The 144,179-nt window shown below is 36.0% G+C and overlaps 1 pseudogene; it reads right to left on the reverse strand.

Moving 5' to 3' along the window:
* Positions 1–28,259: 28,259 nt before the first annotated feature.
* Positions 28,260–104,225, reverse strand: LOC149149656 (actin-depolymerizing factor 8 pseudogene; annotated as a pseudogene).
* Positions 104,226–144,179: the final 39,954 nt, after the last annotated feature.

Genomic DNA, 144,179 nt, shown 5'->3' on the forward strand with positions numbered 1-144,179 from the left:
GTTCTTTAATTGACTGAATGATTTCCTGTTTCACAGACCTACAAAATTTCAGAGACGTAAACCATAAAAGACTAAGTAAAACCCTGAAGGAAATCCAAAACTTGACAAAGAAAAATAGCATCCCCTTTGCTTCAGTACCAAATGAAATATGACTAGATTACCAACACCCAAACATAAGAATTTGACAAGCATAAGAAATACCTCTGAACTCACTATCTAGGTTGGTAAAAATGGAGTGTATGACCACCATGTCAAACACATCCCCAAAATCTATAGCATGTAAACAAAGAACGAAGAACATTGACCCCACCTACTAACCGACATGAACAAGATCGCAAATGGGACTACGACCTCAGAAGTAGGCCTAAGCTCTGTGACATGCACATAAAAGACTAAGGAATGAGACCAAGTGAAGGAGGTTTAGGATTAATCCACACCTCGACTCCCTCTTTGAACATACCTCTGCCGCCCTCCTACATTTGCCATGGATTTATAACAATAGGACGTTGGGAGTGAGAACTAACTCCCCTTGTAAGTTTCCATGCCATGTCTAGAATAGGACAAATGTTATTACGACACATTTTCCAAAAATTAGTTGTTTCCTCCACGATTCGCACCCCCATAAGGTGAATAATTAAATATCATTTGAATTGTGTATCTGTTGTTAGATTTGGATTGTTATTAGTTTACATAACTAATAACTTTATGAGTATTGGCATCTTACATATATTATTTGAATGCAGAAAAATATATTTATGCGAGAATATTAAATGTTGTATGTAATTATATATCTATATATATTTGTTAAATATAAAATTTTATATTGTTTGGGATTGTTTCAAATCAAGAAACATATATAACCTTACTTTATGATAATAAAATATTTATAATAGAATATTTATTTATGACTCTTGCCATCTTATATATATCGTGTAACCTAAAAAATTATTTATACCAAAATATTAAATGTTATATGTAATTATGTATATAATGTTAGATCTAATTCTATTGTTTGAGATTATGTATATTTTAGTTTTCAAATCTAATGAACATATATACAACTTTAATTAATAGAATATATTCACTCATTAAAATAAAAGGGAAGTTAACAAATTAATAAAATAGTTTGATATGTTTAATTTATTTATTTTGTAATTATTTATATTTTATTTTGATAATTTAATAAAAACAATTTAGTTTACTAAATATAAAATAATCGTGAATGTATATTTTTAAGGTTTTTTTACATAGTGGTTAATTGTTTGAAACGTGGTGGGTGTCTCACTTGCCCAATCATCAACAAAAAGTTATAAAAGTTATAGTGGTAGTTGTGGGAAGTTTTCTCCTGTCAACACATTTGCATAATTGTTAATTTTTCAAGCAATAAAAAAATAATAATATTAATAATTTAAATATAAAACTTTTTACAGAGGCTTTAAAATCTATCATGTAGAGATGTTGTTATGCATACACCTATCATAATATTAAAATACAAAATAAACTATTTAAATAAAAAAATAAATAACTATATGAGTATGCATATTTTCACAATTGGAATTTTAGTATCATATACACAATTGGAATTTTAGTATCATATACAATTTCAAAATTGGAATTTATGTTTTGTTAATCTTTCTTCTAGAAACAATGTGTATCATATAAGAAATAACAAGTTTAATGTGGATGCTCCCGTCATCATCGAGTACACCTAAGTTCTTTTTGACCTTTTGATTCTAGTTTATTTTCTCTTTACGACAAATCTCACATAAAAGTTACTAATGACCATAGGAATTCATGCTTTGTCAATATTTGTTCTAAAAACATTGTGTGTCATATATTTATTCTAGAAACATTGTGTATAGTATTCTAAATGAATGACATATCAAATAGAGTATCCACCCATTATCATAACAAATAATTTAAACTGTACCTTATGATACGTGGAATATCCACCGCAAATTTTAGTTATTTCATATATAATACACAAAATTTCTAGACGGGAAATTGACAAAACGAAAATAAATAATGATATATATTACAATATTTAAAAAATAAAGATTATTAAAATTTATGGATTTATTACTCCTAACAATTAAATTTTTTATTATATAATATTTTAATAATTTACATGACATGAAATGAAATAAAATAAAATTTTATATATATATAGATATATATTCTAAATCATTAAATTTACTATCCATACTCTCTATATTGGGCAGTCACCATAATTAATTATCCATAGAGAACTCCAATTTTATTATTATCATTAAATTTTTAAACTTAAATTAATAAAGGGGTTTATTAATTTCTTACCTATTGAATTAATTTATTTTAGAATATATATATTTGGTAGAAGTATATTTGAAATTGCAATATAAAAGAGGTGTAAATTTTTTTAAATAGAGAATTTAGATTTACTTTTAAAAATAAAATAATTAATAAATAATAAAATATATATAGATTAGTTTCAATTTAAATATATTATTAAGTATTAATTGCTTTTAGTTATTGTTTAATCTAGCATGAGGATGATGTGTGATTTCATAGGTGCTTAATGTGAAGTTCATACATGTCTCTTTTAAAATTAAAATAAAATATATTAAAAAACAATATTGGCTAACCTACCCGGTTTAGAATAAAAAACAATATTCCCTATAGTAAAAACAGAAATGAATATATATAATTGATAGTTTTAGTTAAAAGTATTATAAAATAACAATAATGTCTTATTTTTATATTAACTTTAAGAAGATAAAGTAATTACAAGTAAAATAAAATCAATCAATCAATCAATCTTCACTATAACACTTAAATAAACTGTTTGAATATCTATGTTGATTAATATATTTCAAAATACAAATTTCAAATTACAAACTTCGTGTTTATGATATCCAGTAAATTTAGAATTTAATGCCCTAAAACAATAAATAGTTAAAAACATAAAAAGTCATTTAATTCTTAATATAGAATTGATATAAAACATTTAAAAAATATGAATGATAATAAAAATTTCAATCTACATCATAAATAATATATTTCACTATACAAAATTAAATAATATTAAAGTATTTAAAATTATATTAATAAAATGTGAATATGGACAATGTCATTTATAAATATATTTTTTTTTTCTAAATAAGACTGAGCTAAAATATATTACATCGAGAGCCAAATTACATTATCAGTATTACACCAGGGCCACGACCCTGTAAAACTGGTTCTGGGACCAACTGTAAACACAAGAAAGTTCATAACAGGGATACAAAAGCTGGATCCAGAGTGACGCTTACGTAGCCGACACATGGACTGAGACAACATAGACACGATAGACACCATAGACACGATGGACACATAGACACCATAACAGAAGTAACAGATAACCGACATCATCATAGAGATGAACTGAAGTACAAAAAGACCGATTGCAGACATATATGTGGTCGCAAGGAGAGCTGACAGCGAGAAAAATCATGCAGAGGAACCTGGAGCGCGCACTAGTCTTCATCCGTGGTCTGTGGCTCGTCCTCCATCTGGCAGCAGGGAGGCTGGAGAATTGCTTTGCCCTTACCAACATTGCGCTGTACAGGCTCGCTTGGACCAGCACCATGGCGTTGCACAGGCTCGCTTGGACCAGCTCCAGGGTCATGAACAGGCCTCATCATGTCAATGGCTGGAAATTCCATTTCCACAGTCGGGACAACCCCAGGAATCCGCGGAAGGTCAGCATGGGGGGCATCATCATCACCCCACGGATTACGGCAATGTTCAACTGAAACAGTGACGAAGAAGGTCGAATTGGCCAGAGTGCAGGGGAGGCGATATCTTACCATCGGGTGTTCTGTATGCCCGCATTCCATTCTTTCCGGCGGTTCCACAATTCTTCCTCTGCCCGGAGGCCTGCCTCTCGGTCTTCTGTGCTCAGAGGAATCTTCTATGGAGGAGGAGGGGGAAGGGGCTCTTCCACTGAAACTGCCCCGACGACTGATACCCCGAAGCCTTTCACGATGCATTGTGAAGGAGAGCGGGTGGCGGGTGTGTGTACACAAATTGTTCCCCTGCACCAGACTCCCAATTCCCCAACAAGACTGCGGATTGAATGTATGCAGAACCTCCAAACGACCAGGCTCACAGCTGAATTGTCCAGCTCTCCAATTGCTCAGGTCTGTGGCACCTGAACCTTCACAATCGCTCCCACAGCTAGACAGAGAGCCGAAGTAATGAGCTTCCGCCCCTTCCTTCCAGATCAGAACCGGTGCAGGCGAAAAATGCAGAGGAATGTCCGCGAGCTTTCGGCTTTGAAGGGCCATGGTTAGCGTTTCAATGCTGGCAATGAATGTCGAAGGGACGGCTCTGCAGCCAGCATTAACGACCTTCCTTGAATGCTGCATGCTTGCGAGTTTAAGGCATGTCCTTTGGGGGTACGTGGCTTGTCCGGGCGGACACCTGCCCTGTTGACAAGCCATGGGCCCTATTGCGCTAGCAATCACCCGCATCCGGGGGTCATTTATAAATATATTACAATACCTATGTTAAACAAAATGTTTCAATCCTAACTATGCATATATGTATATATTATATGAAGCAATTAAAAAAGACAACTTTTTATGTTAAAACATTTTAAAATATTTCCAATATTCTTATTATTTTATAATTAATTTTTTTTCTTTAAAATAAAATTGACATGTCATTTTTTAATATAAAATTAAAAAATAATATTTATTTCAGTAACAAATAAAATATTTCAATATTTATATTAACTAGCGTAGTTCTGTATAATTACTATACAAAGATAAAGTACTTTAAAAAAAATCAAATTATGATGTATAATTATTTGAATATCTATGTAAAGTTATAAAGTTGAAATATATTTTTATATAGAAAGAAAGGAAAATAAAATATATTGTAACAACCACTTCTCATTTAACACCCCATATAAAAATAATAATATTGTTTTGCTAGATATATCTCTTTTGGTAAAACAAAATTGTATTTAATTGCAATGGAGTTAAGAACACCTTCTCTACTAGCTATGGCAGTCAGGTAATTACATAGAAGGTGTTCCCCCTTCTCTACTAGCTATGGCAGTCAGGTAATTACATAGAAGGTGTTCCCTCTATGGACTTAAGAACACCTTCTATACTAGCTATGGCAGTCACGTAATTACATAGAAGGTGTTCCCTCTATGGACTTGGTTGGGTAAACACTCTCAAACCAACCAATCATAAATAATATATTTCACTATACAAAATTAAATAATATTAAAGTATTTAAAATTATATTAATAAAATGTTAATATGGACAATGTTGTTTATAAATATATTTCAATACCTATCTTAAACAAAATGTTTGAATGCTAACTATGCATATATGTATATATTATAAGAAGCAATTAAAAAACACAACTTCTTATGTTAAAAAGTTTTAAAATATTTCCAATATTCTTATTATTTTATAATTAATTTTTTTTCTTTAAAATAGAATTGACATGTCATTTTTTAATATAAAATTAAAAAATAATAAGTATTTCAATAATAAATAAAATATTTCAATATTCATATTAAGTAGCATAGTTCTATATCATTACTATACAAAAGTAAAGTACTTGAAAAAAATCAAATTATATTGTATAATTATTTGAAATCTATATTAAATTATATATTTCAATGTTAAGTTGAAATATATTTTTATATAGAAAGAAAGTAAAGTACTTGAAAAAATCAAATTATAATGTATAATTATTTGAAATCTATATTAAATTATATATTTTAAGTTGAAATATATTTTTATATAAAAAGAAAGGAAAATAAAATATATTGTAACAACCATTTCTCATTTAACACCCATATAAAAATAATAATATTTTTTTTCTAGATATATCTCTTTTGGTAAAACAAAATTGTATTTAATTGCAATGGAGTTAAGAACCCCTTCCATACTAGCTATGGAAATCATGTGCTAATTGTATGGAAATCCTGTAATTACACAGAAGATGTTCCCTCTATGGACTTGGTTGGGTAAACACTGTTCAACCAACCAATCTGAGTGCCTGAATTTCATTCGTCTGTCCAGTGAAAATATCACACGTGGAAAGGGTTTTCCACGGGGTTTTTGCATGAGCTGTTTTTCTTTTTCCCAGCACCGTTTTTCGGACAATCATTTTTCCCGACAGTCAGTTTATGTTATGCAACGCAGGAGTAATTCTAGTGAGCCTCTGCAGGTGAAGTTTTGCACGGAAAGATATTCTTATCAATCTCCATAGGAGGGAAATTTGTATATTGCATATCATCATCAATGTCAACATCTTCATCTCCTTTTTCCCCTATTTTGAGCATTTAAGTAAGATAGTTGAATAACTATATTAAAATGATGGTGGGGGATGTGAAACCCAACCTAAAAGGTGAAAAACAAAATAAGGTTGTGTCAACATCAAGTTTCAATGATACTTTCTTGAGTTTCTTTGAAGTTTCTCTTTTGGAGGAAACAAGAGACTAGCAATAACAACAAGAACACATCATCGATATGCAGAATAACGTAATAGGTCGATTACAAAAACCATAAGAACCTCTCCCCATGTTAGGGGATAACATACACCTAGAGTCTCATTGACTTACTGTAACCATTCAGACACATTGGTGAAATTTAACAAGCAATTTTTTACCATAAAATGGAGAAAAAAACTAACCCTTTCTCTAGTTGCAACATCCTCCATCCCAATTTGATGTAGTTCTTCAACACTAGTTATCTTCGTCTTATTCTTTCTCATGCTCTTCTTGCAATTATTAACAAACCTATCAAGTTCCCAAGCATTTTTGTATCAAAATTATCTATATCAACAACAATCTCGTCATCCTATTGACATAGCTCTACATTTATTTTCTTGATAATCTGGACAATGTTCTGCAACTTCTCAATGGGAAGACATTGTAGGCTTGCACTCAATTTATGCTTCTCCTCACAAATCATCTCCCCCTTATGAGGGTCTTTTGTCTTGGTTTGTTTGGAAATAGGGGCTCAAAAAGTTGGATTAGCCTTCGACTTTGCATTAGGAGGAGGTCGCAACAATAAACCTAGGAGAGGCTCTATATTCTTCAAATTCTTCTTTTGGGGTTCATTAAAAAGTAGTTTCTTAATATTTTGGTTTTCCCCGAGCAATAACCCATCATCGCCTAACCTAGACAATGTCCTCTTCTTACAATTTCCTCTTCTTCTCTTCATTCCCCCTTTAATATTATTCGATGGTGGTGGTGACAACTTATCGCTCCAAATAAAGATAATAGTAATTCACCTTTGGCATTTGTTTTTCTTTATTGGCTCCACCATCTTGCCTGCTATCAATGGATGTGAAGTCTAGTTGTAGAGCTGGCAGTCGTTGATCATTGGTAGCCAGTCCTGAGGTAACTTCTTTGGCACCATCATTACACATAAGGTTCCTAGAGAACTAACAGGTGTTGTAGCTAGTGTTAACATCACCCCCATGGGCCTTTCTATTTTGATGTTTCCATTGAAATAGTGATTAGTAGGTGCACCATGGTTTTCATTTCACTTCAAAAAAAATGCACTCGTTACTATTGAATTTGAACTATTTGACTGGGAGGTGGTGGAATTGAATGCATATTGGTGGATTTTGTTAGCTACATTGGAGAGTTGGAGCGTGGGAAAATTATAATAGTAGAGCATGTATAGAGGCTTGGAGCAAGAGCCTTAGCCTAAGCATGAGCAAGGTATCTACCGAAAAATATCAGTAAATTGATGGCTATGTATGAGGGTATTAATGATGATTTTGAAAAAAATAAACCAACAAAAAAATGTTTTGTAAAGTTGTAGACACATCACGAGAAATGGCAATGTAAAATTTTTAAGCATATTTGATGGCCAAAATGCTTTATGATGGGCATTTTTCTCATCAAATTCCAACCCTGAGCATTATAGAACAAGAGAGGTATTGAAAAGCAAGGAGAAAATGAAACTCAATCATTATCCAATTGAGAGGGTTTTGTACCTTCATGAAGACCAATGAAGGAGGCTACAAAAAGTGACATGATAGTGACCATGTTGTACCACCACCATGAAACCCCAATTTGACTTAGTGGTAGGAGTTTCTTCGTACATATTAGATGGAGGGGGATCAGACGAAATGTTTCTGAACAATATTTCTGGAGCTATAGTTCCATTAATGGACGGGGGAAGTATATGCCACCCGTTGGATTTTGGCAAGTACAAAATCCAATGGGTAGCATATACTGTCCATGTGCATTAATCGAACTCTATCTCTAGAAATATTGATTTTCCCAAAAGTTAAATCCTTCCCGTAGGTTCGATGATTAATCTACTTGATATTTGTACATAGACGATGACTAAGGATTTTACAAGATGGTACAGGAGCTAACGAAAAGAAAATCATAGTTAAGAATCAAAAATCCAAATAAAATAAATAAATAACTATACAAATTACAAATTATAATAAATTATTTTAATATTTAAAATATAAAACTAAAATTTAGAGGAAAAATCCATCCCATATTCACTCATACTAAATCCAATCTTAAAGAAAATACCATCAACTAATTTACAATTAAAAAAAAACATTCCTATATGGGAATTTCAACATTTCATGGCCAAATCAATGGTAATATAACGATTTGGTTAAATTTGATATTTGGATTTAGTAACCATGTAAAAAATGAGCATAGTAATTTTATATTTCATAATTTTTAAATTAGTAAAAAGTCAAGTGTACTTTTTAAATTTCAATCTATCTATTAAGTTTACTTAAATTTAGGAAATCTAGTTACTACTCTATCTATCTATCTATATATCTATATATATATATATATATATATATATATATATAATAATAATAATAATATGAAATTCTCAATCAATTTGAGGAATATTACAATTTGGCATACCACTTAAGAAATATTTTAATGTAGCCTAAGCCTCAATGTATGTCAAAATCTACAATAACAATTAAGGAACATAGTAATTCAACATAGGTCAACCAAGATGATTTTCATAATGCAACATAACCATTGAGAAATGTCGCAATCCAATATAACCCTTGAGAAAAATTATATATGATATAACCCTTAATTAACATCACAATGTAACATCATTATTAAGAAATGTAGTATTTCAACATTAATCAACCAATATGAACACCACAATGCATCATAAAAATATTGTTAATATCTTAGCATCATAATGTTAAGTATTAAAATCTACCTCTTAATGTTATAACATTGTCATCATACATAATGTTTCAATATTACATTTTATGTAAGTTAAATATATGACCGTTTTGCATTGAGCGCCCTAATGTTATAATTTGACATAAAATATAAATCAACCCTTTAATGTTGATATTTGACATAAAATATAGATCAACCCTTTAATGTTGATATTTGACATAATATTCAAGTTAAACATAATGTGACATGTGACATAATATTGAACCTAACATTGTGGTAAAGACAACCATGGTCAACCATAGTTAATCATAATTAAATATTACCGACCATAATCAACCATTGGAAAAGATGGTGAACCATAGTCCCAATATGACATAAGAATGTTATCAAAATCTTTTTGTTGCAATGTAATATAGTATTGAGATCAACCTCTTAATTTCATAATGTGATATATGATTGTTGTCGTGCATAATATTTTTATGTGATTTTTATTGGAGTCAATATCTTGGTATTGCAATATAACATAATTTTGTATTGAGCCTCTTAATATAGTAATTTAATAGAAAATACAAGTCAACCCTTTAATGTCACCATGTAACATATTATTAAATTTGGCAATAAGGTGAAACATAACATAATATCGAAGTAAAAATATTCATGTTTGGTCAACCATAGTCAAGTTATCAATTATGGTCAAACATTGTCAACCATAAGAAAATATCATTAACCATGGTCAAGCATTGTCAAATATAGTTAACATTTGTCATATAAGGTCAATCATTATAGTTAACCATAGTCAAACACGGTCAACCATGGTCAACCAAAAGCATGCTTTGTGAAGCATAGTCAAACTTAATCAGGATAATAGTTAAACATGGTGAACCATTGTCAACTATTATCAAACCATAGTGAACTATAATTAAATAAAATCAACAATCATAAACAATAGTTAACCATGGTCATATATGGTTAAACATCACAAAGAGAAAAAAATTGTGGTAAATCATAGTCAAATATAGTCAACCATAGTCAAATAATAAAACATGGTCAACCATAATTAAACCTGGTAAACCACATCCAACCATGAGCAACCATAATTAAGCAAATTCACCCATGGTCAACCAATAATAATGTTTTTTGGATTAATCACATCATTAGGATTTGGTCGACGTTTGGAACTAACTAATATGGTTTATCATCAAAGCAGAGGTGAAAAAGTCAATCAATCCTAAAGAATAAATAGCAAGGATGCATTAGGGTCCAAAGCTAGCCATTAGGAATTAGCTGTTAATAAATTTATTAAATTAATTAAAATAATATTTAGTTAAAAACTAGTTATTAGGAATTAATTATTAAAGTAATATTTAGTCATAAACTAGTTATTGGAAATTAGTCTTTATTTATTTTAATTATATATATTAATTAATTTATAATATTATAAAAATTAAATTAAATTAAATAATATTATAAAGGTTAAAAATTAGGAAATAATAGTTAGTAAATTAATTAAAGTTATAAATTATCAATTAAGAATTAATCTTTATTTATTTTAATTATATCTATCTATATTAATTAATTATTAATATTATACACATTAAACAAAATTAATAATATAAAAATGGTTGAAAATCGTATAAAAAAAATTAGAATATTTACTAGAATAAAATTAATAAATTTATTAATATAAATTAAAAATAATAAGAATTTATAATAAGAATTCATGAGTAAAAACAAATAAATCAATATTCTTATTAAAATTAAATATAATTGAATAAGCGAGTATTTCTATGTTTTATTCACAATAGCATACGCACATTAAAGAAACTCTGTATTTAAAATGGGCACATTCTCTAAAACAGGCCTACATTCTTTTAATTCAATTTTTTTTTCCTAGGATTGATAAATCTAATGTAAATATTTGTGAACTTGGTTGCTTCACCTTTTAGGGATTAGCATTTGCACATTCTAAAAACTCCATGTGCTTTTGAATGCACAAAGTTTTAAAACATGCACACTCTAAATATTTTTTTGTGTGAGATTGAAAAATCCAATATAAATACATGCACACTTTAATTTTTTTTTGTGTGATATTGAAAAATCCAATATAAATACATGCACGCTTTAATTTTTTTTTGTGAGATTGAAAAAATCCCATATAAATTTTCATGGAATTTTTGGTTTCATATTTAGGAATTAGGATGTGTCCATTTTGGGAACTCGATGTGTTTTAGAATGCACATGTTCTCTAGAATATGCACACGTTTCTGCTTCAATTTTTTTTAATTAGTACTAACAAATCCAATATAAACGATTATGGACTTGGTTGCTTCACGAATTAGGGTCTGCAAATTCTAGGAACTCCATGTATTTTAGAATGCACATATTCTATATAAATTATTTAAAAAAAATGGTTGTGATTTAAGAATTTAATATAAATGTGTGTGGAGTTGGTTGCTTCACATTATTTCAAATTTTCACATTATTTTTGTATATTTTTCACATATAAAGTTTATACAAATTCCAAACATGTAATCAAAAAAATTAATGTTATTTATTATTTTTAATTGATTTTTTTATTTGTAAATTGGTCAGTTTAAAATAGTCTATTCACAAATTTCCAAACAGATAACTTTCAACAATACACCCTATTACCTTTTAGTCTATGTTTAAATTATTTGTCTAACCATATATAATTTAAAATATATATATATATATATAAAATCTTATTCATTATTTGTTTTTGGAAAATTACATTAAACAATAATAGACAAAGATCCATTAATCTATTTATCTGTGTAGGTTAAGAGTCACACCATACTCGAGAATAATAAATTATTTACAAATATATAAATTATAAATTATTTTGAATGAAAGTGAATAATAAATTATTTACAAATATATAAATTATAAATTATTTTGAAGGAAAGTAACAGGAAAATTTTGAAACTATAACACCATATTCAAATTTAGACATTAAATCATCCATTTAGCTTAATATATTATTTGTCTTTTTATATTTACAGGGCTACTAATGCATAATGAGAAATCATTAATAGCTTGCTCTGGTAATGTGACATATAGGAATTATAAAAATAAAATTCAACGTCGCAGAGAGGATTAAACCGAGAAAATTATGATCACTCACTCATGAAACGGCATAGAAAAATTTCCCGGTAGTGCATATTTGTCCAACAGTTAAATAATGAAATTATTAGGCGCCTTTTTTTTAATTAATTAATTGAATTTATCTTTCTCAGCATTACATAAAGAAGTTTAGTTTTGCTTTATTCACTGTTAACTTATTAATATTCTTTCTACACTGTTATGTTGTCAATAATTATTTTAAAGTTGAACAACTGTAATTTGGATTTACAAATTATCTAAAATTTTGAAATTTAACAACTATAATTTGGATTTACAAAAATCTTTGTCGAATTTTCTCTAAATATGACTAGAATTTCTATAACTTTCTAGACAATTCCTCAGACTAGTTAAACTATAGCTTAGACAATTTTGAAATATTAATATTAATTATTGTTATAAATATAATTATTTCATAGATATAATTATTTTATAAATATCACACATTTTTCAATAATAATAAAAAAATTATATATTTCAGAAAATAAATTTTTTACCAAATTATTTTTTACTCTCAAAAAAAATTAATGTAAATAGTTTTTTTTCATCACACTCCCCCGAAAGTTCAATCTATTAAATTTAAGTGTTAAAAAAATAATGTACGAAGATTCTTTTCAATTATAATCACCCAAATAAAAGTCTCAATCTAAAATAAACATGCTTTTCCACGTAATTAAAATATATTTATGTTTAAAAATTAAGTGTAATAAATTTTTCATATAATAAAATTATTAAAAATATATATTAAATATTATTAATTTATTATTAAAAATATATATTTAATATTTTCCACGTAAATAATACATATTTATATTTAAAATTTAAGTGTAATAATTTTTTCATATATAATAAAATTATTAAAAATATATATTAAATATTATTAATTTAAATTTGAAATAAATTTAAAGTAATTTGAATTTTTTTAATTCTATAAAGGTATTCACCTTTTTCAATAATTTAATGTTAAATTATTTCGTATAAATTATTTAATTAATGTAAATTTAAATTTTTAAATATTATATAATTATAATTATAACGTGACAATATTTTCTTTTAATAATAAATTCTAAATAACACCTAAAATCAGTTGGTTTAATTCAAATTTAAAGACTTATAATTTAATATTATAACAAGGCCATTTAATGTAAGTACAAGTTTAATATTATAACATTTTATGCAAAAATCTTTCAAAATAACACTTAAACTAAGATGATTTAGCTAGAACTTAGAGATTGGCTTAATGTCATTAAAATGAAATAGTTTTTTAACTCAAAAATAGTTGTACAATAAGACGATTTAGTTGGAATTTAGAGATTAGGCTAATGTCATTAAAATGAAATAGTATTTTTAACTAGAAAATGGTTGTACAACTAGATGTATTATGAAGAGTATGATGATGTCCTTATGTATTATGCAATAAGATTAATAATAACTTCATTGTAATGGTATCTTTTTTTTAGTTGTAGTAATTGATATTATTTCAAAAAAGAGATTACATTCATAACCACAATGTCTAGATAACAAAGATCAAAGAGGGAGGAACAAATATTTCCTCCCAGCAACAAGAAAACTAGACTCCCGTCAACATTTAAATTCCACATACCAAACTCCAAGGATTTGAGACAAGAAAGAACACCATAAACAAAAAACAGATACCATGCATCCGCTAGCAAGAGGCTACAATAGAACAAAAATTACATGATAATTTAACCCAATGCCATATATGTAATAGCCAGAGGTTACAACAAAGTCAATAGTGACACGCCACAAACTAAAGGTTATTGGAGAGTCAAGAGTGACACATCACAAACTAAAGGCACAATCAATTTTCACCATCCACGAACAACTTCTCCAGCAAAATGAAAAATCCATCACCAAAACTGAAATTAAAGGTCCATCTAGCACATATAGAAAACACAGGGCTATACAAAAACACATAAAGTGAAATGAGTGATAAGTCCCTATTCATACCCAACAAGCACAAAACAAGGAGGGTCACAAAAACAACCAAATATCTCCACAAGTCCCTGTAGTTAAAAGCAAGACAACGAGTGTTGCTAACTCAAACAAAAGTCAATGTTATTCAGATAGAATTTATTGTTCCTTAACATACACTTGGTGTCTTCCAGTCAGAGAAAGCATTGTAATTTTCAACTTGTTTGTCTTTAAAAATCAAACATAACGGAGTATCCATTTGTTGATGCAAGTACAAAGAGTGCAAGAAGTGAAGTCGTCGCTTTCAGAATCTACCCGTATTTGAAACACATTTCATACCATCACAAGCAATCTCTGAATCAAAATAATGGGGGTGGGCTCTTGATTCTTTTGACTCAAGCAACATAATTTCTTTGCTCACTTCAAGAGGAACATCATCGAAAAAAGTAACCATTGAGTCGTAGGCAAAAGGTGGAATTCTTTTGAATCTGACAGTACATACACCACCTCTTTTGCTCACCATTCTTTGGTGAGGACGCAAAATGACAAAAGAAAAGGCCCAATGAGGAAAACCACTTAGAGCATCATGACCAAAATGACATGCAACCGAACGAACCACCGCCCCTTCAGTGTCAGATTGAAAGACAATCAAATTTTCTTCTAGTTTCCAAACTAACGGTCTAGATTCAATTATAGATTTTAATTTACGACAATTAAAAAACATGAGGCACCTAAAATTACAATGTCGAACCACTCCCAACACCAAAAGAAAATGATAACATAAACAAGGTGATACCCAAACTAAAGAGACAATTTTGTTCTTTAATTGACTGAATGATTTCCTGTTTCACAGACCTACAGAATTTCAGAGACGTAAACCATAAAGGACTACGTAAAACCTTGAAGGAAATCCAAAACTTGACAAAGAAAAACAGCATCCCCTTTGCTTCAGTACCAAATGAAAATATGACTAGATTACCAACACCTAAACATAAAAATTTGACACGCATAAGAAATACCTCTGAACTCACTATCTAGGTTGGTAAAAATGGAGTGTATGACCATCATGTCAAACACATCCCCAAGATCTATAGCATGTAAACAAAGAACGAAGAACATCGACCCCACCTACTAACCGACATGAACAAGATCGCAAATAGGACTACGACCTCAGAAACAGGCCTAAGCTCTGTGACATGCACAGTGTCACATAAAAACTAAGGAATGAGACCAAGTGAAGGAGGTTTAGGATTAATCCACACCTCGACTCCCTCTTTGAACATACCTCTGCCGCCCTCCTACATTTGCCATGGATTTATAACAATAGGACGTTGGGAGTGAGAACTAACTCCCCTTGTAAGTTTCCATGCCAGGTCTAGAATGGGACAAATGTTATTATGACACATTTTCCAAAAATTAGTTGTTTCCTCCACGATTCGCACCCCCATAAGGTGAATAATTAAATATCATTTGAATTGTGTATCTGTTGTTAGATTTGGATTGTTATTAGTTTACATAACTGATAACTTTATAAGTCTTGGCATCTTACATATATTATTGAATGCAGAAAAATATATTTGTGCGTGTTGTATGTAATTTTATATATATATATATATATATATATATTTGTTAAATATAAAATTTTATATTGTTTAGGATTGTTTTTAATCAAGAAACATATATAACCTTACTTTATGATAATAAAATATTTATAATAGAATATTTATTTATGACTCTTGCCATCTTATATATATCGTGTAACCTAAAAAATTATTTATACCAAAATATTAAATGTTATATGTAATTATGTATATAATGTGAGATCTAATTCTATTGTTTGAGATTATGCATATTTTAGTTTTCAAATCTAATGAACATATATACAACTTTAATTAATAGAATATATTCACTCATTAAAATAAAAGGGAAGTTAACAAATTAATAAAATAGTTTGATATGTTTAATTTATTTATTTTGTAATTATTTATATTTTATTTTGATAATTTAATAAAAACAATTTAGTTTACTAAATATAGAATAATCGTGAATGTATATTTTTAAGGTTTTTGTACATAGTGGTTAATTGTTTGAAACGTGGTGGGTGTCTCACTTGCCCAATCATCAACAAAAAGTTAATAGTGGTAGTTGTGGGAAGCTTTTCTCCTGACATTTGCATAATTGCTAATTTTTCAAGCCATAAAAAATAATAATATTAATAATTTAAATGTAAAACTTTTTACAAAGGCTTTAAAATCTATCAGGTAGAGATGTTGTTATGCATACACCTATCATAATATTAAATTACAAAATAACTTATTTAAATAAAAAATAAATAACTATATGAATATGCATATTTTCACCATTGGAATTTTAGAAACATTGTGTATCATATACAATTTTAAAATTGGAATTTATGTTTCGTTAATCTTTTTTCTAATCTTTTTTCTAGAAACAATGTGTATCCTATAAGAAATAACAAGTTTAATGTGGATGCTCCCATCATCATCGAGTACACCTAAGCTCTTTTTGAGGAGCTTTGGAGCGCGTTGGGACGGGAGAGCCTTGTTCAGTGAGCTGTTGTCTTTCTCAGCCAACCAGCGTGCGCTCAAATCTTTCGGCATGAGCACCAGCCAACCAGCTTGAACCACAGCTCTTCTTCTTGTGTCTCTGCCAACCAGCGCAAGCCTTGGGTCTTCACAGTACATACATTTCGCTCTCACAGGTGCCTCTTTTGCATGGTCACCTTCCCATTGGCTGGACACGTTTCCGCTCGTTTCATCGTCACCGGAACAGGTTCATGGGCCCCTACCCATGCAGGGAGACACCTGGTTGTCTATAATCTAGCCACTCTACTTACGCTTACCTCTTCATATATCGTCTCCTGTGGGTTGTAATCGGTTTCCTCTCTGGCCTTCCTGGCCAGAGGAAAGGTTGCAGAAGGTATCTCTGATCGCCATCTAAGCTTTAGTTCCTTTTCATGCTGGTTTTTTCATGTTCGGTTGCTCCTATGCTCGGTTTCTTTGTAAGGCTCTTTCGGTTTCTGACGTGCTTCCGGACTCCTCTCTTGGGTTAGTTATCCTTTTCCTTCTGCTGTCGTTTAAATCTTTCAGTTGCACTATCATGATTGTTAATGATTCTGGAAAGTTTTTCCTTAGCAAATTTTTCCAAGCTTGTTTAAATCTCTAAGTGGATAGTTCTTGCTTAAAGGATGATTTAAATTAGGTTTTTTGCATATCCTTGGCAAAACTATGTTGAAATCTTTCATAAATAAGATTAAGGCGTCTATCTTCATCTATAGCCCATGTTCAGACATCAGGTTTCGAATTGGGAGATGGTGGCGCATTATTCAGATCTATTGTTGCTGTATTGATTGTCATAATCAGCCAGCAGAATAGTTTTTCTTTAGCCAGTAGCCCTGGTTTGAATCATCCGGGGTCTCATAGTTTCTCGGCAGGTCTCTTTTCGTCGGAGTTTTTTTCAAAACTCTTTTCCGGTGACCCCTGTGGATTCATTAAGTCTTCTGATTGTTCTGACTCTGAATTATCTATCCTCCTTGCTGTTGACATTTTGACGGTAGGGCTCCATCCTTTTCTGTCTTTTCACAGCATGCGAGGTGCTGGTCTGGACCCTTGAATTTATCCTTCCTAGTCCTTGAAGCTTCCTTTTCGAGAATTCGGCATCCTTTTCCTGCGGTTCTTTTAATTCCAAATCTAGCCTCGTCCGTCGTCTTCTGACAGAATCTAGCGGAAGTCTTCTGTTTGTACTTCTTCCCTTAAGTTTTCCCTTTCCAGTGATCATTTTATCCAGGTTTTCTTGCAGAACGTTCCCTTTTGGCTAGGATTTCGCATTGCATCCGTGTTGTACTTTCGTTCCAGCACCTTCTGAGCCTTCTCTTTGTTCTATGATGTCGGATGATAGTGACTCTCCTGCCACGCAAGCTCTTTTCAGAGCTGCTATCGAGGCTGAATCTGCACGTGAAATTGCCAAACAAGGCTCCAGCTGGCATGCCACGGTGGACGAAATGCTTCCCCCCGACTTTCGGGCCCAATCCATCCCTGCTCGGTCGATGCCGGATTCGGCTCATCACAATTATGATCAGGACATCTCTAAAAATGGCAAAGTGCATGCCCAAGCCCAACCTTTTAACAAATCTACAATCCCGGTCAAAACGATCCCTCCGCCTAAGGCTGTTTCGGTGGCGAGTGCAACATTGTCCGAACGTATTGATAGCCTGCAAAAGCTTGCACTGATAGGGAAGTGGAATTTTCCAGAGATGACTGAGGAAGAAATGAGAACATGGCTAGCATCTAAATGGTCTCCTCTGATTGGATACACTCCAGTCATATCTCGGCTAATGAAAGATTGGTTCTCCTTCCACTTCCTGAAAGCATCGGATCTGGAAGTCATCCTTAACAAGCCATGGGTGTTTGGTAGGAGCTTCTTGTCATTATCTCGGTGGTTCATGGGCTTTGACCCTCTTAAAAACACGCCATCAAATTGTATGATTTGGGTAAAGCTTCCCAACCTTCCTATAGAATTATGGTCGGTAGAAACCCTTACTGAGATTGGCAATTCAGTCGGAAAATTTATCTATGTGGATCCCTGGGTCAGAGGCGAGAAGGATAAAAGGATTGCGTGGATTTTGATAGAAAAACCTTACAAAGGTGGTTATCCGGATCATATCGAGATAACCTGGGAGGGCGTCAAAATATGTCAAAGGCTTGACTTTTGGGGCATCCCCTTTCGATGCTCTCTCTGTCATCGAACAGGACACCTCATCAAAAACTGCAGTCATCGTTTCAATCGCAAGCCAAAGCGGCAGTCTCTTTATAGGGGCAGAATCTCTGGTTTCGACTCTCCTTCTGAAGATGCAAGCATCCATGACAATCAGTTATCTTCACAGGCCATGGATCTTCGCTTCTCACAGCTCAACCCTCAAGACCAGCCCGAAGCTCCTTTCACGACGGATTTTGAATGTCCTCTTATCCCTGAGCCTCTAGATGAGAATGCGGTGCCCTCTCCTTCTCCCATGAATAAAGGGGATTTTGTAGTAGGTTCTCACCCCATTCTGATAGCTTCTTCGACGCCCTCTTCTGCAACCCCTCCAGCTGGTCTGTCAAGAGGTAAGGAGATTATGCCATCTCCGACTCCTTTCAACTCCCCGACTGAATCTCCGGTGAATAAATCCGATAGTGATATTGATCTTCTCCTTCAGAGGAACCCATCGGTTCTTGAACCTTTAACTATTCATAAGCCCTCTTTCCCTTCTATCAGCCCCAATTCTGCAAAAAACATCACCGTTCGGAAAAAGCAGAGAGGCGGCAGTCGTCACTTCAGAGGCAGAACAATTGTTTCTGATCTTGGTGTCACAAACCTCTCCCTTGTAGATGTTCCAATCCTGGAATCTGCTGATTCCCAGCCGCTTAGAGCATGTATGGCTGGTCAGTCTTCAAAATGACATTCCTAATTTCTTTGAATATCAGGGGATTGGGCGCCCTCCCAAAATTCTTGGCGCTAAAAGAGATTTTTGTTCCAGCTCACCCTCATATTATTTTCATCCAGGAAACAATGCACTCAAGCAATGTTTCTTTGGCCTTCTTCAGAAGAATGTTTCCGACTTGGCATATGGTTGCCACTGAAGCTGATGGTATGTCTGGCGGTCTGGTAGTTTTGTGGGACCCAGCATGGATTAAAGCAAAAGCCTTTAAATGTTGTGCTGGAATTCTTATCTCGGCTTCAATCAGAGGTTGGCCTTTGATCCTAAATATCTTGAATATTTATGCGCCCTATAAAAACAGATCCTCCTTTTGGGATAATTTGTTTGCCTTTGAAATCCTTGATATTGAGTCATTAATGATTCCAGGTGATCTAAACGTCACCCTGAATTCTGATGAATGTTGGGGTAACTGCAGGAAGAATGACCCACTGGCTGATAGACTTCGACAGGAATTTTTGAACAGGAATTTGGTTGATGTCATTCCTGACAAAATGTCTCCAACATGGGATAACAATAGGTCAGGCCCAACCTTCATCGCAAAAAGAATTGACCGTTTTATTATAAATGCCAGCATTATTGCAAAATGGGGGATGCCTGTTGCTAGTACAGGTAATGATTTTACCTCGGATCACAGACCCATCTTTCTTGAATGGAAGGATATGGATTGCAGGATGGGTTACTCCTTTAAATTTAATAGAATCTTTTTGGAAGAAAAATCCTTTAATGAGGTCATAACAAAAAAGTGGGAGGACTTAAAACAATCCGAAATGGCTCCCTTCTCTACTTTCCGGGAAAAGATCCAATCTCTAAGGGAGGTGGCTAAGGACTGGCAAATCAAGCGGAGGAAGGAGGATAAACAGGAGCTGATCGACATCAAAAAGGAGATAGGTATCCTCACAGACTCAGTAAATTATGATCGCTTGTCTTTTGATCAAAAGAATCTCATCAGAATTTTGGAAAAAAAGAAACAAGCGCTGCTGCTAAAGGAAGAAGCATCCTGGAGGCTTAAAAGCAGAGCGACTTGGCTCAGGGAGGGCGACCGAAACTCTAAGTTTTTTCACAATTTCGCAAATGCAAGGAGGCGTAAAAACTCGATCTGGAAGATTGAAGATGGTAATGGGGGTTTCTTTTTCTCTCAGCATGACATATCGGTGGAAGCCACAAGATTCTTCCAGAACCAATATAAGAGGCAGCGAAGTGAAATAAATGACATCCTGTGGGCTGTGGACCTGGTGCCTGTTATGTTTGACGAGGATGCAAATGCCGAGTTTTTTAAGCCTATTATGGAAGAGGAACTTCATGATGTTATCAAGAAATTCAAAAAGGACAAAAGTCCTGGGCCAGATGGCTGGCCGATTGAGTTCTTTTCTCACTTCTATGATATGTTCAAAGAGGACATGCTGCGGATGGTGGATGCTACGCGCACATCTGGGAATATAAACAGTGCCTTGACTGCTACATTCTTAGCTCTTATTCCCAAAAAGGATCATTCAGAATCATTATCGGACTACAGGCCTATTGCATTATGTAACATTCTTTTTAAAATCATCTCTAAAATTATAGCGGAAAGGATGAAACCTGTTCTGAACTCCTTCATTACCAGGGACCAGCATGCTTTTTTAAAAGACAGGAATATTCTCGACGCAGTCGCTATGACTCAAGAATGCTTATTTTCAGTTTTATCAAACAACATTGATGCGGCCATTCTAAAGATAGATCTGGAAAAGACGTATGACTGTGTAGATTGGGGATTTCTTAGAATCCTTCTGGCCAAAATCGGTTTGAGGTCTCAGGGTATAAACTGGGTAATGGCGTGTGTCGAAAATGTTAAATACTCAGTTATTATTAATGGCACCCCTTCATCCTTTTTCCAGGCGGAGAGAGGACTTCGTCAGGGCTGCCCTCTCTCCCCCCTCCTCTTTATTCTTGTGATGAACTCTCTCAGCACCCAGATCAATAATGCAGTGGCCGATCGAAGGTGCATGCCGATCAAGATTTGCAAGGATATATTCCTATCTCATAATCTGTTTGTCGATGACATTCTTATCTTTGCCATGCTATGCAAATCAACCTGGCTCTGCCTGAATGAGATCTTTCAAAAGTTCCAGTCAGCTTCTGGCTTGGTCATTAACAGGAACAAATCCATGTTGTATCACAATGAGTCCAATCTGGAGTTAGTTCAATGGATTGCAGCGTTGTTTGGCATTAACCAGGCATCAATTAAGGAGGGCTTTAAATATTTGGGTTTCTTTCTGAAAGCAAAAGGAAACCGTAAACAGGACTGGCTATGGCTGATCGACCGCTTCTATAAAAAAATATCAAGATGGGAGATGAGATTCCTATCTCTGGGGGGCAGATTTATCTTGGTACAGACAGTTCTATCTCAACTTGCGGTTTATTGGGCCCATCTATATCTTCTTCCTACTTCCATTATTAGCAAAATGGTCTCTTTAGCTGCAAATTTTTTATGGGGTGGAAGATCTTATCAATCCAAATTCCATTTAGTTAAGATGGACTCCATCACAAGGCCGAAGACGGTTGGGGCCTTATGCACATGAGGTCTTTTGGTAAAGCCCTCCTTTGCAAATCCCTTCATAGAGCCATCTATGGTGAGGGCAAGTGGAGCAATATCATCAACCAAAAATATCTTAAAGGCAGGAGCTTGGTTTTCTGGTTCAGAAGAAAATCACTGGGCATTAAAAGGGGGTCAGCCATCTGGCAAAGCTTTAGGAAGATTCAGGTTTTCTTCTTGGGAAATTTAAGATGGAGAATCTTTACAGGCTCGAGCATCTATTTCGGTATTGATCCAACAGTGCATGGTCTCGAATCGCTGCTTCCCCCTGGATTGATTTCCTTTTTCCACTCAAAAGGCTTCTTTACGTGGAACAAACTGATTAAATCTTGGTCCTCATCTTCTCCAGTATGGAAGGACGGGGATGATTTATTGTTGCCTCTTTCTCTTCATCCCATTTGGTGTTCGGCTGTTAATAATCTTGCAGGCAAAGGTATCAAGCAATCAGGCTCAAAGGATGCGCTGGTATGGTCTATGCAGAACTCTACACAGCCTATTTGTGTCAAGGACCTATATGCAGCTTTTTCATCTGGCCTTCCGCCGCTCTCCGCTCCCATCTTTCCTCCCAAATTATGGAAAGCGTCGTGTCCGCTCAAGATGATTTTATTTTCATGGTTGATCTTTTCTAACAGGAACCTCACATGGGAGGTCCTTCAAAGGAAGGGATGGCAGGGTCCGGGCAGATGTCCAATGTGTTGTCTGGCGGCTGAAACAAATGCCCACATGTTCTTTCAATGTGCTGCATCGTCTCAAATCTGGTATGATCTGTCATTATCTCATGGTTTCCCTCACCGGGTTTTCTCATCTGTACAGGAGGGCTTCAAATGGTGGAGCGAACAGCGACCAGCTTGGCGATCAGTATTCATCCTTACATGCTGGTTTTTGTGGAAATGGAGGAATGCTCACATCTTTCAAGATTCCAGGGTGCCCCTTGCCTCTGTCCTGGTTCACATTTTCGCTTTCCTCGACCCTGCTGGTTAACCTCCAGCCATGGTTTCTGTCAATTTTACCTCTATCGTTTCTTTTTTGGTTTATGTGGATGACTTTTCTCTTTTGATCTTCCTCTCTGCTTTTGGATGGTTTTATAAATTGTTTCTAATGATGATATATCTGTAAGCTATCTGGACAGTCTTTTTTTGGTGGAAGTTTCCCGATTAATCTGCAGTATCAGACCTATCTGTCAATGTTCCAGGATGGGACGGCCATGTTATGTAACAGAACTTTATATTCTCTTAATATAATCCATGATGTTTTTCTCTTTGATTTTTTTTTTTTTCTCTTTACGACAAATCTCACATAAAAGTTACTAATAACCATAGGAATTCATGCTTTGTCAATATTTGTTCTAAAGACATTGTGTATCATATATTATTCTAGAAACATTGTGTATGGTATTCTAAATGAATGACATATCAAATAGAGGATCCACCCATTATCATAACAAATAATTTAAAAGTGTACCTTATGATACGTGGAATATCCACCACAAATTTTAGTTATTTCATATATAATACACAAAAATTTTAGACGGAAAATTGACAAAACGAAAATAAATAATTATATACATGCATATATATCACAATATTTTAAAAAAATTAAATAACTTAAATTTATGGATTTATTACTAATAACAATCAAATTTCTTATTATATAATATTTTTCTTATTATATAATATTTTAATAATTTACATAGCATTAAATTAAATTTTATATATATATATATATACCAATTTTACCATCACAATTTTACTAGCATCATTAAATTTACTATCCCATAATTAGTTATCCACAGAGAACTCCAATTTTATTATTATCATTAAATTTTTAAACCTAAATTAATAAAGGGGTTTATTAATTTCTTACCTATTGAATTAATTTATTTTAGAATATATAAAATTAATAAAGGGGTTTATTAATTTCTTACCTATTGAATTAATTTATTTTAGAATATGTGTGTGTAGGTAGAAGTATATTTGAAATTTCAATATAAAAAAGGGGTAAATTTTTTTAAAATAAAGAATTTAAATTTACTTTTAAAAATAAAATAATCAATAAATAATAAAATATATATAGATTAGTTTCAATTTAAATATATTATTAAGTATTAAGTATTAATTGTTTTTAATTATTGTTTAATCTAACATAAGGATGATGTGTGATTCCATAGGTGCTTAATATGAAGTTGATATATGTCTCTTATAAAATTAAAATAAAATATATTCTGAATTAAAAAACAATATTAGCTAACCTACCCAGTTTAGAATAAAAAAACAATATTCCCTATAGTAAAAACAGAAATGAATATACATAATTGATAGTTTTAGTTAGAAGTATTATAAAATAACAATAATGTCTTATTTTTATATTAACTTTAAGAAGTAAAGTAATTACAAGTAAAATAAAATAAATCAATCCATCAATCTTCACTATAACACTTCAATAAATTGTTTGAATATCTATGTTGACTAATATATTTCAAAATACAAACTTCATGTTTACGGATATCTAGTAAATTTAGAATTTAATGCCCTAAAAGTTAAAAACATAAAAATTCATTTAATTCTTAATATAAAATTGATATAGAACATTTAAAAAATATGAATGATAATAAAAATTTCAATCTACATCATAAATAATGTATTTCACTATACAAAATCAAATAATATTAAACTATTTAAAATTATATTAATAAAATGTCAATGTAGACTATACAAAATCAAATAATATTAAACTATTTAAAATTATATTAATAAAATATCAATATGGACAATGTTGTTTATAAATATATTTCAATACCTATGTTAAACAAAATGTTTCAATGCTAACTATGCATATATATGTATATATTATATGAAGCAATTAAAAAACACAACTTTTTATGTTAAAACATTTTAAAATATTTCCAATATTCTTATTATTTTATAATTAATTTTTTTTCTTTAAAATATAATTGACATGTCATTTTTTAATATAAAATTAAAAAATAATATTTATTTCAATAACAAATAAAATATTTCAATATTCATATTAAGTAGCATAATTTTGTATTATTACTATACAAAGATAAAGTACTTTAAAAAAAATCAAATTATGATGTATAATTATTTGAATATTTATGTTAAGTTATATATTTCAATATTAAGTTGAAATATATTTTCATATAAAAAGGAAGGAAAATAAAGTATATTATAACAACCACTTCTCATTTAACACCCCATATAAAAAATAATAATATTGTTTTGCTAGATATATCTCTTTTTGGTAAAAACAAAATTGTATTTAATTGCAATGGACTTAAGAACACCTTCCATACTAGCTATGGAAGTCATGTAATTACACAGAAAGTTCCCTCTATGGACTTGGTTCGGTAAACACTGTTCAACCAACCAATCTGAGTGCGTAATTTTCATTTGTCCGTCCAGTGGAAATATCACACATGGAAAGGGTTTTCCACGAGTTTTTGCATGAGCCGTTATTCTTTTTCCCAGCACCGTTTTTCGGACAATCATTTTTCCCGACAGTCAGTTTATGCTATGCGACGCAGGAGTAATTCTAGTGAGCCTCTGCAGGTGAAGTTTTGCACGGAAAGATCAGCCACGGTATGATCGTTATTCGACGTAGGAGTCGTTACAGTGAGCTTTTGCAGGTGAAGCTCTGCAGGGAAAGTTCAGCCACGAATTAATACTTAGGAGATGGAGGTGTCATCTTTCAGTGACTTTTCGTTGTCATTTACTACCAAGTATTCAGTAAACCAACCATAGAACTAGAAACAGGCAGTCAAACATACCAATTATTTCCCAAATTTAGTTACCCTTTTCATTTTTTTTAGTCTTTTAAGAAATTGAGGCATTAGGATAGGCTTCTTGTTCCACCTGGACAAGGCCTACTTACTTTCCCATTTGTGTCGCGTTGCCTTCCTGACAATTGGTATTATGGCCCCCTCATCCTCCAGATTTCCCCAATGGCTTGCGGCAAGTCATCCCGAAACACAAAAAATCTTGTTCACATGAAATTATAGATCATCAGTTTACATAAACATCACTACCACATTGTCTATAGCATTACATAACTAGTATTTACAGTCAATACCTAATTTGTGTAAACCAAAATATTATGAGTCCAAATCATTTATATATCTAACAATTATGAGTGATTCTTTTGTGCTATGTTAATGAATTGATAATGTGTAGTTGTGTGTTGTGGTTTGCAACTAAGACCCTTATCCAAAAGAACTTGCATCGCAAACTTACCTTGCACTTAGACAGAAAAAATGGTTTGGATTGGATGGTTTTATTGGGGATGTGACAAATGGTATCAGAGCATGGTTACAACATTACAAACCTACTGGGCTCAGTGTACAGAAATGAGATAGGTAGTATTATTTTGAACTCGTGATGCTTCGTGTGCAAGCAGACAGCTCAGGTAAGCAGGAAAGGATAAATGAAAAGTGATAACCACAATGAACAGTGAACTAAATCCGAAAAAGCAAGCAAATCCACCTCCAGGTAAAGAAGGAAGAGTGTGGGTAAAATGGAAAGGTGAGGAGAAACATGTTACAACAACCGAGATACTGACAACATTGCAAAATGTGGAAACCGCATTACTAGACTATCGAGCAGAGATTGTGGAATTGTCTTAAGAATAGGAACAACAATAGAAGCTAAATATAATTGTACACTGAAACTTGATGGAAATCAAAACTCAAAGGTTGATAAAGAAAACTTTCGATGAAATCGACAAGGAAGGTGTGCAGGATTTAATCATTAAAGTGAAAGGATATGAGATCGAAAACAGAGTTAAAGAACTGATCAAGTTATGAAGGCATTAAAATATCATTGAAGGCAGTGAAATAACTCGCAAAGGCAAGAAACACATTTTCGGGCCAAAAAGGGGGTGGAAGTGCAACGCGTTTCCAGTAGCAACTAGGGAAATTTTAGTTGCACTCAGATCACGCAAGAAATGTTCCACAAGCCCAAGTGTTTAGAATCACATTTTTTACATCAACAAGATCTGGGAATGATTACACATAAAATGTAGGAGAGTTATGTCATTAAAACATGTGTAACAGGGAAATAGAAAATAACTTTTGTGAAGGAATGGAATGCAGGGCATTTTGCAGCTCTGGTACACCTAAAGGTTAACACAATAATGAAGTAACTATGAAATTTTCAGAAATAGAGTACATTTGGGTTAGAAGAAACCACTACTGAAGCAAAGAAAAAGGTAAAATCAGAGACAATTCCTATAGATTTCATTCCGATAGATTTCTGTGTGAATCATTTTGCATTGAAATTATCTAAATTTATAGAGTAAAAAAAACAGCCATAGTTTTCCTAATAAAACAAACAGTCAAAACTTACCTACATTCTCTAGAGAAAGATATCCAAGATATCCATATATGTCTTCCAATCTTGTTTCCACGTATTTTTATCATCAGGAGAAAGCTTTGCAAGACCAAAATTGGAGACCTTCCTCTGATCCAAAAAAAATATTTGAAGCCTTAATTCCCCGTGAATAATGATTTTGTAATGCAGGTTGTGTAAGTATAACACCCAATGAGCTACATCCAAAGAAATAAGTAGCCAATGGTTCAAACTAAGAGGCATTCGACCTCAATGAGAGGCCAATCATTGTCATGTGCATATACCAGAACGCCCAAAATCAAAATGCAATAAACATATTACATGGATCTATACAAGATACTTTAGCAAACGGTTCAGGACTGGAGAGACATCATTACTCCTATGTCCTAGAGCCTTCATGGCCTTGAGAACTCTCATAAATAATGTCACCTCCCTATCGACAACCCATTACTACTAACTAGTTGCATGCCATAAGAAGAGATGCTACAAGTTGTTTCTGATATCAAACATAAATCATGAACAGTTATATAACAAACTATCGTGGTGCAATAAAGCTATCAAGAATTGATCAGACAACCAAGAAAAAAATCATAATTCAGATCCACACAACCTATAATGCAAACATCAAAGCATAAGAATTCTAACGTTCTTTGGCTCTAATGTTATCAATGTTTATCTCAGAGGCATGTGTTTCTTGAACATCACATTGGATTCCATCGAACTCTCTCCTTAACCTATCCTTGGAGCATGCATGCAGTCTTTTGTTTAGGACCCTGAAAGTGTCAAGAAACCATGCAATCAAAACTATGTTTCTCTTTTGATAGTTTTCTTTAGTCACCCAGTCAAAGTCATAAACAACATATCTGCACTCCTCAGGAAATTCATAAATAAACATATTTTCACACGTTCTCAGAAAGAGAAGTAGTAAAATCATCATAAGTTTTCCCAGGAGTGCCAATCTTGTCCACAGTAATTTACTGAAGCTTCTCATCAATCTTGAATTTTATATAACGATGGGTTCTCTTGCTCTTCAGCTCCAAGAATTTGATCTTGCATTCATTATCAACAATCATTCCTGATGTTGCGTTGGCCACTTCCGCAGATTCTCAGAAGCAAACTTTGTGAAAAAACGCCCGACAATGCCAAAGTTGATGCACAAATTTAGCATGGCTGCTCTACTTTCAAATGCTTGCATGTGAAACAATGTATAGATGTCAAATATGTGACATGTTGAAAGTGGCTTCCGACACGTAAAATATTTGCATGGAGCACCTGGAAAGTCTTTAGTCCCTGTGCTTTAAGTAGGATGATGATATGTGCGCCATATATGAATTTCTTACTCATATTTTCTCTGTATTAATCTGCAAATGAGAACATGACGACTCTGAAGGTGATAACATCAGTGAAATAACTAGGCTCACATTAGTCTATATCTCCATTCATTCAATCATCGATATTATGTATGCAAATTCTCTATTATCATAAGCTTGGTCCAGTAGGTTCTTTTACGAGCATCAGTTGGTAGCATGATCGTTTTACAAGCATAGATTGGTTTGGGTGTAAGATTTTATATATATTCTCCTGGTTTGGGTGTAAGATTTTATATATATTCATTAGAGGAGAATAGATGGTGTTATAAGCATCAATTAGTTAAACTGTTGTTGGTTTCCCAACAAACATCAACTTATGCCAAACGAGATGCTACATTCTATAGAGTTGTGAGCCTTAAAAATCACTAGGAACAGATGGAAACAAATATGCATAGACCCAAAAAAAACCGAGTATGCTCAATTTCAAGATGCAAGATGTGACAACATTTATTTTAATAATATTGACTTTCAAATAATATTTAGAGTCAATAACTAATAAAAATAATCAAATAAAAAAATATAGTTGAAAGCATAAAGAAACACTTATTATTTGTCAGTTACCAACCAAAAATAATTCATTCAATGAAAAAAAAAAACTTATCAAAAGCAGAATGTTAATGCAACACGCATCACACATTTGGATGCTACCTCATATAGTAATAAACCACATTTAAGCCATGATTTCAATGTTAACTAAAAATGTTATAGGAAATTAGGTAATGGGCCATTCTCATGGCTAATGATCCTCTTGATTATATTTACGAATAAAATACAAGTGAAAAGAAGATAAAATACAAGTGAAAAGCTGATAAAATACAAGTGAAAAGTGGTTACTGATACCCATAGTCATAATCTTTATTTTCAAGAAAATGTTTAAATTTTTGTGCATGGTAGACATGGTCATTTATATGACAACATCAACCAAGCATCTTATCTAAAGAAAGGTAAAGTATCAACATAGCTTAGGCAAGAAGCACTTGCATAGACATAAGTACATGTCCTGAAGGACTAAGACGAATTCCTTTTTAGTGATGAATACCCAATTCACAAATCTGAAAAACACAGTATCTACATCCATTTGAGATGTAGCCAACTGAAGATGTGTGCCACATATTCAGTTGATTTTACTACACCTCATTATCTATGAGGAACTGAGGAGAAATTACTAGAGGTGGAAACAAGTTTGCCACACATTTGAACTGTAAATACCCACAAAAGATGTAGTAAAGATATATAAAATCAATAAATGATTTAATTAAAACTATAAAGAAAATATAACAAAACTAAAATTGAACACTACCTTAGGTTGGTTGTACTTGTCCCTTATTGCAGCCAATGTGCAACCTTTTTTGTTCAATTGCAAGTAGTGTATGGCATAGTAAAATCTCTCATGTTTGCAAAGTATATTTCTAAAAAATGCACAAAATATAGGAGAGTTAAGCCTATGACCCATGCAATTTTCATGTGTTCTTTATTCTTCCATTATTTTTCAGTGTAATCTACGTGTTGACAACTTGAAGGGGTAGGAACTTGCAAAGTTGGTCGGGTGTGCCAATCTTCAAATCTGGTAAATTTAAGCTATGTTTGAATTCACAAAAAATCAAAGAAAGGGCATTCACTTTTAGAGACTTTGACTTGGCGTGTACTAATTTTCAAAGTCTTCCAGTGAGTTAAGTCACATGATGAAGATAAGGTGAATACAACTTCCACGTAATACATTGAAATGATAGGAATACCTATTATTGCAGTTCCAACATTCGCTCATGTTGCTAATGGACAATTCCTAAATATCTTATTCCTTCGCTGTATCTTTGCATGTTTAGGGGAAATTGCTAATATTTAGAACTATACACATCAATATACATACCATACAACATTCTTTTCATTTTTAATAGTTATGTGCAAACATTGGTATAAATTCAACTCACAATAAGGTCATGATAAGTCTCATATGTTATTTATTATATAAGTTTGTAACCTTTGCTAATGGTCACGTGGCTTGTGGGTTAACGCACAAAATGTAGTGATAAGACTGGAATTATCTCGTAGGCTAGTTGTCTCGCATAATGACCCTTTAGTCTATTGGCATCTAACACTTGGTAAGATCTGCATTGTGGGGTGACTAGGATTATAATCCAACTGTCCTCATGAAAATAGTGCAGTTAATGTGTAACCACCTCCTCCTGGCCTTCCCTCATAGTTGTCACTCTCATTCTTACCTTTTTCGATGGAGCTCTGCAACAAACCTAGGGGTTTTCCTAGCTAGTAGTTTCTACCAAATGTAACTAGGTATGGAGAATGTCTTACCTTCATTTTCCACGTATTTCTCATCGGTTTACAACATTTTGGTTAACTCTCTTGAAGTAATTTTCCACAAGCTGATGGTTAGGTTGGCAGATTGCAATGTTTAGCTTACGTAGTTGGACATTAATTTACCAGGTGAGAATTTGTGATTTTTTCTTTATTTCTTGTTACCCTATCAGTTCCCAATTCAAGTTTTAATTTATAACAAGGCGATGCCTACAAGATTTCAAGGGCTTATTCCTCAAGTAAGAAATTCTCCCTCAGATATGATCTTTCCTTATTTCTGAAGCCTAGGTTTTTTGTTAACCTAATTTGTGTTTGATGAACATATGTGAGAGCCTTTATCCTTAAATTAATACTTGGTGTCTACAAGTTGAGGTTTTCCAAGATTGCAGTGGTTTAACAACTGGCTTTTGATTATGTTTCACATGAACAGGTTCTATCAACCACGCTTACTCTTTGTTGGCCAAATCTCTTCTTAAAGTTGGACCTATATAGTTAGGAGTCGCAGGCTCCTTATAGAATTAGTAAATTGTTAAAGAGTTTTCAAGGCCATGGCCTGCATGTAGTGAATTGACTCACATAGTTTGGTTATTGTATGAACATTCCTTTAAAGAGTATATGTTTTCCTTAAACAGGTTTTTTGAATGTTGCATCTTTCAGTTTTAAATTGTATATTTATATCATTGCAATAATCTATGTTTCCTATTTTTATTTTACTATACAAATATATAATTATACTTTCGTTGGTTGGTAACATCTTCGCTACATGGTTTCTATCCAATTTCCTTGAGTTTATTTCATATGCAAGTATCTAATTAATACCCCAAACCCTAGGGTTTTACTGGAATTCTCCTTAGGTTCAATTTGTTACCATAATTAATTCGATTCACATTGCACCAACAATCGATTTAAAAGTATCAGGTGTTAAATTTTTGTTTCCTCCAAGCTAAAATTTCTTTCTTGACCAGAATAATTTCTTTTTGGTCCATTGAGATTGTTTTTATGTTACTATTAAGTTACTATTCTTCATCCAATATCGTCGGTGCTCTACATGTATACATATATAATATGTCAGCCAACTGTGACCAGATATTACACCAAAATTAATTACCTCGGACTTGTTTCCATATCTATACTTGGTTTTTATTTTTCCTGTTCTGTCTTTATATAGCACAATTCCATTTTTTTCTTTTCTTGAGTTATCCCAGGTGAATGTCCATATTTAGTGAACATAGGGTTTGGATATTTATGGTGTCTTTAATTGTGTATTTAAATTGTATGAAAGTGGTCTATATTGTTGTTCTAGAACTCCTATGTATTACAAGTATCTCTTTTGATTTAATATGGAAGCATGCATAGGGTTATTCTTGGGGAGGTTTCTTATGTTAAGAATTACTTCATGTTTGTTATTTGATTTGTTTCCCAATACATATATTTATTCAGCTTTATGTAAATCAGGTAATGACAACATATTTTATATAGTTCTATATTTCTTGAAGTTTCTTTCTTTGAACAATGTTTATCGGTGTTATGGAGAGTAGGTGGGACCTTCCAACTATTATTTGGATCATTTAGGTAGATTACAGGGTCTCGGACTGTTTTGTTAATGGGCTTCATCCTATTGGATTGGGACTAACCGGTTCCCCACCTTCCTTATATTATTAATATCATTGATATTTCGACAAACTTGAGTTCTCAACAAGGTTTCCCTCTATTTAACCAATACACCTTCTTAACATTAGTTATGTACAAGAATACAATACTTATTCATATTCATATATCATAAATACCTACAAATACTCTCACTAAACATAAAACAATATTTCCTTTATGTTTGAAAGTCAAAGAAAAATTACATAGACATTTTCTATACAAGAAACACAATCCTTTCCTTATATACAAGTATCATAAATATTTATAGAAACTCGTTGTTTCCTACATTTATTAGATAATACAAACTTGTATTTCGTGGAGAAACATTTAGTCCTATAATCATAGATACGTCATTACATTCACTGTCTATCTACATATCTAATAAATCTTCAGGATAGTACACATCCCATAACATTTACAAAGATACTATATGTTCTGGGAATTGGAGATACTTATCTGCATAGGTTTAGACAACAAGGGAATTCAGCTAGGAGAAAGACTACTCCTCTCAACCAATGAGATTAGTCACCACAACCAATTCTCCCGCTGATCTGTTTCAATTCCATAATAGCATATGGGCAATGACCTAGCTCTTTGTTCTCAATCATCAAGACTACACCCATCCAACCTAGAACTCATAGACTCATAAATCTACCTTAGGGTTTCCACTAGCTCTCAGTCCAGCTCAAGAATACCCTTACTAGCATTTTCTTGCCTTACCTTAACAGTGTCATATTCAACGTAATAGTTTTCTTCTTCTTCCTTCAAAATGCCTCCATCTTTTCTCTCTTTCCTTCCTTGGGTTTTTTTTTTTTTTTTTTTTTCTGATATGAAATTGGAGGATAATTTATCCTTCCTAAAAAGCGATCATTCTCTTGACACTTTGCAAGTAAAAATGGGTCTTACAACCCGCCCTTACCACTAAGCCCCTCGCACCAATCCACCATGGTCATTTTGGAGGTCATATGCAAGCACCCTCTGTTGGTTGTCGTAGCCACGGTTCTATGTAGAGGCATGCATCCAGGGCTAGGGCCAAACTCTAAGCCCCCTTTCTGTTGGGTGCTAAGCTTTGGTGTCATCAGTGGTTATGTGGAAATGTTGTGACCAGGGGTCATGCTAAGGTCCCAAGCCCCATGATCCTTGAGTCATGGTTATATGGTGTTGTGGTGACTGGGGGTCAGGGCTAGCGGCGCGACCCCTCCTCCCATATGTGCCTTTGATAAATTTTATAATAAATGTTTTCCTATTGAATAATAAGAAACATCATTAGGCATAGTGGTAAAGTGTTGGATTTGTAGAATAGAGGTTGGGAGTTGGAGCCCTGCCCAGGCTATCCAAACCCTACCATAATTTTGGCCAACATTGGGGTGCCACGTGGCACACCTTAAATGGTCCACCACACAAAAACATGAACTAATAAAAAATGAGCTAATTCGACCAATATGATGTTGCCACTTGGTAGAACCTTATTGGTTAGTACCTCCACAATGGTCTTGATGATGTCAGTAGTACAGTAGCCTAGTCAGTTGCCCAGTCAGCAACCCTGCTCATTTTGTAGTTATTGGGCCAAATGATCAAAACATGATAACTTGAGCATACAATGTCAGATTGAGTTGAAATGAACATCGTTGGATTCAAAATGACGAATACTTTGACTTGATGCTGGTTTCAAAAGTTTATGGGAACTTTCATTTTTGAGCTAAAATTTGATCACTGGATAATACCTCCTCACTAAGAATTTTTGGACTCCAAAATTTTACTTCTCCTAGTAAATAATATGAGGTTGAAACTCAAAATTATCGAAAAAAGCAATCCATAATGCTTTTTTTCAATTGGTTCCCTTCGGGCTCCAATCAAGTTAATTCACCTATCTTCCTCATGAAGACCTATTGTCCTGTTAAGAATTGAGCCTAAATCCTTATTGTTGATGCACGAACAAAAAACCTAATGAGTGGAATTTGAACATTCTCTTTAACCCCATCTTTCATGACTCAAACAACTTCATCTTGAATTTCAGTTGGCTAAATACAAACTTGAATTTCCATCTTGGAAATCAGAACCAATACAAACTTCATTTACCATCCTCAAATCGAGCTCGTACACAAAAGTACATTGCTGCAAAAATTTCAATGACACCATTGGATTTGCCTACAAAAACATAGTCATCTTGTACACTCTTAAACAAATATTTATTCACAACAAGTTTCATCTTGAACACTTGCATCGGTGAGTACATTACAGACTATAGATAAACTTGGATGAAAAACATACTACATTCCAAAAGTCCTCAAACATTTAGAATTTTAAACAAGCCAAATACAAAACATGTCAATGAAAAACACATACTTGTTGTTCATAGTGATTATTCTTGTTCACTTTACAAAGGTACCTAAAATAGATAAACAACAACAAGTATTTACAAATTACAAAGAAAAAAAAACTATACAAACAATCCACTCGATCTCTACCTCTCCTAGGCTTATGGGTTCTCTTTTTGCATCAACTTTGCTTTGAAGGTTGCCTTAGGAATGTTTTGAGTCCTCTTTACTACCTCTTTCCTCCTTTGCATTAGTTTTCATAATCTCTTTTCCTTCTTGGAACGAAGTTTTGGATGTAGTTTCCAACATCGATCATTCCCATTCCCATGCATCTTGCAATGGGTACAAAAGTACTTTCTCTTACTTTCTGACAAGGAAGTCCTCAAGTGTGAAGGAGATTCATCATGCTTGATTCCAAGAATCTGATCCATTATTTTAACCATTACCATGCATTTCTCACAAACAACCACGCAATGATCAAATGCAACACAGAAAGTGCAAGGATGCATGTTCCACAAATAGTCAAAATTACCATCATTTGGGAAACACCCATGAGATATATACCTTTCCATTGGGTTGCAGCTTTGACGATATGGACCGAATGATGACATGCAAGATCCTTTAAAGCATTAATCTCTCCTAGGAGACAAATGAAAATTTTCACCACCATCTTGGTGTGGCATATCATCCTCTAATGACTGATTTACCTCAAATCGTTTAGATCATTCTCCAAACTCTCTTTGGCCATATCTTAATCCTTGATATTTTGGTCTCTCTTGTACCATGATTGGATTAGTGATCCCTTCGTCATTGATGTTGAGGCATCCTCCTTCATAACCCATTTTAGATGGAAACTTCATATCAATTACTATAGGATGTTGTCCAAATGTTGCAAAAGAGTTGTTATGAACACAAATAGAAGGATTTGAACTTGAGATGCTTATTACCTCCTTGAACTTTCCATCCACCTTTTCTGGTTCAGATGAATATGGCGACTTTGTAGATGACTCTAGCCACCCATTGTTACCAAATGGCATATGATGAGAATCCATGAGATGCTTACAAAATGTATATGCATCATTTTCCTCATACGGTACATAACCTTTGTTTGAACCATGCTCACATGTTGGCTTCACTTTGGAGGTTTTCTTTACTGTCATGGGAGTGGAACTTTCAGAAACTTGTTCCTCAAGCACATGATGCAATTGTAGGTGCATATACCTCTTCTCCTCTTCAACAATTTCTAGCATTCTTCTCAATTCAATGTTCTCCATACAAAGAGACAAATTCATCTCCTCTAGCTCTTGGAAACTCTTCTTGTCCATTCTTGCAACTTGGTCAAACCTTTCTCTGATAGCTATTTTACCTTAAATTAGAGGAGAACTTCTCCTTCCTAAAACATGATCGTTCTCTTGATGCTTTGCAATAAAAAATGGGTCTTATGAAAAAACATGTTTTCAAAGGTCTCTTCAAGGACTATGAGTAGTTTTTCATCTAAACTTAAAACACAAGAAACATATCATCATTTAACTCATACAAGAATTCATGAAGAGAAACAACAAAGAATTTTGTAATGGATTTCACCCATCCTGGGCTACATATCTGGGTCTGCCAACATAGCTAGACCGCTCCATATATTCAGTGGAAAAGAGTACATAAATTTTGCTGATAAAACAAGTGGCTAGTCTCACCTTCAAGGAAACATTCTCCTGCAAAGAACTCTCACTATAAACATCATGACAAGCTACATTCAATCATCAAACCATCATAAAATAAAGGTATCTCCTACAAATACCCAGTACTCCATCTAAAAATGAGCATACAGGAGCATACAAGTACTTCAATTCCACATTGAAATACAAAAGGAATCTTTCCTCAACAAGACATAGTGAGAAAAGAATAAAAGAGTTGAACCCTGTGAGTAACAGTTGCTGTAGTAAAAATATGAAGGTAAGAAAACCTCTACAAGGGCTTCTCTGTGCTCAAACACCTTCAAGAACTTCTCCAAAACACTAATTGATCCATACATCCATGGAATTTAACCTACAAAAATTCTCTTCATATTTGCTCTAATCAGTAAATAGAGGTCACCCTTGGATCTAGAATGTTGAAAAACCCCTAGATAGACTCTTCTTGAGATCCACAAGTCACAAAACTCTCTAATTTATGGCTCCAAAAAGCTTTATCTTTAGTTTCTCTATTATCCATCCTACAAATTGTATTAATAATCTAACTATCCTACAAATTCACCCTGTTTTCCCCAGTGAAGATGACAAATTCACCCAGCGAAGGTGTAATTTGTTGGATAATTAAATTGCACAATAACCCATAAGTGTGGAAATTGAGGCCACACTGGGCACATATGGCCGCACACTGGGCCTAACCGCCCGCCGTTGTTGGCGTAACCCCTTAAGCTTCAGGGTCATGGTCATGTTGGCATCCATGGGGTCGAGGGTCAAGCCAATGACCTGCCCTTACCATTGAGGCCCTCATGGTGATCCATCGTGGTAATTTTGGAGGCCATATGGTTTGTGGGTCAAACCCTAAGCCCCCTCTCCCCTAGGTGATAAACTCTATTATCACCGGTGGTCATGTGGAAACATTTCGACTAGGGTCCAGATAAGGTCCCGAGCCCCCTCTATTGAAAATAGCAACAAGAAATACTAAAAATAGCATTGCTATAGATAGAATTTCAGGATATATTCCAAATTTAATTTGTCCTTGAATTAAAATTGAGAATTAAAATTCGAATTTAGTCTGACCAGTTGTTTGAAAAAAAATTAATTAAGTCATCTTGAATTAATTAGTTGGTGAAATTCAAACATGAAGTCTTTGTGAAGTCATGCAATAGTTATCCCTTTGATTGAGGAAGTTATCCCTTAATTAAGGAGATAAGGATGAGTTGTATTTGATTTGTAATTAGTTAGCTCAGTTAACTGAGTTAAGTCTAGTTAAATTAGTTCCAAATAGTTTGTGGAACTACTTGTGAGTTCAGTCAGTTAATGCATGCATGCATGCTACTAGTGTTCTCCAGATAACTGAATATTCTCTCATAAATAACTCATGCATGTCAGTTCAGACAAAGACCCAATTGAGATTAAAGGCATGGATAGTGTACTATCAGTTTCTAGAATATTCCTATGAGAGTATCTCTTGCATGCAAAAGGAATTCATTCCTTGAGGATTGCGCAGTTACTATAGAGGTCAAAGCAGTGTGTGAGGTGAGAATCACATAGGTTATAGCTAGAGGACCCAGGAGAAACTGTGCAAGGAAATAGGAGGCTTGGAGGACAGAGGAGCAGGCATATGTGTTGTATATTCTGTCTATGAGCAGCAGTGAGGAATTGTACTGAGAGCTAAAGCTTTGTGTAATCCTTAGATATTTCCACTTGTATGATAATACAGATAGCGGGGTCTTTAGCTGAGGCTTTCCCCAGAGTATTCTTCTATGTTTCATCTGTGATTGAATCTTCTTCTCTATTATATGTGTTATGTTTTCTCTTGCTCAAAATCGATTAATCTTCTACAAGTTTGATTGTAGAAGTAGATTAAGTATTTTGCTTTAATACATTGCATAATCAGTTTAATCTACAGTGAGAATTTCTACATGGTATCAGAGCAAAGGTGATCAAAGCAGAGAATAGTATACAAAGAAGGGAGAAGTTTGAAGTTCGAAGTTCTTGATTGTAGGTACAAAATCAATTTCTTATCACATCTCAAAGTTCACCAATGGCGTTCAATGGCTTGAGACTTGAGTATGCCCTGGATGGCAGCTCGAATTACATAGCATGGAAGGATCGCATGGAAGCAGTATTAGAGGACAATGGTTTGAAGGACTTCATTGATCAAGAATTCCCCAAGCCAGTAGCAGCTAATGCCCAAGAATTGGTGGAATGGAAGAAATGTGTGGCGAGAGCGAGGAGGATTCTTCTAGAGGGAGTTCGAGAACATATTGTCTCGAGTCTCCATGGGAAGGAAACTTTGTTTTCAATGTGGAAGACATTGAAGGATCTATATCAGAATAGCAGCGACCAAAGGAAGCTAGCACTAAAGGACAAGCTTTGGAAAATCAAGTATGAAAAGGGCGATACAATCTCTACATATCTAAACAAGCTCACCACCTGCAGAGATGAGCATGGAAGTGTAGGAATCATGACAGTTGATGATGATATGGTGAGTCTTGCTCTCCTCGGTATTCCTGAGAGCTAGCATAGCTACTAGGACTCAGTGAATGGAAGAGAGAAACTGCCAGATTGGGAATGACTGTGGTCAGATCTGATGCAAGAGGAGATCAGGAGAAGCACTAGAGATGGTTCTTCATCTAAGCATGATGATGAAGAAAATCTAGCCTTAGCAAGTAAGGCAAGGAAAGGGAAAGGGAAGGCTTCCCATTCCAAATTGAGTTCTTCCCATGGAAGGAAGAAGATTGAAAAATCTAAAGTGAGATGCTTTAATTTTCATGAGGTGGGTCATTATGCAACTAATTATCCATTGAAGAAATACAAGAAGGGATCCTCGAAAGGATCAGATGGTGAGGCACTGGCCTCATAGTTTGAATTGGATTTTACCCTCATCGCATGCATGGTTTCATCGATGGTGGGTTATGTTTGGTACCTGGACAGTGGAGCCTCATTCCACATGATTGATGATAAGAGTTTATTCAGTACCTTGGAGGAGAAAGACCTCGAGATGCGCATAGAGATGGGCGATGATGGAAAGTACCATGTTTTAGGTGAAGGTACGGTTGTGTTTCAAAGGGAGCATGGAGCTCCTCTCACCCTGACTGATGTAAATTATGTGCCTGGACTGAAGAAAAACTCAGTATCGGTCACAATGTTGGAAGACAAAGGCTATGGTGTAGTCTTTAGTAAAGGAAAGGAATTCCTGAGACACATAGCCACGGGTCAGACTAAGAGGAATGGGATTCAAGTGAAGAATCTCTACAAGCTGGAGGTAGATGACTGTGGTGCATTGAGTTCCAAAGCAGAATTGGTGCTAATCCAAGATATTGGCGAGTTATGGCATAGACGGTTGGCCCACTTGCATGATGGGGCCTTGAAGATAATGCAGGAGATTTCTATCGGACTTCCTAAAGGTAAACTTGAGCAAGTGGCCACATGCAAAGGTTGTACCTTGGGTAAGTATGCAAAATCTTCCTTTCATGATTGAGACAACTGAGCCGAAGCAATCTTGGAGTGATTTCATATAGATGTGTGTGGACCATTCTCGACAGCCTGCACCGCTAAACAAAGGTATTATGTCATTTTCAATGATGATTTTTCTCGTAAATGCTAGATCAATTTCATGTAGAAGAAGGATCAAACCTTCTCAAGGTTTTGTGAGTTCAAATCATTGTTTGAGAAAGAATAAGGAAAGTATATCAGGGCCTTGCGAAGCGACAATGGTGGAGAGTATGTCTCTCAAGAGTTTAAGGACTTCTATGCTGCAGAAGGAATTAAACGGGACTTGACGGCACCTCATAAGCCACAACAGAATGGGGTGGCTGAGAGGAAGAACAGAACGATTGTGGGGGCAACTCGAGCAATGCTACATGACCAAGGCCTACCACTTCATTTGTGGGCTAAGGCATGCAACACAACGATTTACTTGCAGAATCGAAGCCCGCATCGCATACTTGGGATGAAGACACCAGAGGAAGCTTTCTCCAGGAAGAGACCAGACATGGGTCATTTCAGGATATTTGGCTCATCGGTTTATTGCCATGTGACCAAGGATGCCCAGAAGAAGCTAGAGCTGACAGCAGAGTTGGGGATACTTGTGGGGTACACTGATACTCCCCACAACTATTGGGTGTATTTGCCTACCAGTCAGAGGACAGTGGTTCGTAGAGATCTTAAGTTCGATGAGCTAAAGGCCATGCGAGTTTCCCTTGAGAGGGAGTTCAAGTTGCATGTAGAGGAGGAAATTTTGGTTCCTAAGGAGGAGGAGCCTCAGATTGATGCAGAGCAGCCACATGCAGAGGTTTCAGGAGTGGAGACATCCACTCATGCAGATTTTTCCAGAGATGGGCAGAAGCACACAAGAGAAGCTGATAGATTGTTGTCGGATGCGAGAGAGAATGTGGGAGAACCATCTTCTCAACGCAGAAAGAGGAGGTCACCTGATAGGCACACTGGATACATGGCCCTGGTTGGGTAATGTGCTGAGACCGAGCCATCTTCCTTTGAGGAATCAGTGCAGCAGCTGATTTGTGTTGATGTTGTCATGGAGGAGTGACTCCATAGTTCAGAACAATGTTTGGGATGTGGTTCCAAGACCGGAGAATAAGTCAGTTGTGATTTCATGTTGGCTTTACAAGGTAAAGCATGTTGTTGATGGTAGTGTGGAGAAACATAAGGCAAGTTTTGTTGCCAGTGGTTTCTCACAGGTCGAGGGGATCGACTATGATGAGACTTTTTCTCCTGTAACAAGGTACTCATCTATTAGATCAATGTTGGCACTATCAACACAGATGGGTTGGAAGATCCATCATATGGATGTGAAAACTGCATTCCTCAATGGAAAGATTGAGGAAGAGGTGTACATAGAGTAGCTGGAAGGATTTGAGATCTTCGATCATGAGTCGCATGTGTGCCGACTCAAGAGAGCTTTGTATGGGTTGCAGCAAGCACCTCATGCTTACTACACTAGGATCAAAAACTACTTCACCGAGTTGGGCTTCACAAAGAGTGAAGCAGATGCGAACTTGTACCACATCATGGTGGAAGGTAAGCAGTTGATCATTTTTATTTATGTTGATGATCTGATATTGATAGGTGATGATCAGTTGATCATGTTTTGCAAGGAGGACATTCCAAGAGAGTTCGAGATGAAGGACACGGGTCTCATGCGCTACTTTCTAGGCATGGAAGTGTGGCAGAAGGATGGGGAAGTGTTTGTGTCTCAAGGAAAGTATGCCACTGAGATACTCAGGAGATTCCACATGGAGAAGTGCAAGCCCATGAAAATTCCTCTAGCAGGTAACTGGAGGAAGGAGGATGTTACTTCAAGAGAAGTAGTAAAGGCTACTGTGTATCAGCAGTTTGTGGGTTCACTGATGTACTTAGTGAACACATGACCAGATTTGTGCTATGGGGTGAACCAACTGATTCAAGCCATGGTTCAACCTACCGAGCTGTTTTGGAAGGCAGCGAAGCATGTTTTGAGATACCTTAGAGGCACATCTCAGTATGGATAATGGTACAGACGGTCAAAGGGAGTGAATCTATAGGGCTTCATAGATGCAGATTGGGCAAGGAGTCAATCAAATCGAAAGAGCACATCATGAGGAATTTTCAACCTTGGTTCAGCTACAGTTTCTTGGTACAACAGGAAATAGAGGTCAGTTGCACTCATCTCACCAGAGGCTGAATACATGGCTACAAGTCAGGCAGCATGTGAGGCCATTTGGATGCAAAAAATTCTAGTTGGTTTGCTTGATTAGAGGATGGATCCAACCGTGATCTATTGTGATAATCAAATTTGTATCGAACTCTCTGAGAATCCATTATTTCATGACAGGTCCAAGCATATTGACATTCGGTATCATCATCTCAGAGACTGTGTGGCGAGGAGATCATGTTGTTGCAGTATATTTCGACCGAGGAGTAAGATTCTAACATTTTGACTAACGCATTATCAAAGTGTAAATTCGAGTTCCACAGAGACAGGATCAGGGTGGCAGATAATCCCTTTCTTGTTGAGAGGGAGTGTTGAAAATAGCAACAAGAAATGCTAAAAATAGCATTGCTATAGATAGCATTTCAGGATATATTCCAATTTTAATTTGTCCTTGAATTAAAATTGAGAATTAAAATTCGAATTTAGTCTCACCAGCTATTTGAAAAATAATTAATTAATTCATCTTGAGTTAATTAGTTGGTGAAATTCAAACATGAAGTCTTTATGAAGTCATGCAACAGTTATCCCTTTGATTGAGGAAGTTATCCCTTAAATCTAGGAGATAAGGATGAGTTGTACTTGAGTTGTAATTAGTTAGCTCAGTTAACTGAGTTAAGTCCGGTTAAATTAGTTCCAAACAGTTTGTGGAACTAATTATGAGTTCATTTAGTTAATGCATACATGCATGCAACTATTGTTCTCCATATAACTGACTATTCTCTCATAAATAACTCATGCATGTCAGTTCAGACAAAGACCCAGTTGAGATTAAAGGTAGGGACAGTGTACTATCAATTGCTAGAATGTTCCTATGAGAATATCTCTTGCATGTAGAAGGAATTCATTCCTTGAGGATTGCACAGTTACTACAGAGGTCAGAGCAGTGTGTGAGGTGAGAATCACATAGGTTATAGCTGGAGGACCCAGGAGAAACTACGTAAGGAAATAGGAGGCTTGGAGGGCAAAGGAGTAGGCATATGTGTTGTCTATTCTGTCTATGAGCAGCAGTGAGGGATTGTACTGAGAGCTGGATAGCTGTGAGAGCTAAAGCTTTGTGTAATCCTGAGATATTTCCAGTTGTATGATAAGATAGATAACGGGGTTTTTAGCTGAGGCTTTCCCCAGAGTATTCTTCTGTGTTTCATGTGTGATTGAATATTCTTCTCTATTATATGTGTTCTATTTGATCTTGCTCACAATCGATTAAGCTTCTGCAAGTTTGATTATAGAAGTAGATTAAGTATTTTGCTTTAGTACATTGCATAATCAGTTTAATCTATAGTGAGAATTTCTACACCCTCCTCCTTGTGCTATGGTTATATGGTGTTGTAGTGACTAGGGGTCAAGGCTGGCAGCCCAGTCCCTCCTCTCATATGTGCCTTTGATAAAATTTATAATAAAGTTTTTCCTATTGAATAATAAGAAACATCATGAGGCATAGTGGTAAATCATTAGAGTTGTAGAACAGAGGTCAGGGGTTTGAGCCCTACCTAGGCTATTTGACCCTTACCATAATTTTGGCCAACCATCGGATGCCAAGTGGCAGCCTCTGGTTGGGCCATGTGGCACACCCTAATTGGTCCACTACACAAAAACACAAATCAATTAAAAATGAACTAATTTGGCCAATATGAAGCTGCCACTTGGCAGAACGTCATTGGTCCATACCTACACAATGGGACCAATGATGCCAATGTATGGTAGCCTAATTAGCTACCTAGTCAGCAACCCTGCTCACTTTTTAGTTGTTGGGCCAAATGATCAAAACATGATAACTTGAGCATATAATGTGAGATTGAGGTGAAATGAACATCGTTGGATTCAGAATGATGAACACTTCGACTTGATGTTGGTTTCAAAAATTTCTAGGCACTTTCATTTTTGAGGTAAAATTTGATCACCAGAGCATTTTCCCACTGAGATGTTTTATCTCTACGGAGAGAGGAATTAACTATCCATTAATTGTCTAGTAAATGAAAATTTTCATTTAGGTTATTTTCCTTGTAAATTCCATGTATTTCCATAACCAACTTTTAAATAAAATTAAAATACTTTAACATTTAAATTTCCCACTAGGCTTTCCACATGGCCTATGGTTTACCAAGTTACTGCAGTAAAAGTAAATTAAATATTTACTTTTCACTGAGGGATATTACATATATTAATTGTAAATAAAATATTTTAAATTCAATTATGTATATATTATTTAAAATAATTGAAAATTCAAAAAAAAATATGGTTAAAATTTTTTATTGGTGTATTTTTCAAAATGAAATAGATTTGTATTTCCTTGCATGTTCAACAAGGTGGAATTGATACCTAGAGTGTATTTATAGAGAGAAAAAACTAGAAACCAAGAGCCAAGAGGGATCAAATCTTTTAACATGCAAATATAAGATTTGATCCCTCTAAGCACTTGATAAATACAAGGTTAAGGTGGAATTACCAAAGTTTGAACAAGCAAACATACTAAAAAATATATAAAATGAAACTATCATCTAACATAAAAGATAAATTAATAAAATGATTTCTCTCTCTATATTTATAACATAAATTAATATATGTGTGTGTATTGATTTCTATATATAATTTAATGATTTTGATGTTTTGAATAAATTTAAAATAAAATATTTTTTTGGTTTTAGAGATGCATTCCAGAACCCAGTATGAGGGAGATGTGTACTTCCTTCCCTGCTTAACCTAGAATTGACACATGTCCTTTTCAAAATAAAAATTAAATAACTAGTAAATAAAAATACAATTTCAACTATAATAAATGTAAATATACATATGTGGTTTTAATATCTCTATCTATATTTACATATTGCTGAAATATTACTAAGGAATATGTCGATGATTCCACTACTAATCAAAATAGAGTCTCATTTTTATATGGGAAATATTATTTGTCTGTACCTGCTACAAAATCGGTTAGGTTACCTCCAAGAAATAGATACAAAACTGTTGGGTAACCATTCTACTCATAGAAGCGTTTGATTCCAAGTCTGATAGCATGGGAGGAAGGTGGTCAAGTTGACCACATACCAAATTTATTTCAACGTATTTTTCAATTGGAAAGAAGGTAGAAGAGGAAGTAAAGGGGAATATCACAATATTTCATATGCCGTTGAAGCCAACTCACATAGGTAGAGATGAGTTTCAAGCTTCATAAATATAATTTGCAGATGTCGCTCTCTCATTATGATGAGATGTCGATGGAAGACAGTCGATATCAAAAGATCGTAGTACCAGTTTTATTTTTCTCTTGTTTTCCTTTGTTTATTATGTGTTTTCATTCAAATTGTCGAAGCATAGATGACAAAGTTGAGAAATTAGTAGTAACCTTCCACTATCATCATTTACTAGTGCAGTTGTTCCCTTACTGTTTAGGCCTCTTTGGTGATATAATTTGGATGCATTAACGTGTGTGGAATGTACTTAGGTGATGGCAGTGCAACACTATCACCCTATGGCTCTATAGAATCAATGAAAATATTTGTGAGGGTGTTAAGCCATATAGAGAACCCATTGGCATGCCTTTCTATAAATAAATGAGAGTTATAGAAATGAGTTATCGTAGGACTGATGCGGCCAGGAGAGAATTAATAAGCACGGATCGGGGATGGGAACCTATTATAAGAGCTAGTCAACATTTGTGAGGTCAACATAACATTGTGATAGTGAGAGTTTTCAGTTGGAGAACTGTTGGATGAAGTTCCGATTACAATGATTACTCCATGGTTGAGGACATTGATGTCATGGAGATACTGTTGAGAAATCAATGCTAATAAAGTTAGGGTTATATTTCTCTTTCTTGATAATTACTTGTGAATTATGTTGCCTTCTTTTACTTCTTTGTTTTATTATCTTTCATCAAGAAATTACCAAATTATATTTGTATGAAGATCACAAAAACACAGGACGCAAGGTGTAGGCACTTTGCTAGGGTAAAACCCCTATCTAGGGGAAAACCTAGTCAAAATCTCTTCCTTCAATAGTCTTCTTGAGACTCTTGAACCTAGACATAGAGGTCTCCTCCAACCACAAAGTCAGTCTCCTCTTCCAGCAACTTCGACCTTGAAGCAACAACACTTCGACCCAGCAAATGGTAGCAACAACAGCTTCGACTTGACAATAAATACTTCAATATCCTAGAGGAACCCACATGTGTGTGTGTGTGTGTTTGTGAGAGAGAGAGAGAGAGAGAAATTTTAATCTTTCCTTCTTCTCCCTTCTTCTCCAACTTCACACTCCTTTTAGCCTCCTTTCCTTCTTCGTACTTTTCTAGCTCTTTCTTTTGGATATCAAATTTGTGTGAGAGTGAATGAATACTCCAAAACAATTTGATCTACTTTTTATATATAGGCTTGAGGTGAGGTCAAATTTCCATGTTTGAGGCTGAGTTGATCTCCTTAAGGCCGACTTGGTGTGGAGGTGTCAAACACCTAATTTGACTCAATATTAAATCTTTTTACATGATTCAAAAGCCTAAGAAGGGTCTCATAAAATGTACAATGACTTTAATGACTCAATATAAATCCTAGGAGTCCATGATGGGGACTTTAACTAATAAAATATGACCCAAGAATTAAACCAATAAGTCATTGTAATAATAATAAAATTTTATTTTTGTTTCTCTTGACGAGTACATTACATAATGACTCAAACACATTGTATGAAGACTAAACCTAGTTACATTCTTCAACACTCCCTCTTCACTATGGATGTATTCATAATAACATATACAAGTACAAGGAAGATATCAAAACATATGAACTATGAAGAGTTTAGGAACTATGATGCCATGGACTAGATTCCTGACCAGGGCAATCTATCCAAGGTCCTCCAACAATTTAGGCACTCACAATGCCATCGACTAGATTCTTGACCAGGGAAATCTATCCCAGTGGGACTAAGATTGACTAAATCTTTCATCCAGTGTGGATACCATCAGGATTACATGCTAACCATCAACCCATGGATCCAGGTGTTTATCTGAGGTCAGAGCTCTATTACCAACACCACCCTTCGTACTTCAGGATCTAGACATCAACACATAGTGTCAGACGGATGTCCTCCCAGGCAATGTGTCTCACACACAAAGCCTCAACACTCCTGATTATTTCAATCAGTATCAAATCCCCTATGATCATACAGATCTGTAACAAATATCTCTCATGTATCCAACAGGCTATCAAACCTTTGAGTGATTTTCCCATACAAAAACAACCCCAATCAGTAACAAACTTTCAAATGTGCATAAGTAAACACAAACCTTCAGGGTCTTTCAAACAAATTGATGTTGCTTCTAAATTTATCACAGTAGGACTTTCATACGAACCTTGACAGAAGATTCCTCAATCATACATCTTCCTTTCCTACTTCACATGTAGCAACATATAGCCCCTCAAAATGAATTCTCCGATTTCTTCTTTCAAGGTGTCCATCATGACTATGATATTCCCTCCCTCTTAAATTAGGGAGATCAACTTATTCTTATGACGTTGAAGAATATTTCATGGCTTCCATCCTTCTTATCATAGTCATTATGACCATCATCATTCATATAACTTCATCATGCTTATCATATCAACTTTACTTATGAATATCTTCATCATCTTGAAGATTATGTATTTGCATAATTTAGATAGAAAGTACAACCAAATCCATAGAAGCATGAATTTAACCATATCATAATCATATAATAATGGAAGCATTAGACATTAAACATCAAATACCTAAACTTAGTTAGGTTCACAAGCAACAATAAACACATACTTTTATACTTCAACTTCTTGTTGGGGTTTTTGTCATAAACCCTGGACTTCATTATCACGATTTTTTTAGCAACTTAAACAGGCTAACAATCTTCATTAAATCTATGACTTCAATATTTCTTCTAGAGATAAGACATACCCTACTACAAAATATTGCAAACCCTAGAAGCAATTCAAACAAATATAGTTCTCCAACAACTTTAGAACTCATATGTTATACTTGTACTAGGATTTAATGCAAACCCTAGATTCCATACATGAGACACTAAGCTTCAACAATCAGCTCAATTTCAGATTTCAACAATCTTTCATAAATCTCAGATTATCACATTATCATCATAAATTAGAGAATTGAACTTCTACTAAGGTTTAGTTACAAAACCCTAGAATTCACAAACATTATCATCCTAGAGTATCAAACTTCAACTAGGGCTTAGTTCCAAACCCTAGGACTTATGACCATCAACAATTAGGTCAACACATATATCTAGGATTCCATCATCAATCATATCATAGAAACATATGTTAGTCAAACCTAATGACACAAACATATTTAGACATCTAACAGACTTTATTAGATGGACAAACATATGCCTAGGGTTCCATTCCTAGGACATTATCTAAAATAAGGGTATTTCTCATAAACCCTACCAAACCTTAAAGATTTTTTATTTCAACAACAAACCCTAATTTATCAATACTTCAAAGGGTTGGGATTTCAGACATCAGCATTCAAGCCTAACAAGTTAGGGTTTTCATAACCATAACAAAACCCAAAACATGACAACATCAAATAGTTTATTTAGACTTCATCAATAACCCTAAATAGGTTAGAGTTTCACACATTATCATCGACATACCCTCAAGTTAGCGTTTTTACAAAGAACCTTTTTATGGTTCCATAAGAATAATGAAAGATATGAGGAGGGTAGATTTATCTAAAGATTAATCGCTCAATCAAGAATCTTTATGATTTAGAAGAACTAGACACAACAATTTTAGTAATATAGAATAAATTGCCACAACTAATGAATATACCTTTATCATTAAGAGAACAATGTTTGTGGTTCAAGGCATACCTTTGTTTCTTAACAAACCTTGTAATTCCAATGCTTTGTCTTGTGAGGTCTTCTTCACAATTCTTGAGCAGATTAGTAGGCTTTGTAGGACATCAATTCCAGTGCTTTGTCTTGTGAGGTATTCTTTATAACCCCTGAGAATTTAGCAAGGCTTTCTTAAATAAGGAAAAATATAGAAGAAATTTTATTAGCATTTTAATATAAATAACCTTATATAAGAAAAAGCAACCAAATATAAAAAAGACAACACGAGGAGTGAGATACTTATCTTTGGAAAATGGTGAGGGCTCCCTTTTGATCCAATCTTGAGGGATGCCTAATTCGTTATCAAAACAATTCAAAAATGTTTTTACAAAGCATATTAAACAAAGAAATAAAAATATAAAGGAAATCAATTCAAAACTTAGAGTAGAAGGATATGCAAGCGATAGAGTTCCTAGAAAATAGGTCTTTGACTTCGGGTCCTTCCATCATGTTACTCTTTGGTGAAACTTCTTTGAAAAAAATTCTTGATCCCTATCCCTTTTTTATTCCTAGGATTAATAGGACAATCACTTCTATAGTGACCCATCTTGTGACAATTGTAGCATTCTACCTTGAATAGGTCTACCTTCCTTCTTGGCCCTTTAGACTTCTTGATTTCTTTGTAGACTTCTTCACTTTTCCTTTTACTAGATCCAAGGATTTATTCTTTTCGAGGATGAGACCTATCCTATTCTTTCGAGCATTGTAATTAGATGTCGCTTCTAATTTGTTCTCTCCCTTTATTGTGTTAGACATTGTCCTTGAAGATAGTAAGCTTATTTCCTTATAAGGTCTCCTTATATGACACTTTGATCAACTTCTTTAGGTTCCTTAGACTCCTTTCAATAGATCCTTAAACTGCCTTTTCCCACCTTCTTCACCTTAGCTCCATTCTCTAGCTTTAATGATGTTGATCCCAGATCTCTAACAACATATCTTTTGTGGTCTCCCAATTCCACTACATGAGAAGATGGTTCCTTTGATAGAGTGTGAAATTTTTAATCTTTCTATTATCACATAAATTATCATAGAGGGAGTACCCATTTCCTTCAAGCCAACAGAGTGATTTTCAATATTCCTTGACCTTATCTTTGGTACCATGTTGAGTAATCAATGCTAGTAAAGTTAGGGTTATATTTCTCTTTCTTGATAATTACTTGTGAATTATGTTGGCCTCTTTTACTTCTTTGTTATATTATATTTCACCAATCAATTACCAAATTATGTATGTATGAAGATCACAAAAACACAAGACACAAGATGTAGGAACTTTGCCAGGGAAAAACCCCTATCTATGGGAAAACCCAGTAAAAATCTCTTGCTTCAATAGTTTTCTTGAGACTCTTCAACCTTGACACAGAGCTCCAACCACCAGGTCAGCCTCTTCTTCCATCAACTTCGACCTTGAAGCAACATCACTTCGACCCAGCAAATGCCAATAGTAGTAGTAGAAACAGCTTTGACCTGAGAAGAAATACTTTCATCTCCTAGAGGAACCCATATGAGAGAGAGATAGATAGCCCAAATTTTCATTCTTGCCTTCTTCTCCCTTATTCTCCCTTCTTCTCCAACTTTGTACTACTTTTAGCATCCTTTCCTTCTTCGCAATTTTCCACCTCTTTCTTCTGGATATCATCCTAGAAAATTAGAAAGGTAGTAAAAATTTTCATTTTCTTGATAATTACTTGTGATGTTTCTTATTATTACAATTCTCTATATCTTCTTTCTTTCGTTCATCCAGAAATTACCAAAAATAGCAACACATAAAACAATAAACACTAGATGTAGGCACATGCCAGAGAAAAACCCCCTCAAGGGGAAAACCGAGTCAAGATAATTCTTCCTTTCAATAGTATTCTTTTATAATATTCACCCTAATCCAAGACCAGACCTTTCCTCCACACCAATTCAGCCTCCTAGAATTTCAACCTCTTCCCAGCAACTTACGGCAATTGATAGCTTCTAGCAGTAGTGAAAAATGGAAGACTTCGATCTCCTAATCCAAGACAAAAAACATAGAGAGATAGACACCAAAATTTTGATTTTCCTTGTCTCCTTAGACTTCCCAAAAGTTGCATTCACTTTTGCTTCCCGGCAACAGACTTCGAACCTTTTCCCAACTACAAGAGAACTTCGCACTTTTGCCCAGCAACAAGAGATTTTTTCACTTCTTCCCAGCTACAAGAGAATTTGAACTTGATGAGAGAATGGTGCTCCAAATGAATTCAATGACCTTCCTTTCATAAGCTTCTTGTGGGGTTGAATAGGGTCCTTAGGCCGACTTGATCTTCTATTAGGCCGACATGGTGTGGACATTACATATTTCATATTTGACTCAATATGTAACCTTTTTACATGATTCAAAAGCCCAAGAAGGGTCTCTTTAAATGTACAATAACTCTATAGACTCATAATAAATCCTAGAAGTCCTCAATGGGGACTTTGACCTAAAACATGGTGATGCAAGCATGAAACCCATGCTTTAATAAGTCACATTAATAATAATTATAATTCTTTTCTTTATTCTTTTGACAAGTACATTACATAATGACTCAAGTACATTATTGAAGACTGAACATAGTTACATTTTCCAACACTCCCTCTTAACTAGGTAGGTATTCATAATGTAAAAATACAATGGAAGGTATCAAACTATATGAACCATGAAGAACTTTAGGCACCGCAATGCCATGGACTAGATTCCTGACCAGGGCAATCTATCGAAGCAGTCACTCAATAGTTTAGGCACTAAAATTCCATGGACTAGATTCCTAACCAAGACAATCTATACAGGTGGGACTGAGATGGACTCAAGCTTTAAGCCCCTTTACGTACCATCAAGCTTACTTGTTAACCATCAACCCAAAAAACTAGGTGTGTATCCAAAATAGAGCTCAATAATCAACACCACCTTTCCAACTTCAAGACCCAGACATCAGCACAAAATTATAGCTAGGAGTCTTCCCAGAAAATTATTCACTCACAAAGCCTCAACACCCCTTGGTCCAGCAGATCAAGAATGATTAATCTCTCCCAATCAAATTGATTCGTATCCAACATGTAATTGAATCCTTCGAGAGATTCACATGTACAAACACAACCCTAATCAATAATATACTTTCACATGTACATAATCAAATAAAAACCTCTGGGGTCCTTTAGACAATTTGATGTTGCTTCTCATATTTCCATAGTAGGACTATCAACCAAATATTTGATAAAATATTTCTCAATCATATGTTTTCCTTCCTACTTCTCATGCAACAACATATCCTCTTAAATTCATTCTTCATTTAACACCAAGCTATGCCCTCCCTCTCAACCAAGAATCACCTCTTTACCAAGACTCCCTCTTAATCTTGGGGATATATTATTGTATTCATGCTTACTCTGAGAGGTTGGCGTCTTCCTTTTCATCATAAGAGAATATTTCTAGGCATCCAACCATTTCATCAGAGTTATCATCAACCTTGTCATGCTTATCACATCAACGAGCATCTTCATCAAGTTGAAGATTGTGTACCTGCACAAATTAAATAACAAGTACAACCAAATATATAGAACCATGATGTTAGCCATATCAGAATCATAGAAGCATTTCAACTTTATACATATCAGATACCCAGACTTAATCACAAACAAGAGACATATATGATTCAACATCTTGCTAGGTAATTTTGTCACATGCCTTAGTCTACTTCAGAACACTTTATCATTCCATATATGGCTTCAATGTTCCTTTCAAAGGTATCACATACCTTCCTTCAACATATAAGAAACCCTAGAAACAATTCATGCAAATATAGATCTACAAAGAATCTAACAGCATTTCAAAATACATTTGTTAGACTTGTCACTAGGGATTCATACAAATCCTAGATTTCATGCAAAATAATCAATCAAAGTCAATCATAGATTAGTCATTAACTTGACAAGCTTCTACTAGGGTTAGTTCCAACCCCTAGATTTTCAATCAACCATCAAGCAGTCACTTAACATGACCAACTACCACTAGGGTTAGTTGCAAACCATAGATTTCTAATCATCGATCTCAACCAAAGATTCAAATTTCAATAAGCTTCCACAAATATCAAATTGTCATATAATCATCATATATCAGATATTTCTACTACGACTAAGGTTTAACTCCAAAACCATAGAATTCCATTTTCACAAATTCAACAATCTTACACAGATCTCAAATCATCATATTTCAAAGATTTTACTTTGACAAAGGTTTAACTCCAAAACCCTAGAATTCCATTTTTCACAATCTCAACAATCATTAAATACATAGATCTCAGATGGTTACATTCCACACCATACAATGTTACTACTAGGATTTAAATGCAAAACCCTAGATTTTCATTTTCCAACAATCATTTAAATTTCATATTATTATATCACACATACTAGAGAATTTAACTTCACCATGGTTTAGCTACAAAACCCTAGATTTCCAAATATCAACATTCTAGAATCTTGGGCAAGGACTTCCATTAACTCCTAAAACTCATAGCCATCAATGACTAGGTCAACACGCATAGCTAGGAACTCATAACCATTCATAAAAATATCATATGTCCAACAATATTAATATATCTAACCTAGACCAAGCTAGGGATTCAACCAAGAGGACACATCTATACATTCCTAGATTTCATCATCAAGCAAATATGCTCTATATCATGTGTTATTCAAACCCAACTTCACAAATATCAATAAGAGTTAGACACACAACAATCTTGATTACACTAGGGTTTAATCAGAAAAACACACACATACCAAGGACATCATTTCTAAGACAATATAAGGTTCTTGCTCACACATTATACCAAACCCTAGGGAGTTAGGGTTCCAATGTATAAACATAGCAAACCAACACTACCAAAACTTCAAAAATTTGGGATTTTAGACCTTATCATTCCTAACAAGTTAGTTTTTCATGATCATACCAAAATATCAAACAAAACATCATCAATGAAACTTCAACTAGCATTTCACAATATCCCTAAGCAGTTTAGGGTTTCTTACATTCACATTATCATACCCTTTGCTTAGGGTTTTCCAAAACCTAGATAGGGTTCTACAAAATCAGTTAAGAGTGGGGTGGGTAGATTTACCAAGAGATGAATAAGACAAACAATAATCGCTAAGATTCAATACAACTAGTCATAACAAAGCTAGTAATATATCATCGAATTAATAACCCTTTCAATCAATGTATTTAAAGCATACCTTTGTTTCTTGACTAACCTTGTCTTGAGAGATCCTCCTTCTTGCAGATGCTTTTCCATAATCAAGACAACAGAGTGAGAAAGGTGATTAGTATTTTAATATAATAAAAAAATAAATGAGTACATCAACCCAAAACTGAAAAGACATGAGATACTTATCTTTGGGAGTCGTTGGGGGCTCCCTACAAATATTGAGGGAAACCTAAAAACTTAAAACAATAATAAATGTCTTCTCCAAAATATGTTAAAAACCTCTCAATTCTAAAACATATAAAACAAGATATGTAAAGCTACAAGCAAAGGACTTGATAGTGTAAGTCTCTAATGTCGGGTTCTTTAGGCTAGACTTTCTTTGAGTCTCCTTCTACAGCGAGGTTGGCTTGATCCCTCCCTCTCTTCTTATTATTTGGATTCTTGGGACAATCACTTTTGTAGTGACCCTTCTTATGACATTGGTAGCACACTATCTTGGACATGTCAACTTTCTTCCTCCGTCCCTTTGATCTCTTTCCTTTATGATGAGAAGAATTTGATACTCCTTCAGGGTTGGCAAACATTGAGATCCTTAATGGTTCTTGACTACAGGCAGTCCATAATTATTCAAAGGTGGGAGCTACCTTCTAAGTGTTGAGACCTGTAGCAAATGCACCCCAAGAGGGTGGAAATCCTAATAGAGTAGTGATCACTAGTTCTTTGTCTGGAACAATCTTATCGATGGCCAAGAGATCATACCTGATTCTAGATATCTTCACAAAGAAGGTTTCCACAATGTCTTTTTTATTCATCTTTGTAGTCTTTATCTCATTCTTCAAACTTGCTACTTGACGAATGTTCTTAATAATGAATAACTTTGACAAGGCTTCATACATCTCCTGAGCATGATCGATGTTAGCTATGAATGGGATAAGGTTGTACTTTATTCCTTCTACCATCAAAGTCATGGCCACCAATTCTAATTCCCTGTATTTCACTTTGTTAGCATCACTAGAATCCTCTTTAGGCTTCTTTACTTTTCCTCTGACGACCAAGTCCAGTACCTTCTTCTTTTCAAAGATTAGGCCAATCCTCTTCTTCTAGGACCTGAAGTTAGAGGCCCCTTCATGTTTTTTCTCTCCCTTGATTGTGTTATACATCTTCCTTATATATAATATACTCCTTCCCTAAGATAATCCCTTTGAATGGTTCCTTGATCAAGTGCTTGAGACTACCTTTTTCTTCCTTCTTCACCAAAGCTCTGATACCATGTTAGAAAATCAGAAAGGCAGTAAATATTTTCTTGTTCTTCATAATTACTTGTGATGTTTCTTATTATTACGATTCTTTATATCTTCTTTCTTTATTTCATCAAGCAATTACCAAAAGCAGCTGAACATAAAACAATAGACACCAGATGTAGGCACACGCCAGGGAAAAAGCCCCCTTAAGGGGAAAATCCAGTCAAGATAATTCTTCCTTTTAATAATATTCTTTGAGACTCTTCACCCTAATCCAAGACAAGACCTTCCCTCCACACTAAGTCATCCTCCCATAATTTCGACGTCTTCCCAGAAACTTCGACTATGCAGCAACTTACGGTAACTGGAAAATTCTGACAATAGTGAAACTTGGAAGACTTTGATCTCTGAATCTAGGACACGAAATAGAGAGAGAGAGACACCAAAATTTCAATTTTCCTTGTCTCCTTAGACTTCCCCAAACTTTCATTCACTTTGGCTTCATGACAATAGACTTCCCACCTTTTCCCATCTACAAGAGAACTTTGCACTTCTGCCCAACAACAAGAGATTTTTGCATTTCTTCCCAGCTACAAGAGAATTCGAACATGATGAGATAATGATGCTCCAAATGAATTTGATGACCTTCCTTTTATAGGCTTCTTGTGGGGTCGAATAGGGTCCTTAGGCCGACTTGAGGTTCTCTTAGGCTGGCATGGTGTGGAGGTTACATAATCCATATTTGACTCAATACTTAACCTTTTTACATTATTCAAAAACCCAAGAAGGGTATCTTTAAATGTACAATAACTCTATAGACCCAGAATAAATCCTAGAAGTCCTCAATGGGTACTTTGACCTAAAACATGGTGACCCAAGCATGAAATCCATGCTTTAATCAGTCGCAGTAATAATAATAAAAATTATTTTCTTTATTCTTTTGGCAGGTACATTACATAATGACTCAAGTACAGTATTGAAGACCAAACATAGTTACATTTTCTAACATATCGAACTTGTGTGAGAGTGAGTGAATGCTCCAAATGAATTCAATCTTCTTGTATAATAGGCTTGAGGTGAAGTCAAATTTCCCTATTTGAGGCCAACTTGATCTCCTTGAGGCTGACTTGGTGTTGATATGGATTTAAACAGGAACGTAACAAATTACAAATATAACCATACATATAGAGATGCAGCAGAAATAATACTTCATTTCATTACTGGAAAATACTGAAATATGCTTACAAACAGAAATGGAAATAAACTAGCTAGGGCGATGGTAGCTTATCTCTGAGAAGAGATGTGGCAGCTACATGCCTCTAAATTATGTTACAATGAGCCTCGAAGGCCTATTTATTATTTAGAAACAATGGAAAACCATAAACATCCAAAGACCTAACCCTAGGAGATGAAACACCAAACTATGGGCCCCGTTTCGGGTAAATTGTTACATCAACTTCCCGGGGTCGTAACTTTGGCATATGATCTTTGTTTGTCACGCACAATAGCTCATTAGAAAGATTTATCCAAGGACTATAACTTTGGGAAGATAAAAATCTATCCATGGACCCATGTTGCTCCCAAATTTCCCAAAAGAAAAACACTTAGGGCCTCAAAATGACTCTGGAAGGTCAGGACCCGAAAAACTGCTAAAAATAGTAAATTGTGCTCCAATTAAGGAAACTAAAAAACTAAAAGAGACAGTTGTGGGGGTCCAAGTGGGATAGGTGGGTGGCCACCAAAATCCATCTAGATCATTCCTCCCCGCTTAGGAAGCAATGGTTCCCATTGCGTTGAGTTCCTCCATGAGATGAGGAAACTTCTGCTGAACTTGGTCCCTAGTGAGTTGTTCTGCAACCTCTGATGTGTCCAGTAATGGTGGGAAGCATGGTCGAGGGTAGTCCACATTGAACACTCAATACAAGCAATGGAATGGGGGAATTTTATGTCCAAAAAATTGTTTCCCACAGCCTTAGTATGGGCTCTTGTAACGCATTATTTCTGTCGATGCATCTAGACTTTTTCGCCCACTTGAAACTTATGTGGTACCTGATGTTGATCATGTCGCTGCTTATACTTGGTATTTTCTAGAATGGAGTGGTGATACATCAACCCATTGGGTAGAGGTGCTCTAGGATTTAGATCAAATGAATGCTTGACCTAATAATGCAACGGTGTCCCTTTGGGTGAGGAGAAGATGTTCATGTCTGCTTTCGTGACCATATCTATTTACTGTTGCTACTGCGTGGAGGAACCCTTCGCAGGGGTCATGGATGTGGCAATGATCTTCCCCTTACTTTGGGAGTGAACCAGACATAAAATGAATTTCCTAGTCTGGGAGATGATCTTGCTACATTTCTTAATAGTGATCAAAGAGGTGGCAGTAGGTTGGGCTACCTCTGGTATCCTGTATAATGAATTACCCAAAGAAATAATAACAACGCGAGGCCTTGACTCATATACAACATGTCGCCTCCATAAGTATGGTTGGCCTAATAGTACATCACAAACATCAAGAGGTGCAACATCACATAATACCTCATCTGTAAAGGGCTTGATGCTGTAGGGAAGGTGACACTACTGGTAGACTCGGAGATCTCGTCCTTGGTGAAGCCACCCAATATTGTACGGCTGTGGGTGTGGTGTAGTCGTGTTGTGGCCACAACCACCACCCTATCAAAACCTACTCTGGTAGCAAATTTTAATGGGTCCCCTAGAAGTTTAATCTTTCATTTCTCTGAATGATATCCCTGCCGCATGATTCATGGATAACCCAATCAAGCCCTTCATTCATATCTTTCATCAGGACTTTTCTCAACCCTCATAATCATTCACGGTACATTTATGCCCGCACATATAATCACCCCCCACTCTTACTATGGTTGTTTGTGGACTTAACCCACAAAACCTTCTATCGCAACTTTATTTCTGTTATAACACTTGTGTAATGGAAATACTCTGCCCGCACATATCTGCGCTCCCTCGGTCTCTTTAATTCCCCGAAGCATGCCTTCATTGCTTATCGCAATTGGTGGATTTCTACAGTCATACATAAAGCTCAATTCAAATAGCGAACCCTCCAGGATTATCAAGCGTAGTATATATATATATATATATATATATATATATATATATATATATATATATATATATATATATATATATATATATATATATATATCTATATGTCTATATATATATATATATATATATATATATATATATATATATATATATATATATATATATATATATATAGATATAGATATAGATATATCTATATCTATTTGGGTCCACTTCTCCCTAATCGCATATCGCAGTCGGTACTCGCACGCTCATATATATATATATATAGCGCGATGCAATATGGCAAACCCGTTGAGCTATTAAATATAAAATACATATTTTCGGGTCCGGCCAAATCGCATATCGCAATTGGCGGAGCCCTAGGAATGTGCATAAGGCACGATGCGATATGGCGGACTCGGTGATAATTATACCCCGAGTGCATAATATTTAAAATCCGGCCTTATGGTCCGGTGGTGGCTTTTCCCTTGTTTTCCCGTGTATTTCGATAAAGTGTTGTGGTCTGGGTTTTCAATGGAAAGTCTTATATGGCGGACCCATCGGTGTTATTAACCGCAACACATACATTTTTGATTCCGCTTCCAGCCTAATTGCTTATCACAATCGGCAAAGCCCGGGGTTTATATATATAGCGCATCACAATATACCAGACCCGACGGGGTTATTAAATATAACATATATATCGTCAGGTACAGCCTAATCACATATTGTAATCAACAGAATTCGAGGTTCATATGTAAGGCACACTGTGATATGGCGGACCTGACGATTATTATTCATCTAGGTGTATAACATTAGAAGTCCGGCCTTATGGTCCGATGCGGGTTTTCCCGTGTATTCTTATGTATTCCGAGGAAATGTTATGGTCTGTGTTTTCAAAGGAAAATACAATAGGGGTGATTTTGTACGGGATTGCCCGCTACGATGTGCAATTGCGACTTGTTACACTAAAAAATGTCACCATGACTACTTACAGTTAGTATGGCTCAATCAACAGTCATGCTACCCTCTTAGGCAAGTCTTATGCCTCTGCTATCCATCTCAAACTCAAAGAAGAGAGAAAGTCTTGTAAAAAATGTGTTTATCTCTGGGGACGCAGGTTCTCTCAAGCCTTACCTGCGGGGACGCTCACAATGTTCACAAAAGCTGCGTCTTTGGATGCTCTGTATGTTAAGGGACAGGTGCGTCCTTCTGTAAAAGGCAAAATGCGCAAGTTTCATCTTAAAAAAGTTACTTGTGGTTACTTCTAGAACTTTCTAGAGGTCAGTTTGATGAAATGGATGCGCCTCCAGTTGGTTCATGTATCCCTATTAAGGAGGAACTTATCCCATCAATAAGGGAGCTATCCCACCCAAAGAGGGGGATTATCCCATTGATGGTGGACCTGAATAACCTCTTTACAGCACTATAAATAAAGGCATTGGGCCAGAAGGAGGAGAGGTTGGAGCTATACATTTTCTTTGGGTAAATGCTGCAGGAATTAGGACTCCCATTTAGAACCTTGTGAGGAGAGATTGTCTTTGCTTGATTCTACTTGGAAGTGGGTGAGCTTTGTCAAAGTAGAGGAAAACCCTTGATGGACCCTGGGAGGAACTTGCACAACACCAAGGCCAGGTTGTAAGAGTTTCTTTGTTTCGTTATTAATACAAACTGGTTCATTTTTCTCAATAGCTTGTGTTAATGAGTTATTTCATGTGTTCCTTGGTCTGCATGTTGAATATATGTTTTATTATATGAGATGCAAGTGCTTGGTAATTGTTTGATTGTTTGTGGTTGCAGGAATTGATGTGAAGGAGGAGCTCATCCGGATCGCCAAGGACGGACTACAACAACAGCGTTTTGGAATAAGGTAAGCCTAAACACTTGTAGTTTTCATGTTTTAAAAGGTGTATTTAGAGAAAGATCGCTCCATTTTGTCTTGTTTGTCGCTAGAGAGTTTAGACTCCTAGGGAGGTCAGTTGTGTCCGCACAAACGACTTTTTCCGCCACGACAAATTGGCGACTCCGCTGGGGATCCATTAATGTGAAAGTCTTTTCCTTTGTATGAACTTTGCTCTGAGAAAATTGGTTTATTTTTCTGGTTTTTGGCTCTGTGACTTTGTTTTTGGGTGGGTTAGCTTAGCAGTACAATAGATTTAGTTTTTCTTGAGTTTTACAGTCGGACGCACCCTCTTAGTATTGCACAGTGCATCCCTGGACGCACTTTTGCTGTGCGCACAGAGCGGGCACGCACCTGTTCTAACGGGTCGCCTGCGTCCCCCTGCTAAAATTTGAGAAAACTCCATTTTTTGCTTTTTTACTCTTAGATTTTGTTTTTTCTTAGTTTTTACTGCCCAGATCCATTAGTCTCTTGTCAAAGATCTTCACCTAAGCTTGTTCCTACTCTTAGCTTTCATCAATTGGGTGTTTTGAGTCTCTTTCTTGAGAAATTCTTGATTTGATTTCCTTTGATCATTACTTGGAGGTTTGTCTCAGTCTTTTCACAATTTTGCATCTTTTTGCTTTTGTTTTTGCAAAAAATTTCCCCCTCATTCGCCGGGGGGGGCTAAATTGTGTATGAGTGTTAATCGCCTTTGAGTGTTTTTATGTTTTGATCTTTGGAACTCTCACCCAATTTTCTCAATTTGCACTTGATTGGTTCTTATATCACATTAGAATCGTCTTGTGTTTGAGAATTCTTTTGCATAGATCACATTTGCACAATTAGAATTCTCATTTTCATAATATTATTGAAAAATGTGCATAGATTACATTTGCATACTTTTCGAGTGAATTGTGCTTAGATTACAATTGCATAGTTTACATTCTGAAAAATCTATTGTAGATTTAGATCAGCTTTCTTTGATTTGAATTTACACAAAAAAATAAAAATAAAAAAAATGGTTTGGAATTGATTTGCATTAGTTTTTCTTGATAAAATTAGTGCATCAATTTTTTTCATTGTCGGAAGTGAATGGAAACTCTCTCCTTACTTTAGTTAGGATTCATCGAATTGAAAAGATTACATTATCATATTCGATTGCATTCAGTTGAGTCGGGTCATAACACCATTGGTTTCATCTCCATTTACCCCTTTGAGTAATAACAGCCTTAATAACACAGCGCTTAATTAAAATTCATCTAGTAATTTTTACATTTCTAGGGCTCTGATACACCAACTTAGCTTAGGCTAGTGTCTTGGAGTAGGTGAGTACTTAACTCTCCAAGACTACAAAACCAAACAAGTAGCTGATCTTGAGTTAGAATCAAATCCAATTGTTACATTTACACTCTGGGAAAGCTCCTCATAAAGGAGAAGCACGAGCTCGTGTCTGAACCAGTGAGGGGATCCATCCTCCCTCGTTGGGAACGACACCAGACAGTACGTATTACAAACGGTAAACCTCGGATTAACCATTGTCGAGGAGCCAGGGGTCACTTATCGGTAAACCTTGGATTACTGTCAAGGAGCCGGTAAGGGGATTGAGCTTGCTACTCTGCCCTTGCGTGCTGTCGGAGTTTAGACTGTTCCCCCAGGTGTACTTGTGGCCGTTGGTAACCTTAGTGACCATAATCTTTAGGGTTCTACCGAGGTGACGGTGGAGGGAAGATCCCACTATACCTGGAGCAGACGTCGGTTATACTCACTTGGATTTTCTGGGGGGGTTCGCTTCACTTCGAGACAGTTAAAGTGGAGGAACTTGGTCCGGTCTATTCATTAAGTAGGTTGCCGGGGTAATTGTTCCACCCACCACTTCTGTACTGAATTCGGCGATGTTGGGCTTCATCACCAACTAGTGTTTTCGGTCCAGAAGGCTACTGTTTGTGTATGGTTTGACTCCTAGATTTGATAGCGCGTGTTAATTTGTTTGTTTTTACTTTTAGAGACCATAGGTGTGAATTGTGAATTTTAGTTGTTAGGTGTGAATTGTGAATTGTTAATTTTTGTTTTAAATTGTTAATAAAATTCACTGAAGTTGAATATAATGGCAAATGTTCCGGAATTTATCAACCTAGGAACCCCTCCTAATGAGAATCCTAGTACTTTTCCTTACTTTGGAAATGTTGGTCCTCCTTATATGGCTACTTTGTCATTACCTGGATTTACAATAGGTTTACCGATATGGTTATTTTCAACTTCGTTGGCCCAAAATACGCCAATTGTTCCATCTCAACCGGATGCTTCACCTCAACAGAGTTCACCATCTCAACATCACCAACCTTCTGTTGACCCTTTACCTTCCTCGCCTAATTTTTCTTCCTCCATTTCTTCCTCTTCGCCTGGTAAAAGCCTTGATGCTAGTAACCAGGAGGCTAAGAAGAAGAAGAAAGGGAAGAAGAAGAAGAAGAAGAAGAAGAATAAGCCGGATAAGAAAGAAGTCAACCAACCAACCACGACTGTAAGTGTTAGTGGTGTTGAGGAAAATTCCGACATGCATCGTAAACCCAAATACCCTTGCAGGCTTTGTAAGGGTGACCACTTCCTTGTCAATTGTCCTGGTATTCCAAAGGTCTTGGAAGTATGGTCAGAAAAATCTCATCAACTTTCCGTTGATCCATCAACCAGTGATAGTCAGGTTCCTGGGAAAAAGGGTAAAGTTAGGTTTCCTTGTAAGTTATGCAAAGGGAGTCATCAAACTCACATTTGCCCTCACATGGATGAAGCCTTAACATTGTTGGAAAAACTTACTGTTCCACAGCAAGAATTTCCAACTGGTTACCGTAAACTTTCTCCCAACCTACTGTCAACTGACGGAGTGATTGATTTAAATTCAAGTACAGTCGATCACACTCTCCCATTGGAGAGTGAAACTCATGTCACTCAGGTTGATGATCCGTTAGTTGATCAAGTGGCCGATTCAATTTCACATTCGGTCGATCACACTCTCCCTTTCGAGAGTCAATTTCATACCGCTGATGTTCTTCTTGTTACATCAGATTCTTCTATGCCGGGGGGCATTTCACCTGTTTCTACAGAACCCCCTCCAAGCACTGAGGTCTTTTCCTTTGATTGGAATAGACTGACAGAACCTCGTCTTCCTTCCTCCATCCCTTTCCAAATCATTGTCAAGGCTGGTGGTAGGGACATACATCATACTCAGGTAGATGAAGGTGCTTCTGTTAGTATTTTATCCTCAACTGTTTGGAAAGCTTTGGGTTCCCCTCAGCTTGCGCCTATTACGCAGAATCTGAAAGCTTTTAACAGAACCATTAGTGAACCTTTAGGGATCCTTCCTAAGTTTTCCATTACATTGGAAGGTAAAACTGTCTGTATTGATCTTATGGTAGTTCGAGGTCCCTTGGATTTCAATTTACTCCTTGGGCGAGACTATGTTTATGCAATGAAAACTGTCGTATCGACACTCTTTCGCGTGATGTCTTTCCCTCACAATGGAAATATTGTGACTGTAGACCAGCTTTCATTCCCTAGTCTTGTCTCAACTACCAATAATATGACTCCCCTAAATGTTCCTGATTCTAAAGTGGTATCTACCCTGCCACGGGTTAATTATGTGGCAACTGGTCCCATGTCTTCAGTTACCGATGTAAGTGAGCCTCTCACTGTTGATTTAGATCCGGTAATTGACATGGAAAACTCTATGGGATTACTTGAACACGATGTTCTTATCCCTTTTGAGTCCCTTGACATGTGTTCCTTCCAAAGAGCTGTTCTTCCTTCTGATGAAGATCTCTTGGAAGCCATGATCAAGGTGTGTCCATTGACATGTCTTTCTTCCAGTTAGAAGCCATGCTCAGTGTGTCCGAGGAAAGTTCCTTTTACTGTGTCAACCTCGTTAAAAAATGAATCAGTTGATGAGGATAGTTCTTTTACTGAGTCAACCTCATTAAAAAATGAATCAGGTAGGTTTTAGGATATGTAGGTAGATTGTAGAAAGTAAGTGTGTGCGAGGACAGTTCCTGTTACTGAGTCAACCTCGTTAAAAAATGAATCAGGTATGAGGATAGTTCCTGTTACTGAGTCAACCTCGTTAAAAAATGAATCAGGTATGAGGATAGTTCTTTTCTTGTGTCAACCTCCTTAAAAATGAAACAACTCCCTTTTCAAGTTACATATTGAAAGTAAACCTTCATTTCATCCAGCCGGTTGAATGCAATGAAGCCTGGGGGACATGTACCTCGCTTTGCATCATTATGCTGGGGGCATGCGAACTTTTTGAGCATAGTTCCTTGTCTTGTGTCAAGCTCGTTAAAAAATGAAACAAGGGTAGGTTAAGTAGGTAGATTGTAGAGAGTAGTCATGAGCATAGTTCCTTGTCTTGTGTCAAGCTCATTAAAAAATGAAACAAGGAGTCATGAGCATAGTTCCTTGTCTTGTGTCAAGCTCGTTAAAAAATGAATCAAGGTTTTAGAGTAGAGTTTTTGTTAGGTAGATTGTAGCGTAGTTATGAGCATAGTTCCTTATCTTGTGTCAAGCTCGTTTAAAAAATGAAACAAGGATTTTGAGGATAGTTCGTTTCCTGTGTCAACCTCACTAAAAAATGAAACAGCTCCCACAAGTCTTTCCAAGATCTTGAAAGTAAAGCTTCATTCCATCCACCTCATTGAATGCAATGAAGCTTGGGGGGCATGTACCTAGTTTTGCGTCATTATGCTGGGGGCATGCGAACTTATAACAAGCATAGTTTTTCGTTTCAAGCTTGCATAAACATGAAACCGAATCCGAGCATAGTTCTTTTCCTGTGTCAAGCTCGTTAAAAAATGAAACAAATCCTCCTCTACTTGAGTCGAGAGTTTGACTAGATCTCATAAATGTTAAGTTGTATATTTAGGTTAGTTATTTCAGTTTTTTGCATAATTTTCTTATAGTTTAGGTCGGGTCTTACAAACGATCTCGTTCATGAACCTTCATTTCATCCAACTGATTGAATGCAATGAAGCTAGGGGGGCATGCACTCTAGCAATTATGCTTAGGGGCATCAAGCACAGTTTTCTCTCTGTTTCAAGCTTGTGTAAAAATGAAACTACTATAAAGCATAGTTTTTCTTTGTTTCAAGCTTTTGTAAAAATGAAACCTAGCTCGAGTCAATTTCAGTTATTTTCAAGACTTGTTAAACTCATGAAAATACCGAGATTATTTTGCTATCTTTCATTCTCGTAAAACAAATGAAAATGCCGAGTTATTTCTGTCTTTTCCTGCTCGTAAATTAAATTGAAAGTCGGCCATATGAGTACATTTTTATCATTTTTTCGAACTCATTAAAACTTACGAAAAAGTGAAACAAGCAGAGTCATCTTTTAAGCCCTTTTCTAACTCCTAAAACATGAAAAGATCGCCGAGCGTTTCTTTTACACTCGTTAAAACGGAATTAAAAGACGGTCCCCTTTTAGCTCTTTTCTGACCGCAAAATCAGGAAAAGATTGCCGGGTTTTTGTCGTTTCAAACTCGATAAGGAAATAAAACGACGTGTCCTTGATCGCTTTTTACTTTTCAGGTCAACGACACTATTATGAAAGTACTCCTTGGTCGCAAGATCAAGCGGTTCCCCCAGGTATTATTTTATACTTTTTCGGGCTTGAGGGACACAAATGTACGAAAAAGTTCAACGTGGAGTCTCCTTTAGTTTTTTCAGACTCTCTAAAATTGAAAAACGCCGAGTTTCTCCTATACTGGGCTCGTTAAACTTTTACAGTAGAGGACCTGTTCAATTACAAACAGGAACGAACCACTCCTTCCTAGGGTTCGAATTTAAACTAGGTTGGACTCGTCCGAAGGATGAGCTTATAATCAAGCATATGTTATCCTCCTCAAGCTTGTTAAAAATAAAGAGGTACTTGCCAGAAATGGTGGGGGAAAAGAGAGAAGAATGAACCTGTTTGTTACCTTTTGTCTCAAAAGAAACTTTATTACCACTCTTGAACACGACACTTTTTCATTCACCTGGGTTGGGAAATCTTTTACCTCACAGTTGATCAAACTACTTTGAAAGTCTTTAACCGGGTTCCGGGGATTAACTTTGAGTTATTCGTCACCAAGCCATCTGTCGTGTCGTTATGTGTTCAAGAGGTCTGCAAGCAAAACTTTCATCTGCAAAATACTTGTCATCCATTTGACCATCCCTGAGTCAGTCCTTACAGCAACATTTCTTCAACTTGAACAATGATTTCGTGTTGCGGGCTTGCCTGCAACGGGTCGCTTTCTATCGACATCAGCACATTATCTAGAGAGATGACTTAGAAATCGTCAGTACCTTGAAGTTTGCATGCATCAACGGCAGGTTTCTCGCCTTTGACGTCAGTTTACATCATTGACTTTCGATCGAAGGATTCCGTGAAATGTTCGACATCAACTCATTCATTCACATCTCATGGATTGTACTGGGTACTTTGAGAACCATTGACATTACTGGTGGTCTCTCTCACGCTTGTTAACAGTTTACATCATCGACTGGTAATCAAGTGGTTTCTACCATGTTCGACATCAAATCATTTAATCACATGGCTAGAATCGTACCAATTCGGGAAGTAGAAGTGAAGACCCTGGATCTAGTTTCTACCATCCAGGCTGCGAGGAGTTTTGTATTCATTATCTATGTAGACTAATCATAAACAGATGGATGCGTCCATACTGTGTCTACAAAAGTCTATAAAAATGATGTACTGCAAGATCATTCCTGTATCAGAGTAGTTAGTCCATTAGTTAAAGTTTTGAATCTGAGTATGGGAATGCCTACCTCAGTGATGATATAATCTTATACATGTATTTTGTGTTGAAAATTGCAGGTTCCAACCAGGTCATCCACAAGACAATCCTTGAAATGATAAAGCGCTTCACCCTTCCTAGAATTACAAAACCCTAATCTATTCCAGGCTTCGCACTTTAGGGGGCAATCTGTTACACTAAAAAATGTCACCATGACTACTTACAGTTAGTATGGCTCAATCAACAGTCATGCTACCCTCTTAAGCAAGTCTTATGCCTCTGCTATCCATCTCAAACTCAAAGAAGAGAGAAAGTCTTGTAAAAAATGTGTTTATCTCTGGGGACGCAGGTTCTCTCAAGCCTTACCTGCGGGGACGCTCACAATGTTCACAAAAGCTGCGTCTTTGGACGCTCTGTATGTTAAGGGACAGGTGCGTCCTTCTGTAAAAGGCAAAATGCGCAAGTTTCATCTTAAAAAAGTTACTTGTGGTTACTTCTAGAACTTTCTAGAGGTCGGTTTGATGAAATGGATGCGCCTCCAGTTGGTTCATGTATCCCTATTAAGGAGGAACTTATCCCATCAATAAGGGAGCTATCCCACCCAAAGAGGGGGATTATCCCATTGATGGTGGACCTGAATAACCTCTTTACAGCACTATAAATAAAGGCATTGGGCCAGAAGGAGGATAGGTTGGAGCTATACATTTTCTTTGGGTAAATGCTGCAGGAATTAGGACTCCCATTTAGAACCTTGTGAGGAGAGATTGTCTTTGCTTGATTCTACTTGGAAGTGGGTGAGCTTTGTCAAAGTAGAGGCAAACCCTTGATGGACCCTGGGAGGAACTTGCACAACACCAAGGCCAGGTTGTAAGAGTTTCTTTGTTTCGTTATTAATACAAACTGGTTCATTTTTCTCAATAGCTTGTGTTAATGAGTTATTTCATGTGTTCCTTGGTCTGCATGTTGAATATATGTTTTATTATATGAGATGCAAGTGCTTGGTAATTGTTTGATTGTTTGTGGTTGCAGGAATTGATGTGAAGGAGGAGCTCATCCGGATCGCCAAGGACGGACTACAACAACAGCGTTTTGGAATAAGGTAAGCCTAAACACTTGTAGTTTTCATGTTTTAAAAGGTGTATTTAGAGAAAGATTGCTCCATTTTGTCTTGTTTGTCGCTAGAGAGTTTAGACTCCTAGGGAGGTCAGTTGTGTCCGCACAAACGACTTTTTCCGCCACGACACGACTCGATCGCATCGCATCCTTGGCTGAACCAGCGACTGATTCTTTCACACTTGTTCCTTATGATTGTATGAAAGTTTTAATGAAGGCAGCATTTGTGTTTTGTTTAAGCATTTCTGTTATATTTTTCATATTCATAGCTAATGTTAAATATCTTTGCAGGCAAGGATCAAGAGATGAGAGGAAAAATTGAAGCACTCATGGCAATGTTGATCCCTCAAGATGTCATTTCCTCTAGATACACCTCAAAGCATGCTAGATGTGGGATGATGAGCGCAGCGTCTTCAATTTCGTTCATGAAATGATAGGGAATAATGGCCACTCCATACAGGTGTAAAGAAATGACATGTAGTCATTCTCTTTTCCATCAGCATCTATTCATTTCCCCAAGAAATGAAGCGCTCCAGGAGTTATTCCCTTTACGTGTTAGCGGTTACACCGCCTGTTCTATGTCTGTACATTCTGATTTGTATATTGAAAAGAAAAGGGGAGGTGAAAAGTTAATGGAAGACCGAGGTTCATTTCCTGCTGCATAAATATTGCCTCCAGAGATGAGGGGAGGGCTTTTTTTTGTTTAGGACTTTTTTTTGGGAAAAACAGCTTTTGATTTATTGTGAATAAAGAAGACTGTTTGGATCAAGAAGGAGCCTGTTGTTTCAGATTCATTTTCCTTTTCTTTCATGTGTTTAGAATTAGTGTGTCATTGCTGGCATAAAGATAAATGTGTTTTTCTTTGTGCATATTGATAACATACAGTTCATGGTTATTCCTAGTTATTCAAATATAATTCAATAGCATGGTTAACTCATGAAAGGTTGTTGATTCGAAACTTTGTTAAACATCAGTTGCAAGTGTTATTTGTATGGAAAGGAATATGTATTCCTGTATAAGTAATTGGATTGCAATTAGGATTAAATACAACCTTGTTCTTATGTGAACCAGTAATTGATTCATTAGGGCTTGGAATCTATATATGATGTTTAACCTCCTTTTGTTATGCTCCTACAGGATAGATTAGAATAGTTAGGACTAGCACAAGTAGTTAGAATTAGTGTAGATAGGATTTGATACACATAGGTTAGTTGTTTAATTTGTTGATTTAATTGAAGTCTTCCTCTAAGAAGCAATCTTTCAACACCTATAATAGTTTACGGGATCCTTTAAAACCCATCGGAATTAGCCACTCCAAATGAAAGCGGATCTAATTGGGGTCTGCGATCAGGTTAGTTCCCCTTGTTGGCACAGTGAACATTTGCCCTGTCAACAAGTCGGTAGGCCCAACCGCTTAACAACCCCTACTGAAATGAGGTTCTTTTGGCTCCCATTGTTAACAATGAATTGCATCAGCGAACCCTTCACCCACATCTGTGACTGGAATATACGCTCCCCCTCCTCTCGATCTTCGGGCTAATTCTTCTAGATCTTGGAAGTGGCAACAATGGTGTTGGGCTCTACATCAATGATCTGCTTCCCTTTTCCATTCCCCTTGTCAGGTTCTGACTCAGGGTTAGAACGTGCATCTGATTCTGAAGCCTTGAACTTGGACACTAGCGACTGCTTGGTCCGACACTCACTTGTGTTGTGAGTGGGGCTCTTATGGAACTCACACCACTTTCCTGTGTCCTTATTTGACTTCATGGTGTTGTTCTATTCTTGTGGCTTCGACGGGTTGTCTTGGGTCACCCCGCCTTGGCTTTGTCCTTTGCTCTTCAGATTTGCAAATCCAAAATCTCACTTCTTTTGTTTAAACTTCTGCTCAATTTTGACAGCGTATCAGTATGACGTGCCAAGCAAGTATATGTTCAGGAACTCCATCTCGTCCTAGATGTATCTTTGTAAGCATTCACATTATTTGAGTACCAAGTGCATCTCAGAATCCTTGATACCCAACTATGTGCAAAGGGTATGGAAAATGTTTGTGAACTCCAACACATCTTGGTCCCTTCATTGCCGCAGCGTGGTCCACTTTATGTATTTGTCCTCATAGCTTTTGATAGGGTAGTACTACTCCTTGATGGCATCCCAAAATGAATTCCAAGTGGGTGTGGCTGAAAATAGTGAGCCCGTACATTCATCCTTCAATTCGCAGTAGGTTTCCCACCAGTGCTTGACGTGGGGGGCTACTTTGGGAAGAGCGAAAATAATATTTTCCCAACTGGAAAAATCATGATTAGAAAAATACCCTTCTAGCAGATTTAACCATTTATCTATGGCATCTACGTCTATCTAACCCTTGGATATGGGGATTTCAAAATTAACTTGTACCTTAATGGGTGTGGTGTTTCCAGAGTAGTTGTTGAAAGTAGATGTGTCGCCTCTGGGTAGCCGCTGAAGGATCTGGGAAAGGTTTTCCATCATCGCATTCCTTTGCCGCTCAAGGGCTTCTTCAAGCAATATTTTGATAGGATCTCCTACCCCCTCATCTTTCTTTTCATCTGCCATGGGAGGCCATCGGGATTTGTGAGGCTAGCCTTGCAATGGTTCGACCAGTTCAAGCCGTAACTCCTTATATCCCAACCTTGTTGGGGACATGTAAAGAAAAACAGAGAAAAAACATACCGCTCTAATACCACTGATCTGGATTTAAACAAGAACGCAACAAATTATAGATATAACCATACATATAGAGATGCAACAGAAATAATACTTCATTTCATTATTGGAAAATACTGAAATATGCTTGTCACCCGGAATGAGTCGATCTTGCGGACAAGATAGACCTTCCTAGAATCTAAAGAAGACCTAATGACAAGCAAACCAACCAGACACTATCTTTCTCTAAATATGCTTTGATAAACAATAGCAAACAAGTGTTTTTAGGGCCTACCTTAGGTCCAACACTAGCTTGTGGATGCCCTCGCTCCTTCGATCCAAATGAGCTCCTTTTCGCGAACCTACAAACACAAACAAGGCAAACAAATTAAATAGCACCTGAAAAGCCAATTGCATAAAACATATTTAACATGAAAGTCAAGGAGTCCATGAAACAAATAACATAAGATACTTGTTGAGAAAAATGAGTTTGATTGTATTAATTCAAAAGAAGAAGAACTTTACAACCTTTGCCTTGACGTTGTACAAGCTCCTCCCAGGGTCCAGCAAGAAGTCTCCTCTACTTTGACAAGTTTCACTCACTCCCCAATGAAGCCAAAAAGATGTGTGATCTCTCCTCTTAAGCTCAACTAGGAAGTCTTGATTTCACTAGAATTTACCCTCAAAAAATGTTCAGCTTCTAACCTCTCCAGCAACCAGACTAATGCCTGTATTTATAGTGCAATGGAGGGAGGTTACTAGGTCCTCCTTCAAAGGGATAAAGCCCTCCTTCAAAGGGATAGCTCCTCTCATCAAGGGATTAGCTCCTTCTCCTTTGGGATGCATGAACCACCTCAGAGCAAACAATCCACGTCAAAATTCCTTCTAGAAACCTCTATAATTAACCCAAAGTGAGTTTTTTAAGATAAAACTTGCGCCTTTTGACTTTCACAGGGGTCCGCACCTACACCGTTAGGGACAGAGCGGGTAGGTCCGCAGTTTTTGTACACATAAGGTGCGGGACCGCAGGTGACCATGAGAGAAAGTGCAGAACCAGAGTTACATTGATTTTTAATGTCTTTCTCTCATTTCCAAAGCTTGATTTGAAGAGCTGAGGTCTGAGACTTGCTTAGGAGGATAGTACAAGTGATGATAGACCCATACTGACTGCAAATAATCATGGTGACGATATTTTTGTGTAACAGATTGCCCCCTAAAGTGCGAAGTCTGTAGTAGATGAGGATTTCTTATCATTTAGGAAGAGTGAAGTACTTTATCATTTCAAGGATCATCTTGTGGAGAGCTCGGTTGGAACCTGTAAAAACATTCAATGCAAGATATATATATGAGATCATATCATCACTGAGGTAGGCATTCCCATACTCAGATAAAAACTGACTAGAAACTAACTACTACTCTGATACAGGAATGATCTTGTAAAACATCACAAGTATAGACTCGGGTGGACACAGTATGGACGCAGCCATCTGTTTATGAATAGTCCATCATATAATGAATACAAAATTCCTCGCAGCCTGGATTGTAGAAACTAGATCCAGGGTCTTCATTTCTACTTCCCGAAACAGTACGATTCTATCCATGTGAATGAATGTGTTGATGTCGAACATGGTAGAAACCACTTGATTACCAGTCAATGATGTAAATTGTTAACAAGTGTGAGAGAAACCACCAGTGATGTCAATGGCTCTCAAAGTACCCAGTACAATCCATGAGATGCGAATAACTGTGTTGATGTCGAACATGTCACGGAATCCTTTGATCGAAAGTCAATGATGTAAACTGTCGTCAAAGGTGAGAAACCTACCATTGAGGCATGCAGATTTCAAGGTACTGACGATTTCTAGATCATCTTTCTAGATAATGAGCTGATGTCGATAGAAAGCGATCCGTCGTAGGCAAGCCCACAACACGAAATCATAGATCAAGTTGAAGAAATTTAGTTGCAAGGACTGACTCAGGGATGGTCAAGATGGATGACAGATATTTTGCAGATGAATGGCTTATTGGCAGTGACCTCTTGAACACATAACGACACGACAGATGGCTTGGTGACAATTGACCCAAAGTTAATACCCAGAAACCAGCTGAAGACTTTCAATGTGGTTTGATCAACTGTTAGGCAAAGGATTTCCCAACCCAGGTGAATAAAAGTGTCGTGTTCAAGAGTGGTTACAAAGTATGACAAACAGGCTCATTTTTCTCTCTTTTCCCCCACCATTTTTGGCAAGTACCTCTTTATTTTTGACAAGCTTGAGGAGGATAACATTTGCTTGATTATAAGCTCATCCTTCGAATGAGTCCAACTTAGTTTAAATTCGAACCCTAAGAAGGAGTGGTTCGTTCCTGTTTGTAATTGAACAGGTCCTTTACTGTAAAATTTTAACGAGTCCAGTATAGGAAAAACTCGGCGTTTTTCAATTTTAGAGAGTCTGAAAAAACTTAAGAAGACTCCAGGGTTGACCTTTTTCGTAAATTTGTGTCTCCCAAGCCCGAAAAAGTATAAAATAATACTTGAGAGAACTGCTTGATCTTTTACGACCAAGGAGTACTTTTCGTCATTAGTGCCTTTGACCCGAAAAAGTAAAAAAGCGATCAATGACACGTCGTTTTATAACCAATATCGAATTTGAAACGACAAAAATCCGGCAATATTTTCATGTTTTTACAGTCGGAAAAGAGCTGTAAGTGGACCGTCTTTTAATTTCGTTTTCGTCTAAAAGAAACACTCGGCAATCTTTTCATGTTTTAGGAGTCAGAAAAGAGCTTAAAGATGACTCTACATGTTTTTTCGTTGAAAATGATAGATTTTCCCTGAATAATCCTTTATTCTGCACAAAAACACAAACATTACTCATACCTGTTTGAAATGGATAAAAATGTCGCAAAATACCTTTTCAAAGTGAAACATAAACAAATTTACATTTTATTTACTCAAAAAACTTATAAAAAGGGCCTTTGTCAATTCATTTTTACCGTTTGAGTTTGGGTGAGAAAATAGTGCTTTTGCTCTAAAAAACTTCCCGTGAAGATTGCGGAAAATCCAACCGTCGGAATCGAACGCCGTCTTCTCCAGGTAATCCACATCATCCCACTCTTCATTTTTAACCGTTTAATTTTTTGTTTTAGTCCTTTATTTTATTTTTGGGAGGTTTTTTAGGCGCAAAACCCGCGCGCGGGGGCCCGCAGGTTTACCATTGCGGGCCTGCAGACCCCGACTTTTTCTCCATTGGGAAAAAGCTCGGGGTCCGCACCTTCCGTGTAGACAAAGTGCGGTCCCACGCACTGTGTCTAACCCGGAGGGTGCGTACCCCGCCGCAAGGGTTTTTAACCCAAAAATTCTCAAAAATGGACCAATCAAAATAATTTCTATCAATTTAATTTATCCTTATACTTGATGCAGAGAGTACATCATGCTAGATTGGCGTGAACGAGAGCATGAGGACGTGGATACTGCTGCATGGAATCATCAGCCTTCACTTGATGCTTTGAGGGCGTGCGGATTGTACAAATTCTGGGCCATTCCTGGCATGAGGGCTCAGGTGGATTTCTTACAGTGGCTAGTTGACAGATGGAGCATACAGGACCAGTGCTTCTTCATTGACGGCCACCAGCTCGAACTCGAGCCGGCGGACATATATTTCTTGACTGGTTTGCCTAAGAGAGGCGAAGACTTGACTCTACACGGGACTAGGCCAGGTGGCCAGTCTGTCGATAGCCTCCGGCTAGAGTACTGCAACAGCCAGGCTAGAGACAAAGGGATAGACATAAAGACGATATCCCGTCCTGAGCTCATGGTGATTGCATTCACTGTCACCAGACTTTGCGGAGCTGCCGCATTACATATTGCCACCGGATCCCAGATGCGTATGGCAGTTGATTGCTTTCGAGGCACCATCTTCAACTGGTGCGATGCCGTGTTGGCCAATGTGAAAGGCCAACTGACCAGGGCCAAGAACGGATGACTAAAGACCTTTGGTTATGGGGCTTTGGTCGTGAGTTTTGGCCTGGAGAGGGTTCCTATGCTGATCCCACAACACCTTACTGTTGGAGCTGGGCTTCCTCGAGAGCCCAAACTGATGCGATGGGTCGCAGTCATGGCCCGTCACCCGGACGAGAGGACAGAGGTTGCTCGATTCAAACATGAATATTTCCAATGGTTGGAAAACCAGGTCTTTGCCATTCAGGATTTCCCTTACGCTGGGATAGATTTTCGTGGTGACCCAGACATGGTTCTTCCACCAGGAGAGCAGTGGGACGAGTCAGGTAAAATCCTTTTCAACATTTTTTCTATTTTAATTTTTTTTTTTTTTTTCCATCGTCTCAAAACTGATAGTAATATTTTAAAATGCAGATGTGGGTGCACAGCGACCAGCCGCTCTCCGGCCTTTTGAGAGGAGGCAACCAGTTGCACCCGCGCCAGCCCCATAGGACGAATCAGCAGAGGTTTTGGCCGAGTTGGAGGGTCATCTCGAGCGCTTGACAGGAGATATTCCTGAGACCACCATAGACGACATTCCTCGTCGACTTCAACGCTATGTGATTGGAGTCCCAGGACCTTTTAGGAGGTTCCTTTGCAAGGTGGCCCGTGCAGTGGTTTCTTATAGAGATCATCACCAGTGATAGGATGATCGCCTATTGTGGGCACATGTGACATTTTTGTTTTTTGTACTTATCATTTTTGCCGATCATAAGGTGTTTTTCAACCTATGATCCAAGACGATGTATTTTTTGACACACTCCTATATATATATATATATATATATATATATATATATATCACTATTACCGGCTTATCTTGTAAATCGTGTTATGGAATGGTTTTAAATTTACATGTATGATTATTGAAAATGTCTATTTAACATTCGAGAAGCAATTGCATCTGCTAATGTATTTAAAGATCTTGGAATTTGTTGATATTCAATGTAATCAAATTCACGTTCCAAGAGACGCACTCTCAAAAATAATCTTAATAACACTGGATTTCTAATGGCATACACTCTATTAAGCTGTAATACAACGAGTTCAGAATCTAATCTCACTATCAAACTCCGAATCCAAAATGAAATAGATTCAAACAATAACTCAATCACTGCACTGTACTCGGCAATGTTGTTCATTGCTTGACCGAGGCTTACCCCATGCATAGATACTAACTCATCAGAGGGCGAATGGATAACCCAAGCTGCAGAAGAGATGTTCCGTGTATTACGACAAGCACCATCAGAGAAACCAATGTATGTTTGGAGAAGAATCGACATCTGCAATATCAAGAGTAAAACCAAGATAAGCAGGAATAATGACGAAAAAACACTCTCTAAGCTAAGCACACTGTTTAAACTGAAACACACCAGCTAGAAATAAAAACTATCCTAACTAAAAATCTCCATACCCATTCTTTTAAGCATAATACCTCTTCAAGTAAAGGCCATTTCTGGGTTTACCCAAAGAGTCCCCATCAAAGTCTACCAATTCATAAGCCCCTTTGGCTAGCTTTCGCTTGACAACATAGGGACCGTGCCACATAGGAACGAATTTTCCAGCGCCTAATTTATCATTAGCTTGATCATAAACTAAGACTAGATCTCCTTTCGAAAAATTTCGAGGGGTCACATTTCGATCATACTGAGCTTTCATGCGTTTTGCGTGAGTCTCGATCGCCAATGCAGCATCACGTCGATTCTCATCTAATTGAGCCAAGTATAACAAACGCTTTTCCTCTTCGGAAGTGGCTGGAAGTAATTCGATGGCCATTTGCAGTGACGGGATTTCGCATTCAATGGATAACACGGCTTCCAAACCATAGACTAGTTGGAAAGGAGTGAACCCTGTTGATGTTTTTACTGAAGTTCGGTATGCCCAAAGTGCTGAAAATAGCATGTTGTGCCAATTCGACCGATGAATCCCAATGATTCGTCGGATCATGATAACTAAAACTTTGTTGATGGATTCAACCAGACCATTCGCTTGTGGATATAAGGGGTTGAACTATCGTGACGTAAACCAAGCTGGCTTGTAAGTTCGGTCATCATAACGTTTCGAAAATGACGCCCATGATCAGCGATTATCACTTGCGGGACACCAAACCCAGCAATTATATGATTGAACACGAAAATTTTAGTTGTCTTTCCGTCTTCCTCGAATGTAGGCATCGCCTCGGCCCACTTAGTAAAATAATCTACCGCAAGGATGATATACGCATGCCCCCCGGCCGAGTGAGGGTTACATGTAATAAAATCGATACCCCATTTGGCAAAAGGACCAACGGCAATTATAGGGTGGAGAGGAGCAGGTGGAGCACGCATCTTACGATCAAAAATCTGGCAGTTGTGGCATTTTCGGACCGCCGTAATACAATCTTTAAATAAAGACGGCCAGAAGTAGCCAACGCGCAATATCTTTTGGGTTGTGGCAAACCCAGACATATGACCGCCACAGGCTCCAGAGTGACAGTCATTTAGAACCCTTTCAGCTTCCTCGTGAGTTAAGCAACGTCGAAAAACAGAGTCCGCCCCACGGCGATAAAGAGTATCTCCAATAATTCTGAATTGTTGGGACTGGAATCAAATTTTCCAACGTTCTGACCTTGAAATTTCTAGCCGAAAGGATTGGGTCTGGAGATAAACGATGATATCCCCATACCATGGATCTAAAGTGCTAATTAGAAACAAGGATTCGTCCGCAATGGGCTCCTCCGCCACAGTTTCCGTGTCAGCACGCGGGAAGTCACACATTAGCTCCGCAAAAACTAAAGATTTCTTAGACTTAGATTTCTCAAATTCCAAGTCGAACTCTTGCAGGATAACGATCCATTTAGAGTACTTGCCCCCTAGCAATTGCTTGGTCAAAATGTAGATCATAGGGTTGCAATCCGAAATTACCGTAGTTTTACGTAGTAAAATGTAGTGACGAAAACGTTGGACAGCTTGAACGGCTGCCAATGCCAATTTCTCCACATGTGAGTATTTTAGCTCAGTTGGATTTAAGGTGCGACTGAGGTAATATATCACATGTTCCGTTCCAAATTCATCTTCCTGAACTAAGACCATTCCAATGATGGAATGAGAGGCGGCGAGATACAAGAAGTAATCCTGGTTGTAATTGGGAGGATGCAACAACGGTGCATGGGTCAATGCGTGCTTGAGTGCATCAAAAGATATCTGAGCTATCTCATCCCAATAGAATTGAGTGTTTTGCTTCAACAACCGAGTAAAACCCTTTGTAACCTCGGCGTAGTTAGGAATGAATCGTCGTAAAAAATTTGCTTTCCCCTGCGAACTTTGGAGTTGGCGAAGACTTGAAGGAGGAGGCAATTTGATGATAGCTTCGACCTTCGAGGGATCAACGCGAATGCCAGCTTTCGAAACTACAAACCCCAGCAATCGACCCGTTTCTATAAAAAAGACACATTTGTGTGGGTTCAACCGAATCCGATAATGCCTACACCTCATAAAGATTGCTCGTAAATGGACGAGGTGATAAGCTCGATGTAATGAATGAGCAGGCAAATCATCGAGATACGGTTGCACAATGTGCTTGATGTCATGAAATGCATAAGACATCACCCTTTGAAAAGTTGCTCCGACATTCTTAAGCCCAAAAGGTAATTTGCAATAATAAAATGTCTCCCATGGACAAATGAAAGTCATTTTTGGTTGATCGGCAGGTAGAATATTGATTTGATTGTATCCGGAAAAACCGTCCATAAAGGAAAATATTTCGCTGTCGGCACAATCATCAATAATTTGATCGATATAGGGGATTGGGTAATTGTCCTTTGGACAGCCTCGATTAATGTCCCTATAGTCGATGCATATTCTTATTGTTCCCTGCTTTTTGTTAACCGGAACAATATTCGATACCCAATCCGTCAACGGGATCGGATAAATGAAACCTGCTTTCAATAGTTTTTCAACTTCTGCTTTAATTGCAGCAGCTTTTCGTGGGTGAATCTGACGCAAACATTGCCGGACGGGTTTAGCGTCCGGGTAAGTATTGATCTCATGAACAATAATCGCGGGATCAATTCTTGGCATTTCCTCATAGGACCAGGCAAACACGTCGCTGAATTCTTGAAAAAGGGCCTTATATAGTTGAATTTCGTCATCTGTACACGAGGCACCTATATGAATGTTCTCAACAATTCCGGGCTTAACCGAAATGTCAATAGGAATAGTTCGAGAGATGTTTCCCAAATTTAACTCTAAATCAGGATGTTTCATTGGATTCTGAGGTTCCTTGACATATTCAGTTGTAAAAATTGATGAGAAATCATTTTCAAAACGATCATCCTCAGGTAAAAACGAAGATCTGTGATGGAGATCTTCCCATGGTAAATCATCTACACATAGGATTTCACGAATTTGCTCATCAGAGTGAACAAGTTCAGAAAATGTGGCTAAATCCGAGGTTGATGTGAAAAGTGATTCCTCACGGACCACATTCATTAAGTCATTTTCGGTTGAACACGGGTCGGCAAACGACTGCACAGCTTCATAGGCAATTTCATATGGGCTCAAAGGCATGGAATTGCCAAATGAGTCTATCTCAGATTCAGAAGGGACGATCCAAGGATCATCATAAATAATGGTGTCTGATGTAATCATATGAATGGTTGCAAATGAAAATGATGCGTTGATTGGAGGAAAACGAAAAGTTCCCAGTAAACCGGCATCTTTAACTAGTCCTACTCCAACATCCTTATATGGGATAGTCGTTTTACCAACATGCTGAATACTCTCAGAAGAGGTTGGGTCGGATGAAAAGTAAGCCAGCTGGTCTATTGTTATGATCTTTCCATTGTGTGGAAACTTTATTACTCGAAAAACCGATGAAACGACCGCTGTCATAGCGTAAGACCAACTTCGACCCAAGAGAAGGTTGTAGTCTAGAGGGGCATCAACCACTTCCACATCTGGACTAACGGTTTTTTCTTCAACCCCTATAGGAAAATCCTGTAGAATGCCAAAAGGATAAAACCCACGGCCATCAAAGGCCTTTAGAATTGTCGGGGATTGATTTAGCGAAGGAGAACCAAGCGATCTCCAACACTGTATCGACATAATACACGTTGAGGCTCTCTCATCAATTACAGTCCGATGAATAGGCCTGTTTTTGACTATCACTGGAATCTGGAAAGCCATTGATGAGGCAAACGCGGTGTACTATTTTCTAGATCAAAAATTATTAGGTTCGGGTCCTGAACATCAACAGCTCCTATAGCCGACAAAAGTAATTTACGTTGTGCTGGGCATGATTGCAGCACTTCCAAAGCCGACATTGCTGAGGGTGAAACAACTAAATCCTCAACAATGTTATAATTTTGAGCCGCTCTCGCATGTGGTTTTGTTGTGACCACCAACAACCCCCCTCCTTCTTTAGTATTAGCAATAACGCTAAAGAAGTGGGGACCCTTAGTAAAAAAATCCAAAAAGATTTTATAAAAAATTTTGTATTATACTCCTCAAAAAAAAATACATCACACGGAGAAGAGTGAAGCATTTCTTTATGAGCACATTAAAACAACTGCGAAGAAGCGGCACTAAATTCATCACATCGCATACATTAAGAAGCACCCATAAATTAGAATCTTAAGAAATCTCCGATGGCCGATATGCGACATCGCATAAACAGCACACGAATAACTTGACAAATTTGCGATCTGCGATAAATGCGATCTGCGATCTTGCGATAAATGTGATCTGCGATCTGCGAGTCACAGAAATTACCCATCGCAAATTTTCCTCGGCTCAGCATTCAAGAAAAGTTGTCCCTAAACCAAAAATTGGGCGCACGCCTTAAAGAAAATTAATGAATGTACGCCAAGGTATTCATGAAGGACAGTTTTGTGTTTTTCGAAGAGTCAGTTCACTGTGGGTGTCATGATTTTACACATTCGTAGAACTTGAAGCTTTCATGTCAAAATTTATTATCATTACTTTTTCCTTTGCGTGAACTGCAGGAAACATCTAAGGAAAAAGGGAAAGCGCCAATGCTCGGAGAACAGAGAAGAGATGCCATCATAAACGGATACCGCATGCAACGGAAACGCAAATTTCAGAGTGTTACTGAATAGGTGTTGATATCAATAGGCGATTCGACACTCAAGGTCAAAAAACTCACAAAAGCAGCATGTTTACAAAATTCTGAAGCTCATGCCCGGTAAAGGAAAAAGTGCTAAAGGCGGAAAACGCACCAGAAAGGCCCAGATCAAAGAACGGAGGCAGTTTTTTCTAATCGCACATCGCTAAGAAAATTGTTCAGAAAGAAAAGTCCCTAACTTGCTCAGTCATCTGCGAGTCCGGAAGCCGAGATAGCAAAAGCAAAGGTAGTTTAAGAGGAATCTGGGTTGTTACCAAGCATACACGCAGTAAATTCGACCAACCAGAAGATGATTCTCAAAAATATCTTCTAGTTTACTAAAAATAGGTGCCAGCGCTTGCCATTTCTATTTTCGTAGCTTAAACAAAAGCAGAAGACGACCAACCAACTCTTCCCAGGCAAATGTTGCATGCTCGCAGCACTAAGGATCAAATACAGAAATAGTTAGAAATTAGATTCAATTTTTAGAAATAAGTTTGCTTAGATAAAGGGCGGTCATTTAAACCGTATCCGAAATTTATGTAATTAAGTTATTTAGTTAGCAGTATTTAAACCCTTTTCATGCATTTAGAGAAGGGTCCGGAAATTTGTCAAAAACTTGTCCTCAGAACATGCACTTTTGCACCCTCAGAGGAGGTTTTGATGAATGAATGGATCAAGGTTTATTAATTTTTGCATTTGATATCTGCTACTGATGTTGCACTTCTGTACTCTTGGTAGATATCAGAACAAGGAGAGATAAATCATTATTACTTGAAGCTTATGAGTAGGACCAGTCATAAATGGTACTTTTATCTCTTGGCTATTTCTTCTTATATTCTTAAAGTGATATACAGTTTTTAGTTGTTTATATGTTATTGCATGAATGTGTGAGTTACCATTTGGCACTTTTGTACGGTGGAGTCATTTATTTATGTTTGATATATGAATAACTTATTATGCGATATGTTGTTCACAACTGTTTTGCCTAACTTTTTATGCAAAGTGGTTCATCTTAATTGATTTCCATTCTTATGATAGCTGAATGATCTTTATTAGCAGTTATTGTTTGAAATCTCTTTAGATCGCATAATAGAAGAAATACACCTCGGGTTAGCATAGATTAGATGTGCTGTTTTCATTAGATTACAATAGCATATAATTAGATTAAAGTAGCTTAGATTAGAACTCTTAGATCAGCATCATCCAACTTTGCACACACACACACCCTTAGATTGGGAAACTGGTCCCATTATCCCCAGTCGGACCCGCTATACCAAACGGATAAGGAGCTACCAACCAAGGTCCGGACCGGGTGGGTATCCCCCTTGTTGTCGACCCGATTTTCTGGGCTTCAACAGGATTGAAAGCTGACTTTCGAAGTATACCCTTGGCGGGCGGTTTGATTACCAAGTCTGGATTAGGTTTCTCGATCTGTAGTGGATCGGAACCGGGAGCTGAGGTTGATGGATTAGAATGAGAAGATTCTGCTTCTTTACCATCAACAGGACTCTTACTACCATAATCTTGCGATCGAGTCGCAATCCTAACATGGGACATCATCAGTATGGGTTCTTCATTGGCACTCGAGGATGAACCTATCATCTTACTATCTTGAGCCGGAAAAGGATCCTTCAAAACAACAGGAGTTTGGGAACCCTTGACAATCTTCGCAACCTCTGCCCGATGAGGGCAGTCTCTTGTAAAATGTTCATCGTCACAAATGAGACAAGGATAACGAGGTTTGCGCTTTTCGTCATTAGATTCCGCCTTTTTAGGTTTCTCCTTTGAACTTTTGTCTGTTTTATTCTTCTTCTTTCCTTTGTTCTTCCCACCGGATTTTGATTTGGCTGTAGATGACTCTACAACGTGAATATCGGCGGAAATCTCTGCAGAAGAATCTCCTGTTGGGGAGTCAGGAAAGGTTATGATAGGGGAAGAATTCTTGGAAGACTTCTTACTTTTAGTGTTAACCGTGCCAATCATACCATCGGCGGCATGAGATCCCGAAGGAGCTGCAGCAATTTGATTTTGCTTGGGAAGATCGGGGATTTTTTCATGTAACGTACCTGACTGAGTATAGACCAAGTCAAGGTACTGTGCTTGAGCAATGACTTGCTCCTCAGTAACAACTCCGGCTTTAGCAACATCTTCAGTGATCTTTGGCAACAAAGATTTTACAAACCATTCAGCCAAGATTTGATCCGGAATAAATACCTTCACTAAACGACGTCGACGTCTCCACTCATGAATATGATCTGAAATGTACGTCGATGTCGATTGTTTTAGCGAAGTTAACAATTCTGTGCCATTGTCATATTGGACTGGCAACTGAAAATGAGTTAAAAACGAGGTAGCTAACTGACTAAAATTATAAAAAGTGCCTCGCGGTAACTCAATGTACCACTTGGCCGCGAGACCAATTAGAGTGCGCTGGAAAAGTCTAAGACGGATTGAATCATCTGTGATGGAGTTAGACGCACACCAAAGGTGGTAAGTCATCACATGGTTCGACGGGTCCTCTCCTGATTTACCTTCGAACTTGGGAATGTCACTGGGAAACTTATTCGGCATTGGCGGCCAAAACAGAAGATAATTAATGGGATCGTTCGTTAGGCGCGACAAGTCAAGTAGGTCCAAAGTTGCGATAAACGGTAACTACCGATTAGGATCCCTAAAACTCTGGGTCATGAGACTAGCCCCAGGAGGAGGATATCGAGGATAACTAGGAATAGGAATCGCGTGCGGGATATTGTATCCTCCTGGAAAACCAGGATTAACCGGACAGTACTGGGGTTGTTGAGGTTGTTGATAAGTGTACCCAGGATACGGTTGATACTGATAAACTGGCTGCTGGACAGCATGACCGAATTGGTACTGTCCCTGGTACGGTTGATAGGTGAATTGTGGTTGACTTGTGACAACCGTACTTAAACCAAGTTGTCCTACAGGCATCTGAACCAAAGTTTGAATCGTAGATCTAGACGGTGGTAAAGATGTCTGAGGAGTAGATACAGGAACAGTAGAAACTGGAGCTGTCGATACTCCAGAAGTAGGTGGGGTAGATTGAACAGATGTAGCGGTAGTTGTAGCAGTCGTTTGAGGCGGAGTACGAGGTGTACTAGGCCCAGGCTGAGAAACAACCGAAGGTACAGAAGTTTGAATGTTAGACTGGACTAGTTGCTGGGGTGTACCAGAAACTAGGGGTTGTCCAGTTTGAGATGACAACTGTACACTTGGCTGCAACACCTGTTGGGTTTGCGATGGATCCCACACTATATTCATTCCGGGGTACTGGCCCATAACTGGTTGAGAATACTGAGGACCATAACCGGGTTGAGGGTAGGATTGATAATTGAAAGGTACATTTCTCGTTCCTTGAACATACGTTTGACCTTGGGGTGGTTGGAAACCTTGGTTCGAGTATTGACCTTGGGGTTGATACCCTTGAGGCACGTACTGATACTGGGGTTGACCTTGAGGTATAAATTGGTACTGGGGTTGACCTTGGGGTACATATTGAGTCTGGGATTGACCTTGAGGAACGTACTGTCCCGTAGGTATGTACTGTCCTTGAGGTTGCCCCCCAGGCGTTAATTGAGGCTGCCCCCCAGGCGGTAACTGGCCACCTTGAGGTTGAGGATTGGGAATAGAACCTGACATCATAAGAATGTCTTCTACGCTCAACGGCTTTGTACCATTGCTTCCAGTTAATAACCCTTGCTCAATGGGTTGAGGAGATGCTCCCAAAAAATTACTAGAAAGAGACTGATACCCAGAGGGAACAGATGGACCGTCGTACAAAAAGGATTCGGGCGATTGAGTAAACATGGACGACTGTCCTGACATATTTACGGGAGTATAAAAACCTCTAGGTGTTGAGTGATAAGGAGCACGAGGTGGTGAAAAACTTAACCCTGAGTTTTCTAAATAATTAGTCAAAGAAAGATACCAAGAACTGCTCCTAGGTGGACTGTAAAAAATTGATTCACGCTCCCTTAGTTCAATAACAGGTTGATTTTCAGGGATAGGGATGCCTACTTCTTCTTCTTCCGGAGCAAGTTTTTCAATAGAAATAAGTCCAGAAGGAAGATCTTGAGTGATTACTCTTTCTACCCTAGGTGAACCAAGACCACTAAAAGTTGGAGAAACAAACCCCGATGTCGGAGTAGCAGCAAATTCACTTTCAGGCTCGGATATTTCGGGTTCTTCACCTATATCACTAGTAGATGAAAAGCTACCAGCGATTTCGTAGACAGACACTAACTGTGGATTATAATCTGCTACTAACGGTTGAAAATCAGGATGTACTATCAAAGAAGATTCTCCTTCTTCCGGTGACCCAACTCTACTGTCTCTAGGAGTTACGAGGACTTTTAAGCCTTCAAGTTGGCTCGGTACTTCCTCAGGAGGTTGGCCCCGAAGTCTACGGGACTTCCTCAGTAACTCAGCCATGTTTATAATCTCAGGAGACTGGCCCCGAAGTCTACGGGACTATCTTAGTAATTCAGCCACAGTTAAAGACTTTTAACTACTTCACACGCAAACAAAGTAAAATCTCAATAAAAAAGCACCTAAAGTCTCTAGAGAACCAAACAAATTTGAATCACACACCTAAAGAATCTAGGAGATCAAACACACACAAACAGTAACTTTCCGGACTGAAAACACTAGTTGGTGATGAAATCCAACATCGCAGAGTTCAATACAGAAATGGCGGTTGGAACAGTTACCCCGGCAACCTGCTTAATGAATAGACTGGCACAAGTTCCTCCACTTAACCGTCTCGAGTGAAGTGAACCCCCCAGAAAATCCAAGTGAGTCTAGCCGATGTCTGCTCCAGGTACAGTGGGATCTTCCCACCACTGTCACCTCAGGAAGAGTCCTAAAGAATATGGCCACTAAGGTTACCAACTGAGACAAATACACCTGGGGGAACAGTCTACGATCCGATACGCACGCAAGGGCAGAGTAGCAAGCTCAATCCCCTTGAAGGCTCCTTGACATAATCCAAGGTTTACCAACAAGTGACCCTAGGCTCCTCGACAATGGTTAATCCGAGGTTTACCATTTTTAATACGTGAATATCTGGCGTCGTTCCCAATGAGGAAGGATTGATTCCCACACTGGTTCAGACACGATCTCGTGCTTCTCCTTTAAGAGGAGCTTTCCCAGAGCATAAATGCAACAATTGGATTTCTTCCCTATCACAAGATACAACTACTTGTTTGTTTTTACTGTCTTGGAGAGTTAATTACTCTCCTACTCCAAGACACTAGCCTAAGCTAAGTTGGTGTATCAGAGCCCTAGAAATAAAAATGTTACTAGGTGAATTTTACTTTAAGCGTTAATTTTAGTGGTTTTTGTTTAATTCCAAAGGTGCGGAGATGAAACTCGTGGTATGAAGACTCGACTCAAAATCACTAAAAATGCCCCTAAGATGATCTAAACAATCTTTTTCTCTTCGATGAACTTCTAAACTAAGAAAGAGTTTGAGAATGCAAATACTTTGTAAACACAAATCTTTCTCAATTAAACAAATTAAAAGAAGATCTTTTCCTTTCCAAAGCACTCAAAACGAGACAACTAGTTATTTCACAAAAAATTTCCCTTTTTCGTTTCAAAGCACTCAATCACTACAAAAAACAAACTTTTTTTCAAAAGAGATTTTTTATATTTTTTAATAAAAGACTCAAAACTAATGCAAATGACTAACTTTGAGATCTACAAACTATAAAAATCTATTTGAAGTCAAAGCCTACTAAAAGTCTTTTTTAAGGATGTTTTACTCAGCTAGATGCAAGCTAAGGACTAATTTATGCAGAATCACAAATCAGTCAAGAACAACCAAATTTGTTTTCTTTTTCAAAATGAAAATCCAAACTTTCAAACACAAGCTTTTCGAAGTTTTGTAAAGAGAAAACTCAAAGCGGATTCCTCAAACAAGGGGAGATTTCATCAATGGTCAGACTCATAAGAAGGCTGGTAGACACTAAGGTGATCTGAAGTCCCTACGGCTTCTAAGCTTAGAGCCACTACACAACCACAATGAAAAACAAACCCAACAAGCAAAACTCCTAGGAATTTCACCTAAAACCCTAACACTAACGAAATCAATCCAAGGAAAGCTTCTGACAAGTTATATGCAGGTCTGGGCAGTGGATAACAATTTCTAAACACAAACTAAGCTGACTGACAGAGGAAATTTTAGGGTTTTCAAAATTTTGACAGGGTCCACAGGCCCACAGTTGGCACAGGTGCGGTCCCGCTCTGTGCTAAAAGCCAAGCTGCGGGTAAGTACGCACTGTGTCAAATGGCTAGGGTGCGGTCCTCTCCCAAAGCTATGAAAAACGAAAAATAACCCTGGATCTACAAACTCTACCCAATTTTACACACAACAAGCCAAAAACAGAAACAAAAATAGAGTTTCTCAGGTCAAAGTAAAAACAAGGAAAACAATCAAGTCCCCAGTGGAGTCGCCATTTTGTCACCCAGAATAAGTCGATCTTGTGGACAAGATAGACCTTCCTATAATCTAAAGAAGACCTAATGACAAGCAAACCAACCAAACACTATCTTTCTCTAAATATGCTTTGATAAACAATAGCAAACAAGTGTTTTTAGGGCCTACCTTAGGTCCAACGCTAGCTTGTGGATGCCCTCGCTCCTTCGATCCAAATGAGTTCCTTTTCGCGAACCTACAAACGCAAACAAGGCAAACAAATTAAATAGCACCTGAAAAGCCAATTGCATAAAACATATTTAACATGAAAGTCAAGGAGTCCATGAAACAAATAACATAAGATACTTGTTGAGAAAAATGAGTTTGATTGTATTAATTCAAAAGAAGAAGAACTTTACAACCTTTGCCTTGACGCTGTACAAGCTCCTCCCAGGGTCCAGCAAGAAGTCTCCTCTACTTTGACAAGTTTCACTCACTCCCCAATGAAGCCAAAAAGATGTGTGATCTCTCCTCTTAAGCTCAACTAGAAAGTCTTGATTTCACCAGCATTTACCCTCAAAAAATGTTCAGCTTCTAACCTCTCCAGCAACCAGCCTAATTCCAGTATTTATAGTGCAATGGAGGGAGGTTACTAGGTCCTCCTTCAAACGGATAAAGCCCTCCTTCAAAGGGATAGCACCTCTCATCAAGGGATTAGCTCCTTCTCCTTTGGGATGCATGAACCACCTCAGAGCGAACAATCCACGTCAAAATTCCTTCTAGAAACCTCTAGAATTAACCCAAAGTGAGTTTTTTAAGATAAAACTTGCGCCTTTTGACTTTCACAGGGGTCCACACCTACACCGTTAGGGACAGAGCGAGCAGGTCCGCAGTTTTTGTACACATAAGGTGCGGGACCGCAAGTGACCATGAGAGAAAGTGCGGAACCAGAGTTACATTGATTTTTAATGTCTTTCTCTCATTTCCAAAGCTTGATTTGAAGAGCTGAGGTCTGAGACTTGCTTAGGAGGACAGTACAAGTGATGATAGACCCATACTGACTGCAAATAATCATGGTGACGATATTTTTGTGTAACAATGCTTACAAACAGAAATGGAAATAAACTAGCTACAGCGATGGTAGCTTATCTCTGAAAAGAGATGTGGCAGCTACATGCCTCTGAACTGTGTTATAATGAGGTGTGAAGGCCTATTTATTGATTTCAGAGATCTGTGGCTTGAATCTTTTGAATCATTGACCGGAGAATCCACAGTTTTAACATTTTTGTACCAAGGCCTATTTATTGTTGAGAAACAATGGAAAACCCTAAACATCCAAAAATCTAACCCTAGGAGATGAAACGCGAAACTATGGGCCCCGTTTCGTGTAAATTGGTACATCAACTTCCCGGGGTCGTAACTTTGGCATACGATCTCTATTTGATGGGCACAATAGCTCCTTAGAATGATCTATCCGAGGAATACAACTTCGGGGAGAGAAACATCGATCCATCTAGTCATGTTGCTCCCATATTTCCCAAAAAAACGTCGTTTAGGGCCTCAAAACGCCTCCGAAAGTTCAGAACTCGAAAAAAATGCTAAAAATAGTAAATTGTGCTACAATTAAGGAAACTGAAAAACTGAAAGAGACAATTGTGGGGGTCCAAGTGGGGTAGGTGGGTGGCCACCAACATCCACCTAGATCAGGTGTGGAAGTGTCAAATACCTAATTTGACTCAGTAATAAATATTTTTACATGATTCAAAAGCCCAAGAAAGGTCTCATAAAATGTATAATAACTCTAATGACTCAATATAAATACTAGGAGTCCACAATGGGGACTTTGACTAGTAAAATATGGTCCAAGCATGAAACCCATGCTTTAATAATTCATTGTAAGAATAATAAAAATTGCTTTTCACTCTTTTGACAAGTACATTACATAATGAATCAAATACATTTTATGAAGATTGAACCTAGTTACATTCTTCAATAGAGACCACTATCAACTTCGACAAGTGACAGTGGCAAGGAGTCACTATGTTAAAGTCTATGTCTAAAGAAGAAGTTGCATTGAAAAGATAAGTAACTATGATAATTTCTTAAAAATAAAAGGTGTTTATTTTGTTAGTTCCTAGAAGAAAAAAGAAGATGTGCTTATATTGGCAATGGTATTAGCTATTTTTCTTAAAAAGAATGTGTTTATGCACAAAAATAATAGGTACTGTGTTAGTTTTCTTGAAAAATAATATGTGTTTACATGCACATAAATAATGGCCAGTTTCCTAATTTTCGTGAAGAAGGAATAACTGGTTACGCAAAAAAAAAAAAAAAAAATGGCTATTACATTACGTACATAAATAATAGCTATTACATTAGTTTTTTTGAAGAGTATGTGTTATATACATACATAGAAATAATAGTTATTAAGTTAGTTTTATTTTGGAAAAGGAATATGTGAATATGTATGTGCATGTATGGGAAAAATAGCCATTATGTTAGATTTGTTAAGTAGAATATGTGCTCGTATGTGCAATAAATAATAGCTATTGTGTTAATCTTGTTGAAAATAATGTGTATATACATGCACAAAGGTAATTTCTAATGTGATAGTTTTCTTTTTAAAACAATATGGATAGTTATGGTGGTCTTTATTTTGGGAAAGAGTGTGTTCTTGTGCAAAGAAATAATGGTAGCTGTGGCGATTGTCTTTGGAAATATTTTCCTCTTTTGTGCGAAGTTATAAGTGGTAAATATGATGAGTCTTTTAATGTATTACCATGCATATGAAGTGTAGATATGTTAGCATGCCTTAGTAATGTTTATGCATTTCATTTATGCATGTTAAATTTAGATGAATAAACATGTGTCATAACATAAGCATGCATAGATAAATAGACATGTTTTGGTGGTTATGTGATTTTAGTTAATGCATATGTGGTGTCAATAAAAGAGGGAATGTATCGATACTTTGTATACATTTTATTTATGTACATGAAAAGATGTTTAAATCATAAACACTAAAAATTATTAATGGTTTGATAAATATTTTCTATAATGATGATGTGAGAGTTGGTTGGCGGTAATAATTACGGAAAAAGATTATGGCTTATTTGAAGGATCGATTATATTTAACATTATGGAAGGCAATGACTAATGGTCCATACAAATCAAGGGATTATCAAACACGGGATAATCTACCATAGGGACCGTAGGGAATAAGAGGCCATAAAGATATAGTTTTTGAGGAATTGTGGGGTAAAAGACATCATGATTAATGTAATAACTTCTAAATATTTCTGTTGAATTTAAGATGATACTTATTTTTAATATTTCCATCAATGGTCAAACGATGGAGTCCCTTACATCCATTGAGTGATGGGTGAACAACCTCACAAAATGTTTAATAAAATAAATGATTGTTGGTTTTCCCTTCGAGGTTTCGAGGGTATATTGGTGTCCATTGATGTGTTTGCCTATTGTGCCATTCTAAATATGTTGCTTCCTTGCACGAAGTTGACAGTTACATCATCAAATATGTGATTAAATAGCCTAATTAAATGCACAATGAAAATGATGTAAGGTTACAATAGGGAGCTTTATGTTAATATGTTGCATCAATGGTTATTATGTCATGTGATTTATTATTCAATTTCTAAAGTTACTCTATATAATGGTGATGATTTTATCTAATGGTTAGTTAAGGAATATGGAATAAGTGATTGAGAATGTTACATGCTAGTAAATTCCATAAAAAATTATAATTCTACGTAATTTTACACGAGGTTTACTGGGGGATGTTAGAAGTGGTATCTAAGAAAAAGGTTATAGCATTGGTGCCTTTTGGGAATCCTTAAGAAGAAAATAAGTAGAGTTGTGACACTAATGGATATAAGTCCAAGTATGACTCTAACGATATTACATGACGATCCTTGCAGTAGACTACATTTGATATGATATGCATGATGGTGTTAATAATTGCATTAAATAATGATAATAATTATTGTCTTCTTTAGAAAATAATTGTGCTCATGGAATTTGAATCTTTAAATGGATAAATGACAACAAAAAAATTATGTTGCATTTCTTGTAATGAAATCATGAACAGTTTTAAATAATCACACTGTAATTAATGATATAGTGTGAATTAACTATGAACCTTTGCATGCATACACTTCTGATAATGTTTAATGGCTCATTTAAAGAAAAGTGGTTAGAGTTACAATGCACTGCTTATAAGAAAAAGTGAATGCATGTATTGTTTTTTGTGAGACCCAACAAATGTAGAAAATCAAGGGTTATCCTTGATAAGGACAATAGAATGTTTTAAATACATCAGAAGGACCCCTTTGAATGTTAAAGACAAATATGAGTCAAATGGTAGGACTTGGCTGTAATTGTTAATTGACGATTGATCTTGTCGTGCATTTTGATTAAATTTAAGATTGTTGGTAGTATTGATTATTTAGTATCGCATGACTATAAGTTCTTATATCATGATACAATAGTGTCCTCAAATTGACTAATTTATAAGAAATGAAATGTTATGTCAGGGATTGTGGCTTTGTATATGAACATATATAAATGATAATTGGTCTGATGAGAGAAACCATGATTATTTGATAGCACTATAATGTACTGAAATGCATGAGATGAAATGAATTATGTATGTTTGATCAACTTAATGATAGAACTAGTGGTAATCAAATTTTTTTATTACGTTATTTGTTAAAATTTCACAAATCTATAAGTTGATGATTCAATGGTGATGCTAGCTAGTATGCATTCTACATTTAACGAATAAATTAGTTTCATCCTTTAAAACAAAATTCATCCAATGTGTGTGAATATTGTGGTAACATTACATGTTTAACCTAATCAATTCATTCCATTATATTGTGGACATGTGGTTTCTTCGTTGACATCATTAAACAAAAATCTGGATGACATTTTGAATATTTTAGCATTACTAATTGTTTAACCAAGAAAAGACTATGTGATTAACTCAATTTAGTAATATTGCATAATGGTTGTTGATTAGATACATATGCGTAAACAAAATGAATTAGAACCATGGGAACGTCAATAATTAAGGTTCTATTCCCTTAACTGTTGTTGGAAAAAAACTTCATGGAAAATTTTGTTTTAAAGTTCCATGCATGTAGTCTTATTTGTTATGCTTACGCTTAATGCATGGAATGGTTTATGAGAAAACAACAAGACCAATACCTTTCCACATTGCTGAAATATTGAGAACATTGATGAGTAATAGTGTTTTGTAGAAGGTATGGTTTTATCAAAAGCAGTTGTGACTAATGTTTCTAGTGTAATTAAGTAGGGGTAGCTTAATGGAAGCACAATGAAAAGTAAAACATTGCAATGTGATTTGCAACTGCAAATGTAAAGGTATAATATTTATCGTTATTATATGCAATATTTGTGCATAGAAGATATGGTAATGTTTTTCTAAATTGCATTTTAATTATTATGTGGAAATTTGAAATGAATACCACCTATATGATAGGAGATACCAGTCATGATTTCCTGTCAAAATTACTTTTACAGACTATGGGGCCCATGTTGAGGGTCAAGTATGAATACATGATGTACATAAATGATCTTTCTACTTTAATGTTAATGTGCATATGGTCAATTATGTAAATTAAAATGGTAAAAAGTGTTAAAGATAATTTCACATCCTAGATAGTTATAGGATAGTTGGAAAAGGGCCAGTGATCAGGTGCTCAAAACTCAAAGTGGCAAAATCTCAGTAAACTTAGCTTCATATCAAAGCGCTTGTCATCCTGATTCCAATGGTGTGAATGGCACTCGAATCTGAGATCATATGAAGAAGTTAGAGCAATTCAAAGTTCATGTGTGACTTCGACAGATGGCAGGAGAAGATGATGTGGCAGGAGTCTTCAGCAAATGGGGAAGTGCCAAGTGGCAGGATGCCCTTGGCCTTGCATTTCACAGATCATATAAGGAAGAGGTCCTCAGCACTACCAAGTTGCGATTTGTGATATCCCAATCGCAGATTGGAGTTGTGTCAACGGTAAAGAATCAACCCCAGAGCGAAGTCGGAGTGTGACGGGATAAATCGCACATCGCATGGATCAAGTGCGTTTACAAAATCAGCCTTGGTAGATTCAGGTTGCGATTGCGATATCACAATAGCATATCACACAACACAGTGCCCGTTATGGAGAACCATCCTTGCTATGGCCAATTACGATTTGTGATGGAACTATTGGTGCCAATAGTTTATGGCCGCCATGTGTCCTCCTAATGGTCAGCTAAAATATTGGTTGGAAAGACAGGTCAGAGGCCAGGGTCAATCCCATGACCTCCCGTTTCACAGTGTCAAGGCCTCCCGTTGCACCTGCATGATGGTTCTTAACTATTAATGTAAGCGAGTTTGTATTATTATAAACTGATCACCAGGTTGGGGGGAGACCGCCAGCATAACCCCCAACGGCCCTCCCATTTGACCACCTCATCCGCAACCCACAACAGTTATGTTTCCACCACGGTAACTGCATCACCAACCGTCAGTCTTGACAGCCAGCCTCCCTAACCACAACATGTGAATGCCACCTTACTGCCACAAGCTGGAACCGTCACCTTAACCGTCGGACCTAACCACCTTGCATGTGACCACTCGGCCTTAACCATGAGATAGATGGGTTCATTGGCGGGGAAGTTGGTGGGACCACCAATTTCAGCGGAACTGCCAAAATTAACTCCAGATAATGAATTTAACTAGTTAGCCAAATTTGGAGGAGGAAATTGTGGAAAGACTAGAAGAAGTCATAACTAAGGCAGTTTTCGACCAAAGGAGGAGGAGAAAGAGGTTAGGGTACCATTTTTTTAGGATACTGGACTCATTGGAGCAAGTTTCAAAAGAATTTGAGCATTGTAAACACATGTTTTTACACTTTTGAGCATAATAGAGAGGCCCAAGCCATTGGAAGCTAGACGAAGGAGACGTAGCCCAGGAGGGGTGAACTCAATTATCATGTTCCTATTGTAATGTGTTTTTGATGATGTTTTGTACATGTTTATGTAGTTGTTCAGTCTCTTATTTATGTTAAATTTCTCAAAAAATTAACATAAAATCTCATCATTTCACTTACAAAAATTCATGAATCCTTAAGCACAATGAAAGCATTTTGTTTCTAATTTGAGGAGGATCTTAGCACAATCTAATATTCTAAATCATATCATTTTGGTATCAGAGCACTAGGTTTTATTTGTGAAAGAAAGATTTAACTGTTTGCAAGTTAATGTCATGCTTACAAGGTTAAAACTCAAAATAGGAGAAGGGAAGTTGGTTAGAAGCCCTAAAATTGGTTCAAGGGGAAGGAGAGCAAGTTTTCCACAATCTCCAATACCAGTTCAGTCTCAAGTTGAATTTGGGACTCCAAAGATCATGTCTCATGAAGGAGAACCTACAAACATGACAGAAGATGAGAAGACCTACATAAATGCTTTCTTTGATATGACAACGATGGTGAATGTCCTTTATGAAGAGAGGAATACCAGGTTGCAAGGGGAAAGTTCCAAACCTCCCAAAGGAGAAGGCTCTTCAGGAGGAGGTAATGGAGATGGAGACAAGCCTCCACCCTCTCCACCATATTCTTCATCTTCTTCTTCACATGCATCTTCACCCTCTTCCACTAACACAACCCTTACTCATACTCATCATCATACTTCAAAAGGAACTGGTAAATCACCTTTTTTAAAACTTGATGTTAAATTTGAGCTGCCCATGTATAATGGTGAAGTTAATGCAGAGAAGCTTGATAATTAGATTCATCAGTTGGAGGTCTATTGTAGGATTCAAAACCTTCAAGAGGATGACATAAAGATTCAGTTAGCTTCCTTGAGAATGGAGGGTGTAGCACTGGTATGGTGGGAATCAAAGACCCAAGAGGAGATTAAAAAACACAATAAGATCTCAATTTCTTGGAATGATTTCATTGCTACAATCAAAATACAATTCTACCCTCTAGCTTATATGTAGAAATCCATCATGAATTGGTAGAACTTTAGACAACTTAAAGGTAAAAATGTGCAAAATTACACCCAAGAATTTAGAAAAAAGTCTTTCATGTTAGGTGTAGATTTGCAATCACATGAAACATTGCTGAAGTAAATAGTGTTAGAAAATTATATATTATAGAGCAATGGAACACATAAAATATTGCAAAAATATAAACACAGAAAACGCATAAAACAAGAGAGACACAAATATACATGGTTCACCCAGTTTGGGCTACATCCACGAAGAAACAACGAGTCCTTCTTTTTATATTATCTAGTAAAATGAAGAGAAACAACCTACAGCAAATCCGCTCTAACTCCCTCTTCACTCTCAATCTCCTCTCTCTTCCTCACTCAAAATATAGATCTTCATAGACGCAATACAATTCCCTCATATATAGCAAGGGGTTTCCTTCTAGGGCAAAAAACCCTAAATTAAACATAACTTCTACCGTCAGATCTCCGCCTAATGAACGGTCCAAATTGACTACGAAATTACAACATTTTACAAGGAAATTTTACATCTATTCTTAGCTTCAGGGGCGATGTCCCTAATCCTCTCGCCGGGGGGGCTCCCAAAAGGTCACAGCCACCCTCCCTTGGACCCCCCCTACAGTGAATATTTTACGGGTGGCATTGCCGCCCCATTTAGAACTGGGATCTAATGCAGCAATACCTTTGAGTACAAAAGATAATTAGGCTCCACACCCAATAAATAGTGGCTTTACACAATTACCTTAGGCATACTATCTTAATGTTTAATCCCAATAATCTAGATGATGTGTGTGTGCAAGCCACTCATCTTGAGGCAAGAGTGAAAAACACCCCAAAAGAAAGTAGTAAAATTCCATTTAAGAGTAAAGGAAAGGAAAAGGCTTTCAAAGGGAAGGCAAAGAAAAATGCATCTTTCAAAAAAGAAGGAGAGAAGGTTACATGCAAACATTGTTCTAGGGAGGGTCACGATGAAGCTCATTGTTGGAAGCTTCGTCCCGAAAAGAGACCAAAGAGAAACAATAACAAGGGAAAACAAAAGACAAATGCAACAACTCAATAGGATTTGGGATCCAATTTGGGCGATGAAACTAAAATCACAGCCATGGGGTTAAAGGAAAAGAATCCATTGTTAGAACTAGTTCTTTGAACTCATGAAATGAAACGCCAAATGAAAAGTGGAGAATAGAACATTTTCACATAAGGGTGATCTCAAGACAAAACAAGATTGATGATCTTTTCGATAGTGGTTCTCAACCCAATCTTATCTCTGAAAACATTGTCAAAAGTTTAAACTTGGAAACCATTCTACATCGTAAACCATATCCACTTGGATGGGTGTGTGACAATGCACAATTGCAGATTACTAGAAAGTGTAAACTGAAATTTGCCATTACTGCAAATTTCATAGATGAAGTGGAGCTTGATGTTGTGTCATTAGATATCTATGGCATAGTTTTGGGCAGTCCATACCTTTATGACAAAAAAGCTATCTTCCATAGACATGAAAACAAATATCATTTGTTCAAATATGGAGTAGAATATATTGTAAGAGCTCATATAAAGAAAATAAATATTTCTCTTGTTAATGCGGGGCAAATGAAAAGACTAGTGAATTCAAGCAAGAATTTTCTGCTTCTAATGATTAAACCCAAGAATGATGTTGATAATGAAGCTTTTAAAGGTTCTAATTCAAATTTGAAATATGAATTGGTTGATGTAGTTAACCAATATGATGAGATGTTTTAGGAACCAAAGGGATTACCTCCCAAGAGAGGAATCCAACATGAGATACAGTTGCAGCAAGATTGTCCTCTTCCTAACATTGGCATGTATAGGATGTCAGTGATGGAAAGTGCAGAAATTAAGAAGAAAATTCAAGAGTTGTTGAATAAAGGGATCATCAAACCATCTTCCTCACCATGTGGTTCACCTATTGTCTTGGTGCCAAAGAAGGATGGAACATGGTGCATGTGTGTGGACTTTTGTGCATTGAACAAAATTACGGTAAAGAACCATTACCCACTGCCTAGAATAAATGATTTACTTGATCAATTGAAAGATGAAAATAATTTTACTAAGCTGGACTTAGGAAGTGTCTACCATCAAATTACAATAGCTGAAGGAGACATTTGGAAGACAACATTCAAAACAAAATAAGGTTTGTTTGAATGGCTATTTATGTCATTTGGCTTATGTAATGATCGCGCTACATTCATGAGTGTGATGAATGATGTGTTGAGGCCATTTCTTGATGAGCTTGTCATATTCTACTTAGATTACATCTTAATTTTCAGTAAATATCATGATGAACATGTCATGCATGTAAGAAAAGTACTTGATGTCTTGAAAAAAGAATGGTTGTATCTTAAGATGTCAAAGTGTGAGTTTGGAAAAACGTCTTTAGTTTACTTGGGTCATATTGTTGGAGGAGGTGAGTTGCAAATAGATCCCTCCAAGGTTGTTGTCATTGTGAATTGGATAAGGCCCAAGATAGTTACTGAGGTAAGAATATTTTTGGGAGTAGCCCAATATTGGAGGAAATTCATTGCTAATTTTTCTCTTATAGCTGCACCTTTACATGCATTGACAAGTGTGAAGAAGGTTTTTCAGTGGAGAGGAAAACAACAAAAGGCCTTTGATGAATTGAACTAAAAAGATAAGTATAGCTCTAGTACTTGCACTTCAAGACATGAGATAGTCATTTGAGATTCAGACTGATGCTAGTGACTACGCTATGGGTGCAGTCCTCATGCAACATGGTAAGCCTATTTGTTTTCATTCAGAAACTTTTAATGGTGTAGTGATTAACTATCCTACATATGACAAGGAATTGTATGCATTGGTGCAAAGTGTGAAAAAATGGAAACACTACTTGATGGGTAAGGAAACCGTCATTCACACTGATCATCAACCATTGCAATACTTGCAATCTCAATCAAAGTTGCATAAATCAAGGCACTTCCAATGGATGGGTTTTCTTCAACAATTCCACTTGGTAATCAGGTATAAGAAAGGTATCTACAATAAATTTGTTGATATGCTTTCTAGGCCTATTGTTAGTGCAACTACTTTACTCAAGCATAATTATTTTTTACATGAAAGTTATATTGAGAAATATGCATTAGATAATGACTTTCAAAATGTTTATGCAAGCTTGAGTCAAGGTAACCAACTAGAGGAATTGGATTATCATTTGCATGATAACTTGACGTACCATCTTGGCAAGCTTTGTATTCCATGGGGAGAAAGAGTTAACATCATAAGAGAGGAACATACTTCTCTTATTGTTGGTCATTTTGATGTAAGTAAGATGGTGGCACATCTACAAAGGTATTGTTATTGACCTCATATGCTTGAAAGTGTGTCTCATTTTATTAAAGGATCTTCATTATGTGCAATCAGTAAGCCTAACGATAGGAAGCTAGGATTATACACACCACTTCTAGTTCCTTCAAGACCGTGGGAGGTGGTTTATTTGGATTTTGCAAGAGGTCTTCCATTGCTAAAAATAGGTCATGATTATTTGTATGTATTTGTGGATAGGTTCAGCAAAATGTGTATTTTGATGCCATGTAAAAAGAAAGTTACAGCTAAACAAACTGCTCAGTTATTCTTTCAGAATGTTTGGGTGCATTTTGGATTTCCCACATCCATTGTTAGTGATCAAGATTCTCACTTTGTTGGGATTTTTTGGTCAAGCTTGTGGGGATTCATGGACACCAAATTGAAAAAGACTACAACTTTTCATCCACAAATAGATGGTCAAATAGAAGTGGTGAACATAATAGTGATACATCTTCTTCGTGGCTATTGCATCAAGCATCCTAAGTTTTGGGATGAACATTTGCACTATATTCAGTATGCTTACAACCGAGCCAAGCACTCTTCAACTCAAACTTCGCCATTTGAGGCATGCTTGGGATACTTGCCTAAATATCCTTTGGATTTTATTTTTGGCAAAGATGTTTCTATTGAAGGTCATAGAGACATAGACAAAGCAAGAAAGTTCATTGAACAAATCCAATTAGTACACCAAAAGGTTCAAGAACAGCTTGAGAAAATCCAAGGCAAGTACAAAGCAAGGCACAACAAGCATCATCAAGATCACAAGTTCCAAGTTGGTGATGAAGTTTGCCTTCACATTAACAAAGAGAGGCTCCAAGGAGAAGGTAAAAAGCTAAAACCAATTAGATATGGTCCATTCATAATTTTCAAAAAGATTGGTAACAATGCCTTCAGATTGGATTTACCTTCATATATGCAAATTTATGTTGTTGTTAATGTTGAGAATTTAAGGTTGTGTGAGCCTCCTTTGACTGAAGATCAAGGAGAGAATATTCAAATTCCATCTGTTAGTGCCTAAATCTACCTCAGGCTGAAGGAAGGCAGGTCTAGGGTAACATCAAACCATGCTTAACCTGGTAGCTAGCCCTACCAGGTCGGGAGAGGGCTCTCTCCTTGTTAATCTCAATTAGAATATGGCAACTAGGGCTTGAGATGACTGAAAATAAATGTTGATTTTAGGCTAGGTATATTAGGTCAAAGAATTTTGTTTTATTTTAATGGTTGGTTACTGGATCAAATGAAGAAGGCAGCTTTGGGTCCGGGAAATCAACTCAGATTTGCAGGAGGTTCTGTGGGGCAAGGTAGGTAAGTGTTTTGGCACTTTGAATTGGGTGTGATGGTAAGTCTAAGACTGGTGAGGAGTTGGAGAGGGCATGCAAAGTTCATGAGTCCTCTTCAAATAGTAGAAAACATTAAAAACTAAATGTATCCTCAAGGTAAAGCACTAAATATCAATGGATTCCACCTATTTATCTTGATTCATTTAGTTATGAAGAAATAAATAGATGTTGGCATATATACACATAAGAGAAACTAAATAGCAAAGGAAGAAACAATGCCAAGACACATTACCACAAGAATCCCACAAAATGCTGCAAAACCCTGGTTCATTTCCTTGCCAAACTGCAGAAGTGATTTACAATAAAGCTCAAAGCATCCACAAGAGTCCAACCTTTACAAATGACTAAGAAAATACATAATATAGGCATCAAACCACCTATGCTAGCCATCAGGGGTCGAATCCATGAGTCAAGGAGCTGTTTCAACAACATCTAAACTAGGAACTAGAAAATAGGCAGTGGAACAGCTTGCCTCTAAAACTATGGAAACTGATTCATTCAACCTCAAACCACCTCTAACTGATGTATCTACCCCCTCAAGTAATTTTTCATCATATTTACAACATATCACATCATTAGCCATTATAAATTTACTAAGAAGAAGAGAAAAAGTCAACTGATAGTCAAACTGGGTGAAATTCTGAGTTTTGAGGCAAAATTGGCAAAAATTTGCCTGATGTGCAGCACTGCTTGAAGGCCACTTTTGGAGGCCTTCCACTCATCCAAATCAGGCCCAAGATAGATTTTTGGAAAGCCCTGCCTGTTTAGTTTCTGGAAAACTTTTAATTTTCTGATTTGGAGGTCATTTGCCCCCTCAAAAGTGGATTCTCCCAAGACTGGTTCTTGTGTGTCCAAAAAGTGGCAGAGAGGGCACTTTTTGAGTGTTTTTTGCCCTTTTGGTGGCCAAGATCTCCTCCAAAATTGATGAAACTTTCTGGGTTTGCTTATTTTTTGATGTTGAATCCAAATCTATAAGCCATTTGTCAATAGGATGCACCAATTCAATGCGCAGTGCCAGTGGCACTGCGCATCAGCTGGAATTTCCTATTTTGCAAAATTTCTATGTGCAGCACCACTAATTCTATGAGCAACGCCGCTTTCAAACTAAGTTTTAGAGGCCTTCTAGGTGTCCAAATTGGGTTCAGGATAGCTCATTGGAAATCTTGTCGAGTCTAATTTCCATAACATCTTGAATTTTGGAATTTGGAGTTTATTTACCCTATCAAAGTCAAATCTCCCAAGACTGGTCAAAATGTGCAAAATGAGGCTACCTAAATGCAGAGTGTTGTTGCAGTCAACTTTTGAAGGTCTTCCTCAACTCCAAATTAAGCTCATGATAGCTCTTGGGAAATATCTCTCTATCTAGATATCATTTAAATCATCAAGAAAGTCATTTGAACATCCCAGCTAGGTGAAATCTTGATTTTCCCAAGGTCACTCTAGAAGTGCATCAATCCTCTTGAGGCCAATGATGTTTTCGACATTTCTCCCAAATTGTGAAACCTGTGTAAAAACTGAAAGAGGTTTTTCTTTTTGGGTCAATTATGGACAAAAAAATCTCTCACATTTGTCAAATTCATCTTCTCTTTCTCAGAAACATCATTTGAGTAAACCCTATCTTGATGTGTGGAACAGGGGATTTGTCGAAATGAAGTGAAATGAAGGGGATAAGGGGCTTCTAAATTCTTGAGAAATTTTTGGGAAGTAGAGAGAGATGTTATGAAAAAGGGGAAAGTGGAATTTCAAATATTGAGTTAGGGGAAGGGGTCCAAAAGGGAAAAACACAGGGCTAGCCTAGAAAATTGTCAAATTGTAGCAAGAAGTTAGGGTTTGTGGGAAAATGATGAATTTGAGGGATATCAGTGATGGGAAGTGTTTAATAAGATACATTAAGGATAGGGGAAGGTGTATGAACATCAGGATACAAGTTTTGTTGATTATTTGACCATCCAAGAGAAATTACCTTCAAAACCCTAGGAGAGGGAAATGAACCTTACCCAAGTACAACTGAAGCACGAACAAGGTGTAAAATGACCCATGGAAACCTGAAATGATGATGACAAATATTTTAATGATGGTACACTCAGCCGAATGGTGACATGGATCGACATTTGGAACAAATTAGAAGGAGTGAAAACAAACCCTAGACCTAATACCTAGTGACCATTTTACTTGAAGACTCACTGAAATGACAAAATTTGACTTTGACATCCTAAAACCACTTTGTAAGAGCATATTTGATCACTGGTGGAAGGTTTCAAAGATTGACACTAACACCATCTATTGAATACTTTTCTCCAGAATTCCTTGATGAGCTTCAGCAAGACACTATACTTGACAGAAGAACAAGGATATCAAAAAGGGGAAGTGTCGATTGTCTTCAAGTGGGGCTCAAGGGTACAAATCCTTTAAAACCCAAATGGATAGAGGTTGGAAAGGTGAGGGAACTATACCCTCACATGCTAGACAATTGAAAGTGATCTTTTGGAGTCCAAATGGCTTCCAGTGGCGAGGAGTGATCAGGTGCTCAAAATTAGGCTTAAAACTCAAAGTGGTGGAATCTTGATAAAATTAGCTTCAAATCATAGTTCTCGTCATCCTAATTCCAATAGTGCGAATGGTACTAGAATCTGAGCTCATATGAAGAGGTTAGAGAAAGTCAAAGTTCAGGTTTGACTTGTACATATGGCAGGAGAATATGTTGTGGCAGGAATCTTCAACGAATGGAGAAGAGCCAAGTGGTAGGCTTCCCTTGGCCCTGCATTTCACAAATCACAGAAGGAAGAAGTCCCCAGCACTACAGGGTTGTGATTTGCAATATCTCAATCGCAAATCACAGGCAGGTCAGCAGTAAAGAATTGGCCCTAGAGCGAAGCTGGAGTGTGATGTGATAAATCGCAATCACACATCGCATGGATCAAGTTCATTTACAGAATCATCCCCGGTAGAGTCAGGTTGTGATTGTGATATCGCACAACACAGTGGCCCGTTATGGAGAAACATCCCTCCTCCAGCAAATTGCGATTTGTGATGGAACTATTAGCGTCAATAGTTTATGGCCTCCACGTGTCCTCCTAATGGTCGACTAAAATATTGGTTGGAAAGACAGTTTGGAGGTCGGGCTCAATCCCGCGACCTCTCGTTTCACAGTGCTAAGGCCTACCATTCTGCCTGCATGATGGTTTTTAACTACCAATGCAAGTGGGTTTATATTATTATGAATTGACCGCCAAGTTGGGGGGGAGACCACCAGTGTAACTACCGGTAGCCCTCCCACGTGACCACCTTGTCCACAGCCCGTAGCAGTTATGTTGTCGCCACGGTATCCGTACTGCCAACAGCTAGTCCTGAAAGCCAGCCTCCCTAACCACGACATGTGAATGCCACCTTACCACCACAAGTCAAAACCATCGCCTTAACCGCCAAACCTAACCACCTTGCATGTGACCACTCATCCTTAACCATGAGATAGATAGGTTCGTTGGCGGGACTGCCAATTTCAGCGGAACTTCCATAATTAACTCCAGATAATGAATTTAACTCGCAGTTAGCCAGATTTTGAGGAGGAAATTGTGGAAAGAATGGAAGAATTCATAAATAAGGTAGTTTTTAACTAAAGAAGGAGGAGAAAGAGGTTAGGGAACCATTGTTTAGGACGTTGGACTCATTGGAGCACGTTTAAGAAGCATTTGAGCATTGTAAACACATCTTTTTACACTTTTGAGCATAATAGAGAGGCCCAATCCATTGGAAGCTAGACCAAGGAGACATAGCCCAGGAGGGGTGAACTCCTTTATCATGTTCCTATCGTAATGTGTTTTTGATGATGTTTTGTACATGTTTATGTAGTTGTTCAGTCTCTTATTGATGTTAAATTTCTCATAAAATTAAGATAAAAACTCATCATTTCAATTGCAAAAATTTGTGAATCCTTAAGCACAATGAAAGAATTTTGTTTCTAATCCGAGGAGGACCTTAGCACAATAATCTAATATGCACAATCATATCACCTAGGGAGGGCCATGGGAAGAGGCAGTCACCTACCCGTATTTCCTCTCCCTATATATAGATGATCACAGTAAGGGAAAAAGTTTGACCAAGATGGTGAGAGGGGAAAATCCCAAGGTAACCTTGTTGATTTTGGAGCCCGTTGGAGGAGGCCCAAAAGAGTGAGTTGTTGAGATCTAAATTCCTTAAGACATGACGTTGTTGAAGGAAAAAGAGAGATGCTTCCAAGAGGAATCATATGTTGGACAAATTGAGGTCAATGTTAGGGAAATGTCTTGGATGTGAAATTGGCTTAATCTAGTTGTGGAAACCAGCTTTCATTGGTTGGGATGAGCATTCTTTTTGCCATTATGGTTTTCCTATTAGAAAACATTAACTAATCAAATAAGTGATGTGTTAAAATGATTTATTTGTATGTTTGTGTAAGAATGTTTTATACGTTCTAACAGAAAAAGGGCCTAGTGCTCGGGAAGGAACTACTAGAAGTGTAGTCCCTCTATCGTATTACAAGTCTTATGGATGTATTTAGAAGGGGCTAAGACATTATGCACTTGGTGTAGTTATGATTACTTTGATCATTTCAATGATTAGAGAGCTAGGTTTTCTTTGAGTACTTGTAGAAGTACGATGATATTATGAATATAATTTGATTGAAAACTTTGTGATTAATGTGATTATGTTGGATTTCTTGGTCATACGCTCCAAGGTGTTTTCCATGGAAGTTGTTAAACCACCCAATGTGCTTGTCGATGGGTTGTTAAACCACTCCTAGAGTTCTTGCCTCAACTAATAAACCACCTATAATTGAAAGTATTGCATGAAGTGACCATGATTTCCAAGAGTAACTGGAAAGTAACAATAAGGTTGTATAGAGACTTTGCTTTTATTTGTTGTAAATTTGAACAATGGCTAATTGGCTGAACTCAAAAATGGAATATTTTTGTAGTTGTAAATTTTTATGATTATTGATAAACATTAGTGGTTTTACTTATTGACATTTCTTAAACATAAAATCCTTCATTTTATAGGGGAGGGATTTCCTTTTGTTTGTTTTGAGAAAGATGTCATCAATAAAAGTTAATGATGAACACCAAGGATAGGATTGCCTTTATGGGGGGAGTATGTAATATCCCTATCTGTATTTACATATTGTGGAAATATTACAAAGGAATACGTGGATGATTCCACTACCAACCAAAATAAAGGAATCTCATTTTTATATGGGAAATATTATTTGTTTATATGTGTTGCAAAATCCATTAGGTTACCTCCAAGAAACAGTTATGGAATTGTTGGGTAATCGTACTACTCATGGAAGCATTTGATTACAAGTCCCATAGCATGGGAGGAAGGGTGTCACTTTGACCACTTACCAAATTTATTTCAATGTACTTTTCAGTTGGAAAGAAGGGAGAAGAGGAAGTAAAGGGGGCAATCACAAATTTACATATGTCATTGAAGCCAACTCATATAAACACCCACGAGCTTCAAGTTTCATAAATATAATTTGCAGATGTGGGTCTCTCATTATGATGAGAGGTCGATGGAAGATGGACAACATCAAAAGCTCTCAATACCAGTATTATTCTCCTCCTTCCATCTTCTATTTATTATGCATTTTTTTTCATATTTCCAAAGAGTAGATGACAAAGCTAAGAAATTAGTAATCACCTTCTTATATCACCATATATTATTGCAGTTGTTCCCTTACTATTTAGGTCTCTTTCATGAGACAATTTAGATGCATTGATATGTGTGGAATGTACTCAGGTGATGGCGGGGAAAAATTGTCACCCTATGACTCCAGAGAGTCAATGAAAATATCGTTGAGGGTGTTGAACCATACAAATAACCCAATGGCATGCCTCTCTAGAATGAAATGGGAGTTATAGAACTGAGTTATCATAGGTCAGATGTGGCAAGAAGAGAATTAATAAGCATAGACCTACGATGGGAACCTATTGTAAGAGCAAGTCAACATATGCGAGGTTAACATTTGTCATTGTGATAGCGATATTTTGTAGTCGGAGAAATTTTTGATGAGGTTTCATTTACAATTATTACTCCATGGTTAAGGACGTGGATTTTATGGAGACACCATTATAGACTTCGACAAACTACGATGGAAAGGAGTCACTATGTTAAAGTTTGTGTTTATAGAATAAGTTGCACTGAAAAGATAAGTAACTATGATAATTTCTTGAAAATAATTAGGTGTTTATTTTGTTAGTTCCTGGAAGAATGAGTATCTGCATGCACAAAGGTAATAGCTAATGTGCTAGTTTCATTTTTAAAACAATATGGGTTGTTGCGGTGGTATTTCTTTTGGGAAAGAGTGTGTCATTCTATGAATAAATAATGCTATTTGTGGTGATTATCTTTGGAAATATTTTCCTCTTTTATGTAAAGTTATAAGTGATAACCATCATGAGTCTAAATTTAGAGTATTTTCATGCATGTGAAGTGTAGATAGATGAGCATGATTTGGTAATGTTTATGCATTTCACTTTATGCATGTGAGATTTAGGTGAATAGACATATGTCATAGTCATACACATGCATAGATAAATAGACATTTTTTGGTGGTTATGTTCTTTTAATTAATGCATATGCAGTGTTAATAAAAGAGGGCATGTCTCGATACTTTGTATACACTTTATTTATGTACATGAAAAGAGGTTTGAAGAATAACTAGTAAATATTTATTAAGTTTGAAAAATGGTTTATATAATCATGATGTCAGAGTTTGCAAATGGTAGTAATTGCAGGAAAATATTATGACTTATGTGAAAGGTTGATTATATTTAATATTATGGCAAGTGATTAACTAATGGTCCATGCAGACTAAGGGATTTTTCAAACGTAGTACAATCTACTGTAGGGAACAACAGGCCACAAAGATATAGTACTCGAGGAATTGTGGGGTAAAGTATATTATGATTTATGTAATAGCTTCTAGCTAGTTATGTTGGATTTAAGATGATACTTCTTTGTAATATTTTCAACATTGGTCAAGGGATGGACTCACTTGCATCCATTGAGTGAGGGGTGAACACCCACACAAAAAATTTAATAAAATAAACTTTTTTGTTTTTTCCCTTCAGGGTTTCCAACGTATAACAGTGTCCATTGATGTGTTTTACTATTTTTCTATTCTAATGATGTTTCTTCCATGCACAACGTTGACACTTACATCATCAAGTATGTGATTAATTAGCCTAATTAATGAATGATGAAAATGATGTAAGGTTACAACAGGGAGCTTCATGTTAATATGTTGCATAAATGGACATTAGGTCATGTAATTTTTTATCCCATTTCTAAAGTTACTCTATATAATGGCAATGATTTTATCTAATGGACAGTAAAGGAATATGGAATAAGTGATTGAAAATGTTGCATGCTAGTAAATTCCCTTTAAAAAATTAATTGTATATATTTTTACATGAGGTTTACTAGGGGATATTACAATAGTTAGCTTTAATTTAAAAGTATTTTTGATTGTTGATATTACAATCCAATATAAATGAGATCCATAATTGGCTCTATGTTAATATAGAGTTGACATATTTTTTTAATGTAATCACAAAAACAATATTTTTCTCAATCATAAATAAAATATTTTAATGTGAATATTAAGTAGCATAATTGTATAAAACCATTACATAAAGATAAAGTAATTGAAAGGAAATAATAATAATAATGTGTAATTATTTGAATATATATGTTAACTAATATATTTTAATATCATTTCCACATATTTTATTATCAATGAACTCGCATGCATTCAACTTATGTCTCACTTCTTCAAACAAATTCCACACCTCGAAATAATGTGTTAACCAACCTAGTGCAGGAATGACACTAAGAATGAAGCACTCTACAATTCAAAAATGCAAACTAAAACCCTACAATCAAAGTACTCTGAGAAGCTACAGGAAGAAACCATAAAGATATAGCTCACCACTCTTCAAACAGGAATTAAGATATAGATCAATTCTTGAAATAGGTGCACAGTGATAAAAATGAAAATCAAACTATTGGCAACCTTGTTAAAGCAACTTTGAATATCTAATTTAAACAATAAGGCTTCTATCACACAGTGGCCCTCCTTAGAATTTGATACTTAGCATAAATTCCATGTGTATGTAACGAATGTGGATCACAACTCTTAAATATTTTAAATCATCAACTTTGTAGACCAAATATAATGACCACAAACATACATGCCTTTGAGAAAAAAAACCACGAATTAAACCTACAACCTCTATTTACTGTTAATACAAAAATAACTTCAATGATAACAGAGTTGCATTAGGGTTTTGAATGGTCTTGTAAATATGTAACTTGGATCTACAATCTTCAAATAGATTTGAATCAACTATGCATATCTCATCAGACCTCAATAACTTATTAAATCAATTCACCATCAACCAATGGTCAAGATCTCGTATTAGAGTTTGGATATAAGTGACAGAAATGTTCAAATATTAAGAGTTCATTATACTTTATAAGATGACAAAGAGTTTCAGATCTAAATGGATCTCCAGCTCTTGTATCAAAATATGTAGATCCAATATATACATTTTAACATTGATTTGTATTAATACCTTGTTGAACTATTGCAAACCAGCAATTAAAACTTGTAATAAAGTATTACTAAAAAGAATGTTCTTAGAGCATGTAAAGATTTACAATCACAATTATACTTAATGTTTATACCTAAGAGAATATAGATCACATTCTCTAGTAGTATTCACCACACAAATTTCCACGCCACTTTTAGATCTCGATACAACCAAAGAATATACTACTAAGATATATAAATCGTAAAGGAGATAAGGTATAGATTGCACACACAAACCTATTAAGTTTGAAAGAAAATCTAAGCAGTCAACACACATTAACAGAAGAAACAAACTCACACCTTAATAAATCAACAACCAACCCTCAAACTAATGTACAGGAGTGGTGACAAGTTGCAATGGTTGGGCCCTAACAAACCAGCTTGCACCCTCAATGAAAGAATTAGATCAAAATATGAAAATAACCATAAAATACACAAAAAGTATTAGAAATAACTTGGAATCAAGGCATTTATATTAGATACATAACTCAGTCCTTTAATACATGACTACGTTCTTAGATCCAAGTGATTGAAGGAGATACACCACGTGTTAAACCAACAAAATCTAGTTACTAGGGTATCACTCCTTTGGCACAAAGCCACAGCCTAGTTTTTATAAAATTTACAATACATTATAGTTGTAAAAGGCCAATCCATTATAGAGAAAAATAGTGTAGATCTTAACAACTTGTAACTACTAGAGAATCTAGTGCAATCTCGATCTTAAGCAAGGAGTTTGCATACATTGGAGAAATGAAGAGAATTTCATTTTCTTTTGGCCAATAGCTTAAACATAGTGATAGAAAGTACGTTCTAACTTGAACCTAGCTCCACAAAAGTCTCTGACACATATGCGCCAACTAATCGATCACTAGCCCTCATGACCCGTCTCATTGACCACAAAATCTGTGTGTTCCTCTTTTGGTGCAAGATCTATATAAGTAGTGCAAGAATTGCATAATCTTATATCAGTGACTTATAATACACACAAACCTTGGAAAACATAAATAAATGAAGGAAATTGATTAAAATAAGGTTTTACCTTCTTACTTTTAAACAAAATACACATTAAACCCAATCCTCCATTATTGTGTGAAAATGATGAGGAAGTGCAAGATAAAAGGAATAGAATTGGTGGAACAAGGGAGTCAAAATAGGATGTGATAGGGACAAAAACAGAGCAAATTGGGAACCTGACAGGCCCAAGGAGGCCTCTTCCAAACCCAAGAACTAAGGTGCATTAAAGCATTGTTACACCACAATACTAAGGCCCATTAGGGTGTTGTTACACCACAAGACTAAGGCCCATTGGGGCATTATTAAACCACAAGAATAAATCCCATTAGGGCATTGTTATACCACAAGAGTGAGGCCCATTAGGGAATTGTGGTGTTATCATAGATAAGAAGGCCCAAGGAGGTCATTTCCATACCCAGGAATTGAGTCCCATTAGGGCATTTTTACACCACAAGACTGAGGCCCATTATAAGGGTGTTGTTACACCACAAGGTTGAGGCCCATTAGAGAATTTTTACACCACAAGACTAAGGCTTAATAGGTAATTGTTATACCACAAGACTGAGGTACAATTTCACAAAACCATAGGATGGAATGATCATTATATCACTTAATTATAAGTCTTGGTGTGCATTTATTTAAGGCACATAAACTTTGCTTTTACCTTATGAAATCCATTCAATTTGGAGGATTCTTGAACAATAGAAATATATATGAGAAAAGTTAAAAATATTTAATTGTATTAATGTTACTTATGAGTAAAAAAATTCTCTCGAAGTTGAATCATTCAATTTGACCTTGAAATGAAGGTTGAGCACGCATGTTTGTGAAGCAGGCCAAAATTGTCTTGCTTCACTAAAATGCATTCCCAAGCTTCAATTCTTGGCCAATCTGATTGATTCAAATTGTATGCTATTCAATTAGTGATTACTATTCCTAGTGTGCATTTATTTGCGGACACAATCCCTACCTTTTACCCTACAAAATCAATACAATATGGAGTATTCATGCACAACATAAATTTAATGAGAATGAGTTATTGTCCACCCAAATTTACTGAGTATGTACTTCATGCTGTGTGAGAAGGAATGTTCCCCACATATTTCAAAGGTCTCTTAGGTCATGTATAAATAGGAAGAGACTTCTAATTTGTAAATCATAACACATTGATGATGTTGTCATAATTTTTATACATATTTTTTTTGCAACATAGAGTAGAGGAAACATACCCTTGTTTTCCATATTTAGCCAATGAAAAATGTTGTACATTCTAATTGTAAAATTGGTTGGAAGATGGTTGGAACATGATAATATAAATGGCATCCTCCTAGGGTAATATATGGGTGGAATGTTTCTCACCATATCGATGGAATGTTACCCACCATACCTTGCATTAAATAACTAGGGTCCTTGAATTATTTACCCTAATTCCATCTCTTCATTCTTCTTCATTTGGGATTCCATCTGGGTACTAATGTAGACCATGGCCTTATGCAGGCCTTCCAATTGATTGGCTAGGTGTCTCATCTCCTTCCTTATCTCATGCATCTTGTCACTATAACACCCTCTAGGAGGAGGATAGATAGCCATGGCATGATTGTATATAGGAATTTCCAAAATCCAAGAATCCAAGTATTGCCATAACTAAGAGTACCACCACACTAGAAAAAGAAAAAAAAACAAGAGGATTGGAGGGACAAATTATTTTTGAGTATTTCAGAAGACCAATCAACTCAAAAATCATTTTAAAATATAAATACAAACAAAAAACTAAAATTAAAAACCTATCCATATTTTCAACTAAGAAAATAGGTTCATTACCATCCATAGGTGACCTATAATTCTGCCTCTCTCCCTGCTTAGATGTTTAATTTTATGGATTAGATTTGACAATCATACAATTTATTACACTTTTTAACATTTACTCAAGAATATTCATCATTGACCATTAACCAGTAGAGTACTAACAGTGTTAATTTTCTTAGGGCTAGAAGTCTTTGTTGTAGATAATTGCATTTTAAAACATTTTCAACATTTTCACATTGCATTCACCCCATATCATCATAAGAAATTATGCAGAGAGAACATTAGCAATAACAATGTAGTAGAACAATCATAGGTTTTTCATGATATATTTGTCATAGGTTTGTCATGATATCTTTGTCATAGGTCTGTCATGATATCTATGTCATAGGGCTCAGAATATTTCCTTCATATTTGTCATAATATTTTCTCATATCCTAGTTAAGAAGGCACAAAGAGGTTGTTGTCATACCCAAGAATTGAATCCCATTAGGGTGTTGTTATACGACAAGGCTAAGGCCCAGTATGGCATTTTTACACCACAACACAAAAAATGGCTCATCCTCGAGTCACTTAATCCTTTTATCCCCATGGATCTGGAACCTTTGTTCTTACTAAGGTTTTCTTCTTTCTCCTTGTGCAGCAGGTGCAGGGGTAAACAGGGAACCCATTTACCTTAGATCTCTTTGAACAGGCTAAGATGGGTTAGCCACATCCCTCCTCCCCACATTGATGCTCTCAAAAAGAGAAACTTGACCACCAATATTTCTCCAGGTCTAGGTCCCATGCCTATCGCTAACCATTTCTCTCTTCTCCCTATTGTACCTAATCCCTCATTTATAGGGTAGTGGAAAGGATTTGGTCTTCATGCTTTATTCAAGATACTCTTAGGGTTAGTGGGGTGGAGTGGCTCAAATGTTTTCAACCAGCCATCCTATTTCCTCAAAGTAATTCCAGCTCCTTCTGCCCACCAAAACAGGGATTTTTCCTGATTTAAAGTAACAATTAGGGGTAAGGTCCCCCTTTCCTACCATCATGCACAGGGGAAGAATGTCATATTACTATTATAGCTACCATATTGGGAACTTTCCCAACACCACTCTGCCATATGGACTCACAAGGCCTACCTTTAAGGGTTGTCAGGCTAGAATTACTAGTGAGATTGTAGCATGACATGAGAACCATCTCTATGAGTGGAGGGAGACCTCCCTGGTCTTGGCCACCCATCACAACTTAACCACCTAGCCTAGATGAAATCTCTTTTTCTATATATGTCACTTCCATATTTTCTTACACAATCTCTTCTTCCATAATTGTGTCACCTTACCATGGCCACTCCCTGAGGCCCCTTCTCTCATCATTTCCTCCATCTTTTTCAATTCTTCTTCGGGTCCCTTTGTGAGCTTCCTCATACCACTTTAGTTTGGCACTACTCTTGCTCTCCTTCTCTTGATTCCAAATTAAACTAACCTTGTCTCCTCTAATCCTTTATTACTCAAAGACATCCTTTCACCACTTATTTCTTTCCTCAATCATCCCTTAGGTGGTATTTTATAACATTTCACACTTCTCGCTCCTTCATCATGGCTACTTGTGACCTTGAATCCTCCATTATGGTTTTCTTATATGAATCACTCTAATTTTTCACAAACTTGGTTTAGAATCTTCCTTCTGATCAACTCGATACAATGGTTCACACATGCTACCTCATATCCCTGCTAGTCTCATCTTATTTTATCTTCTTACCTCATCATTAGCCTCATTAGTGTTCAATGCCTCATAATTCCATGGTTTAATTTGAAAACTCACATTCTCTCTTCTGCAACAAAAATTTGATTCAAAAATATGTCCAGCCACTTTCTTTCACTTCAAATAAGATTACCATGCATGGAATGAACACTTGGGTATAGCTCCCATCATGTGGTCATGATCTTCACCTAAGTTTTTGAGCTTTCACATGTTAAATTACGTCATCACTAGGTGCACCTGGTCCAAAATATTATGACTCCCACCCTTAATTCTATTGAATTTTTTCATTCAAATACTTAATTATCTTCTTAGCCTTAAGTGCTTATTTTTGTACTTGTTTCTTGCATAGATCAACGCTCATTTTTGATATTCTTATCATAATCTTCTATTGTGAAATTATATGAACATATGTTATGCAACCAACTCACAAAACAGAAGAGAAGATAGATCAACGACTTAAAAGTTATCCTCTTCCACTGGGAAACCTCATTTACATTACAAAAATGAACAATTATTGGATAATACAACTGATAATACCTCCTTGGTATATATAAGAGTCTAAGGGGTCATAATATAATCAGAGCCTAGATAACAATAATAATGTAAGGGCTCAACAATAAAAATAGTGGGCTTTTATGGGGCACAATAATAACAATAGGGGGCTACACTAACAATAACAATAAGCGGGATACACTAGTATCATAGGGACCTAACATGCCCCTCTCCTTCAAAAAAGTGTTTTCCTCAATGATTAAGTAGTTCTGGATGCTTCTGTATAAAATTTGCATCCTCCCATGTGGAATATTGAGCGGATAAGTTCTTCCACTTAATGAGATACTTTGAAATTAATCAATTCCATAGTTATCGGGTCCTTGTTTCCATGACCGCTTCAAGCTCAAATATGATTTTCCTTATTTTTCAACTTTAGGAAAAATTGTATGAAATGGGGGCTTATTATTTAAGAATGAAAGATGGAAAAATGGGTGCACTCAAGAAGATGTAGGAAACTCTAATTTATATGCCATAGTACCAATATTTTTCAAAACCTTGTAAGGATCATAGTACTTGGTTGATAATTTATCATCCTTCTTAGCTTTCTTTAGGGGCATTTTTTTGTATGGTTGTAGCTGTAACAATACCTAGTTGCCTACATCAAAAATTCTTTCACTGTGATGTTGATTTGCCTGTTGTTTCATTTGATTCTGCGCTAGAGTAAGGTTATCCTATAAGAGTTAGAGAACTTGTTGTTGATGCTCGATGTGATCTTCCACTTCTTGAACTTTATAATTTTCTCTTAAAAATTATATGATGGATGGTGGATGATATCCATAAAGTGCCATAAATGGGGTCATTTTCACTACAATATGGAAGGAAGTGTTATACCATCATTCAGCTAGATGTAACCACTTGACCCATTGTGTTTGATTATCATATAAAAAACAAAAAATATATCCTTCCAAACATGTGTTCACTATCTCATTTTTCTCATCATATTGAGGATGATAAGATGAGATATGAGCTAGTTGAGTACCAAGACAAGAAAATAATTATGTCCAAAAATTTTCAGTGAAAATGGGATCTATGTCACTTACAATAATCTTTGGCTTTCAATGTAGATTTTGAATTGTTTCCATAAATGTAGTATCAATTATACTAGCTTTAAAAGACCTAGAAAATGCACAAAAATGTGCATAATTGGTCAGTCTATTGGGTACCACCATGTTGACACTCTTTCCTTAAGACTTGTGTAAACCTATTATAAAATCCATTGAGACCTCCTCCCAATGCTAACTTGGAATGGCTAAAGGTTGTAACAGACCCAGGGTCTTAATTGTCTCAACTTTTTTTTCTTGGCAAACCAAACATTCTTCCACAAACTTTTGAATATCATATTTAAGGCCATCCCAAAAAAATTCCTTCCTAACCCTGTGGTAAGTTTTTTAAAATATTGAGTGCCCTCCTAAAGGGGAGGTATCATAATGAATCATTTTTCCAGTTAAATGTGTCGGATATATTGGTATCTTGTTGTAAATTTTGAATGAGTGTCCACATTTATTCATCATTATTCCATTCATCCCTTGTTTCATTATCTAATCAAGTTGGATAATAGAAATGGCACAAAGCAATCTTTCACATCTTCATCCTTTCTTAAGAGTGCATCTACAAAAACATTTTGCTTCCCTTATTGTAGATGATTTCAAAGTAATAACCCAACATATTTGTGACCCATTTTTGTTTCTCTTCTGAAGACTATCATGATCTGTTTTTACCTTGAAGTGTCTTTCCATTAGGTATTGTCATCATTGCTTTAGTGCATGGAGTATTGCTAAAATTTCCTTCTCATAAATAGGTTTGTGTAAATACTTTCGTTTGATTGAATGAATTTCAAAAGCAATGGGACTTCCTTCTTGCATTAAAACAACACCAATTCCATTTCTTGAGGCATCACATTCCACAATAAAGGTTTTTTTGAAGTCTGGCATAGCTAAGACCAATGCTTGGCGCATTACCTCTTTAAGATGTTCAGAGGCCTTAGTTATATTGTTAAAGGTGCTAATATTCTCACATAATTCTTAACAAACTTGGGATAATACCCTGTCAACCCGAGAAATATTTTAAAATGCTTTATGGTTGTGGGAATTTTCCATTCCTTAATGGATTTAATTTTTTTAGGGTTTACCTTAACACCCTCATGAGATACAATATGACCCAAATATTCCACCTCATGTACTCCAAAGAAACATTTGGAGGTTTTTTCATATAATTATTTCTCCTTTGATAGTTTGTTCACCATGTCAACATGTTGAACATGATCCTTCCAAGACTTGTTGTACATTAGTATATCATCAAAAAATACTAACACAAAATTTCTAAGGAAGGGTTTGAAAATGGAATTCATCAAACCTTGAAATGTGGAAGGTGCATTAGTAAGGCCAAAAGGCATGACCAAAAAATCATAATGACCCTCATGAGTTTTGAATGTTTTTTTCGGAATGTCTTTAGCCTTCATTCTAATTTGATAATATCCTAAATGAGGATCCAACTTGGTGAAGTAAATTTCCCCATGTAATTCATCCAACAATTCATCAATGACAAGAATGGGAAATCTATCTTTAATAGTGATCCTTTTGAGCTCCATATAATCTGAACACATACACCATGTTCCATCCTTCTTGTGCATCAACTATACCACCTTTTAGTATTTATGAAACCATACATTCATTTTCACTCTTTCGGGCATAGGGATATTTGTAAGGCATGATGTTTGTAGGAACACTTCCTGGAATCAAAAGAATAGCATGATCATGATCACAAATAGGTGGGATACCTTTGGGAGTTACAAATACCTTAGAATGATTGTCCAATACTTTTTGGAGATCTATATAAATAGACGATTTCGATGTTTGAACATCTAGTGAGCATAATTGTACAATTACGCCCCATTTTTCTTTCTTTAGAATATTTTCCATTCCATTAGAGTTGATTATCTTTCCTTGTTTCCCTGTGACACCCCTTAATTCAACTTGCTTTCCTTCCCAAAAAAATTCAAGAAAAAATCTTAAAAATTAAAAGCTATCATCCCCAAAGATTGTAACCATTGGACTTCTACTACATCATCAGCAACACCCATTGGAATCGAAAGCATTGGACTATTCAATACATATTCTCCCATGGTTAGGTTGATATTATGGCACTTTCTAGAGAAATTTATAGTTCCTCCATTTGCAACTAGCACTTGACACTTTTGCGCTTGATATAGGAAGTAATTCAAATCCTTGCATGTCTTACAATGAATAATATTATGGGTACTACTCGAACCAATCATCACTATTACCTTTTTCTTCTTGACATATGCTTCTATCTTGAGAATTTGAGGAGTGGTAATTCCTATCATTGCATTATAATATATGGTCGAAATCATTTCTTCTTTCTATGGGGTTGGTTCATGGTGTATATCCTCCTCTTTTGATGTTTCTTGTTCAATTTCCTCCTCCTCTTCACAATCTATGTAAAATAATTTCTTCTCAGCACAGTTACGACCTTTAGTGTATTTTATATCACAACTATAATAGATCCCTTTTGCTCTTTTTTCCTCCAATTGTTGTGGTGTCAAAATTGTAGGTTATGGAAGGCTAGGAGAAATAACAATTCCATCTTTATAGTTGTGAGTGGTAGAATGTTAAGAAACAATCTCACAAAAAGATAGAAAAGATAGATCAACGACTTCAAAATCAGCCTCTTCGAGCGGGAAACCTCCTTGACATTACACAAATGAACAATTCTTTGATGATACAAATGACAAAACCTCCTTTCTATAAATAGGAGTCTAAGGGGTCACAATATAATCAAAGCCGACATAACAATAATAATATAAGGGCACAATAATAACAATAGTGGGCTTCTATGGGGCACATTAATAACAATATGGGGACAATAGGGGCACAACAATAACAATAAGGGCTATAATGACAATAGTAATGGGGGAATCACTAGTATTATAGGGACCTAACATGCCCCTCTCCTTGAAAAAATTGTTGTCCTCAATGCTTGAGTAGTTATGGATGCTTGTGTATAAAATTATCATCCTCCCATGTGGAATCTTCAATGGGTAAGTCCCTCCACTTGACGAGATACTCTGAAATTGATCGATTTTGTAGTTGTCGAGTTCTTGTTTCTATGACTACTTCAGGTTCCTTATTGCCATAATTTTTCTTTCAACTTTTCTTGCCACCCAAAATGCCTTCTCTAATGAATCAGGATCCCAAAGGCAAACCTCATGTTGGATGTTATCCTTTAAATTATATATGAAAACATCAATCCTACGCTCTTCTGGAATATCATTTACCCTGATATTCAATTTTTGGAAGTCCTCAATGTGCTCTGTCATTGAACCCTTTCGTTTGAGATGTATCAATTGGATAAAGAAGGTGTTTCCATTTGTGTCCTCATAATGTGCTATCATTTCCTCTGTAAAAATTGACCAAGTGACAAGTGGTTTACGAGAACAAAGTCGTTGATACCATACAAACTGATTGGGTTCTAAATATAAGGATGCAATGTGTTCCTTTTCTGTGTTTTTCACATCATGGAGATCAAAATATTTCTCCATCTATAGTATTCATGTTACCGGATCCTTGTCATCAAACTTCCTCATATCAATATTTGGAATGTGGTGGGTCTTAAACCCTACATTGTAGTGTCTAAAATCATAATAAATATTCCTTTTGTCCTCATCATGATTTTCATGGATTACCTTGTCACCATTGGGAAGCCTTTCTTGCAGCAAATTTGTCAACGCTTCCATATTGACATTCATAATTTCTTCCATGTCTACTTTTAAACCATCCTACAAACATTTTATTTCTACTTTTCAACCATCCATGTCCCCTTTTAAGCCATCCATTTCCCCTTTTATTTCATCTATGCTTGCTCTTTGTGAGAGAAAAATTTGTTTCACTTGATCTCGTAATTTTGATATATCATGTTGCAATTCTTCCTATTCATGTGTCATAGTAGAGATTTACAAGGGCTTAGTGGGTGTATAATTCTTTTGTTTCAGAGGAATTTTAGAGCCAAATACTAATATCTATGCTTCAATATGCCCCTGTAATCACTTCAACTGATTTTTCATACAAAAGTTATCTAATTTTTAAAAAAATACACGTATTTTTCTTACTTTTCAGAGCTCGACCTTGAAACAATTGTAAATCTGTAATTCGGCTCTCCAAGTTCTAAAATTTTGTCCTTTGGTAGCCCTCTGAGTCTTCTTTCCAACACCACAAGGCATACTGAGATTGGATTCTTCAAGATAAATTTATGCCCAATCTCCCACAATGTCCCAGTTATGGACTCACTCATTAAAGAAAACTTGTACGGAATTCCATGTGTCATTGTTTCAACCTTCAGGCCCTAAAAATGATAGATAAAAAACTACAATCCATGCAATTTCAGGAAATTTTTACGAAATTCAAATCCGATGTTCGTAGAGAAAGTTATGACGATTTTTCTTAGGTATCTTGTTTGAGACTAAATTTTGGAGCATCCAAAAAACCCTAACTTCTTCGGACCATATCTCAGAAAATATAATGAACAAAGATTTGAAAATTCTACACAAAGTTTACCAAGATTTTGGCTCCATTTCGTCGAAATTTAATCTTTTTAAGCTTCATATAAAAAACATTATAGCGAAAATTCCAATATGACTTATTTGAAGCAGTGAAACCCTAGAATACAAAGCTCTGAAACCAAATGTTATGAAACCAGCTCACAAAACAGAATAAAAGATAGATGAACGACTTAAAAATTATTCTCTTCAAGGGGGAAACCTCTTTTACATTACATAAATGAAAAATTATTGGATGATACAAATGATAAAACCTCCTTGGTATATATAGGAGTCTAAGGGGTTACAATATAATCAGAGCCTACATAACAATAATAATGTAAGGGCACAATAGTAACAATAGTGGGTTTCTATGGGGCATAACAATAACAATATGGGGGGTATATGAGCACAATAATAACAATGGGGGTTACACTCACAATAACAATATGGGGGGTATATGAGCACAACAATAACAATGGGGGTTACAGTCACAATAACAATAAGGGGGATACACTAATATTATAGGGACCTAACAACATATTCCATATAAAACAAACTTATTGAATAATGTCATCCCAAACAATTTGCCTCATTTCAATTAAAGAAATATTACCTTTCAACTTGGTTTTCAACTCTTTGATTTCATCTTGAGCTTCCTTATACTTACTGGTAAGTTGATTGTTATTTTCATTTGTTGTATTCAGTTTCCTCTCATTTACATTCAACTGATATGTTACCACGACCAAATCATCTTGGGTTTTATTTAGTTCAACTTCTGAAATTCTAAGATTTTTCATGGTCAATTTCTCTAAGGGAGCATCTAATTTAGCTAGAACCACAATGGTGCAAACATTATTTTTAATTGACTATAGTAGGCTCTACACCAAGGAAAATTTTAGGGGCTAATATTTGCGATTGGGCTAATTCTCCATGCTTTTTCCAAAAAAACGATTCGCAAATTTCTATTTCTTTAAAAACTTATTTGCCCCAATTTTAAAGGATGCATTAGCACTCTGTAGTTTTCTCTAGGCTGAAAGGAGAAAAATCAAAGGGAACCATAGACCTCTTTTGGTTGATAGACTGGTCTTCTTCAACTTGAGGGGGCTCCCTCACTAAGCAAACTCAGATATAAAACTTTTGAATATGAGCTTTGACAGAGACCAATTCTAAAAATGTTCAATTTTTGGTATGGGGGTGGTAGAGGGTTCTAGGAAAAACTAGTGATGTGATCATGACCTCCCTGGTCCAACATACTGATGTATTTCCAGCCAATTTCATGTACAAAGGCTTAATTAATATGGCTTTGGAATGTACAAAAAATTGTAGTATAGTGAAGATGGGGATATCAAGACATTCATCAAAAATAATAGAATAAATAATATTTCATTACTGCAACTTAGATAAATGACTATCAAGAAGAAAACACAAAACTATCAAAGGTATACATATTCCATTTGCAAACAGAAATATTTGGTACAGCTAGACATGAGCATATGAAATGAATTCAAATGCAACTGTTCCACACACCTTCAAATCCGTTTAAGAAGATAACACAATAGGATAACATATAAACTAAGAAGAAACTTTTTTCTGAAACATCCATACAATAAGTATCTCTACAACTCCACTGGAATCTCTTCAACATTCAAGCAAATGCATTAATATAGATCACAAGAATAAACTGCAATAGTTTTTCTAGAAATAGTGAAACCAACAATAACCATTTAATATTGTATTCACTAGCTTAAATAGGCATATACATAAGATACCATAATGTCTAAATTCAATGCACCTTCGATCTAACAAAGGATCGATCCCAATATTAAAAGTGAGGAAAACTGTTGTTTTTTCAAAATCATTTTCCTCAAAAACAAAAACAAAAAAGTGTCTTTTATCGTTAAAACTGAACTTTTTCTAAAAGAAATAATATTATTATCTTCAAATATGATCATCATGAAGTGAAAATGGAAAAATGCACAAAGGCTTGATTGTTGAGTGTGCAAAAGGCTACGTAGCAGCTACACAGCAACCAATACTTGGTGCTTTCGAAACTGGCATGTGGTGGACTACTAAGGAGGTGAGATGATTGCCACACATGCTCCATGTCAACCCCTTAAAAACCTGATAGGTGGCTTCCCTCCAACATGCATGTAATAGTGTGGGCATGGACTATGTAGTGCCTGCACAATACCTGTGTAGCAGATTTCCAAAGTTGTTTGTTGAATGCTTTCCAGTCCTGACAAAACGCCATTATGCCACTAAATTCCACTCTAAAACATTAAATTCATACTACTATAACATCAGTAACCTTTGAACTTAACACAAAATTTAGAATCTAAAGTGAGGCTTGATCACCTCCTCTTTCTTTTGCTTGAAGTCTTGCTTCTTCGAAGCCTTGGTGTTGGAGGCTTGAGGAGTTAGGTCATGTTTTTCAACAGGAAATGACATAGTAGGTTTAGTTTTAGTCACAGGCTTAGATTTTAGTTTAGGCACCCTTTTAGGAGAAGATATTTTAGTTGATTCTTCATACTTCTTTACCAATCTCCATGCCTCATCTAAACTTTGTTTCATGCTCCTTAACTTTTCTTCCAACACTAAATTCCTGACATACAAACTTTTGCATTGCCTCCTCACAGGAATAGACCATTTGATGAAATGTTTTCTTTTTTCAAGGGCCTCAAATGCCTCACAAACCTTATTATCACAGTTTTCAAGAATATCCTGGACTGACCTTTTATAGCTTTGATTTAGCTGCCTGAACTAGTTTACATGTTCCTTTCTTTCTTCCATCTCCTCCAAGCATCTTTGATATTCTTTCCATTGATTAAAGGGAGGTTTTCTAAGAGCCTAAGCTACCTACTTCATCTGCTACACATATCTAAATTTGGACTTACAAACTTTAACTGATGGGCCACTAAGTTACAATGCAATCTCCTTAACCTGCTCTGCAAATGAAACATGATTCCCCTTTCTCTTAGCAATTGTTTCTGGAGGTAAATTTTCCTTTTCATCTGTTGTGTTGGTTGTCTCCTTCAGGAACTTGTTTTCTCTTCTCAAGAATGTTGTTTTCATTTGATATTTAGAAAGTGCCTCTTTCATACTAACCATTTTGGGACCCTATTTTTCATATTGTATAGCACTTCTATCAGGTTGTGCTATGTCTTCCTCTTTCTCTGATTGCATTACTTCAAGTCTCTTCACCTCTTCCTCTCTGCCATGATCTTGCTTGTCTCCCTATCTATCTTCAAAAATTTCTACCACTACTTGAGGGGTTGCCTCTTCCTCATTCTTTTTAACTCTTGACCTTGTCCTAGGTCTCATTACAAATTTCTCTTGGATTGTATCTTCAATATTCACTTTAACTTTGGTTGATTGTGTTGATTCCACCTATACCTTTGCTTCCTTTTTTGTCTTCTTACCCTTCATATCTTATTTCTCGAACTTCTTACCAAGCTCACTTATGAGTTATTTGCTTGGCTTCACATCCTCCTTTTTCATTGATTTTGTCTCCTTAACTAAGTGGATAACTTCCTTCTTAAGTGTTCCCTGCATTTTATGTTCCTCCTCATCCACTTTTACTGATGAAGACCCAGCTTGAGGCAACAAATCAATACTAGAAAGGAAATCTGACCAATTCAATTTCTTCTTTTCAACTGCATATTTAACTAAAATCTTGATAAGAGAGAAATGAAATAAACTAGAAGAATGATTGTATTTTTGAATTTGTACTTTAACTTCCATTCTCTCTAAACTTTTGAGTAAAAAATAAGGTAAATTCATAAGTTTTATCTTTGTAAGATTCCATAACAACCTCAAATGGTGCTTATAAACCCTACTAAATCTGCCTTCATAGGTGAAGTACCTCTAGATGACTTTCAAAAGATCAACATACTTCTCCTAAAGGTAAACACTGGGAAAGTTGAGGAAAACTCATCCAAAAATTCTAGCTTCACAAACTATTTGAAAGTTAGGATGTCCAGTTCATCTCCCTAAAACCATTTTTCCCCTACTGTAGGGAGATTAGTGGCATCAGCAATAGGTTTTTCAGTCACAAGAATCTCCAAGTTTCCAAGCTTGACTCTGCCATCTTGAAAATTGAGGGCAAACATACTGGCGAGCCTAGTATGGTGACCTATCTTTTGGACCTTCTGACAAAAGGGAATACAACCTACATTTTCAAAATCTACCCTAATAGCAGGTGAGGATTTTATCAAGCTCAAGGTGCTAGGCTCAATGCACACTAGATATCCACATTTCTTGCTGACAACAGGGCTCATTTAATATTGATACCTAGAAAGTAAAACTCAACTTGGAAAAGGATCTACGTGTACAGTTCATATGATAAAAGACTGACAATGGTGACAACATAATTCAACTCAAACAGTTGTGTCAAGGAATTGGTGACAGGGTAGTTTCTGAGGTTAAAAGGTGAGCAGGAGAACTCAGAATCACTTATAACCTTATCTCGACCTCTCAGCAATCACAGAATGACAATAGTTCATATTTATGAAATATGATTGAGAACTTGGAAATGTAACTATATTGCTAGACAAAGTTTACTCCTTTAGCAGAAAATGTACAAAGTTTGGTAGAATTTGATCAGGATGTAAAATAGTGAAAACTCAAGAAAGGTCATAGACTCCTACCTCTCCCATCTCTAAGTTTGAAACTGTGCATAGATTAATACCATGTGCAGCACTTTACGACCTTGGCACCCTTTGTGCAGTAAGAGCGCAACACTCTTATCCTCTGTGTAGCAAGATCGCAACACACTTTGTGAATTCCTTTGCGACCTGACTTCAAAACATGATCTATTCCCAAATTCCTTGCAGGAAGAATGAATTCATTCACCTGCAATTAGAGGAAATGAAAAATGGCAGCCTTCTGTAATGATTTAAAAGTAATTCAAAAACGTTGCTAATGTAATCGAGCTTGATGTTTAATCAGCGCTACACTTGAAAAGCAATCATTTCGGAGTTTGGGATCATGACAAAATCTAGGGAAATGATGGAAGTATGATGAATGATTCATATGAAATGGATAGGGACAAGGGTCAATCATCACACACAATGGTGTTTAGGCAAGGGAAAATTTAGGCCTAGGGATTTATACTTAGGATAAAATGGGGGTGGGGGGTCTAGGCCTGAAATAAGGAATAGGGATAATATGAATGTTTAGGAATAGGGGAATTTTGAGATAACAAGGGAATAAGGGGATGGGAAGAAGGGAAAAATATGATGTCTAAAGAGGGAACAAATTGGAACATTAATGACTGCACTGCTTTGACATCATTCCTTTAACTGTAGACACCCTATCAACACTCAATATCCTAACTTAGGAGTTTGTTATAACAGCTTTCAATGCTCAGACACCCCTTCCCATGATTGATTTTAATGATCAAGGTGATGACCAAACTCATCATAACTCTCCAGACAATGACAAGTCAAATTTATGACAGTGAAACATTTATGAATTTTACCCCCTCCAAGACAACAAAATAATAGCTCGAAGACCTTCGACTAATAAATTAACCTACTCTAAAAAGATAAATTTATTTTATATTGAAAATCGCCAAAATTATATAGTGACTATATAAAATGATCATTAGAAATTTGAATATTTTTACCAAACATTTTACAATTTGCATATTAGGGACTAGTAACATTCGCTAAGTTTCTAAACTTTAAGATAAATTTACATCCTTAAAATTTTCCCTACTCTACACTTGTTAATGGAAATTAACAATCTCTTTATTTATATCAGCTATTTCTCTTATTAATAACTCTTTTTGGTTTTCAAATTGAGCCAACTCAGTTTTTTTAGCATACTCAAACCCCGATATTTTTAACTTCTTCCTTAATGATTGCACCTCATATTATTTGTTTTGCAACAGGTTCTTGATGGCTTCCCTGTCATTTGGATATACTCCCGATTTGATGATTAATTTCTTGTATTGTTCATTTTGGATATTTAGTGCTTTATAATTTGACTTTTCCTATTTCAACTGATTGGAAACTTTCTCCAAAATCTTCTATGCTTTACTCTCTATCAAAGAACTTTTTCTCAAGTCACTATAGATCATTTCCCCTATTGGCCTATGCAAATTTATCTTGTCGAGAAGGGGAATATCACCTTGATTAATAGATAAATCAAATGTTCTAAAATTTGGTCCTGAAAGAATAGATTGAGTAGAAGGATGTGTAAGAGAAAGATTTAATTGAGTTCTCTCTAATTTTATATCAGAGTGAAATATTGTTTGATAACTTGAGGTTGTGTTATGAAACCAGCTCAAGAAAAGATAGAAAATATAGATCAACGCCTTAGAATTCAGCCTCTTCGAGGGGGCAACCTCCTTTACATTACATAAATGAACAATTCTTGGATGATACAAATGACAAAACCTCCTTTCTATATATAGGAGTCTAAGGAGTCACAATATAATCCAGCCGACCTAACAATAATAATATGAAGCCACAAAAATAACAATAGAGGGATTCTATGGGGCACAGTAATAACAATATGGGGGCAATAGGGGCACAACAATATTAATAAGGGGTATAACTACAATAGTAATGGGGTAATCACTAGTATTATAGGGACCCAACATGCCCCTCTCCTTCAAAAAAGTGTTGTCCTCAACGCTTGAGTAGTTCTGGATACTTCTGCATAAAATTCTCATCCTCCCATGTGGAATCTTCAGCGGATAAGTTCTTCCACTTGATAAGATACTCTGAAATTGATCGATTTCGTAGCTGTCGAGTTCTTGTTTCTGTGACTGCTTCCGGTTCCAATATAATTTTTCCTTCCTCGTCAAGTTCTGGCAATATTGTTTGAACTGGGAGCTTGTCGCCTATAACCTTCTTTAAACATGAAACATGGAAAACTGGGTGCAATCGAGAAGCTGCAGGAAGCTCCAATTTGTATGCCATAGTACCAATCTTTTGCAACACCTTGTACGGACCATAATACTTTGGTGATAATTTATTATCCTTCTTAGCTTGCTTGAGGGACATTTGCTTATATGGTTGTAGCCGTAGGAATACCCAATCACCTACATCAAAACTTCTTTCACTGCGATGTTGATCTGCCTGTTGTTTCATTCTATTTTGTGCCAACACGAGGTTATCCTTTAAGAGTTGGAGGACTTGTTGTTGATGTTCGATGTGATGTTCCACTGCCTGAACCTTAGAATTTTCTCTTAAATATGATGTGATGGATGGTGGTTGATACCCATAAAGTGCCATAAATGGGGTCATTTTTGTTCTTGTATGGAAGGAAGTGTTATACCACCATTCAGCCAGAGGCAACCATTTGACCCATTGTGTCTGTTTATCAGATACAAAGCAACGAAGATATCCTTCCAAACATTTGTTTACTATCTCAGTTTGCCCATCAGATTGAGGATGATAAGATGAGCTATGAGCTAACTGAGTACCAAGACAAGAAAATAATTATGTCCAAAAATTTCCAGTGAAAATGGGATCTCTGTCACTTACAATAATCTTTGGGTTTCCATGTAGCTTTTGAATTGTTTCCATAAATGCAGTAGAAACTGTACTGGCTTTAAATGGATGTGATAATGCACAAAAGTGTGCATACTTGGTAAGTCTGTCAACTACCACCATGATGACACTCTTTCCCTCAGACTTGGGTAAACCTGTGATAAAATCCATTGAAACCTCCTCCCAACGTTGGCTTGGAATGGATAAAGGTTGTAATAGACCTGGTGTCTTAATTGTTTCAACTTTATTTTGTTGGCAAACCAAACATTCCGCCACAAACTTTTGAATATCTGATTTAAGGCCATCCCAAAAAAATTCCTTCTTAACCCTGTGGTAAGTTTTTAAAAATCCTGAGTGCCCTCCTAAGGGAGAAGTGTGCAATTCCATAAGAATCTTTTGTTTTAGCTGGGAATTCTTACAGAGGTATAAGCGATCTTTGTACCATAACGAATCATTTTGCCAGCTAAATGTATCAGACATACTGGAATCTTGTTGTAACTTTCGAATAAGTGCCCACACTTCTTCGTCATTCTTCCATTCCTCCCTTGCTTCGTTTATCCAATCTGGTTGGATAATAGAAATGGCGCACAACAATGCTTCCACATCCTCATCCTTTCTTGAGAGTGCATCTGCCACCACATTTTGCTTCCCTTTTTGTAGATGATTTCAAAGTCATAACCCAACATCTTTGTGACCCACTTTTGTTGCTCTTCAGAGGATAATCTTTGTTCTAAAAAGTATTTAAGGCTATCATGATCTGTTTTTACCTTGAAGTGTCTTCCCATTAGGTAGGGTCGCCATTTCTTAAGTGCATGGAGTATTGCCAACATTTCCTTCTCATAAATAGCTTTGTGTAAAAACTTTCCCTTGATTGGACGACTTTCAAAAGCAATGGGTCTTTCATCTTGCATTAAAACAACACCAATTCCATTTCCTGAAGCATCACATTCCACAATAAAGGTTTTTGTGAAGTCCGGTGTAGCTAAGACCGGTGCTTGGCACATTGCCTCTTTAAGATGTTCAAAGGCCTTTGTTGCTTCTGGAGTCCATGAAAATGCATCTTTCTTCAATAATGTTGTTAGAGGTGCTGCTATTCTCCCATAATTCTTAACAAACTTGCGATAATACCCTGTCAACCCGAGAAATCCTCGCAGATGCTTTATGGATGTGGGGATTTTCCATTCCTTAATGGCTTTAATTTTGCTAGGGTCTACCTTAACTCCTTCATGAGATACAATATGACCCAGATATTCCACCTCTTGTACTCCAAAGAAACATTTGGATCTTTTTGCATATAATTGTTTCTCCTCCAATAGTTGTAGCACCCTGTCAACATGTTCAACATGATCCTTCCAAGACTTGTTGTAGATTAGTATATCATCAAAAAATACTAACACAAATTTTCTAAGGAATGGTTTGAAAATTGAATTCATCAAACCTTGAAATGTTGAAGGTGCATTGGTAAGGCCAAAAGGCATGACCAAAAATTCATAATGACCCTCATGAGTTCTAAATGCTTTTTTCGGAATGTCTTCAATCTTCATTCTGATTTGATGATATCCCGAACGAAGATCCAACTTGGTGAAGTAAATTGATCCATGCAATTCATCCAGTAATTCATCAATGACAGGAATGGGAAACTTATCTTTAATAGTGAGCTTGTTGAGCTCCCTATAATCCGGACACATGCGCCATGATCCATCCTTCTTGTGCACCAATACTACTGGAGCAGAGAAAGAACTTTGACTTGGTTGAATTATACCAGCCTCTAGCATTTCTGCAACCATACGTTCAATTTCACTCTTTTGGGCATAGGGATATCTGTACGGCCTGATGTTTGGAGGAACACTTCCTGGAATCAGATGAATAGCATGATCATGATCACGAATAGGTGGGAGACCTTTGGGAGTCTCAAATACCTTGGAATGATTGTCCAAGACTTTTTGGAGATCTGGAGAAATAGATGATTCCAATGTGGAAACATCTAGCGAACATAATTGTGCAATTACACCTCTTTGTTCCTTTTTTAGAAGCTTTGTCATACCATTAGAGCTGATTATCTTTCCTGGTTTCCCTGCAATACCCCTTAATTCAACTTCCTTTCCTTCCACAGAAAATTTCATGAAAAGTTCTTGAAAATTAAAAGCTATTGTACCCAAGGATTGTAGCCATTGGACTCCTAGTACAACATCAGCACCTCCCATTGGAATGGAAAGCATTGGGCTAGTCAATACATATTCTCCCATGGATAGCTTGATATTATGGCACTTTCCAGAGAAATTTATTGTTCCTCCATTTGCAACCATCACTTGACACTCTGGTGCTGGATATAGGAAGCAATTCAATTCTTTTGCTACCTTACAATGAATAAAATTGTGGGTACTTCCTGAATCAATCAACACTATTACCTTTTTCTTCTTGATTTGTCCTTCTATCTTGATGGTTTTAGGAGTGGTAATTCCCGCCAATGCATTACAAGATATGGTCGGATTTATTTCTTCTTTATCTAGGCTTTGTTCCTGGAGTATATCCTCTTCTTTTGACCTTTCTTGCTCCTTTTCTTCTTCCTCTTCACAATCTATGTAGAATAATTTCTTCTCAGCACACTTATGACCTTTAGTGTATTTGCTATCACAACTGTAACAAAGCCCTTTTGCTCTTTTTTCTTCCAATTGTTGTGGTGTCAACCTTATAGGTTGTGGAAGACTAGCGGCAACAACACTTCCGTCTTTATAGTTGTGAGTGGTATGCTTCCTGGTTGCCATAATTTTGCTTTCCATTTTTCTTGCTAACCTGAATGCCTTCTCTAATGAATCAGGTTCCCAAAGGCGAACATCATGTTGGATATTATCCTTTAAAGACCCTATGAACACATCAATCCTATGCTCCTCTGGAATATCTTTTACCCTTATGTTCAATTTTTGGAACTCCTCAATGTGCTCCATTATTGAACCCTTTTGTTTGAGACTTATCAATTGGCTAAAAAAAGTGTTGCTTTTTGTATCCTCATAATGTGCTATCAATTTTTCCGTAAAAATTGCCCAAGTGATAAATTGTTTACGAGAGCAAAGCCATTGATACCATACAAACTGATTTGGTTCCAAATATAAAGTTGCCATACGTACCTTTTGTGTGTTTTGCACATTATTGAGATCGAAGAATTGCTCCATCTGTAATATCCATGTGGCAGGATCCTTGCCATCAAACTTCCTCATATCGATTTTTGGAATATGGTGAGTCTTCGATCCAACATTAGAGTCTATGGAATCATGATTAACATTTCTTTTGTTCTCATCATGAGTTTCCTTTAGTACCCTTTCACCCTTAGTGACCATTTCTTGTAGCAACTTATTCATATTTATCTTCAATTCTTCCATCTTATCATCCATGCCATCAATTTTAGCGTCCATGCCATTCACCTTAGCTTCCATGCCATCCTTCTTAGCTTCTACGCCTTTCTTTAAACAATCCATCTTAGCTTCTACACCCTTCTTTAAACCATACATCTTAGCTTCTACATCTTTCCTTAAACCATCCATCTTAGATTCTGTTGCTTTTTGTGCAAGTGACACTTGTTGCACTTGTTCTTGTAATTTTGATATATCATAGCATTTCTTCTTCTTCTTCATGAGTCATGCTAGAGCTTTCAGGTTCCTTACTAGGTGTTTGCATTTTCTTTCCTCGGGGCATCAGTTACCGATAATAATTCTCTAATATGCCCTTTGAATTCCTTCAAAATAAATTTTCAAACCAAGCTTAAGCAAAAATTAAAGAAAATCTACACACCTTTTTTCACTTTGTAGGAGCTCGATATTTCCTCTGATGTATCTTTGTACTTTCTGATTATCTAGTTCTGAATTTGTGACCTGTAGTAGCCCTCTGTGTCCTCTTTCCAATGCCAAGAGTCTGACACAAATTGGATTCTCCAAGGAAGAGTTATGTGAAATCTCCCACAGTGACTTGATTATAGACTAGTTCAGTAGAGCGAACTTGTACGACGTGCCACGAGTCACTGTTTCGACCTCTGGATCTAAAAAACACACACAAGAAACTACATTTCGTCCTCTTTCTGTACCTTCTTACGACACTTCAATCCGATCCCCAAAGAGAAATTTATGACGATTTTCCCCAGGTCACCTTTTTTGAATGTAATTTAGGAGTCTGCAAAAAGACCAACTTCCTTAGATCATATCTCCATAAATATCGCGCGAAAAGCTTTGAAATTCGGACCCAAGGTTCAGCGCGATTTTTTCTCAAATGGGTTTTTTTTGTGACTTCTGAAACGTCACAGAAAAAAAGTTATAGAGAAAATGCCACGATGACCTGTTTGGAGCAGCGAAACCCTAGAATCCAAAGCTCTAATACCAAATGTTATGAAACCAGCTCAAGAAAAGATAGAAAATATAGATCAACGCCTTAGAATTCAGCCTCTTCGAGGGGGAAACCTCCTTTACATTACATAAATGAACAATTCTTGGATGATACAAATGACAAAACCTCCTTTCTATATATAGAAGTCTAAAGAGTCACAATATAATCCAGCCGACCTAACAATAATAATATAAAGCCACAAAAATAACGATAGAGTGATTCTATGGGGCACAGTAATAAAAGTATGGGGGCAATAGGGCCACAACAATATTAATAAGGGGTATAACTACAATAGTAATGGGGTAATCACTAGTATTATACGGACCCAACAGGTTGCTTGCGCTGTTAGCTATGTTTCCATACTAATTCTCATTTTATAACTCTCTTTAATTTGTTGACAATTTTCTACAAAGATTCAAATGAAGAAGAAGTATCTTCTATTGTGAATGCTACCAAATTAATGGAGGTAGAAGAGGAAGTAGTGTACCCTGGATTTCCCAACTGCATTTGAAAACTAGGCTCATTTGAAGGTCCTTCTATTAGTTCGAGTTGTATGTCTTCTTCACCCTCTGTTTTAATTTTAATTATTTTCTGTGATTGGGAATCCTTCATATCAACATCTATGTATTTAGGAGAAGTCCTCTTCAAGCTCTTCTCTTTTATCATGGGGGTTTCAACATCCATTCTTTGTTGTACACTCCCACATAGCCAAGTTTGTTGATTTTCCATTTTCTCAAATTCTAGCTTTCTTTCATGAATATAAGGTGCATAACTAATTTCCACCCTTTTATTAGAAATTGTATGGTGAGGGTCACATTTCCACTTTTCTCCCTTCTCAAAACCAAACTCCTTCATCATCACTTCCACCTAAGCGCTTACCTACTATTTACAATAAATGGCCCTGTCGTCCTCTCTAGCTTGAAAATATACACTTTTTGTGTAGGAACAAAATGTACTTGGTCAAAACTGAGACTTTGCCTTATAAATTCAAGAGAAAATGTCCTCATAGGAAAAAAATATTGGCCTTGAAATGAAGGTTGGGCATGCATTTTTTTGAGGCGGTCTAAAATTGCCTTACTTCACTAAAATGCACGCCTAGGCTTCATTTATTGGCCAACCCGATTGATTCAAATTGTAGAATGCTTATTTCATGATTTTTCACACTTTTACATTGTTATATCTTTACTTTGAGCTTAAATATTTATACTTTAGATTTCATACAACATTCTAAGTTTTGGTTCAACTTGCCTTATGTGAAAGTTGTGTATAAGTGGGAAACATAGTTATGTAGGATATTTGTCAAACTTGATGAAAGGTTATATCCTAAGATTAGGAATTGTCCAATCACGTCCCATTTCAAATTTTATTACCAAGAGTGTAATTGGTTTGGCATGAGAGTGCGTATGTGTTATGACTATGATTACTGGCATATATGATCAATTGTTATTCCAACAGACTTGGATTTCAGTGTATAACATTTCTTTTATGAAAATGGCCAAGATATGTGGCATTAAATGGTTTTATATTTAGGTTGGAATGATAATTATCACACAGTCAATTAAATACATGTCCTAGTGTGCATTTTTTTGACACATACAAACCTGACTTTAACCCTACAAAACTGATCCAATTTGGCATACTCTTGCACAACATAAATTTATGTGTGCAAAATTAATGTTGATTATGAGTAAAAAGGTACTCTCCAAGTTTAATCATTTAATTTAGTCTTGAAATGAAGGTTGGACGTGCATTTTTGTGAATCAAACCAAAATTGTCTTGTTTCACTAAAATGCACGCCCATACTTCATTTATTGGCCAATCTGATTGATTTAGATTTTAGATTAGTTTTTTAATTATTTTACACACTTGAATTATTCTATGTTTGCTTTGATCCTTAAATAATTTTGCTTCAAATTTCATACATCATTCCAATTTTTTCTTCAACTTGCGTTATGCGAAAGTTGTGTATAGGTTTTTCTTGAACTTCTTGTTACACAAAAAAATTGTCCTTTTAATTCAAAGCAATAGTTCCAACTCTTCACAAAAATTGTCAATCCGAGTAGGTTTTGTTATTGCAAGGCTATTACGCAAAATATATGTAAGGGAAAATGACGACTAATGATAATGAATCTCAAACTCAATCGTTGTAATCACACACATAGAAATTCAACATGTTGGTTGTTACACTGTCAAACCTTGTTCATACTCTCAAGAAATAAACACACAATACTAAATAAAAATACTTTGTTACACTATCACTCTTATTCAGAAAAGAACAAAACTCCTGGAAACCATTCTCTCAACAAATGTTGAAACACACATTCAAATGAAATGAACACACCATCAAATTATAATAGTAATTAAATAATTATCACACTAACAAAGGGACTAGTCTAGGACCTATGTTGTTACACAATATAGAGGTTAGAATTATACAATCATTAAAGCATGAACAAGACTAATAATAACAGTAACAACAATCACACATGAATTATAACTGAGAAGAAATAAATCAAACAACTACAGTACCTTCCTAACCAGTGATCCATGCTAAGAAAGAGGGCCCTTCCTTCCTAGCAGGGATTAGTACACTACACAACACACAAGTTAGTCAACAGAAAGGTATGGCACCATGAACGATTGATATTTAATGAAACATACAGGATTACAATGCTAAAGATCTCCACCTCTATCATTGTCTATTTGTTTCTATATGTCTATCTCGCATGGGTAGAAAACACACTTCTTTATAATTTCAAATTACAATGCTAAGATCATTATGAGAATATCTTGAATCTCATGTGATCTAATTTGAGAATATATATTAAAAATTTGATAACGATTTCCAAGGTTAGAACAAATTTGTAACATTTTTTTCCAAATTACAATAATTATCAATAGAAAATCCTAACTGTTTCAGCAAAATTTCACAAGAAAAAAAAATTGCTCCAACAAGCCCCCAACATAAAAATGTGGCTCATCCTCGAGCCACTTAGTCCTCCTTCTATCCCCATGGTTCTGGTAACCTCTAACCTTATTGAGATTTTCTTCAAGCCTTTGGTACAATAACTATAGGGGTAGTTAGGGTGCCTAGTTACTCTGAAGCTCTTAAAATAGCCTAGGAGAGGAGTCTCTTGTCCACCTTCAACATAGAGGCATGCTCATAAAAAGAATCCTTGCCACCATTGTTACTCTAGGGTTGATTTCTATGTCTGTCTTCAACCCTTTTCCCCTTCTCGCTACTACACATGCTCCTTCCTCTAGTGAGCAATGGCTAGATTTCTATCCTCTAGCCTTCTTCATAGTTTACTAACGCTTATTAGAATCATTGCATGTTTTACATCATTAGAATGGAATCTTAGTTGTAACTTAATTGAAATTTTATTGTGGTATATATGTTTACTTAATATGTTGTAATATGATTATTGTTATGTTTCATATGTTGAAATATTAGAAATATAACATAAATATTAAATTTTGCATGAAATAAATAATAACTTTTCATTTTGAATGTGTTTCTTTTGTAGAACACAAGTCTTCCAGAAGATCTAGTTGATCTTGAGATCGATCTGGATTATGTTTGGTCTAGTTTATACATTCGAGACGATGATGATGAGATAGATGGAGAGGACACCAAGGCATATGATGATGATGATGACATTGATGATGATTATAATGTTGATGATCATGGTAAACTCAATGGTGATGATGAGCAATCTACTGGTAGTAGTCATGTCCGCCCTCTCCACAACAACATGCTCGGAAAAATAATCCTTGCCACCATTGTTACTCTAGGGCCCCTTGTCCCCTTCTTTTTGCTACGCCTACTCCTTCCTCTAGCGAGCAGTGATTAGATTTGGATCTTCTAGCCTTATCTACGATTTACTAACCTTTATTAGAATCGTTTCATGTTTTACATCATTGGAATGAAATCTTAGTTGTAAGTTAATTGAAATTTTATTGTGGTATATATGTGCACTTTGATATGATGTAATATAAGTTATCATAGGCTTTCACAGTTGTTCATATTGTTGGATATTTCCGAAAGAGAATTGTGTATTGATTTAGTTGGTCCAACATTTCGGATGGTTACTCCATCTATCATTAGGGACCAAAAAATTGTGAGTGAACGAGTGTTGAGGAGCCTTTTTATAGGAAAAGGAGAGTCGGGAAGCTATTAGAGAATAAACAAGTTCATAATGGTTACAACTTAAAAAAAATAATAAAATTATAAGAAATGTAATAATTGACCATAAAACGGTTTTGACTAAATTGACATTTAAATACTTGAAGGATTAAATTAAATGATAGATAAAGTCTGAATTTGATCAAAAATCACAAATGTGAATAACTTAATATAGAAAACTAAATAATTTAAGGAAAAAATTATTGAAATAATTGAATTACGAGCTAATATTCAAATACTAATTTGACTTCAATGATATTTAAGTATTTAAATAATAAATTGGTCTTATAAGTTAGAATTATGAACAAATTCACAAATGAGAATTGATTAAATTTTTGAAGATTAAGAATTAATTAAAAATAGTATTAACAGTTATTTTATTATTTTTAATTAAAATAAATTCAATAAAGAGATGATAATCAAATAGTATTTAATCATTATAAATTAATATTAAAAAAGATTTAAGAAGAATTCAAATAAATTCATTTAAAAACTACAAATAAGAATAATGTAATAATTAGATGAAAAAATAAAATTAATAATTAAATACATAAAGAATTAGTCAAATTTGACTAAATTCCTAATAGGAATTAAAAGATAAGGAAAAAATTAAAAACACAATTAGAACATAAGACATTATTAATTAGACAGATAATTTCAGTAGATGTAGATAAGAATAAAAAATTTGAAAAAAATGAAATTAGGAAGTCTATAAATTATGAGAACAGAAAAAAACAAAGAAATACAAGTCAATAGAAACTCAAGAGGAAACTAAATATAATGTGGGCTAGATGAAAATAAATAATAAATTTAACCAGCCTACATCCATCTAACTCTGAATCTATCATGCACTGAGAGGGATCAAATCCCTCGAGGTGCAAACCTTCTTTTGGAAGTGTGGAATTTGAGGAAAGGTTTTCACCTCGAGGGATTTGATCCCTCTCGGTGCATGATAGATCTGGATTTATATGGATCTAGGTTGGTTCCATTTGGGGGCAGCAATGTCGCATTTTTAGATTATTATCATAATTATGTATATTTTTTCTCGTACATCATACTTTGAAAATTACATGATTAGAAATAAAAATAGTAACAATAATATCAATGTAATAATGTTCAACAATCAAAATGTCCAAATAATTATTAATATATTGAAAAAAATACATTGATCATTCCATTCAGATGTGATATGAAGAAAATATTGAAAAACACATAAATCACTTAATATTTAATCTTAATCTCTCTTCTTCTTCTTTTCTCTTAGACACACCCGCACACTTTGCCATCTTTTCGTATCGATCGTATGAAAAAGGAGGTTGAAATCGAAGGTCATCCAAAGATTTAACTTGAGATATCGTTGTAAAAGTAAGACCTTGTCGCTATATCCTTCCAATATTAATAGTTTCCTTCTCTAGTGTCAATCCCTGAGACTTATGAATTGTTAATCCCCAAGCAAGTCTCAATGGAATTTGTCTATTATGACCTATTTCAATAGGTATAATAGGAGCAGTATGAGGGGATATTTCATCCCATGGAACTCCAACATAATTATCAAATTTTACTAAAACATATGTTGGAGGATCAGGAGGTGATGTTCCAAGATTATACACAATATCTTGAACTACTCCAAGGGCACCATTGACAAGTCCTGCATTAGTCCATAAATTTGAAGTAAGCATAACCCTAGCTCCAACAGCAAGAAGGAGCTCATTATCCAAATTTTCCTCTCTGCTTCAATGGTGTGGTTACTATCTGATCTTGTAGCAACACTATGTGCAACAGGGTGATTTAGGGGTAGCAAGCAATGCTTATTGTGAGTGTGCACATCATCATTTATTGCAAACAAATGTATAGCCTTATTAAATGACTCTTTTGTTGAAGCATCCAAATTGGAATATGTACGTGTCATTAGTGGAATCGCATCTCTAATGTTCATTAATAGATGACAAAAATGTCTTTAATTATTGCTTTGTCCATCTTGCCTGAATATTGTATCAAGAGTTACAACAGTTATGAATAAATTCCATAATTATTTTGCATGACCTTCAGATGCATATGTAGGTCTATCCATAATAGGAGGTAGTTGTCCCAAATCTCCAACTAATATAATTGGTATACCTCGAAAAGGAACTTCTTTATTATGAGGAAAATCTTGACGAAGTTGAGCATCAATATGTGTTAACAAATTTCTCCCTAAAACTCATCTCATCAATAAGGATGTACTTAACATGTTTCATCTCCTCTTGTAAGGTAAGAAAATTTGACCCTTGTAAATTAGTGAAGTTCCTTACTGGTATATGAAGAGTTGAGTGTATTGTTGATGCAGATATGTTGAATGTTGCAACACCGGTAGGGGCCAAAAGAAGCAATGGGCTCTTATGAGGAAGAGAGTCAATTTCAAGTGCTTGTTTAATAGTACTAATCAAGTGAGACTTTCCAGTACCTGTTGTCCCTTGGATAATCATATACAAATATTTTTTGTTGTCATTTCCTTTGTGATGCTCAAAAATTATATTAAAAGTTTTTTTCTTTTCTCCCAAACTTTCAAATGAATATTTTTTTAAAGATTCAGTAGTAACAATTTCATTCACATTTTTCTTATTAGATATGAATTTCACTACACGTCTTGATGTCTCTTCATCAACAAAGCTAGAGCTCCAATTGCTCATAACATCACAATCCCTAAATCCAATCATGTCAAATTCACTGGCATGTATAAACTTATTCTTATACAAACCTGAAATAATCTCCCACTCATGTTGCTTACAATCATTCGGTACATGTAAAAACTCTTCATCCTCATTTGGAGTTGGATCCTTTGAAGGTATTGGATTATGATCAATATGCCAAGGATTATAGGAAATTTTTTCCCAATTTCATATGATGTCATCATTTGTAGCTCCAATATCTATATGAAAATCATGAAATGGCTTGTACAATACCAACTCAGACCAACAAAACTCCACAAACCTATCATTGCCACGAGGGGGAACTAAAGAAAACTTAGGAAAGACTCATACAATGGCTTCATTATTTCGTGGTAACCATTTCTCTTCATGGCGACGCTTGTCATATGACCAAGATCTAGCAGCTTCTATCAGTGAAAGGTGCTCCATACTCACAGGTCTCCTCATATATGCATCAATAAGAGAATTATCATTATTTTCATCATAAGCATCAACTTTTACTTGTTTGAAAACCTTTGTCCCAACATTTAGAACAATGAATCTATGACTACATTCAGAAAGAGGAAGCTCCAAAATCATATGGCATGTTTCTTGTGCTCCTATATCCCTGTCAACGATAGTCTCACACAACAATGTTCTATATGCACGTACTGTTGGTTTATTTGGATTTTGAATAGAAGAAATACGCATCAACATATCATGGAAGCTCTATGATCCTTTTTTTGCTTTTGCTACATATTTCACTATGTAGTTAATCACAACATGCCTAGAAAGAACAAGTTTCCAATCCATATTTTCACGCCACATTATTAATGTTTCACAATTATGTGTATTTAATCTATCATCATTTTGTCTAGGTTCATATATTTTTTCTCCACTTTCATCAACATAAAGTCTTGACATTTTGCATAGCTCCCATGGTTCCTTATATCTACACACCAACTTTCCACCCTTCTTTCGAAGGCATGATTTCTCATTGCATGTTATGTGGTGCTCAACACAATTGAGAAGTTCTTCATAGTCCATCATTGCATCAGATTGAAATATTTGTTTAGTGTTATTTAAGCAAGGATGATCATCATCATTTCATTGAATAGGGATATTTATTTGATTTTCGTTGTGTGGATTGAATGCATGGACAGATCTATCAAAGTATTCTTTTGCAAGTCTAACTTGAGTGGGATCATTCCAATTCAATTTGTCCATATTGGGAGCATATTTTAGCTAAATAAACCCATGCACATGTGGAGATCCACGATTTTTCCATTCATAACGACACCAAAAATCTGTAGCATGATGAAATTTTGAAAATATCTCATCTCGAAACATTATATGTCTCAAATGCACATAACTTGCAACAATGTGAGGAATATCAATCACATTTTGGCGTCTCCATTTCCTTGCTTCCTTTGGATCTGTAGGAGAGGTGTTGGGCATCAATATATGCAAATCTGGCCATTGCATACCTACTACACTTAGTGTGAAGAATATTGTAGGAGTCCCAATTTTTTGAACCAAGTCACATAATTTTGCATGACATTTGGTCCAATATGCACGTGTACCTCTTAGAACATGTCCAAATCTCATCAATCTATTTACAATTTTAGAATTGGGAATATTTTGTAAATGCTCCCGTAACTCATCAATTGTTGTAGGTAGTTTTGTCATATATTTTTAACAAAAATTACAGAAGACGCTTGAGCATGATGTCTCATGATAATATTAAGTAAAAAGTATCTAAATCGAGGATGTCTCCCAAACTTGTTATCACAAAATCTAAGGAGATGTTTTTCATACTCATGAAGATACACATTTCTTAGTCGTGGTTGTAACCAATCAGCTTCTCCTCTAAGGAACAATGTTAGAAAATCCATATCAAATAACCCTTCAGTATTATACTCATTTATGGGAGATGAACCAATTGTAGGCCAATTAATGACACTTGTATTTTCACCATTTGGTTGGTTTACTTATCTATTAGGATTATTTTCCCATGCTCGAATAAGTTCAATTTCCCTAGGTGCATTTTGAGGCCTTATAGCAAAGGATGTTTTGTCACAATATTCTAAAGCATCTTCACAACTTGGAGCTCCTTCCAACATTGCAAAGTCCATGTCATTATCCATATCTAGTAGTATAATAGAATTAATCATATGCGACACATTTTTTGTTTTTTTTGGTAACTCTTCCACAGCATGCATATCAATTTCTACACCTTTATAATATGGATCATTTTGAATCTTATAAAGTAATGCATCTAGTACCTTTTTCCTTCTAACAATGAAATCATAGCTTGATCCTTGCTAACCTTTTTTTCGCACAACTATCATTAAATCCAAGTCTTTAATATGTCGAGGTAATTTCTTGGCAACATCTTTAACATCTTGAGGAAAACTGATTGTGTGTCCTCTATATTTGTATTGGCCACCTATTGAATGCATTACCTACAAAATTGGACTAGCTCGTGCTATCAACATTTCCTCAACTTGTGTAAGACTTCCAAGGATCAAAGGCTACAACCCAGGATTCATATGATTTTGTGATGAAAATCTATGCTTATTACCCTCTCTCTTACATCTTGTACACATTGGACCTGTGTTAGTAGTCACCACTTGAATGCTAGGATATGACTCCTCACACACATGGCACATTTGAGGATGAGCTAATTTATCAATTCTTTCATGAAATATTTTATGTGCAGTAAGTTCATCTTCATGTGAAACCATTAGTACATTGAACACCATTTCAAGTTCATCATTTTGGAAGTCTATACCCATTGGTAAATTGGACATCATTTCATGTTCATCATCACATTTCTCCATTGGTTGACAATAACTTGATTCTCTTCTTCTATGTGCTCTTACGCATTCTCTTGTTTGACTTCTGTATTCTTCTTTTTCATCATCATTCATTCCTTCAAATTTCAATTTTTTCTTTCATTTTCCTTTTTATGTTCTTGTTCCCTTTCATCCTCATTTTACCTTTCTCTTTTCAACCTTTTTCTATCATGATCTTTCCTTCATTCTTCTTCCCTTTCATCCTCATTCTCTCTTTGTCATTTCAGCCTTTTTCTTTCACGATCCTTCCTTTGTTTTTCTTCCCTCTGATCATCAGTCATTTGTTGCCTTCGCAATCTTTCCTGCTCATTTTTTTGTATCCTCTTCTGCTCTCTTTCCATTTCAATAAGTTATGCCATATGATTTACTCGTCTTCTAGCTCTTTGTCTCTGTTCACTTCTTGTTTCTTCAATGTTCTTATTATTCCTTTCTCCATTACTAGTACTCATAATGTTATATTCCTGTAAAAAAAACCAAACATATAAATTAGCAATAATTAATATATATGTTTCTTTCAAATTGGTTTTCATTTCAATGAAAAACTAAAAAAAAAACTACATAAATATTGAGTGCAACATATATGAAATAGGGATATTGTTCTTTATAAATTTAAACACAAACCTTTAAAATTCTTAAGTATTTAAATTAACCCGTCTAACAGGCCTAAGTTACACTTTTTAAAGTTAAATTTGGCTTGAATTTTAGTATGTTAAAATTTCATTTATATTTATTTCATTGTAATTGTGTTAATAAAATATTAGCATTTGATTAACCAATTTTTAAATTATGTGAATCATTACTAATTTCAAAAACAAAATTTATTGCAAATATGGTGATTTACCTCCTCTGGACTGTTATTAACTTAAAAATTCTTTCGAAATTGTCACCTAAAGCAGATTTCAATCTAAGTCCAAAAGGTAAAATAAACGATAAGAATGAATCAATATCGAAATCATTTCTCCACATAATTTTAAGAAACGAAAGAGAGTTGTATTGTGATGTTAAAAAATACTCAAGCAATCACAATAACTTTAGTCTGGAATTAAAATATTATGTATGGAGTTCAAAAAAATGAAAAACAACCAACACACAAAATCATGTTAAATATTTTGTGAGGATTTTTGAACTGTTCCAATATCGGGGAAACAAAAGCAAATTCAGCGACAGTAATTATGTGTTTAGTAAATTTTTGACCAATGGAATCATGGTCTCGGAAGTGGGATGAATCTCCTTAAAACAATTGACATGGTGCGAAGAAAGTGACGCGCAAGTGACGCCAAGAAATCCAACTAAGGAAATCCGTAAAAACAATTTATGTTAATCATAAAGAGCCATTTTAATGTATTTTCTAATTAGACAGTATGTATTTCAATACATATTATATTAAATATCTTGCTAAAGAGCTCATATCAATGAGAAAACAACCCGATTCTCTAAGTATACACATCAACAAAGCGGTTGCGGACAACAGATATATGCCTATTAAGATTTGCAGACAAGTCTACATCTCGCATAATCTCTTCGTTGACGATGTTCTCCTTTTCGCAATGCTCTGTAGGATGTCGTGGACTTGCTTGAAGCACATTTTGGATAGATTTCAAAAGGCTACAGGACTCTATATCAACAAAGGCAAATCCTCCCTTTATCACAACAGCGACAACCTGGAGATGGTAAAATCGATATCTGATTTATTTGGCATTGAGTCTAGACCAATCAATGAGGGATTTAAATATTTAGGCTTTCACCTCAATGCAAAGGGCTACTCTAAGCTAGATTGGCTCTGGTTAACCACAAGATATTATAACAAGATAGCTGCCTGGGAACATCGGAGCTTATCATTGGCAGGCAGGGTCATTCTTTCCCAATCAGTACTGTTGCAGATGGCCGTTTATTGGGCACACCTCTTCTTTCTCCCGGCAAGTATTGTCCACAAGCTGAACAAGATCACGGCCAATTTCATCTGGGGCGGCAAGTCTGAGAGATCGAAAATCCACCTCTCCAAATTGGAATATATCTCTTTTCCTAAACGCCTGGGTGGTTGGGGCTTAAAGGACCTGAGATCTTTTGAAAAGACCCTCTTATGCAAAACACTCTGGCGTGGGATCTTCGGGGAAAGTCCACGGAGTGACACTATCAAATTTAAATACTTATAAGGTAAAAATCTTGAATTTTGGTACAGATCCAGATCTATCGGCTCCAAACAGGGATCAGCCATTTGGCTCAGTCTCCGAAAATTTCAGCATCTCTTCCTAAAAAATCTCAAGTGGAGAATTCATACGGGTCATCGCATCTTTATCGGATTCGACTCCATCGCCTACAGCCGGGGATCCATTTCTTTTCCTGAAACTATTTTATTTGCTCTTCACAGACAAGGCTTCTTCACATGGGACCATATCATCGCTGATTGGTGTGGCTCTGTCCCAAATGGAAGGACGCG

Source organism: Pinus tabuliformis, chromosome 9 (assembly GCF_031772625.1).
Source record: "Pinus tabuliformis cultivar Carrire ecotype Pingquan chromosome 9, CPIR1, whole genome shotgun sequence".
In the NCBI taxonomy this organism is placed as follows: Eukaryota; Viridiplantae; Streptophyta; class Pinopsida; order Pinales; family Pinaceae; genus Pinus; species Pinus tabuliformis.